This window comes from Mesoplodon mirus (assembly GCF_964341445.2).
Source record: "Mesoplodon mirus genome assembly, chromosome: 7".
Lineage (NCBI taxonomy): Eukaryota > Metazoa > Chordata > Mammalia > Artiodactyla > Ziphiidae > Mesoplodon > Mesoplodon mirus.
Genome location: NC_138983.1, coordinates 24,366,495 through 24,510,673, shown reverse-complemented (window position 1 = coordinate 24,510,673; position 144,179 = coordinate 24,366,495). Strand labels below are relative to the sequence as shown.

The following is a 144,179-nucleotide window of genomic DNA, read 5'->3' as shown; positions in this document are numbered from 1 at the left end:
TTATTTTAAGCCATTAAACATTGGGGCGGTTTGTTATGTAGCAATAGCTAGCTGCTACACATGGTCTCCCTCATGTAGGGGTAAAGAGAAAGGGTAATAGATTAGGCATAAGCTGTGTCCAGTGTTGGAATTCAGTTGTGACTAGGAAACTGAGAAGTTGATGGGGCAGGTCTGTTAGAAGGCTGTTTGCATGAGATGCCTTCCCAGGAGAGAATTCATCCCAAAGAATGAACAAGTCAAGCAGAGAAGCGTAGCCTGGGAATAATGACTTAGTCATCAGAGGCTGAGAAAATCCACCACAGTGTCTGTTACTCTAATGCATCTTCTGACTTAGGGTCAGCAAATTCTTGTTTGACTTTTATGATTGAGGGTACAGCTCCCCAGGTTTGGGATCAGTGTATAAAACTGTACAGCTAAAGCAGCATTGGAGGAACATGTGAACAAAGCACCAATTTGGTACCCAGAAGATTCCAGCACCTCAATCAAAGATAGGGCAAAGATAGGGTACCCAGAAGAGGACTGAGTCACATCTGTCTAAATAGCTACATTAATTCATTCATTTATGCGTTCAACAAACATTGAGGGCTATCCAGATTACACTGTCTTAGGTTATGTTAAGGGGAGAGAAATGTTTTCATAAGGTGGGGTCCCTGCCTATAAGGAGCCCACAGACCGGTTCACATTTAAAAATAGGTTTTATATTGTGTGCTCTGATTGATTGGTAATGGCTGCCTAGAGTACACGAGGGGCATTTGAGAGGCCAGATCCCAATTCAGAGGAGTACTGTGATTGACTAGCAATGTCTGCTTTGGCCACATAGTTGTAATCCTGGTGGTCTAATTTTATGTCCTGGCTCCATTTACTCATAGATCCATAAACTAAGCCTCTTGCATGTATTATATGTAAAATTCATCTCTCACTGCCTCTTCGTGCCTTGGCTGAGTGACAAAGAGCTGATGCTAAGGAAGGTGGTTCTGAGTTGGCATTCTTTTCTGACAAACAAAGGAGCATGATATTTTCTCTGTATGTCTTTTTACTCCTCCCCTATAAGTCAGAAACACAGTCCTCAGAATGGGAATGGGGTAGAATGGAGTATGGAGGAAAACCTATGTACAGTGACAAAAAGGACTCCACCATCCTCCAGCAGAGTGATAAAGGGTTTGGGGGTGAGAAGACCATAACCCAGTTTTGAAAAGAAACACTGAAATAGTACCAAGCCATCCTGACTTGGCATCATATGGGCAAGGAAATAAAAACAATCCAACCAGTCATGTTTCTTGTATTTATCTAGTATGAATGTGGTTAATCTGTTGACAGCCTTGGCAAGCCTGCGGATCCTGGAGAGGGCCAGGCAGCACTCCCAACGGGCATTTAATGAACATCATGGAGACTTTTCAGTAGCCCCTCTGGAGACCCCAGGCTGGATTGGATGCACAATACTGGACAACCATGGGGGGACGAAAGATCTTAAACTCACGACTCTGCCCTGTTCCTGAAGGGCCGTTCATTTTGTGAGCCATCTAGAACTCAAAAGGCTGAGTATTTAATAAGGACTTAATTAAATATGGCTTTTGTCATCTGCAAGACCTGTTCTCAAGTCTGTGCTCTGCCCTTCTCTACTCATGTGACTTGGAGCGAATGCCTTAGCCCTCAGTGTCTTCATTTGAAAACCAAGGGATAAAAATAGTACTTATTGCAGGGGTTTTGTGAAGACAGAAGAAGTATGTAAAGCGCTCAACAGAATGCCCAGCATATAGTAAGTGCTCAGTAAATGACAGCCATGATTATTAGCAATTAAGTTCTAGACTCTTTGGGAGCATCACCCACACCCCATCCCCTTTCCGCCTTCTCCTTTCTACTCACAAGCGGTAGTAGGCTCTAACTCCCCGGGGCCAGAAGCTCTGGGTGCAGGCTCCCACTGGGGGACTGGGTTTCCCCTCTTCTTTCCCTGGGCCCAGCCTCAAGCTGCCCTACAAACACAAGCCATGTGGGGGTCACTTGATGCCCAAAGGAGATGCTGCTTTGTAAGCAGCTCAGCTTCCATTTCCAGGCCCCTTTGGCTAGTGTCTCTGCAGACAAAGCCCTGTGTGTATGTGAGGCTCCAGCCATTGCGACACTGAATAATGAGAGGGCTGGGCAGTGGGTGAAGACATGAAGCCGCTGAGCGAAAGCCAGCAGTGCTCCTGGCTGTTTACACCTGGCTGCGGACAGCGCCTGCCACCCAGGGGGACGGTTTCAACACCGGAAGCCACAGGGCCCAGCAGAGCCACCCCTGTCAGACTGCCCTGCTGGGTCACCTGACCTGGACAGGGTGGTGGGGATAAGTTTTAGAGGAAGTGACACTGGATAGGGAGGTGGGGAAAATGCCCTCTGGCTCTTGCACTCTGGGCTTCCGTTTCCTCTGGTCGACAGGAAAACAAAGCACATACCCATCATGCCCATCGTGGGACAGAGTGGTAGGAGCACAGGGCTTGACAAGACAGCTTGGTTTCAACACTTGCCCCTACTACCTTCCACTCACATATGCTTGGACGCGTCCCATCATCTCTCATGCAGCCTCAATTTCCATATCTGTAAAGTAGGGACTGTCACAAAGTTGACACAAGGATCACGTGAGATCATGTATGCCTCAGCCTTTTTAAGGCAGGCAATTATATGCACAAATATTTCTTTTGCTTATTTGTCCTTCTCTCTGTGACTTCTTTTTTCTTTGTCCTGCCTCCCTCCTGTCTTCATTTATTTCCTTTTTTACCAGGCTTATCCCTGAAGCCAGGGATTTTCAAACATTTCCACCAAAATGCCCTTAACAACTAAAAAGGGTAAAAAGGATTTAGCCCAAAGTGCCTATTAGAGTGTGAAATTTCTTTGGCATCTCATGTTTATTGCTAAGATTCCTGTGACTCTCGTGTTTGGCTCTGTAATCTATCCATGTGTAACAGTTACTGTTCTTGGATGAAAACAGCAGAGCCCACTCTCAGTAGCTCAGACAGAACAGGAATTAAAGGGCAACTGTAGATTTTGTAGGGGAACCAGAGAGTCGAGCTCTCCCCATACAGGAAACATGCCCAAACCACCCCTCAGGGGCTGCCCCCGTGAATCCCCAGTGGGGTTGGCCTTGAACACAAACACCACAGCTGCCAGACGGAGCTGTGCATTCCGAGCCCAGTGGGGACTGGATACTGAGGCACCGCCACTGCTGTGTATGGGAATCGGTGCTTCTGCCATGATACTGCCAAAACTTGGATTCCTCAAGGCCCCATCCTCAGTGGCTTTCTGCCAAATTGAGGTCTTTATGTGAATGTCTGTACGGCCTGGCCTAAGACACAGCCCATAGCTCAGCTAAAAGAGAAGATGGAAGAGCCAGTTCCGGCAGGACCCACCATGTGAGACGTTTTCCCAACAGAGAAAAGGCTTTCAGAACACACTAGTGGTCAGAAGAGACCTCACCTGTACACTATCTACTTTAACATTATGTTTTAACCACCAATCAGCAAGTGAAATGAATGTTCCAGAAACATACACTCTGTTTTCCTAAGCTTTGTGTACCTGTCACAGTTTGTGTATGGTCTCAGGGGCACAGGGCCTCCAGCCTAAAAAGCCAGGCCTTAGACCCTTCAAAGGCATTCCCCAGCCTCATCAAGTGTACTCAGGGTTAAAGAGTCATCATTGGGACTTCCCTGGTGGCGCAGTGGCTGAGAGTCCGCCTGCCGATGCAGGGGACACGGGTTCGTGCCCTGGCCCGGGAAGATCCCACATGCTGCAGAGCGGCTGGGCCCGTGAGCCATGGCTGCTGAGCCTGCGTGTCCGGAGCCTGTGCTCCGCAACGGGAGAGGCCACAACAGTGAGCGCAAAAAAAAAAAACATAAAGAGTCATCATTGCCAGAAAGAGAGCACAGTTCCTATCTCTTAGGAGCAGAAGCATGTTCGAGACATTTGAATAATGCTGGCTACATCACTGTCATATTGGACCAATGGAGCTGACCTCCTTTCACTGCGTTGGTCACCAGTCCCACTGTGAAGATCAACTAACGTTTCAATTGATGTTGGTTGCCTTCCAACCTTTCCCATGGAGCCTTGGCTCCTATCTGGTGAAGGTGAACAGGCCCACTCATCCCATCTCATGTCCAATTTTGTTTACAGTACAACATCAAGCCCCTCCCCTATCCTGGTCCATAATTCCTATTGGGAATGGAACCCACTGGGAGAAAGCCATGAAAGGACTGTGCCTCTTTTTCTTAGAACCTTGACTTTTCTTACTTATACATCCCGACCTCTCATCATCTTCATTAGCAGAAAGCCCCAAGGCCATCAATGAATCTTTGAAATAAAACATGATTCAAATTTCCCTGTGGCTGAAGGTAGCAGGGTTGGTGCCATGGAGGTTCACATCTTCTCTGCAAAATGCAGGCCAACATTCTCCTAAAGACAAAGGCCTGTCATTGTTTGGAACTGATTCACTGTGCAAAGTCCAGGGAGTGGACTCTGAAACCACTGGCCAGATTTCAAATACGTACATGCAGAATGAGAGGTATTTTCCCAGTTGGTCACTAGAAATAGAGCCCAGGAAAGAGCCCTAAAATTGGAAAGTACATTTCATAGCAGTTTTTTCCCCTAAAAATAAAAAAGTAGCTTTGCTGTGTAAGAGGCGGGACTGAAGCCCTAACACAGGAAGGAAAGGAAGGCTGCCTTGTCTTGACCTGGTAAGACTCGCTTCCCTGCTTGGGAGAAGCCCTGTCTCCTGAGATCTGACTTCAAGATCCTGAGCCCAGCCCTCCTGCTGCCCAGCTGTGCTGTATTCCACATGAAAGGAATGACCCTCCATCTCTCACCATCCTGCCCAGACTAGGTTGCCAAAGCTTTCCTTTGGCATGGATCTGGGGTCATTGATAGTACGTGTACCAGCTCCAAGAAAAAGCAACCTGTTGGAGGTAGTAGGTAGACATTTAAGGTGGTGCTCGTGTATTTGCTGAATGGACTGGGATAGGTGTCCTCATCTTCTCACATGACTCTGGAACGTGACTTGTGTTCCCTGGGAGCACACCAGACTGGGTGACAAAAATGGGTGCCACTGACAGCAGTAAATCACGTTTCACGGGTCTCAGTTGCTATCACACACTTCAACTTTTCTCAAAGTGTCACTCGAGTGTTTCTGAGCTTTCTTGGGGTTCTATCAGATGCTCTCAGAAAGAAGCCCTTGTCCTTTGCACTTGGTGCCTGCCATTGTTGTCCTGTCCCCCTCTGGCCTCTTCCAGGGGAGTCCCATGTCCATGATTCTTCAGTCAACAACCACGGCGAGAACGGTCATGCCCAAGACTTCCTCTGTGCACTCAAGGCCACCGCTTGGTCCCTTGCACCTGGAAATCTTTTCTGCTCAGGTTTTTCTCATAACTTGTCTCTTCCAGGAACTCTCACATTGAGTCCCTGTGGGGCTGGACGTGCCGATATGGCCAAGTGACATCACCGTACTGGATCCAGAATCATGCTGTCCATCTCACCATGACTGCTTTGTTATCAGGCCAAGCTTCTTGCTCCTCTGGGTTCTAGTACCAGCTCTGCAGCCGACTTGCTGAGTGATCTTGGGCAAAGCATCTAACCTCTCTGGGTTTCAATGCACTTATCTGTAAAACACAAGAGACATGCTACCTTGTTTCTATAGTCCCTTCTCTTCTAGGATTTGGTGACCTTTTGGAGGCACAATGCCTTAGCGACCAATACCCAGGAAGGTATTAGCTACCTCTATGAGCCAAGCAGTGGCCAGGTGCTCTGTAAATAAGGGACTGCTATTTTCTTTCCTCTCTCTGACAAGAACATGTCTCTCTGCTTATCGCTCTGTTCAAAACCCTCCAGTGGCTTTCTGTCATGATTAGAAAGACTCCAGACTCAGTGGCATCCTATTTTGGTGACATCACCTCATACTCTTTCCACTCTTAACACACTCCCCTACCCCCGGCCAAGCTTGCCCTATCCCAGGGCTTGGCAAATTATGGTCCAAGGGTCAAATCTGTTCACACCTATTTATTCACATGTTGCCTATGGCTGCCTTCGTGTTACACCAGCAGAGTTGAGGACTATGTCTGTGTAGCAACAACAGAGACCATATGGTCCATAAGGCTGAAACTATTTACCATCTTCAGGAAGAGTTTGCCAAGCCCTGCTTTTCCCATAGCCTCTTTTATCCGCAGCACCTATCAGTATCTGAGTTGACGAATCAATCTGCTTCCTTGCTTTTTGTTTTTCTCCCCCCACTAGAATGTAAGTGTCATCCAAGCCCAAGGACTCATCTGTCTTGATATGAGTGGTTTCATTCTTTCTTAGCACAGTGCCTGACACAGAGGCAATAAATAACGGAAGCCCAGATGGAGTTAGCTCTATTTCCTCTTGCTTTATTGCAGCAACAATGCACACGGAGGGTATTATGTTTTGAGATCAGTGGCTGTGCTTCTTAGTCACTCTGATGACAATGGTGATTATTCAGATTGTGGTGCAGACTGGCTACCTCTGGAGACCCTAAAGGGTATTCACAGAGAAAAGAAGAAATTAAAAGTTTTGAATATCCAGCTGAGAATGCAGATAGAAAATCAGCAAGCCTCTGTGGTCTGGAAGGCACAGTGCCTTGTCTAAGCAAATGGCTCAGACCCCCATGGCACTTACACTTTCTCCTTACAGCCATACCTATGGGTCCATGGAAGTTTCTCATGGCTAGTTAAAGAAGAAAAGACAATGACAGACTAGGTGTATGGGTGGATCTACACAGTATCCTGGCACCAAAAAGAAGTGGATGCCACTACTTACAGACCTACTCAGGGGTGGCCCTAAAAGATAGTGGTGATGGAAAATCCTCTGAGTGGGTAGAACTTTTGGCAGTGCAAGGACTTTGGCTCTTGCAGGATTAGAAGGCTGGCGACAAGGAGGTCTGGGGAGATGGATGTAGATGGATCTCTAGGAGTGGGTACCAAGTGTAAAGACATCTATATGTCCTGTGAATATACTTACCAAGGGCATTAACTGCAGACGAGGTTCCAAACAATCAAATGGACAAGATGATCTGTCTGAGGGATGTCAGTCCTTTTTCCAGATGACCCTGTGCTCGCTCCATATGCAGAGTGGTCATGGCAGCAGGGGTGGGCACCATACATGGGCCCAACAACACAGAGGTCCCCTTACCAAGGCTGCTCAAGCTATCACCATTGCCAAGTCCACTCTGTCAAAAAAGAAGCCGATATAAGCCTCTAATGTGGCACCATTACCCAAGGGACCGACAGCCACCTGGTAGCAGAATAATTACATTGGACCCCGTTTATTATGGAGAAGGCAAGCTTCTGTCCTAGTGGGAAGAGATACCCATTTCATTTATAGAATTTGTTTTCCTTACCCACAACGCTTTGGCCAGCTCTATCGTTTAGGGATGTATAAAGAGCTTTATCTATTACCATGGCATTCCACACAATATTGGCTCCCAACAGGGAACTCATTTTTTAAGAGCAACAAAAGTATAGCTTAGGGCTCGTGACTACAGAATTCATTGCTGTTTCCATATACCCTATCATCCAGAAAGAGCTGACTGGATGTATTAGCTATCTACTGCAAATTACCCCAAAACTTCACATTTTAAAACAACAAACATTATCTCCCAGTTTCTTGATGGATCACAAATATAGGCATGGCTTAGCTGGGTACCTCTGACTTAGGGTTGCTCACAAAGCTGCTAGCAAGATATGGGCCAGGGATGTGGTCTTCTCAAGCCTTGAGCAGGGGAGGAATCACTCACTCACACACACAGCTGTTGGCAGGCTTCAGGTCCTGGCTGTCTATTGGCTGGAGATATCAGTTTCTTGCCATGTGGACCTCCTCAAAGAATAGCTTACAGTTTAGCAGCTGGATTCCATCAGGACAAACAAACAGAGAGCAAGAGAAAACCAGCAAGACAGAAGCCAGAGTCTTTGCAATCTAATCTTAGATGTGGCATCCCATCACTTTTGCTATATTCTATTCATTGGAAACAAGTGACAATGTCCAGCTCACGTTCAAGGGGAGGGGAATACACAAGGATATGAATACCTAGAAGCAGTGATCTTTGGGAACCATTTTAGAGGCTTCCTATTACACTGCAAAGAGCAGTAAGACAGCCTGCTGAAGCCTCATGTATAGTCCTGTAGGCTAGGGTGCTGTCCTACAGTCTGTAAAAATGACTAACAGCTAACATGTGGTACCACCTCTCCCACCAGAGAATTCACAGGTCTGGAAAACCAGGGATGGAGGTAGAAGTATCCCCTCTCACTATTACAAGAAATAACCTACTCAGAAAACTTTTTCCTCCCTTCCCTGTGTCCTTGAGTTTAATGTGTTTGGAGGTCCTAGGGCCCAAGGGTAGAATGCTTTCCCCAGAGACCACAGCCTTAGTTCTAATAAATTATAAGCTGAACTTGCTGATGATCATTAGGGGTGCCTCATATACATGAACCAACAGAGAAGACAGTCACTATGATTTCTAAGGGAAAAGTGGGGTGCTGCTACAGAATGGGGGCTAGAAGGATGTGAATTGTTCCTTGGCCTCTGTTTTCCTCACTACCTTATCAAAATAGCTCTGGTGGTGACTAACGTTTTAGAGTTCAGGCAACAGTGTGATGGAATTCATCACCCTGAAATGATGCAATATTTGAAGGACTTGGAAACTGCTGAGAGACAGAAAGCGTGGGCTGAAGTGAATAGTTTCTATTTGCCTGTCCCAATCCACTCTGCCCTTCTCCATCTTTCCCTCTCTGTTCCCTCTGAGACTGACTTTTAGAGACCCTATCACTGGGTTTTCTTGCCTCTGGCTTCCAAGATGCCCTGGCAGGACATCACAGGGTTGAAGGAGATAGGTAGGGTTATTTATTCCTCCAGTTTCTGCCAGGTCAATTCTCAGATTGGCAGTGACTCTGCTTCTCTGGCAAAGATTGGTTTTCTGTTTTATTATGAGTGCCCTTGAAAGCAGCACCTGAGAAAAGAACTTGAGTGTTGGAACTTTACTTGGGAATTGATCTCAGGAAGCAGAAGGAACAATAGAGTGTTTATTAATAATCTGGTTATTGCCCTTGGCAACTGGGGCTCAGTCACTTTGGGGATTCCCTGAGGAACTATTAACCTGTGTCCCAGAAGGATTTCCATGGAGACTGAGAAGTTAGGCCATTTATTCATTGACTCCTAGTCACTATTGATTGAAATTTCTCCTGCAAATACCAACTCCATGACTGTCTGTGTTGTACCTATGTTGGCTAAGTGGCCTTTGGCAGCCTTGGAGAAAGTCCCAAGCAGCAAAACAGAGGCATTTCTTAAACAGTCTCTCTTTCTCTGTCTGACTTACTTCACTCTGTATGACAGTCTCTAGGTCCATCCACATCTCTAAAAATGACCCAATTTCATTCCTTTTTATGGCTGAGTAATATTCCATTGTATATATGTACCACAACTTCTTTATCCATTTGTCTGTCAATGGGCATTTAGGTTGCTTCCATGACCTGGCTATTGTAAATAGTGCCGCAATGAACATTGAGGTGCATGTGTCTTTTTGAATTATGGTTTTCCCTGGGTATATGCCCAGTAGTGGGATTGTTGGGTCTATGGTAATTCTATTTTTAGTTTTTTAAGGAACCTCCATACTGTTCTCCATAGTGGCTGTATCAATTTACATTCCCACCAACAGTGCAAGAGGATTCCCTTTACTCCACACTCTCCCCAGCATTTGTTGTTTGTAGATTTTCTGATGATGCCCATTCTAACTGGTGTGAGGTGATACTCGTTGTAGTTTTGATTTGGATTTCTCTAATAATTAGTGATGCTGAGCAGCTTTTCATGTGCCTCTTGGCCATCTGTATGTCTTCTTTGGAGAAATGTCTATTTAGGTCTTCTGCCTGTTTTTTGATTGGGTTGTTTGTTTTTTTAATATTGAGCTTCATGAGCTGTTTATGTATTTGGAGATTAATCCTTTGTCCATTGATTTGTTTGCAAATATTTTCTCCCATTCTGAGGGTTGTCTTTTCATCTTGTTTATAGTTTCCTTTGCTGTGCAAAAGCTTTTAAGTTTCATTAGGTCCCATTTGTTTATTTTTGTTTTTATTTCCATTACTCTAGGAGGTGGGTCAAAAAGATTTTGCTATGATTTACGTCAAAGTGTCCTTCCTATGTTTTCCTCTAAGAGTTTTATAGTGTCCAGTCTTACACTTAGGTCTTTAATCCATTTTGAGTTTATTTTTGTGTATAGGGTTAGGGAGTATTCTAATTTCATTCTTTTACATGTAGCTGTCCAGTTTTCCCAGCATCACTTATTGAAGAGACTGTCTTTTCTCCACTGTATATCCTTGCTTCCTTTGCCATAGATTAGTTGACCATAGGTGCGTGGGTTTATCTCTGGGCTTTCTATCTTGTTCCATTGATCTATGTTTCTGTTTTTGTGCCAGTACCATATTGTCCTGATTACTGTAGCTTTGTAGTATAGTCTGAAGTCAAGGAATCTGATTCCTCCAGCTCCCTTTTTTTCCCTCAAGATTGCTTTGGCTGTTAGGGGTCTTTGTGTTTCCATACAAATTTTAAGATTCTTTGTTCTACTTCTCTAAAAAAAAATGCCATTGGTAATTTGATAGGGATTGCATTGAATCTGTAGATTGCTTTGGGTAGTATAGTCATTTTCACAATATTGATTCTTCCAATCCAAGAACATGGTATATCTCTCTATCTGTTTGTGTCATCTTTGATTTCTTTCATCACCATCCTATAATTTTCTGAGTACAGGTCTTTTACCTCCTTAGGTAGGTTTATTCCTAGGTATTTTATTCTTCTTGTTGCAATGGTGAATGGGATTGTTTCCTTAATTTCGCTTTCTGATCTTTCATTGTAAGTGTATAGGAATGCAAGAGATTTCTGTGCATTAATTTTGTATCATGTGGCTTTACCAAATTCACTGAATAGCTCTAGTAGTTTCCTGGTGTCATCTTGAGGATTATCTATGTATAGTATCATGTTATCTGCAAATAGTGACAGTTTTACTTCCTCTTTTCCAATTTGTATTCGTTTTATTTCTTTTTCTTCTCTGATTGCTGTGGCTAGGACTTCCAAAACTATGTTGAATAACTGTGGCAAGAGTGGACATCCTTGTCTTGTTTCTGATCTTAGAGGGAATGCTTTCAGTTTTTCACCATTGAGAATGATGTCTGCTGTGGGTTTTTCATATATGGCCATTATTATGTTGAGGTAGGTTCCCTCTATACCCACTTTCTGGAGGGTTTCTTTTTTTTTTATCATAAATGGGTGTTGAATTTTGTCAAAACTTTTTTCTATATCTAATGATATGATCATATGGATTTTATTCTTCAATTTATTAATATGGTGTATCACATTGATTGATTTGCATATATTGAAGAATGCTTGCATCCCTGAGATAAATCCCACTTGATCATGGTGTATGATCCTTTTAATGTATTGTTGGATTCTGTTTGCTAGTATTTTGTTGAGGAATTTTGCATCTATATTCCTCAGTGATATTGGTCTGTAATTTCCTTTTTTTGTAGTATCTTTGTCTGGTTTGGTATCAGGGTGATGTTGGCATCATAGAATGAGTTTGGGAGTGCTCCTTTCTCTGCAATTTTTTGGAAGAGTTTGAGAAGGATGGGTGTTAGGTCTTCTCTAAATGTTTGATAGAATTCATCGGTGAAGCCATCTGGTCCTGGACTTCTGTTTGTTGGAAAATTTTTAATCACAGTTTCAATTTCATTACTTGTGATTGGTCTGTTCTTATTTTCTATTTCTTCCTGGTTCAGTCTTTCTAAGAACTTGTCCATTTCTTCCAGGTTGTCCATTTTATTGGCATAGAGTTGCTTGTAGTCGTCTCTTAGGATGCTTTGTATTTCTGTGGTGCCCATTGTAACAACTCCTTTTTCATTTCTAAGTTTATTGATTTGAGTCCTCTCCCTCTTTTTCTTGATAAGTGTGGCTAAAGGTTTATCAATTTTATTTATCTTCTCAAAGAACCAACTTATAGGGGCCTCCCTGGTGGCGCAGTGGTTGAGAGTCCGCCTGCCGATGCAGGGGATACGGGTTCGTGCCCCGGTCTGGGAGGATCCCATATGCCGCGGAGCGGCTGGGCCCGTGAGCCATGGCCGCTGAGCCTGCGCGTCCGGAGCCTGTGCTCCGCAACGGGAGAGGCCACAACAGTGAGAGGCCCACGTACAGCAAAAAAAAAAAAAAAAAAAAAAAAGAACCAACTTATAGTTTTCTTGATCATTGTTATTGTTTTCTTTGTTGCTATTTCATTTATTTCTGCTCTGATCTTTATGATTTCTTTCCTTCTAAAACTTTGGGTTTTGTTTGTTCTTCTTTCTCCAGTTCCTTTAGGTGTAAGGTTAAATTGTTTATTTGAGATTTTTCTTGTTTCTTGCGGTAGGATTGTATTGTTATAAAATTCCCTCTTAGAACTGCTTTTGCTACATTCCATAGGTTTTGGATCTTTGTGTTTTCATTGTCATTTTTCTCTAGGTATTGTTTGATTTCCTCTTTGATTTCTTCAGTGATCTCTTGGTTATTTAGTAACGTATAGTTTAGCCTCCACGTGTTTGTGTTTTTTACATTTTTTCCCTATAATTTATTTCTAATCTCATAGAGTTGTTGTCAGAAAAGATGCTTGATATGATTTCAAGTTTCGTAAATCTACCAAGGCTTGATTTGTGACCCAAGATGTGATCTATCCTGGAGAATGTTCAGTGTGCACTTGAGAAGAAAGTGTAATCTGTTTTCAGATGCAATGTCTTATAAATATCAATTAAATCTGTCTGGTCTATTGTGTCATTTAAAGCTTGTGTTTCCCTACTAATATTCTGTCTGGATGATCTGTCCATTGGTGAAAGTGAGGTGTTAAAATCCCCCACTATTATTGTGTTACTATCAATTTCCTCTTTTATAGCTGTTGGCATTTGCCTTATGTATTGAGGTGCTCCTGTATTGGGTACATATATATTTATAATTGTTATATCTTCTGCTTGGATTGATTCCTTGATCATTATGTAGTGTCCTCCCTTGTCTCTTGTAACATTCTTTATTTTAAAGTCTATTTTATTTGATATGAGTATTGCTACTCCAGCTTTCTTTTGATTTCCATTTGCATGGAATATCTTTTTCCATCCCCTTACTTTCAGTCTGTATGTGTCCCTAGGTCTGAAGTGGGTCTCTTGTAGACAGCATACATATAGGTCTTGTTTTTGTATCCATTCAGTGAGCCTGTGTCTTTTTGTTGGAGCATTTAATCCATTCACGTTTAAGGTAATTATTGATATGTATGTTCCTATGACCATTTTCTTAATTGTTTTGGGTTTGTTTTTGTAGGTCCTTTTCTTCTATTGTGTTTCCCACTTAGAGAAGTCCCTTTAGCATTTGTTGTACAGCTGGTTTGGTGGTGCTGAATTCTCTTAGCTTTTGCTTGTCTGTAAAGCTTTTGATTTCTCCATTGAATCTGAATGTGATCCTTGCTGGGTGAAGTAATCTTCATTGTACATTCTTCCCTTTCATCACTTTAAATATATCATGCCAATCCCTTCTGGCTTGTAGAGTTTCTGCTGAGAAATCAGCTGTTAACCTTATGGGAGTCCCCTTGTACGTTGTCATTTTTCCCTTGTTTCTTTTTTTTTTTTTTTTTTTGCGGTATGCGGGCCTCTCACTGTTGTGGCCTCCCCCGTTGCGGAGCACAGGCTCCGGATGCGCAGGCCCAGCGGCCATGGCTCACGGGCCCAGCCGCTCCGCGGCATATGGGATCCTCCCAGACCGGGGCACGAACCCGTATCCCCTGCATCGGCAGGCGGACTCTCAACCACTGCGCCACCAGGGAGGCCCTCCCTTGTTTCTTTTAATAATTTTTCTTTGTCTTTGATTTTTGTCAATTTGATTACTATGTGTGTCAGTGTGTTTCTCCTTGGGTTTATCCTCCCTGGGACTCTGCATTTCCTGGACCTGGGTGGCTATTTCCTTTCCCATGTTAGGGAATTTTTCGACTATAATCTCTTCAAATATTTTCTCGAGTCCTTCCTCTCTCTCTTCTCCTTCTGAGACCCCTGTAATGCGAATGTTGGTGCATTTAATGTTGTCTCAGAGGTCTCTCACACTGTCTTCATTTCTTTCCATTCTTTTTTCTTTATTCTGTTCTGTGGCAGTTAACTCCACCATTCTGTCTTCAAGGTCACTTATCCATTCTTCTGCCTCAGTTATACTGCTATTGATTCCTTCTAGTGTATTTTTCATTTCAGGTACTGTATTGTTCATCTCTGTTTGTTCTTTAATTCTTCTATGTGTTTGTTCATTAACTCTGCTAGGTCTTTGTTAAACATTTCTTGCATCTTCTTGATCTTTGCCTCCATTCTTTTTCTGAGGTCCTGGATCATTTTACTATCATTATTCTGAATTCTTTTTCTGGAAGGTTGCCTATGTCCACTTCATTTAGTTGTTTTTCTGGGGTGTTATCTTGTTTCTTCATCTGGTACATAGTCTTCTGTTTTTTCATTTTGTTTGTCTTTCTGTGAATGTGATTTTTGTTCCACAGGCTGCAGGATTGTAGTTCTTTTTACTTCTGCTGTCTGCCTTCTGGTGGATGAGGGTATCTACGTGGCTTGTGCAAGCTTCCTGATGGGAGGGACCAGTGGTGTGTAGAGCTGGGTGTTGCTCTGGTGGGCAAAGCTCAGTAAAACTTTAATCCACTTGTCTGCTGATGGGTGGGGTTGAGTTTCCTCCTTGTTGGTTTTTTGGCCTGAGGTGACCTAGCACTGGAGGCTACAGACTTTTGGTGGGGCTAATGTCAGACTCTGGGAGGACTCATGCCAAGGAGTACTTCCCAGAACTTCTGCTGCCAGCATCCTTGTCCCCGTGGTGAAACACAACCATCCGCCGCCTCTGCTGGATACCCACCAACACTACCAGGTAGGTCTGGTTCAGTCTCCTATGGGTCACTGCTCCTTCCCCCTGGATCCTGATGTGCACACTACTTTGTGTGTGCCCTCCAAGAGTGGAGTCTCTGTTTCCCCCAGTCCTGTCAAAGTCCTGCAATCAAATCCAGCTAGGCTTCAAAGTCTGATTGTCTGGGAATTCCTCCTCCCATTGCCGGACCCCCAGGTTGGGAAACCTGACGTGGGGCTCAGAACCTTCAATCCAGTGGGTGGACTTCTGTAGTATAATAGTTCTCCATTTTGTTAGTCACCCACCCAACGGTTATGGGATTTGATTTTATTGTGATTGCGTCTCTCCTACCATCTCATTGCAGCTTCTCCTTTGTCTTTGGCTGTGGGGTATCTTTTTTGTTGAGTTCCAGTGTCTTCCTGTCAATGATTGTTCAGCAGTAAGTTGTGATTCTGGTGCTCTCGCAAGGGGAATGAGCACATGTCCTTCTACTCTGCCGTCTTGAACCAATCTCTCTCTCTCTCTCTCTCTCTCTCTCTCTCTCTCTCTCTCTCTCTCTCTCTCTTTTATGGCTGAGTAATAATCCATTGTATATATGTACCACATCTTCTTTATCCATTCCTCTGTCGATGGACATTTAAGGTGCTTCCATGTCCTGACTATTGTGAATAGTGCTACAGTGAAATTTGGGGTGCATGTATCTTTTTGAATTATGGTTTTCTCCAGATATATCACAGGAGTGTGATTGCGGTATCATATAGTATCTCTATTTTCTGTTCTTTGCCCTTGATGTGGGACTTTGATGTGGGCAAAATGCATGGAACTGTCCACCACATTGTGCTAAAGTCAGCTGGACTGAGGGTCTATGATGGAGTATGTCACAGTGTCTTCTCACTCTCTCATGGCTACAGGACCCTTTGTCCCTTCAGACCCATCATCACAACAGCTTCTGCCCTTACTAGCCCCAGGGTGCTTCATCATCCCTTGTTTGTTTCCACTCATGAGCACCATGCTTTGGTAAATAACCCCTCCTTGAACCCTGTCCAATCATCCTTTGGAGTGGCCATCTGTTTTGTGCTAAAATTCTAACAGATAGAATGAGTGAGTCTCCAGAAGTGAACATAAAATGAGCTAAAATCCAGACAGTTAGTCTAAACAAGGCCTAGTATTTCTACAGCCACCCACCATGAACATATCTGTTCCTTATTGAAACATTCAGAGCCACAGAATCAATTTTCTGGCTCGCAAAGATCCAGAGACTTTGAGAAAGCACTTTTCATGCCAAGGAAACACATGCTTTTTTTTTATTTTCTTTAATTTTTATTGGAGTATAATTGTTTTACAATGGTGTGTTAGTTTCTGCTTTATAACAAATTGAATCAGCTATACATATACATATATCCCCATATCTCTTCCCTCTCATCCTCCCTATCCCACCCCTCTAGGTGGTCACAAAGCACCGAGCTGATCTCCCTGTGTTATGTGGCTGTTTCCCACTAGCTAGCTATTTTATATTTGGTAGTGTATATATGTCCATGCCACTCTCTCACTTCATCCCAGCTTACCCTTCCCCCTCCCCATGTCCTCAAGTCCATTCTCTACATCTGTGTCTTTATTCCTGTCCTGCCCCCAGGTTTTTCAAAACCATATTTTTTTAGATTCCATATTCATGTGTTAGCATGCAGTATTTGTTTTTCTCTTTCTGACTTACTTCACTCTGTATAACAGACTCTAGGTTCATCCACCTCACTACAAATAACACAATTTCATTTATTTTTATGGCTGAGTAATATTCCACTGATATATGTGCCACATCTTCTTTATCTATTCATCTGTGGATGGATACTTAGGTTGATTCCATGTCCTGGCTATTGTAAATAGAGCTGCAATGAACATTTTGGTACATGACTCTTTTTGAATTATGGTTTTCTCAGGGTATATGCCCAGTAGTGGGATTGCTGGGTCATATGGTAGTTCTATTTTTAGTTTTTTAAGGAACTTCCATACTGTTCTCCATAGTGGCTGTATCAATTTCCATTCCCACCAACAGTGCAAGAGGGTTCCCTTTTCTCCACACCCTCTCCAGCATTTATTGTTTGTAGGTGTTTTGATGATGGCCATTCTGACCAGTGTGAGGTGATACCTCATTGTAGTTTTGATTTGCATTTCTCTAATGATTAGTGATGTTGAGCATACTTTCATGTGTTTGTTGGCAATCTGTATATCTCTGGAGAAATGTCTATTTAGGTTTTCTGCCCATTTTTGGATTGGTTTGTTTGTTTTTTTTATATTGAGCTGCATGAGATGCTTGTACATTTTGGTGATTAATCCTTTGTCAGTTGCTTCATTTGCAAATATTTTCTCCCATTCTGAGGGTTGTCTTTTTGTATTGTTTATGTTTTCCTTTGTTGTGCAAAAGCTTTTAAGTTTCATTAGATCCCATTTGTTTATTTTTATTTCCATTTCTCTAGGAGATGGGTCAAAAAGAATCTTGCTGTGATTTACGTCATAGAGTGTCTGCCCATGTTTTCTTCTAAGAGTTCCATAATGTCTGGCCGTACCGTTAGGTCTTTAATCCATTTTGAGTTTATTTTTGTGTATGGTGTTAGGGAGTGTTCTAATTTCATTCTTTTACATGTAGCTGTCCAGTTTTCCCAGCACCATGTATTGAAGAGGCTCTTTTCTCCATTGTATATTCTTGCCTCCTTTATCAAAGATAAGGTGACCATATGTGTGTGGGTTTATCTCTGGGCTTTCTATCCTGTTCCATTGATCTATATTTCTGTTTTTGTGCCAGTACCATACTGTCTTGATTACTGTAGCTTTGTAGTATAGTCTGAAGTCAGGGAGCCTGATTCCTTCAGCTCTGTTTTTCTTTCTCAAGATTGCTTTGGCTATTCGGGGTCTTTTGTGTTTCCATACAAATCGTGAAATATTTTGTTCTAGTTCTGTGGAAAATGCCATTGATAGCTTGATAGGGATTGCACTGAATCTGCGATTGCTTTGGGTATTATAGTCATTTTCACAATGTTGATTCTTCCAATCTGAGAACATGGTATATCTCTCCACCTGTTTGTATCATCTTTAATTTCTCTCATCATTGTCTTCTAGTTTTCTGCATACAGAGTTTTTGTCTCCTTAGGTAGGTTTATTCCTAGGTATTTTATTCTTTTTGTTGCAATGGTAAATGGGAGCGTTTCCTTAATTTCTCTTTCAGATTTTTCATCCTTAATGTATAGGAATGCAAGAGGTTTATGTGCATTAATTTTGTATCCTGCAACTTTACCAAATTCATTGATGAGCTCTAGTGGTTTTCTGGTAGCATCTTTAGCATTCTCTATGTATAGTATTATGTCATCTGCAAACTGTGACAGGCTTTATTTCTTCTTTTCCAGTTTGGATTCCTCTTATTTCTTTTTCTTCTCTGATTGCTGTGGCTAAAACTTCCAAAACTATGTTGAATAATAGTGGTGAGAGTGGACGATCTTGTCTTGTTCCTGATCTTAGAGGAAATGGTTTCAGTTTTTCACCACTGGGAACGATGTTGGCTGTGGGTCTGTCATATATGGCCTTTATTATGGTGAGGAAAGTTCACTTTTTGCCTACTTTCTGGAGGGTTTTTATCATAAATGGGTGTTAAATTTTGTCAAAAGCTTTTTCTTCATCTACTGAAATGATCATATGGTTTTTCTCCTTCAGTTTGTAAATATGGTGTATCACATTGATTGATTTGCATATACTGAAGAATCCTTGCATTCCTGGGATAAACCCCACTTGATCGTGGTGTATGATCCTTTTCATGTGCTTTTGGATTCTGTTTGCTAATATTTACACATGCTTTCTTTTAGAGGTAGCATGCAAATTTATTATTAAAAATTTTTTCTCTATGACTTTGAAATATCTCAGGAACAGTAATTTTTTTAAGGAAATGAAAATCATGTAATGTTTAATTTCCTGAAACTAGCAACATTGACATCTATCATTCTGTGTGACTGCCCAGGATATAAACCTCTTTGCTATGTATGGAGAATTTCCCACCTTATGACTCTTAGTAGAAGGGAGAGACTACTTCCCAGACTCCTCTGCAATAAGGAAATTTGCATGTGACTCAGGCTCCACCAGTGAGACACACCCATACGGGGCATCCACTTGAGAGAGAGCTAGTGAGGCAAAGAAGCAGGAATCCTTGTAGCAAAGATGGTGGCAGCAGGAGCAGGCTCATCTGTTTGCTCAAAGCAGCAGTGTTTCAATGATAGCAGCAACATTCCATGCTCAGAATTGGAGGTAGAAGCAGCCCAAGTGGTGCCGAGCATTGGCAGTAGAGGTGTCTGGTTGTGACCAGTCTGGGCATGATTTTGGATGTTGTCCATAGCTGTGTAGATTCTAATCCTGGTTCCTTGTCCCTTGCAGCTTTTTGATTTGGGATGTTGTCCATGGATGTGTAGGTTCTAATCTTGGTTCATTGCCCCTTGCAGTTTTTCGATTTGTGATGTTGTCCATGGATGTGTAAGTTCTAATCCTAGTTCATTGGCCCTTGCAGTTTTTTGAGCTAATCAATACCTTTTAATAAATTCTCCCTCTGCCCTCCCCTTTTTTGCTTTAATAGCCAGAATCCATTTCTGTATTTTGTAAATAAGTATCTTCAAATATGAAGGAGGGTTTCATAATAGCCTTTTATAGATACATAGTATTTTATAAAAATAACTATTGGAATTTGTAGTAGAATTAATGAGTAAAATAAACAGTGTTAGAAACTCTAAGTGTAAAGTTGTATGGTCCACTAAATTTAAACAGCTTTACTGCCTGCCGGGTGATCATTTATATCATATGTGTCTGTATGTATAATGTGTACATGTATATGTATGTGTGTGTATATATATCACAATTACAAAATTATGCATTAGTGAGGTCTGCCTGTATGAAAGAAGACTGTAGGCTATGAAAGGTGCTCTATTTAGAGCACACACTGATTGGGAGTGTGTCCTCCTTTTTGGGAGAAAAAAGAACTTCAGGTGTTAAAGGACTCACAAAGATGATATGGTTGGGTCCTCAGACTTCCTTACTTCATTCCGTCATTTATTTTGTGCCTCTTTGAGATACCATATCCAATTCTCCCACTTTCCCTATAAATCCAATGTGTGTGTGTGTGTATGCGTGTGTGTGTGTGTGTGTATGTGTGTATGTGTATTATTTTAGGTCATTCCTCCTACGGAGACCCTCCTGCCTCCATCTCATTGAGCTTTACTACTCAGTCACAGATGGCTAGAAGTCCCTCTCTCTTTTGGAAATCTCCCTTCACTAAAGGATAAAATAGGGAGAGCTCAACCTGGTGCCATGACCATACATGATACTAAATAAATATTTGCTCCACATGCCAGCTCAAACCCAAGTATTAAATTCTTCCACACCCAAACATTCTCCCCTCTTCCTGTTCCTACAGAGTGTCTTGGTTGGATTGCACAACTAAGCAAACTCAATCTGAATCTACTGAAAAACAAAGTAAGAAGAATCATCAAGTATAAAGGCCTATGAGCCTTCATTTCAACTCAATTATATACTCAGTTGTTGAGTGGCTAGTGTTTTCTAGGGATGACACCAGTGATTGCTGTTGTTATTATTATGGAGGATTTAAAAGTCTGGACCAGTGGTTCTCAGAGTGTGGTCCCTGAACCAGCAGTATCAGCCTCATTTGGGAATGTATTACAAATGAAAATTCCCAGGCTGTACCCCAGATCCTACTGAATCAGAAACTCTGGGGGTGGGGCCAAGAAATATGTATTCGAACAAGTCTCTCACGTGTTCTGGTGCACACTCAATTTTGAGAACACTTGCTCTAGAACAATGGCTCTTAATTCTGGCTGCCCTTAGTATCACCTGGGACGCTCTTTCAAAATAGCAAAGGCTGTGTCCCACCACTGACCAATTGAATCACAACCTTTGGGGGTAAGGCCTAAGCACTGGGAGATTTCAGAAGCTCCTCAGTTACTTCTGTTGAGCTGCTAAGGTTGGGAACCAATGATCTAAAGGCTTACATTCAGTATAGTCATGGACTGTCAAGAGCTCTAATACAAAGCAAAGTGGGACAGCATTTTAGAATAAAGATACTAAAACAGGCTATAGACAAGTAAGGAGTAATCTGAAATAATGCTAGTTGCTGTAACAGATACACTTCCAAAGCGTTGGTACCATAACATTTATTTCTTTCACTCCTGCAACGGCCTAGTGCAAGATCTGCAACTCTCTGCTTCATGCAGCTGCTCAAGAGACCCAAGCTCCTTCCATCTTGTGGCTCCATCCTCCTCTAAGTCCTTGGAGTCCTCCCCATTCAGCAGGTGGATAAGGAAGGAGAGTAAGGATCTCGGGATGTATGACCCTCACCATACATCATGGGAGGGTGTGAACCCAGAAAGAAGAACTTGAGATGAGAGAGCTTTAGCAGGCAGCCCTGCTGCATCATCTGTGATTTTCCTCAAGGGATCAAACATCTTGAACAAATGAACTGCAAGTTTGTAGGTAACACATGAACTCTGCATTCCCATTAGTTATATATGGACTTCCCATGCTTTTCCAAAAGAAGGCAAATAAAGAAGTTATATAGGGACTTCCCTGGTGGCACAGTGATTAAGACTCTACACTCCCAATGCAAGGGGCCAGGGTTTGGTCCCCGGTCACGGAACAAGATCCCACATGCATGCGGCAACTAAGAGTTTGCATGCCACAACTAAGAAGCCTGCGAGTAAGGAGCTGACAAGCCGCAACTAAGGAGCCCACCTGCTGCAACTAAGACCTGGTGCAACCAAATAAATAAATAAATATTAAAAAACAAAAATGAAGAAGTTATATAGTTGGATCTCCAAGTTGGATAACTTGAATACGGAAAAAAGTGTGAATATTTTGAGGACACAGTGAAAACAGCAGGTTTTGAGGATAAAGTCACAATAAAGGAAAGAGGAGGAGGAGATTGTTAGAACCTTCCAGATGTCTTGAAGAAAGTAGTTTTACAAGTATAAAAATAACTGAGATATTTGGATAGGAAGACAATCTGACAACTATGTCTGTGAATGTTTCCCTTTACACATTTATTTTTATTCAGTCAAGCTCTCCATATATCGTGGGATGTGCCGTTTCTCAGCTATGATAATCACTTGGCATCAGAATCTGCCGGAGGGTTTGTGTGAGTTGCCTTCTGGGTCATGTAGTGGCAAGTTGAGGGCAGCCATGATGGGCTGTGGGTGGTTAGGAAAAGGCAGTGTTTCTGTGGGAGGCTGGTAGAGTTATTTACAAAGCTTTAGATATTTTAGGCAAACCATTCTAAAACTGACTTTTTCAAAGATGCGTCAACAGAGGTTTCAAAACTGGCCAGAAATGATGGTTCCCGGGTCTAATGCAAGTTAGCTACATCTCCTGGAATTACAATTTAAAGTGTTCTTTCATTCATTGATTCAAGGAAAGTATAGAGAGAAGCTAATGTTTGCCAGAAACTGTCATGCCCTGGGGATGCACCAGTGATCAACACAGAATGTGCACCCTGCTTTCCCTGAGCTTGCACCTGGTAGGGATGGTTTATGAGCAACTGGCTCTTATAGTGCAGTATGATAAGACCTTTGTGGAGTCTTAGAGGATGTCCAAGGTGGCACTGACCTAGTCTTTGGAGGAAAGGGTGTATTGGTTATAATTGTGTTTGACTGCAAATAGCAGACTCCATCCCCTCACCTTGACCTCTCCCCAGGGAGGGGTAAAAGAACAGTGGCTTTAACAACTAAGAAGTTTATATTTCCAGAAGCATGCAGTCCAGGGTTATATGGCAGCTCAAAGATGCCATCAGAGCCTTTGCTCAGTCATTCTTAGCACATGGATTGTGTCCTCATGGTTGCAAAATGGCTTTTAAAGTTCTAGGCAGCAATTCTGCATTCCAGGTAGTAGGAAGAGGAAGATCAGATGGCAAAATGCCAGATGAATCTGTTGGAGGTTTTCCAGAGTCTCAATCCAGCACCTTCTTATCTTTTTGGCCACAGCTGTGTCCCATGACTACACTAGATGCAAGGGTGGTGAGAAATGTAGCTTTTGCCTCAAAACTTCACCAAGTCAGGCTGAAGTGGACTTGCGTTCATCAGGAAGAAGGCAAAGTGGCTACAGGGAAGGCGATTCCAACCACTTGTCCCAGGGGCCAGGTTAGTTAGAGGAAGCAGGTACTGTATTCCTCGCCACTGTGTTGTAGCCTCCATGGGTTTTGCTTTTGTTTTTGCAGCTCTCACCGCTCTAGCAGTTGCAGGTGATCACAAGGCAGGAGCAGGTACGGGGACCTGCTGAAGCCTGAAATCACTTCCCCCGATTCCCCCCATTTTGGGCAGAACCACCTGCAAGCAGGCTGGGTGTGCTCCATGTTGGATGCAACAGGAAACCAGACAGAGTCCCCTTCCCCGGGGCTCCACATTCAGTGAAGACGTCAAAAAACACAGCCATTCCTACTTTAAGCATTTCAGTGTTTTTTCACATTATATTAATTCCTCCCAGCAAACTTGAAGGGAAAGCGAGTATGTGGTCTCATTATAAGGATAAGGAAACAGAAGGCCAGAGAGGGTGGAAACTTGCCCAGGGCCACACTGCAGGTTAGGGGCAAACACTGGACCAAGATGCTGGGCTTGTGCTTCTCTCTTGTCCAGAGCCAGCTCCTGCCCTGGTGTGGATGCCTATGAGCTTCCCACGTTCAGCAGGGTTGAGCTGAAAGCCTGGCTCAGGCGAGCAGGAGGACTGGAGAAGGAGGATGGACGAGCTGGGGGTCGCAGGCATTGGAGCAGTCAGCCATGGTATCTACCAGCATTGCTGATCGGTCCCCACTGCCCTGGTCCCCTCCAGTTCCTGCAGGGGAGATGGTGGCGGCTTTCCTTATGGTCATAAGCTTCGGGCAGGTGTTCCCATCCTTGGCCTGCTAGGATGGCACCTCCCTGGACAAGTTCTCCCTCTTTTCCCAGTCAAACACCGCTGGTTCTTTTCCCTTCACAGAAGACTTGGGAAAGTTGGTCTTATTCTCTTCAGTCCCTTCTTGCTCTCAATTCCTATGGAGTCTCCTTGGCTGTGAGCAGGGTTCAGGGTGGAGCCGCTCTGAGCCAGCCTTGGGATGGAACAGCCCTGGCCTTCCCCCAGCACTCTCACTTTTTCTCCCTTCCCTCCCAGCCGTGGCTCTGGCTGTCTCCCCAACCCTGTCCAGTCCTGGCAGCCATGGCCTCAATGTTAGTTGCTAAGAGGAACTTTCACACTTCCCCCATGGACCATGCCTGGGCCCTAAGCTCAGGTACCAAGCTGGGTCTCCACGGAGGCTCACGAAGACAGCTATGTGGACGGGATGCGCTGAGCTGTCCCTCTCATCACTGTTCTCACAGTCTGCAATGCTCTCCCAGCTCCTGCGAGGCCTATGCATGACTCAGGATTCAGTTCAAGTTTATCTCCTTTGGCAGGTCTTCCCTGCCCCCTGCCCCCTCCACTGTCACAGGCTCACCAGTGTTGGAGGATTCCCTCCCCAGGGCCCACGGGTCTCAAAGCATCGACCCCCGCTCCAGCGTACTATCTGTGTATATGTCTTCTTCCTCCCTCCCCCTGAGTGTTAGATTCTTGCATTCTCTAGATCTAAACAGTGCCTGGCACTTAGTGGGCCCTCAACACATACTGGATGAATCAAGGATGCATTATGGTGCAGGATATTATGAAAGCATGTGGGAAAAGCTTTTGTCACCTTCTTGAGGTACCTTAAGCTGAAGCCATTGCCGAGAGGGAAAGAAATAATCATAGTGCGTGTTTGTTGAGCACTTAGTACATGCCAGGCATGATCACAGGCTCTTTGCAGGTCCCTGAATCCTTACAACAACCTCCATTTTGCTCATTAGAAAACAGGCACAGAAAGGTTAAGTAACTTGCTCAAGGTCCCACAGCCAGGAAGTGGTGGAGGAATTTCAACTGTGGAGCTCAGGCTGTTAACCCTTTACCACATGTGCTGCATCTTTAATGCCAGCTCCACACCCTCCCAGCCAAGCAAGAGCCCTCATGTGTATTAATTAGACAAAAAGACAAGACACAGCCTTCCCAGCCCTTACCACTCATCCCTGTGCTGATATGGGAGTGAGAGGCAGAAGGGAGGGCTGAGGGCCGGCTGGGGGGGAAGCTGGGGAGACCTCTACAGAACAGGTGCGTCCTCGGCAGCCTGGGAAGATGCAGAACGCTCATGGCTGAGGAGCTGGGGCTCTTCCTCCACAAGATGGGGCAGGGAGCAGTGGCTGGGTGGAGACCCACATCAGGGCGGGAGAGGTGCCAGAGCGTCCCCATCCCCTGAGGAGAAAGGTGACTCCTGTTTATCAGTCAAGGGTGAGCTGGGAACAGCTCTCAATAACACAACACTCTGGCTTTGGGAGCACAGCTGGTTGCTTTCTCCTGGCAGCGCTAGGAAATAGAACCACCCAGGCAGGGCTCGCTGTTACCCATGGATGTCTCCTTCCGTTCAGGTGCTGCCACAGTCTCTGAAACGCCACCACTGGCGAGAGATTTGGAAACCGTATCCCTTTCTGTTCTTGCAAGATAAAAAGAGTTCATGTCATTTTAGAACTTGTCATGAAAAGCATTCAGATTCCTTATCTCAGTTGAATCTCCCAGGATGGCTATAAAGCCTGAGGGCTCGCAGTAGCTGTTGAGGCACTGAAGTGATGCTCCTGCTTGACTCGTACACAGACTGCCCGAATCCCACTTCTGACTGGCAGCCAGAACTGCCCTCCCACTGCCTCAGCTCCCTTTGCCCATAAATGGGGTGATGAGAGTACCTACTCATAGAACTGTCAGGACTAAATAAGTGACCGATGTGCCATGTGGCATCATGCAGCCTCATCTGGCATGCGGCAAGCAGTAACATAAGCATCAGCTGTTATCATTATTCTGTTTTATAGGTGAGGGAAGGTGAGGCTCAGAGAGGTGAAGTGACTTTCCCCAGGTCACACAGCCAGTTGGTGGCAGAATGAAGATCCAACCTCTGTAACTTGATCTTCCAACTTCAAGCCTGATGATCCACAGTGAGGAGGGTCCCCCTCCTTCATCATCCTCCCAAAACAGCGATACTCCTTGTCTTTGGGCCAGGACCAAATGGTACCTGGTGGGGAGGATTAAAAAGATGATGAGAACGGAGAGGACTGCTTGTTAACATTCTGCCATGTACCAGGCCATTCAGACCAAGGGTTAGCAAACCTTTTTCTGTTTAGGACTAGATAGTAAATAATCTAGTCTTTGTGGGAAATCTGTTCTCTGTTGTAACTACTCACCTCCGCTGCTTCAGCCGAAAAGAAGCCACAGGAAATATGCAAATAAAAGTGCATGGCTGTGTTCCCATAAAACTTTATGTATGAACACTGCAACTTGACTTTCATATAATTTTCATGTATTATGAAATATTCTTCTTCTTTTAATGTTTTTTCCAGCCATTTGAAAATGTAAAAACCATTCTTGGCTTGAGGACCACACAGAAACAAGCGGCACACCAGGTACTCGAGGGCGGTAGTGTGCTGACCCCAGAGGTAGAGGCTGAGAGTGAATGAATCCTGCCAGCACCGCTGAGACTCATTTTACACGAGAGGAAACGGAGGCCCTGGAATGTTCTGTAACAGGCCCAGGAGATGGGCTAGTGGAGATCAGAGCCATGGTGCTCTCAGACTTGATTGTATGGGTTCCCTCTGCACTTGTCACTACCATGTGGAGATGTGGTAAGACCCACCCTTTATGGGACAAGAGAAGCTGTCCTCATGGAGGTGCCCCTTCGATGTATGATGACATTTCCTGTGGTATTCGGGCCCTTTGGGGAAGCATAAATTAGCTAATGTCTAAGAAGCAGGGGACCCCAGCCAGGGCACTGGGCAGGCACTGTAGTCCTGACTTGGTATGTGGCATAGGGGCAGTGTTCTGTCTAAACAAAACTGTCCCTGAGCTCCGTGGCACTGGGGACAAGACCCACCATTCCCTGGGCTGTACTCCTCAAGAAGGAGGTTGGGAGGTCTAGCTGGCAGGCAGCCCTCATGGGCTAACCCAGAAAGGTGGCTTGGTCTCGAGGACATTGGCACCATGGCAGGCAAGTGGCAACAAAATGTGAGTGAGATATACATGTCTGAAAGACAACACTAGGCCATGAGCTTTCCTGGAGGGCGTGGCTGAGACTGGGAGAGCTCCCCAGAGGGCCACCTGGCCTTTTTCTGGCTCTTGCCCACTCTCCACACGTCAGGCCGTGGGCACGTGCTCTGCAGGGCCAGCTGTGAGGCTGGGGTCTGCTGTGTGGTCCTCCCTCCCTTGTGCATACGGGGGACCCGGGGGGGACCTAAGCACGAGCTGCTGCCCCAGCCTGCAGCAAAGCCGTGCCGTGACTGCTGCCCTCAGGCCCGAGCTGGCTTAGCCTTCACCAGAAAGGAAAACGCCCCCTCCTTGTGCAATGGGTGCAGCCTGTTCTGGAATCTTCCGCAAGCCAAGCCTGACTGAGCGTGGGTGACCAGGGACCCGGGCACTTGTCTATTCATTTTGTATCCTTTTAATATTGTTGTTACAGAAGTAAACACTCCCAAAGTAGAAAAGTTAGAAAATATGGATAAGACAAGAGACAGATGAAAACCATCCATAACCCTGCCTTCTGGAAGTAAGTCTGGTTTACTTTTCCTTCCAGTCTTTTTTCTGTGACCACATGCGTGTGCATGACGTGCTCCTTATTCAAATGAGACCATAGGATGAATTGTGCCTGGGGAATCCGATTTTTCTTCATTTCACACTGTAGGGGTGAGCACGTATCTCTGTCAGAACACATTTTTCTTTGCCAACATGTTTCCTCACTATTTGTTTTCCCTAAGCCTTCTTTCAAAGGTGTGCAGCACTTGGTTTGGGTCACAGGTCCCAACTGGATCCCAGGATCCAGCTCTTTTGAGCTAAGGGTGCCAGGGCAGGCCCTGTAGTTTTGAGTAATGGAAAAGCCCCAGGCTGGCTGTTTGCAGCAAGTGTTCCTGCCCAGCCCTGCCCTGACTCATGGGCCATCTTAGACTAGTCACTTCACCCCTCTAGGTCTCAGTTTCTTTGCCTATGAAACGGGATAGTTGGTTTAAGGGCTTTGCCAGCTCTAAAGTGCCATGACTAAGCACTTGGAGACTCATAGGATTCCAGAAGGCTCTGGGAGCGATGGCTGCTGAGGGGGAGTTGCTTCCTCCTGGTGAGTAAGCCAGAGTCTGGGTCTAGGTGAGCCGAGCTGGGGGTCTCCGTCTGGAAGATCTGAAAGCCCCTCTGAGGTAGTCAATGCCCTGTGCTATAGTTCCCAGGGCTGGGTCCTCCCCATCGGCTCACTCCCCACCCATGTGGACAGGGAGACGGCAGCTGCTCCGGTGCCAGCACTGACCTCATAGATCCACCACTTTTTGGTCATGGTATTAATAGCCAGAACCAGCAGCCAGCAGCTGCTAGTTACATTTTGAAATACAAGCCACGTGACCCAGCAGGAAGCGCAGCGCCAGCCAGTTCTGGGGCCACACTGCAGAGCTAGTGGGATCCGGGAAGGACCTAGGGAAGACTCCTTGGGTGGGCAGGCCTTCTCCACCTCCTTTTTCCTACCACTGCCCTCCCCCCTTCCCTTCCTCCTTTGCTCCTGGAGCAGCAGCTGGCTCTTTTTTTTTTTTTTTTTTTTTTTGGCGGTACGCGGGCCTCTCACTGTTGTGGCCTCTCCCGTTGCGGAGCACAGGCTCCAGATGCGCAGGCTCAGCGGCCATGGTTCACGGGCCCAGCCACTCCGCGGCATGTGGGATCTTCCCGGACAGGGGCACGAAGCCGTGTCCCCTGCATCGGCAGGCGGACTCTCAACCACTGCGCCACCAGGGAAGCCCAAGCAGCAGCTGGCTTTTGTCGTTTGGGTTTGAAGAGATCCTGCCGCGAAACTTTGGAGGCCAAGGCAGCTGCTGTGTGGAGGCTTCAAAGGGGCAGGAACATTATAAAATATAAGCTGCAGAATCCTTCTCCCGGAGGCATGGACTGTTTCCTTGGCACATTCTCTTGTAGAAATAATAACAATGACAACGATCATAGCAACATTGCTACCATGTAATGAGTGTTTGCTAGGGCTAGGAGCCAAACGCTCACTTGCTTCCTCTTATGATGGGTAGCCGTCGTTAGACTGCTCTCCAGAGTGAGGTACCGCTATTATTATCCCCATTTTACAGGTGAGGACGTGGAAGCTCAGAGGTTAAGCAGTTTGCCCAAGGCTCTCCAGCAAATGCAACTGGACTCAGGACTGTCTGACCCCGCCCTTCCACCTCCTTGAATTTCATGCCTCCATTGGTCAGAATCCTTCCACCATAGTTTCAGCTTTTTCTTTGTATGCAGAGATTTCCAGAAACTTCACAATTCTGTTGGTTCTGGACATCTATGTGCCAGGTCCTGTACTCACCAAGGGTGTACCCCAGATATGTGAGGCTTGGTCCCCAACCTAGAAGTTTAAATCATCATTGATGAGACAAGGGGTATAGATCCTGCAGTCCTAGGATGCATTTGTCTTCTTCATTGCGTCGTGGGAAGAACATGTGTTTTAGAGCTATGCCTACTGCAGTTTGAATCCCACCTCTGCCACTTACTGGCTGGGCTGCTCTGGGCAAGTCTTTTACCCTTTCTGTGCCTCAGCTTCCTCATCTATGAAACCGATTTTATAGGTTGACTCGTAAGCATTAAAGAGACTATATGTAGAGTACTATCATATAGTAGGTGCTTAATAAATATTAGCTATTGTTATAATGACTGAAAGAATAGGGTCCTGAGTCAGATAGCCTGGGCTTGATCCTACCTTATCCACTTACCAGTTATATGACTTTGAATTGTGTACTTTTACCACTTTATTCCTCAGTTCCTTCCTCTGTGAAATGGGGGTGATAATAGGATTGTTGTAAGGAGTAAACGAAAGCATACGTATGTATCAGAGCAACAGGAGGCATCTTAGCAAATATTAAGTAAGTACCTTAGGAAATACTGACACTTATTAACTGCTCAATATATGCTAATTTTTATTATTAATTATTTTTACTTTATTACTGGCATCATTTTATTTTTATCATTATTATTAGTCATCCGTCTGATTTACAGATTCAAAATCCCCTCACTGATTCTCCTAGATGACCGTATTTTTATCCATGATACTACACATTAAAATCGTCCAAATTTACAGCTTCAGAATCACTGAAAAGTTTTCTTTCCCCATCTACTGTCATCTTGTCAATTCTTTCCGGATTGTTCCTTCCATCAAAGATCTCCTTTCCATTCCCACTGGCTTCATACCTCGTCAGTCATTTCTACCTGATGTGAATGCAACTTTTCTTCTGGGAGCCTTTTTTTTTTTTTTTTTTGCGGTACGCGGGCCTCTCACTGCTGTGGCCTCTCCCGTAGCAGAGCACAGGCTCCGGACGCACAGGCTCAGCGGCCATGGCTCACGGGCCCAGCTGCTCCGCGGCATGTGGGATCCTCCCAGACCGGGGCACAACCCTGTGTCCCCTGCATCGGCAGGCGGACTCTCCACCACTGCGCCACCAGGAAAGCCCTGGGAGCCATTTTTGATGCGGGGAGAAGAAGACATGGTGGCAGCGGGCACGTGGTCCTTCCACATCCACTCCCCCCTGCTTGATTATTTCCGATCTACACACGCAAATAATTATGCCCTGAACTTAGTTCTGTCTGCTCCCCTGCTGGAAGAATAATCAATGGTTCCCCATGTCTTTTACTTTATATACAGATTCCTGAGGTTGAGATTCAATATTTTCCACAGTCTGGCCCAAACCTGCCAGGAGTCACTATTGTTGACTCTCTACCTTTCATGTAGATTATGCAATTACTTTATACCCTTCATAGTAGTTCCCCTGTCACTGATTGGTTCAGGATTGGGCGGTCCTAAGCCACTTCACATCAGTGAGATGTGAGGAGAGATTTGCTCAGGGCTTCTGGGAGAGAGAAACTTCTTTTTCCTCTCTCCCTTTCAATGTGAACAACCTGTTCCCTGGATGCAGCTGGCAGCCATCTTGTAGCCATGAGAACAGCCATCAAGAGGGCGGCGTCAACACAGAGGAGAACCAAGAGAAGAACAGAGAAACAGTACGAAGCCCTGGTCAAACTGCTTCTGGAGTTCCCCTGGCTCCGGACTGCCTGCCTCATGGCAAGAGAATAAGGGTGGCAGTGATGTTTGCCACTTTCAAGCCTGGCCCCTAAAATGACCCCTGCAACTTCTGCTGTCTGGCTGAATGCAGAGGCTCAAGTGGAAGACTCTGTGAGGGCCTTAAGGCATGGCAAAGCCACCAGATGCAAGAAACCTGGATATCTGAGTCATTGTTTGAAGGAGAACTGCCCGGGAATGCTGCTTCACCAAGAACATCTGCATTGAACCTCGTATAAGAACAAAATAAAGTCCTATTGTGTTAAGCCACTAAAATGTTGAGGTTATTTGTTGGTTAGTGAACCCTGCCTAATATGGATTATAAAGACAGGGCTTAGCAAAATCTTGGGGCGTAGGTAGATGACAGTTCTATCCAGATGATCAGCAAATGACAGGTAGAAAAACCTTTACCTGATGACCAGGAGAAGGATAGAAAGTAGAGGCCTTCACAGTGGAATGGGTCACCCAACTGAGAAGGGATGGTTAGCTCAGTTTCCTAATGTTGGCTGCAAACGGCATGTGCTGGGCAGAGGCTGATCAGTCTCTGGACATTGACTCTCTACTCCCGTTCTTGGGGTCCCACTTGGGCCTATTATATAATGGCCCTTCTTTTAGGTCCCCTAGACCTCCTCCCTCTCTGCCTTTCATTTTGACAGATGTTACCAAACCACCATCCACAAAAAATAAACCCATTTGAAGTTTATGGGTTGGGGGTGAGTGCCTATTTCACTCTGTACTATCCAGCACTGCATATTCTGAAACTTTAGTTTTAAAAAACTTTTACTGTGGTAAAAAATGCATAACATGAATTTTATCATCTTAACCCTTTATAAACGGACAGTTCAATGGCATTAAGTGCCTTTGCATCGTTATATAATCAATCTCCAGAACTTTTCCATCTTGCCAAACTTAAACTCTTTACCCACTAAACAACAACTGCCCATTGCCCCCTCCCCCCGAGCCCCTGGCAACCACCATTCTACTTTCTATCTCTATGAGTTTGACTACTCTAGGTACCTCACATAAGTGGAAGCATACAGTATTTGTCTTTCCATGACTGGCTTATTTCACTCAGCATAATGGTTTCAGAGTTCATTCACATCATAGCATGCGAGAGTTTCCCTTCTTTTTAAGGTTGAAACATGTTTCATTGTATGCATCCACCACATTTTGCTTATCCATTCATCCATTGGACCCTTGCGTTGCTTCCACCTTTTAGCTATTGTGAATGGTGCTGCTATGAACATGGGTATGCAAATATTTCTTCAAGATCTTGCTTTCAATTCTTTTCCTTATACAACCAGGAGTGGAATTTCTAGGTCATATGGTAATTCTATTTTGAGTCTTTTGAGGAATCACAGTGGCTGCATCATTTTACCTTCCCACCAACAGTGTGTGAGGGTTGCCAAGTCCCCACACCCTTGCCAGCACTTGCTGTAGTAACCATCCTAGTGGGTTTAAGGTGGCGTCTCACTGTGCCTTTGATTTGCATTTCCCCAGTGGTTAGTGACATGGAGCATCTTTTCATGTGTTTCTTTAATCTGCTTTAGCTCTTTATTTCCATTTTTTCATTCTATTTGGAGGCCGAAGAGGAACTTTCTTCCCAATGGTGAGATGTTTCCACTTCCCAGTCTTATAAGGACTACCCCAACTTGGCAAACAACTGCTCAAGTCTGCGATGAGTTGCACCTCAGTGGTGGTAGGAAAAGCTCACATTCATGCTCATCACGCTCATCAGAAGCAAGGTTTACACAGCACTTTGTAGTTTACATGATATCTCACTTGATCATCACAGCAGCCTTGCAAGGTGCAGAGGACACATGAGGAAATTGGGGTTCAGAGATGAGAACAGAGAAATAGAAGGAAACTGGTTCTTTAAAATCATAACCACTGAAGCAAATGTCTAGTGATGCTCAAGAGACATGTCTGGCTGCCTACCCAACATCTGTTCTCTCCTTTTCCTTTTGTCAGAGCCCGATGTTGTTGGGGTATCCACCTTATCCAGTCATAACTCTGTGAGTAGGTCTAAAACGGTAATGGTGGTTCTAGCCTCTTGCTTAGAGATTGGTTTCACAGTGGCCAATACAGTGTGAGGGGGATTTTAGGAAAGATTTCTCATCTAAAATAGTAAAGCAGGGACAGCTTGGTCTCTTCTGTTTTTCTCGATGCAGTGGTTCCTGGACGGGATGCCTGGAATTTCAGCATCTATCTTAGGAACACAGGTCGGACCAATTTTAGGATGAAGCCTAAATTCTGGGACGACAGAGCAGCAGGAAACTTGTTTCAATATCACTGAGTCATTGTTAATACCACATTAGCATTTTCCCTTGTTGTAATGTGAAATAATAAGTTTCCCAAATGTAAATTGGGCCAGTTTGAACTGGGATTGTTTTGTTTTGCTTATTTGTTTGTTTTTGGTTTTCTGGTTTTTGTTTTTGTTTTGTTTTGTTTTCTTTGCTTCTGACCTAATCCTATTCTATGGTAGACAGATTTACACACTGACAGGAAAGCAAAGTGAAAACATGAATCAAGAGCCATATATGTCAGAACTGCATCCCCATGTTAGGGGTGCCAGCACTAGGCCAGGGGTTAAGGGGAAGGTCAGGAGAGAAGGCAGGAGAGAGTGGGTCTAACCATGTGGTCATAACCACATGTTGTATGTGAGACATACAACACAAGGTGCAAATGGTGAGATGGAACCTGTTCTCATTATGTCCAGCAGGTCAGCTGGACATAATGACACCCAAATATTGGGTCCAGAAAGAAACCTGTCATTCCCTGGCCCAATATTTTCTTTCTGTTTTTTTTAATTGAAGTGTAGTTGATTTACAATGTCAGGTGTACGACAAAGTGATTCATATATATATATATATATACACATATATGTCCTTTTTCACATTCTTTTCCATTATAAGTTATTATAAAATATTGAATATAGTTCCCTGTGGTATACAGTAGGTCCTTGTTATTTATCTGTTTTATATATCATAGTTTGTATCTGTTAATCCCAAATTCCTAACTTATCCTTCCCCCTGCTTCCCCTTTGGTAATCATAAGTTTGTTTTCTATGTCTGTGAGTCTATTTCTGTTTTGTAAATAAGTTCCTTTGTATCGTTTTTTTTTTTTTAGATTCTACATATAAGTGATATCGTATGATACTTGTCTTTCTCTGTCTGACTTACTTCACTTAGTGTGATAATCTCTAGGTCCATCCATGTTGCTGCAAATGGCTCAATATTTTCATGTGGAGGAATTTCAGCTAAAAATACTCCTGGCCTCTCTGATCATCCTTTACCCCCTCTTTTCTGGCCAGTGAGTTTGGAGAAAAACCAAACATTCTCCACTCAGCTCCTCCCTCTTCCCCTCTTTCAGACCCTGCAGCGAGGGAACATTCTGGGCTTCCATCCACTCTGTGGCAAGTGGAGGAAGCCTGAAGGTTTTTGGAGGGAATGCTGAAAGTTCATTTCAGAGGGCAGCATTAGAAAGTTCTCTCTGACCACATATTTAAAACAGATTCTTTTCTTCAGCTTTTCCTAGTAATAAAGCTGCTATCTTGATCTCCATCTATCTGTCTTCTGAATATATTTCTTCTTTAGTTCTGAACTCAGGAAGGAATATGAAAGACATTATTCATTAGACCCCTAAATCTTAACCCAAACCACAAAATCAAAATTATTAAGTATTTACTTTAATACAAAACCTCACATTACTTCTACTACTCTACTGCTTCTATGTTATATTTCCTGCAGGATATGGAGGGACAGGAATGTTTTAATATGCCTGATGTGATCTGGAGTATGTTTTCCAAAATTAAGAGGGCCAAGGTCTCACAAAGGTCTTTAAAGAGCCTACAAACAATAAAGGATGGAGAGGGTGTGGAGAAAAGGAAACCCTCTTGCACTGTTGGTGGGAATGGAAATTGATACAGCCACTATGGAGAACAGTATGGAGCTTCCTTAAAAAACTAAAAATAGAACTAACATACGACCCAGCAATCCTACTACTGGGCATATACCCTGAGAAAAGCATAATTCAAAAAGAGTCATGTACCACAACGTTCATTGGAGCTCTAGTTACAATAGCCAGGACATGGAAGCAACCTAAGTGTCCATCGACAGATGAATGGATAAAGAAGATGTGGCACATATATACAATGGAATATTACTCAGCCATAAAAAGAAATGAAATTGAGTTATTTGTATTGAGGTGGATGGACCTAGTGTCTGTCATACAGAGTGAAGTAAGTCAGAAAGAGAACAACAAATACCATATGCTAACATATATATATGGAATCTAAAAAAAAAATGGTTCTAAAGAACCTAGGGGCAGGACAGGAATAAAGACACAGACGTAGAGAATGGACTTGAGGACACGGGGAGGGGGAAGGGTAAGCTGGGACGTAGTGAGAGAGTGGCATGGACATATATACACTACCAAATGTAAAATAGATAGCTAGTGGGAAGCAGCCACATAACACAGGGAGATCAGCTCGGTGGTTTGTGGCCACCTAGAGGGGTGGGATAGGGAGGGTGGGAGGGAGACGCAAGAGGGAGGGGATATGGGGATGTATGTATATATATAGCTGATTCACTTTGTTATACAGCAGACACTAACACACCATTGTAAAGCGATTATACTCCAATAAAGATGTTAAGAAAAAACTCAAATAAGGACAGAGATTTGACTGAAGTCTCAGACTCAGGACAGACAGGAGATGTGTGTAAGGAACAGGTGGCAGGGCTGAGAGGTGTGTATGAAATGAGAAGTTCTAAAGTAATTCGACCTGTTGGATGATTGCACACCAGGCTGTGTTTGCCTCTGAGACACTGTTCTGGGTTTCAGCCCCATGGTGTTGAGTCGGCTGAGTCTGCCGGTGCAGACACGATAGTGTTGGAGTAGTAGCGGATGCAGCAGCAGTGGTACGAGTCCCGGTTAAGACATGTGGAACGTGTGTTACTGTAGTTTACCCCATTATCTGACTCAGGCCTCACCCCAGCCCCGTGGACTAAGCATTCTATCAGCTTTGCTTTACATTCGAGGAAACTGGGGCTCAGAGAGATTAAGTAGTTTGTCCAAGGTCACACAGCTGGCAAGTACCAATTCCCACTCCTGATAAATTTTCTGAGGAAAAATCTGATGGAAGCAAAAGGTAACATGCATACGAACTTCCATTAGAATGTTTGATATAATTGTGACCAGACGAAGCAACGTACATGGACATCAGCAAGGAAATAGCTTAATAAATTATGCTACATCCAATCAATGGACTGCTAGATATAATTTTAAAAGAGTAATTCTGGAACTCTCATAGAAAAATGAGCACTAGAGAATTCAGTGCTAAGGGAACAAAGCAGAAGAGAAAATGGTGTGTACACCGTGATGGCAAACAGTGTAGGAAAAAAAAGTCAGAGCATGTGTGATCAAAAACTAAAAAAGGGGTTTCCCTGGTGGCGCAGTGGTTGAGAGTCCGCCTGCCGATGCAGGGGACACGGGTTCGTGCCCCGGTCCGGGAGGATCCCACATGCCGCGGAGTGGCTGGGCCCGTGAGCCATGGCCACTGAGCCTGCGCGTCCGGAGCCTGTGCTCCGCAGTGGGAGAGGCCACAACGGTGAGAGGCCCACGTACCACAAAAAACAAAACAAAACAAAAAATTAAAAAGAGGCTTCCCTGGTGGCACAGTGGTTGGGAGTCCACGTGCCGACGCAGGGGACACGGGTTCATGCCCCGGTCAGGGAAGATCCCACATGCCGTGGAGCGGCTAGGCCCGTGAGCCACGGCCGCTGAGCCTGCGCGTCCGGAGCCTGTGCTCCACAACGGGAGAGGCCACAACAGTGAGAGGCCCGCGTACCGCAAAAAAAAAAAAAACTAAAAAGAAATATCAAAAACAAAAATAACTTTTAATAACAAAAAGATTGGGATTTAGATGAATCTTCTTTTCTTTTTACCAAAATTATTTTCAACGTTGCAGAGGCACTACCTTGTCAATAAAGCAGAACAGATCTGAATGGAGCGCTGTAGGTAGAACTACATGCTTGTGCATCAGCTAGTTTGTTGGTGGGGGAAGCGTCCCTGGGAATGTTGCGGAGAGCTTGATACTGCTGAGCCTCCATCCGACTTGCATGTATTAGCCTGATCCTAGGTGTCCTTTTAACTTGAGGCAGATGCTGAAATCCTGAGCACAGGTTCCTATAAGCATCGCACAGGGAAGGGAAACTTTGATTCTGACTCCAATCAGCTAGAATCCCAAAACTCCACGTAGCAGGGAGGTTTTGCAGACTGCCCAAAGTACTGGGGACATCACTGAGTCGTGGGTGGAGAAAGGCATGGGAGAGGAGGTGAAGACATTTACACCATAAACTTTTCTAGAGGAAATGAGACGCAAATGAGTAAAGGGCAGGAAAGAGAGAAACAAATGCTGAGGTGTTGGATGGTAAGAGACTTTCTCGAATGGTTAAGACAGGAAAAGGCAGACCAGGAACCCAGTTTCCTCAGTCCACAGAGGCCCTCACTGCAGTCGAAAGAACAAGGGCTTTGGCATCAGACAAAGTTCCGTCACTGGCTCCACTGCTGTGTGACTATGGGCAGGCCACACTGAACCTCTCTGATCCTCAGGTTCTTTATCACTAAGTGGCACTAGCCATTCCTACAACACAGAATTCACTGAGACATCCTGAAGTCACCCTTCTCCCAGTGACTGCTCCATACAAAACTGGGACTTTCTTTGTCTTCCATCTCTCTCCCCATGGAGATGGGGACTGTGTAGTATATTCTGTGCCCTCCGTGTTTATCCCATGAGCTAACTTCCTGTCATTCTGTCTTCCTCCCCAGCAAAGGACCAGAGAAGCCTGTCCCGGCTTCCTGAGGGAAGAGAGAAGTGTAAGACAGGCTGTGCCCTAGAGCCATCCTCTGCTCTGAAGGTTAGTTTCCAGATTGCGTGTGATGAGAATGGAAACACGTGAAAGACCTAAGCCAGGCCGCCAGGGACCAACACTCTGTGGGTGGGGAAAGAGAAGGGACAAAACCCGGCTGACAAGATGGCAGAAGGGCAGACCAAAGTGGTTGGGAGCGAGACTGAAGTTTCAAGAAAAGGCATAAATGTGGTTGGTGGGGGCTTCCCTGGTGACACAGTGGTTGAGCGTCCGCCTGCCGATGCAGGGGACACGGGTTCGTGCCCCGGTCCGGGAAGATCCCACATGCCACAGAGCGGCTGGGCCCATGAGCCATGGCCTCTGAGCCTGCGCGTCCAGAGCCTGTGCTCCGCAATGGGAGGGGCCACAACAGTGAGAGGCCCACGTACCGCAAAAAAAAAAAAAAAAAAAAAATGTGGTTGGTGGGAGGGGAAGCCAGCGGAGAGGTAGGAATGCAGGGAAACTGGGGAGATGATGAACAATGAGGATGTGAGGAGGGTAGGGGGGAAGTGAAAGGGAGACAAGTCAGGGGGAAAACAGAAGTTCAAAGAAGATAGAAAGTGGGGAGTGAGAAAGATGAGACGTATCTGAGAAATCGATAGAATGCCCATCATTCCTGTGCATCCCGCAGACGGCACCCACCTCTGACTAGCACAGGGGCACCATGAATACAACGTAGAGGGGAGCAGGCTCCGGTCATGGGACACGGGGCAGTTTCTCCATGAGATGAGGCAACGGATACGCCACTGTTGGTTGATTTGTCGGTGGAGATACATGACCCCCTGTTCTGGGGCTTCCCCTCCTCCACAAGACTAGGCCGGAATAAAGAAAGTTTTCCACCCTTGAATAAGAGCAAGCCATGTCTTGCCAGTGTCAGCTGTCACTGGCGTGGCCCCATCTGGCCTGGGAAAGGGGCAGTGTTTGCTACTGAGAAGCCAGATTTGGTACAATTGGAACAAAAGCCAAGGAGGTCTTAGGTACAGCCTCTTTCTGGGTTTTCCCTCTGGTTTTTCCTGAGTATTTTCCTCGTCCACATCCACCTGAGCCAAACTTGCTGGGAAGAATGATCTTCTCAATTCACTGACCCAGCAACAAGAGTGGCTGATAAGGCTTTACGAGTTTACATGGTAGATGCTGGGGCGTCAGCTGGCTGGCAGAAGAGAGACTGACTGGACCTTCTCTCAGGATGTCACCTGGTGGTCCTGCCTCTTGCTTCTCGGGTTTGACAGCCTCCTGTGCATCCCTTTCCAGAGGCCGCCTGTCCGGACCACTCACAGCCCTTGTAAGACCGGACCAGATCACCCTCAGCCCCATTTCTCACAGACTGGGATGAGGATGGGCAGGATTTCCCTTCCAGTTCTACTGCAGCTGACGCCCCAGCATCTACCATGTAAACTCATAAAGCTTTATCAGCCACTCTTGTTGCCCGGTCAATGAATTGAGAAGATCATTCTTCCCCAACAAGTTTGGCTCAGGTGGATGTGGGTGAGGAAAATACTCAGGAAAAACCAGAGGGAAAACCCAGAAAGAGGCTGTACCTAAGACCTCCTTGGCTTTTGTTCCAATTGTACCAAATCTGGCTTCTCAGTAGCAACCACTGCCCCTTTCCCAGGCCAGATGGGGCCACGCCAGTGACAGCTGACACTGGCAAGACATGGCTTGCCCTTATTCAAGAGTGGAAAACTTTCTTTATTCCGGCCTAGTCTTGTGGAGGAGGGGAACCCCCAGAACAGGGGGTCATGCATCTCCACCGACAAATCAACCAACAGTGGCGTATCCGTTGCCTCATCTCATGGAGAAACTGCCCCGTGTCCCATGACCGGAGCCTGCTCCCCTCTACGTTGTATTCATGGTGCCCCTGTGCTAGTCAGAGGTGGGTGCCGTCTGCGGGATGCACAGGAATGATGGGCATTCTATCGATTTCTCAGATACGTCTCATCTTTCTCACTCCCCACTTTCTATCTTCTTTGAACTTCTGTTTTCCCCCTGACTTGTCTCCCTTTCACTTTCCTCCTACCCTCCTCACATCCTCATTGTTCATCATCAACCAGCGTGTGGTAGAGACGGCCCACGGGACCAGGGCATTTCCTAGAGATGAGGGGAAGCCACTCGGCATGTGTGTGTGCATCCTTTGTGCACACACCTGAAGACACCAGTTATGCTTACTGCATCTTAATATGTTTTTAAAATATGATCGTTGTTCATCATCATGATCGTTGTTTGATTCAAAAGTTATATATATATATATTTATAATGTGCATACAAACGTCTAGTCGAGACAATTTAAAATCACCCATAATGTAATAATAGTATTGTTGTTATGTTATTTTAAAGAGCTTTTATCTTTTAGAGACACATTCTGAAATATTTACAGATAAAAAGCCATGATGGGGCTTCCCTGGTGGCGCAGTGGTTGAGAGTCCGCCTGCCGATGCAGGGGACACGGGTTCGTGCCCCGGTCCGGGAAGATCCCACATGCCACGGAGCAGCTGGGCCCGTGAGCCATGGCTGCTGAGCCTGCGCGTCCGGAGCCTGTGCTCCGCAATGGGAGAGGCCGTAACAGTGAGAGGCCCGCGTACGGCAAAAAAAAAAAAAAAAAAGCCATGATGTCTCGGATTTGTTTCAAAATAATCCAGTGGTGAGGAAGGAAGTAGGAGGTGCAGACAGATAAAATGGACCATGACTTGATAATCGTTGAAGCTGGGTGATGTGTACATGGGAATTCATTATACTTTTCTCACTACCTGTTTATTTATATTTATGATTGAAATTTTCTATAATTGAAAAATTTTTTAAAGATTTCCACCTTCCTTTTGTGCATATGTATCCTTCCATTAAATCTTCATCGCCCTGTTTGGAAAAAAATCACCAATAATCTCACCCCATATGCTTCCAGTCCTCTTTCAATATAAAGATATACAAAGAGAGAGACTGTACTCTATTGGGATTTGTAACAATGTGTTGAATATAAGACCTTATTTATATGGTCAATATTAATATTTGCACACTCTTTCTTTTTTTATTGAAGTATAGTTGATTTACAATGTTATGTTAGTTTCTGGTGTACAGCAAAGTGATTCAGTTATACATATATATATTCTTTTTCATGTTCTTTTCCATTATGGTTTATTACAGGATATTGAATATAGTTCCCTGTGCTATACTGTAGGACCTAGTTCTTTACCTATTTTATATATAGTAGTGTGTATCTGCTAATCCCAAACTCTTAATTTATCCCTCCCTCACCCCCTTTCCCCTTTGGTAACCATAAATTTGTTTTCTATGTCTGTGAGTCTCTTTCTGTTTTGTAAACAAGTTCATTTGTGTCACATTTTAGATTCCACATATAAGTCATATCATACGGTATTTGTGTTTCCCTTTCTAACTTACTTCACTTAGTATGATAATCACTAGGTCCATTCATGTTGCTGCAAATGGCATTATTTTATTCTTTTTTATGGCCGAGTAGTATTCCATTGTGTATATATACACCACATCTTCTTTATCTGTCCATCTGTTGATGGACATTTAGGATGCTTCCATATCTTGGCTATTGCAAATAGTACTGCTATGAACATTGGGGTGCATGTATCTGTTTGAATTATAGTTTTCTCCAGATATATGCCCAGGATGGGATTGCTGGATCACATGGCACCTCTATTTTTACTTTTTAAGGAACCTCCATACTGTTTTCCATAGTGGCTGCACCAATTTACATTCTCACCAACAGTGTAGGAGGGTTCCCCTTTCTCCACACCCTCTCCAGAACTGGTCATTTGTAGACTCTTTAATGATGGCCATTCTGGCTGGTATGAGGTGACACCTCATTGTAGTTTTGATTTGCCTTTCTCTAATAATTAGCAATGTCGAGCATCTTTCCATGTGCCTCTTGGCCATCTGTGTGTTTTCATTGGAGAAATATCTATTTAGGTCTTTTGCCCATTTGGGGATTAGGTGTTTTGTTTTGTTTTGTTTTGTTATTGAGTTGTATGAGCTGTTTGTGTATTTTGGAAATTAACCCTTTGTCAATCACGTCATTTGCAAATCTTTTCTCCCAGTCTGTAGGTTGTCTAGACAAGCTTGCTTACTCTAGTTCAAGGATTTCAAAATTACGTTTTGTACGAACTTTGTGAGAAATTTCTTACACATTTAAGCCATTGACATTTTGCTGTTACTGCAGTGTAACCCAGACTATCCTAATAAACTCAACATTCCATCCTCATCAGAGGTGGCAAATATTGATCATTAGCATAACCATTGCCCCATCCTGGAGATGTGATAAATACTACCAACCCATCACTGAACTCTGACCCATTGATCTGTAAGACCTCAGAATCTTTCTCATCACAGTGACCTAAGCCATCACTACTGGTTAATTAAAGCTGTAAGATGAAGGGAAACCTACCAAAATCATCCTACGGCAATCAGCATAAAATCCAAACTTCCCACCATAGCCTGCCAGGTCACACAAGAGCTAGAACTTACCCTCCTTTACACTCTCATTTCTTAACCACTTATTTCTCACTCACTCCACTCCAGCCACACTGACCTTTCTGTTCCTCAAACACACCGAGAATATTCTCATCTCAAACTTTTACACGTGCTGGGCCCACTGTTTTTTGAAAGCTTTTCTCTCATATGTTTGCAAGTTTGGCTCAGATGTCACCTCTTCAGGCAGACCTTCCTGTTCACCTCATTGAACTTACCCTGCATCCTCTACTCTCCGCCTCAATGATAAGAAAACACGAGTCTGTCTTTTTTGCTGTTGCGTTCCCATTACTGAGTGGTTCCTGGTCCATGGAGGTGCTTACTAAATATTTCTGGAAATAATAAAGGAAACGAATCTGCCAACCCCAATATAGAGCATAATCTTTTTGAGGAGAGAGAGCAGGTCCGGTTCATTTGGGGCTTTTCCTCTGTGCTGAGTCCATGTAATGTCTCCAGTAAGGTACCCTTAAATTTCTGATTGATTGGTGTTAGAAGGCTCTTATTTCCCTTTGTATCATGGTAGATTCATATCTGTGCCTTTTTCCCTTCCACCTCACATACACTCACTCAAGATGTCTCCTCTTTTCTCTCTTCTCCCCCTCCACCGCCCTCACCACATCCTCTCCCAGTGAAGTTCAATTCAAGTCTCTTGCTCACACACACACAATGCCTTCCAAAACAGCAGTCTACTGTGGTGGACGAACAGCATCCAGCCCTAAAATGGGTTTGGGCCTGGCCTCACATCCAAGCACAGTACCTATTCCCTTTTCTGTAGGAGCTGACGCAAAGCCCCATCCAGACTTGGCTGGAGCCTCAAGCCTGTGTATTGGAGCCCAGCAGTTTTACCCTTTGGGTGTTTTGAAGACAGGCAGCTGTTACCATTTGCCAACTGAAAGGTTTGCCTTTGAAATAGACTGTGAGGCATGCTCAGGCAGAAAGGGGCTTTTTGGAGAAGGCCTGGGAAGACAGGACTCAGAAGACCTGCCACTCAGTTGGATTGTCATGCAACTGTAGGCAAATCATCAGAGATGTCTAGTGTCTATAACAGTGAGAAGAAATAATTGTATTCTCAGGATAGTTGGATGATGGGGGGAGGGGTTGTAGGTGAGGCCAGGTAGTGAAAAGAGCGTGGAACTTAGAATCAGAAACCCTGAGATTTAGAGTCATAAGTCCTGAATTGAAGACCCAGTAGGAGGTACATCCTAGCCATTTAAGCCCCTGTTTACTCTTTTGTAAAATAGACAGATGCCCTCCTATATTCATCAAGTTTTTTGGTTGCAACAGAAACCAGTTAAAGCTAACACAAGCAGAAGAAAGGGGGTTTATGAAAGGACATCAGGGTGCATCACGCAAGTCATGCACAAGAACACAGTCAGGTGTCAAGAATGAACTAGAATGAGGAACCGAAAAAGTGTCAGAACTGAAGTTTTTCTGCCTTTCTCTCAGCTTTTGCCTTATTCTTCTTTCTTTTGTTTCTTCATCCACACGGAGGTACATGGCTACCCCACAGCTTGCAACTATGTGTTTTACAGGTTCAGCCATACTCCAATCCCAAGTTTCTAGAAGAAAGACAGTGATTGGCCCAACTTGCATCAGGTGTCAGGTCCAGTCAGTCATGGGCATGGGAGGTAGGGGTCACATAGTAAAATTATGGCTGCCATGGGAACCTTTGACGATCTAGACGCAATATTGAGAGAAAGAATTATAACTTGTGAGTTGGGCCAGCAAACCAAAAAGTGGCTTGTGTGGACTATGGTCACTGAATAAACCTTCAGGTGCTATAAATAGAGAATGGTGTTTATTTCTAGGAAGGACATACAGCTATCTCATAATGATATTCTAAGGAATTAAGGCATAGTCCTATGCAAATCTAGAATTTTCTAGTAAGTAATCAAGACCTGAGTTTTAAAGTTGACTCATTCTTAAACAACGAGGTCCTACTGTATAGCTCAGGGAGCTATATTCAATATCCTGGGATAAACCATAATGGAAAGAATATGAAAAAGAACATATGTATATGAATAACTGAGTCACTTTGCTGTAGAGGAGTAATTAACACAACACTGTAAATCAACTGTACTTCAATAAAATTAAAAACAAAAAACAAAAAAGTTGCCTCATTCTAAGAGACTAATTTTTCAGTGAGTTATGAGAATCAACATTCTCCACCTTTTACCTTAGGTACCTCTTCTCTACGTCCACAGGTCTAACAAAAGCTTCTGAAGGAGATCTTCCTTCTTAAAAGAAACTGACTGAGATAAAATCTAGTGAAAACTAATTAATTAAGACTCAACTGACTTAGTATTTTTGCTAGATCAAGATCAGAATGGGATCAAAATTTTCTATCTCTATATCTCTTAATGGCAAGAAAGATTTCCTTTAAGTAAAATGAAGATGCGACCTTGGATGAGTCACCTGACTTTCCTGAGCTTCGGTTTCCTTAGCTGTAAAATAGGAATGAACTTTTCATAGGGTTGTGGTGACAGTTAAATGGCATTAGGTTTGGCGTGTACTAAGCACTGGTGGTTAGGTGCCCTGTCTATGATAATGGGGTTGGCGTGGTGGTGGTGGTGGTGGTGATGGTAGTAATAATGATGGTGGTGGTGGTGGTGGTGAAGTGATGGTGGTGGTGGTAGTAATAATGGTGGTGGTGGTGGTGGTGAAGTGATGGTGGTGATGGTAGTAATAATGGTGGTGGTGGTGGTCGTGGTGATGGTAGTAATAATGGTGATGGTGGTGATGGTAGTAATGATTATGGTGGTGGTGGTGGTGGTGATGGTGGTGGTGATGGTGGTGGTGATGGTAGTAATAATGGTGGTGGTGGTGGTGGTGGTGGTGGTGATGGTGGTGATGGTAGTAATAATGGTGGTGGTGATGGTGGTGGTGATGGTAGTAATAATGGTGGTGGTGGTGACAATGGTGGTGGTGGTGGTGATGGTAGTAATAATGGTGGTGGTGGTGGTGGTGGTGAAGTGATGGTGGTGGTGGTAGTAATAATGGTGGTGGTGGTGGTGGTGGTGGTGATGGTGGTGATGGTAGTAATAATGGTGGTGGTGATGGTAGTAATAATGGTGGTGGTGGTGACAATGGTGGTGGTGGTGGTGATGGTAGTAATAATGGTGGTGGTGGTGGTGGTGGTGAAGTGATGGTGGTGGTGGTAGTAATAATGGTGGTGGTGGTGGTGGTGGTGGTGGTAGTAATAATGATGGTTGTGGTGGTGGTGGTGGTGGTGATGGTGATGATAGTAATAATGATAGTGGTGGTGGTGGTCGTGGTGATGGTAGTAATAATGGTGGTGGTGGTGACAATGGTGGTGGTGGTGGTGATGGTAGTAATAATGGTGGTGGTGGTGGTGGTGGTGAAGTGATGGTGGTGGTGGTAGTAATAATGGTGGTGGTGGTGGTGGTGGTGGTGGTAGTAATAATGATGGTTGTGGTGGTGGTGGTGGTGGTGATGGTGATGATAGTAATAATGATAGTGGTGGTGGTGGTCGTGGTGATGGTAGTAATAATGGTGATGGTGGTGATGGTAGTAATGATTATGGTGGTGGTGGTGGTGGTGGTGGTGGTGGTGAAGTGATGGTGGTGATGGTAGTAATAATGGTGGTGGTGGTGGTGGTGGTGGTGGTGATGGTAGTAATAATGGTGGTGGTGGTGACAGTGGTGGTGGTGGTGGTGGTGAAGTGATGGTGGTGGGGTTGGTAGTGCCAATGGTGGTGATGGTGGTGGTGATTAATTATGATAGAATCAAGAATGTTTAAATTTTGCTCAGCATCTAATAGTCACATAGTGAATGGATGAAGAGGCAAGCACTTTTCAGACAACCCCAAGTATATCAGCCACCATTATATATCGGACATGGATATGACCAACACAAATCATACTTCAATGTTCATTAACGGAGATTCCTTAAAGACTTCCAAGAGATGTTTAACTAACAATTTGTATGACGTGGAGAAAAGATGAATAAATAATCATTTTAGTTACTACCTGTGCTTAAAAGAAATACAATTAAATTTCTTTTAAATAATTGTGCAAACGATACAGACTCTCGCTTGTCTTCCTCCTAATTAGGTTACTACATAAGGTCACATACCATTAATTCAAATCTCAACTTCAAAAATTCACATTTTTAAATTAGTTACTCTCCAATTGTGGGATTTGGTCCTAAAGGCACACCATTTTAACTTCCAAAGGTCTGTGTAAAGCCCCTTTGGCAACTGACATGGACATACCTAGACTCCAGAGGCACCCTGTCCCTTTGGCATTTCCAGAATGCACCAACTACTTCAGTTGCCTTAGTTTGAAAGCCTTAGTAATCCTAAAGGCTCAGCTTGGTAGTCACACTTGGTTAACTCGGGACCAATTAGTCATGCAATGTCATTTATTTATCGTGAAGATTGCTTCCCAAATGACCGGTTTATTTGGACTTCACTAATAATTATTTCACTAGAGCTTTTTCAGCGCTGCTCACGTGCATGTGTGGAATTCACACTGTGAGGGTGATCTAAGAATGGATTTATTTTTTTGAGAGAAACATGAACGGAATGGCACTTTTTCTTTACTTTGCCAGCTTGCTCCTTCTCTGGGAGAGAAGAATTGGATGTTATCCCTTTAAAAGAGCCCAGTGGCTGTGTTTATAATCCTCAAATGGCATGATTTGGTCTCCCATCTCCCAGCTTTGCTCCACACACACCTGCTAACATTGGTTTAGATCTGACTTCTCTTTGCTCAAGAAGAACAAGATTTATTACTAGTCAGAAGACAGCAGATCCCAATATTTTAGGAGGAAAAATAAACAAACTCTAGTCTGCCAGCAGGAACCATGCTCCGGCTCCCCTGGATCTTCTGAAGGTGGTCACCCAGTTATGACACGGCTGCTTGTGTTTGTCTCGAAGGCATTAAGATATCTAAATGCTTCTACCTATTTGCTCCTGTGATTCCCAAAGTCACCCTATAAAGTGTGTTGGGAGGAAAAAGAACAACAGTCATTCATGCATTTATGTCGTGTTTATTTACTAGAGACGGGGCATTGCCAGGCACCCAGAACTGAGTATATACTAGGGCCCAAGGCAGACATGGCCCTGTTCTTAGGTAGCTTAGAGGCTGGTGGGTCATGGTCTCTCACCATGAGGCAGAGACCCCAGTAAAGAGTCTCGATGCCTTCTTTCACTTACTGCTCATAACAGACTGTGAGAACGTTCTTATTAATCTCATTCTGTGGATGGGATAACCCAAACTCCCAGAGGCTAAGTGACCTGAGTAAAGTCACGGGCTGCTAAGCGGGAGAATCAAGGCTCAGACTGGGACTTCCTCATCCAAGGCTGCTGATTGAGTCCTGGATTCTTCCCAAACAGTGTAATCTCTTGTCAACCCAGATCAATTCAAGCTCTCCTTTTTCACTTTCCCACATCTCATAGTTAGGCTTAAAAAAGTAGCTGTTGCAATAGATATTGAGCATCTAAAATTAGTGATTTTGAGGATCTAACCTTTATAGAGGCTCAGAGAAGAGCACGGGAAAGTCTTTTTTTTTTTTTTTGATTGTTCATTGCAACATTGTTTGTAATTGCATTCTAAATGTCCAAATATAAGTAATTGAAGGATGGTATTATCCATACAGTGGAATACTATGAAACTATAAAATAACAATAATAAGGATGATTTTGAGACCAGTGGTGTGGGCACAGTGGGAGAGGGGTGTCTGGAGTGGAAAGGAGACGGGGGTTAGCTCTGAGAGGTGATCCAGGAATTCCCAAAGGCTGACACTGACTCAGTAAGTCACCAGGTCAGCAGTTTGAAATGAGTCATGTGTGGCATGGGGGCAAACAACCTCTGTCCCTCACTAAACTATCGGGAAGAAGGCAGGCAAAAGATTTCCCCTGGGAGAAGAATCCTAATTACAATACTGAGAATTTGCATGCCCCTCTACAGTTTACAAAACACTTTCACACCCGTCTCTTCATTTGCTGAATGCTTACTGCACAAGTGCAGAAAGAACGAGGGTTCAAGATGACCTAGTCTAGTGGGTTTTATACACAATTTTTTTTTTTTTTTCTTTTTGCGGTACACGGGCCTCTCACTGTTGTGGCCTCTCCCGCTGCGGAGCACAGGCTCCGGATGCGCAGGCTCAGCGGCCATGGCACACGGGCCCAGTCGCTCCGCGGCATGTGGGATCCTCCGGGACCGGGGCACGAACCCGCGTCCCCTGCATCGGCAGGCGGACTCTCAACCACTGCGCCACCAGGGAAGCCCATATACACAGTTTTTGATTGAAGTAAAATCCTTTGTCAAAATGAAATCTCACACAGTAGTCTAGTGTATAACATTGATGCAAGTGGGACTTCTGTGGCTGGGATGGGGGAGGAACAACCCATGCCTAAGCTTTTGCTTTGACCTCTGTGTTTCTGAAGGGTCTCCAAAGAACCGCCTAGTTCCATGAAACAGAAAGACAAACATTGTTTCTAGTGTTTCTAGTGAATATAAATACCCATCCCACATTTTCCCCCCTCCTCCAAAACAAGAAAGCTGAAAGCCCTGGAAGTGACATAAGATGGCCAGGGCCATTCCTTGTCCAGTGTTCTTTCCATGGAACTCACTAGGGCTTGTTTCTTGGTGGGTAGAGCCTGAGGATCTGCTTGGAAGCCAGTGTGCCCCCAGTTGCTGCAGGAAAGTGTCCTCTTCATCACAGAGAGCAGCAGGGCCAACTCTGCTGCTACTGGTAGCATTATCAACGTGCCTGATCGTCAGCTGGGGTTCAGAGGCATTGTCTTTGTTTCAGACAGGCCAGCCCATGAGACAGTCGTGGAATGCCAGCCACTGAGCATTTGGGGAGTAGTGGGTCCAGTGATTTTTTAGCCTCAAACACTGTCCCTGAAAATGCAAGAAGACCAGCCTATTGTCAAGCAGCCTCTCCCCAACTCAAAAACTTACACTGAACTAGATAGTGTTTGTTATTGGCTAAATGTTTGTCTCTCCTGCAAGTTCATATGCTGAAATCTTAACCCCCAGTGTGAGGGTATTAGGAGGTGGGGCCTTTGAGAGGTAATTAGGTCATGTGAATGGAGCTCTCATGAATGGGATTAGTGCCTTTATAAGGAGAGACACACAAGAGAGCTTGTCCTTCTCTCTCTCTCTCTCCCTCCATCCCCCTCTCTCCCTCTTGTGAGGATAGGAGAAGACAGAGAAGATGACTATCTGCAAACCAGAAGAGTGTTCTCACCAGAACCAGACCATATTGGCACCCTGATCTTGGACTTCTCAGCCTCCAGAACTGTGAGAAATAAATTTCTGTGGTGTAAGCCACCCAGTCTGTAGTATTTTGTTACAGCAGCCCGAGCTAAAATAGTGGGGATGGCTGCACAATTTTGTGACTGTATGAAATGCTACCTAATGACTAAAATGTTAAATTTTATGTTAGGTGTATTTTAGTGCAACAACAAAAATAATAAACTTACATTGGCTCCCTATTTCTTAAGGATCAGACTTCCTAGTATAATTTACAAACTGGCCCCTGCTTCCTCCCGCCAGCCTCATGCCTTGCTGTCCCCCTTCAACCTTTTCATCTGATCAAATGTTCCAACTGTTCTCCAAAGTCAAAGGCTCCTTCAGGGTCTTGTCACAGCTACTGGTAACCACTATCATTTTCTGTGTGTCTCACCAGGCAAGAATTCCATTTAGATTTACTTTCAGTCGTCCACATTAACAATAAATACTGTTTCTGCTTTTCAAATATTAAACCACAATGTTATAGATAGATATGATTATGATGCAAAGTATGGTTTTTCAAACTCAAAATGCCTCTGCTGAAGAATAGGACAATCTCCTCCCTTTTTTGAGATTTGCCAAGTAGGATAGATGGGGGGAAAGTGGATTAACGTTTGCATAGATAGGAGTATACATGGAAGCAAGAAAGAAGGGATAGATGTGTGGGTGGGTGAGAGGACAGATAAAATGATGAAAGGATAGGTGGATGATTGATAGATGGTTGAATGATGGATGAATACATGTATGAACAGATATGTAGGTGGATGGATGGAGAAGAGAATAGTGTATAGATGGATGTGGATTTACAAAGAGATGTGAAAAGCTTAAGAAAGATGGATGAGAAGTTGTATGGGAGGGGCGTTGGAAGAATATGTGGTTGGATGGATGGACAGATGAAATTATGTGTGGTTGGATAAATGGATGGACAAGAGGCTGGATGGATGTGAGTGCATACTGGATGGACAGGAGGATGGATAGATGTGTGAGCCCTGGAGGGATGTAAGGTAAGATGGGCAGGTAGACGAATGCGTGGATGGAAGGATATTTGGGAGGATGGATGAATGGGTGGATAAATCCAGATGCCTGCCTGGGACTGGAAGATGATGACACATAGGTCAGTGGAGCCAAATTCCAGCCCCATGGCTGGCTATCATTAGCTTTCTCCAAGCAGTCCTGATAAGAATAAAAAATTCACCTGAGGTATGTGGACTTCCTTCTCTTTCAAGGGAAGAAGAATGAGCTCTTCCTCTCTCCTCTGGGAAGAATCGCAAGCTCCCCACCATGGGCAGGGAAAAACCACTCTCCCACTGTCCCAGCTCCTCTCCCAGAATATCCAGCTGCCTGTGAAACCCAGAAAGAAGAGTTCCCCCGCCACAGTCAAAGAGAAACCTAGCGGAGAGGAGAGGCCAGAGGCTGAACCCAACGGCGCGAGGTTTTAGGACTCAGTCATTCCCTCCTGCGTCCAGAGGCTGCGCTCCCAGACGCCGGGAGAGGAAAGCCGGTGCGCCCCGGGTGCACGGGGACCCCGAGGCCCTCCGGGCGCCCGCCCAGGCACCCCCCCGCTTTACCAGCTCCGAGGAGAACGGGGCGTGGAGGGGGGGGGACCAGCGCCAAGGAGAGCTGGTACGTCTTTAAACTTCTGCCGGCTGCTTAGTCACAGCCCCCTCGCTTGGGTGTGTCCTTCCTCGCTCCCTCCCTCTTAGGTCACTCTCTCAGCCCTCGAATAAAAACTGCACCCAACTTCCGAGGCGCCCTCATTGCCAGCCGGACCCCAGACTCCGACAGGTTCGGGCGCCCTGCTCGCCCCGTGCTCCACTGCCCCCCGCCCAGCGCCCGGCCCCTCCGGTTCCACTCGCTTGCTTTCTTGGCCGCTCCGACGCCATGGACACGTTCTGGTGGCGCGCAGCTTGGGGACTCTGCCTCGTGCAGCTGAGTCTGGCGCAGATCGGTGAGTGCCCGCCGGGGCGGCGGGAGGGAGTGGCCCGAGTGGCCGGGACCCAGCCGGCAGCCGCGCGGGCTGAGTTGGCCCTGGGGGGCCGGAGTTAAATGGGCGGCGAGCGGCTGGGATTTGGTGGAGAGCGGGGCGAGGATTTGCGCTAAGCTCTTGGAGAGCCTGTCGGTGGGAAGCACCGTTTTGTTGAAAGGAAAAGAGAAAGGGCGAAGAAAAGTTTGCTGGGCAGGCTGCCGGCGCGCGGTCGTGGGTGAGGTCTTTGCTGCCGGAGGAGCACAGGGCAGAAAGTAACTGTATTCCTGGGTGCGCGCCGCCCGTGTCTGGACTAACAGGCTCCTGTGCCCAAGGGCGCTTGAAGCCTGGCTGGGCAGTGGCCGGGCAGCGAAGAACTGGGCAGGGCAGGGGCTGGGGCTGGGGCTTGGGCAGGGACAGGGCTGTTAGCGAGGTGACCGTAGAGGTGGGCACAGTTGCCATGAGTGAGAGCTGGTGGCAGTGAGCTTTCCAGAAAGGAGTCCTGGCTTCCTGCGGCTCCCCCACTGCGCCTGGGTTCCAAAGCTCTTACAGTTGGCTCCGGTCACTAACGATCTTAATGCTTGTGGGAACTTGAACTAGCTCTGTGGCGAGGTTCTGGGTCGCCACGAGGTGCCAGCCTGGGGCAAGGAGTGTGAGTAGGAGAGGCAGTGACTGGGCCAGCTGCTCCATCCTTGCAGCCTCCTGCTTCTGCCAGTGGGTTAGGGGAAATCCAGACAGTAATGTGACTCCTATATTCTGCCTGTCAGCCTCGGAGCAGGGGGGGCCACCTGGGCTCCAGGGGGGCATCATGGATCCTGGAGCCGGGCTGCCAATATCCCATCCCAACAGGGTCTGTGCCTTTCTTTCGGTGGTTGTGGATGGAGTGGCTGTGTGTGAGGGGTTCTGGTGAGGCTGAACTCTAAGCATTCCTTTGTCTATATATCTACAGATAATCACATGGCTGATTTGCTTATCACCGGCAAAATTAATTTTTCTTTTAAGAATTGACAGCTGGGTCAACCTATGGGTAATTCCACTCAGCAAGTATTTATTTATTTTTTAATTTTTTAATTTTTTTTTTTTTTTTTTTTTTGCGGTACACGAGCCTCTCACTGTTGTGACCTCTCCCGTTGCGGAGCACAGGCTCCGGACGCGCAGGCTCAGTGGCCATGGCTCACGGGCCCAGACGCTCCGTGGCATGTGGGATCTTCCCGGACCGGGGCACGAACCCGTGTCCCCTGCATCGGCAGGCAGACCCTCAACCACTGCACCACCAGGGAAGCCCTCAGCAAGTACTTATTAAACCCAGCTCTGGGGGTACCAAGAAAGTAAAAGACACAGTCCTACCTGGGTGCTTTAGACTGAGGATAAGTGGGGATCTAGGATTTAGATTCCTGAAACAGAAAAAGCAATAATTAATAATAATAATTAGTAGTAAGAGGCATGACAGCACTAGCCACCATTTATTATACACTGGCTGTGCCAGGCACTGTGCTAAATTCTTTACATGCGTTCTCTCATTTTACCCTCACAATGGCCAAGTGAGACGTGTTGTGTTGTTAGTCCTGTTTTCTAGGAGGGAAACAAACTGAAGCTCAGAGAGGTTAAGTGACGTGCTGGTGTTCACACAGCCAAGAGGATTGGTGCTCATGGGAACCAGGCCCCTTAGCCTGTTGCTTAGTCAGAATCCATCAGGCTGTATGTATGGCATAGATAAACCCAGAAGGGGTTTTATGGAAGGAAGCGTCGGGTCATGGTGGACCAGAGGCCTTAGAGGAGGCTTCCAAAGGGAACTGGAGCTCCAAGGAGTCCTTGAAAGGCAGAGAAGAGGGAAGAATTTCAGGGAGAGCCGTGAGCTTGGCCTCAGGGAAGAGGGACCATGCCGGTGTCTCCGGGTGTCTCTAGGGAAGTTTATTTGTATGTTACCTTCCCGTGACATCTTCTGCTTTGATTCTGACGATTCTGACTCCTCACTCCTTCCATCCTTAGCCCTGATTCTTCTAAAGGGCCCCAGCCCCCAATATTTGGCACCGTCCTGACCCTTGAAGTTCTCCCCGAGACCAGCGGGCTCATTCCCGCCCTGCGTTCCCGTGGTCCCTTTGGGCAGCGTCACTTGGAGGAAGCACAGAAAAGTGCCAGTAGCAATAACTGCCTGCACCCGGGCTTTCGTGTGCTTGTAAAGCTGTTTGGAAGGAACTGAGACTTGGAAAGGAGATGTGACCTAACAGCGGGCTCGGGCTGGGCAGGAAGAGAGAGGAAGGAGAAAGGGGAGGCGGGGAGGCTCTGCTGCTGCCCCACCAGCAGAGGCAGTGGGCTGTGGAGGACAGTGAGGAAACTCTGGAAAGGGGCAAGATTTGGGGGAGGAAGAAAGTGTCCAGTCTTCATATTGGAAAGCAAGAAGTAGAGACATGGCCCAATGCAGTTAAGCAGCATTGGACCCAGACTCTCCAAGTTGGAGAACAGATATCTTGAACTAGGTGTCACATGTGGAAGGAAGAAAATGGCCCTGGGTAGAGGGCAGTGGGATGAGCCCTCCATACCTCTCTGCCTCCTTTTCTCTGTGGGTGAGAGGTCGCTGCTAGGGAATCATGCCCCTGGTGTTTAGAAAGAGGGGTGCGTCTGAGACCTCTGGGGCTTGTGGCTGGCCGGCACCCTTCTGATCCCTCTGAGCATTAAAGACCCCTGTTTCTGGGAGTTAGAGCTTTGGCTGTGTTTTCCCAGGTGAAGAAGAAAGGAAGCAAACCTCCACCGCTGCTGAGGTCAGTTCGCATCCATTAATTCAGTTGTGCCCCAAAACCACAATGGACATCTTACTTCCTGCAAAGGCACAGGGCTAAGTAGGTGTGTTTGAGGCTAGCAGCCAGTAGGAAAAGTTTCCATTCTTTTTCCAAATTGCCCCACGCAGGAAAGGATGCTGGGCAGCGTGAAATTCTTAGTTTATGACAGATCGCCTTCCATTCATTCAAGAACTATTTCCTGACTCACTGTCATACACCCCAAGGATCATATAGAAAAACCCTTTCTCTTTCCCAAGGAGAAAACAGATCCCAAAAGGGAGAGAAAGGTGATTTCCCGTCTCTCAAGCTGAGTGTTAGTGCAGGATGCTTTCCAAACCTCAGGTCTCTGAAATACCTCCATCCTCAAGGACTCTGACAGCTCCACCTCTACGCCCTGCAGGGGGTGGGCAGAGTGCGGTCTATGACGTAGCAACATTTGTTTCATGCCTGAAATACTGTCTTAAATACTCATTACAATTTTGCATTTTCCTCCACAATATACCCAGTTTAATGTAAGAGTAATGATATATTTCTTATAATCGAGCAAAGTTGCTGCTTGGGGAAGAGTCTCAATACTGTCTGGGGTCTCCTGGAGTGTCGCTGGATCCCTCCCAGTTAGGAGCACCCCAGCTTTAAAAGCCTGACACTCAGCTCCTCTGCGAAGTAGGGTCCTAAGTCCCCAGGAAATACCATTCACTGAGCACTGACTCCGTGCTAGGCATTCAGCCAGGGGCTTTGAATAGGTTATCCTATGTAAGCCTCATGACAGCTCTATGTACACTTAGCACTCTCTTCATTCCATTTTCTAGATAAAGAAATTGAGGCTCAGGGAGTTGACATGACTTGCTCAAGGACACACAGCTAGTGAGTGATGGAGTTTTCTAACATCCCCCATGGTAGACTCCCATGCCTGTGTTCCTTTGACTCATTACTTTGCCTCTGGAGGACTTTGGAAATTGTGTGAGGCCACTGAACATGAAGCCTGGTATGAGTGGCTTTCTTCTCCCCCTGGCAGGCTGAGGACTCTTGGCTGCCCTGCTCTGCCCTGGCCTGTCTCTCCCCAGGCCTGGCCACAGCTGTCAAGAGATGCCAGCCTAGTTATTTGTTACTAAAATAAGTCGATTCCCTTATCAGAGTCCAGCTGCCCTTCTAGACATGCTCTCATTTGAAGGCTTGGAGAAAAGGGAGAGGCTGTTCCTTGTCTAAGAGACAAGTCAGGGCAAGGCCTTTTGCCTGGAAATTAAGAAAGGGGCCCTGCAGAGGCTCTGACCCTGCAAGCATTCTGGGTACAATGAGCCAGGAAGCCCCCTCATCCCATGCTCAATGGAAACCCTCAGCATTTAGCAGGTCATATGTGTCCAGTGAGGGAGAGTCTTGAGGACCCCGGTCATGGGCTGACACGGTTCTCTAGAAAACTCAGGGGTCTTGAATGGAAAGTCATTGTGGGGCTCTAGGTGGAACACTCAAGTGAGATTTCACTTTGGCCTTGGGTGTCAGACGGTTCCAGGTGGGGGTCCCTGATGGAGAGAAGGTGGTGGGAGCAAAGCCGACCTCCCCAGCCATCCATCCTGGCTGGGATGGGGGCTGAGATACCAGCTGCCATTGTGTTTCCCCTGCACCTCCTTTTTAGCTGACTCTACCCAGAGCCTGAAAGGGAAGTGGGTCTTGTGAAAGAATGAACTGAAGCAGGTGGCAGATGCTGCCATACAAAGTGCAGTTCTCAAAGGGGATCTTTTCTGCCTCAGAGAGAAATTCTGGGGGTTTGCACAGCCAGAAGCTGATGACTCAAGTTCCTTTGTGTCCCCTCTTGAATGGGAAGCACACAAGTGTTCTTTAGAATCACCAGGGGAGGCTGGTGCCTCCAACCTTAAATTGGAACCCCACTTTTCACTCCCTTAGCAAGTTGATATTTTTCTTAAAAAGGGCCCTCCCCCAAAGTTGGCCAGCAAGGGTTTGGGAAGTTTGCGGCTGCGGAGTCTGGCTTGGCATGGATGCAGTTGTGGGGCACTCCAGATTTTCCAGGAGAGTCAGGATTTCAAATATGCAAATACTCTACCAATTGAAGCCTAGTGTATATTTTGACTAAATATTTATATATTTTTCTACAAATAAGTACATGGCTTTGTGTGATTAGAAGTCAGAAACTTGCATGGATTTTTGCATAAATGAAAATCACATTTATACAACTCGTGAATCAGTCTAGTGTCCGATTAAATTGATATTTGGTTCAGAAAATGTGTACTTTTGGAGAGGAACATTTGTATTCCTCCGCTCTCCATTTTTTGATCACCCCAATATGTGAAGTACCAAGAAATCTACATATAGAGTTTTTGCTTGCTAGGTGTGGACATACACAAGGTGTGGGTGTGCCCATAGGTATATATGCATCTGAACACATGTGTCTACACATAATGTGGGTATTGCTGGTCAATCCTTAAGCATTTATAATGTGTCTTCTGTAGGTCCCATGCTGTGTGGGGTACTACAGGGGGATTAAGTGTGTGAGCTGTGGGACTTCTATCCAAGAACCTTATGGTTCTACACATGTAAGACAGTGCCATCAAGTGACAGCCTGGCCATTTTAGATCGTAAAGCTAACAGCCTTGCCAAGCTGAAGCACAGCTAGGAGGGCTGGGGAATCAGTGATGGGGAGGGGGAGGGGGCAGTGTGGACAAGAGAGGATTTGAATATCTGAAGAAGAGGGAGTGAGATAGGAGTGTGTATATTTCTGTTACTCTGCTATTAATTTACCTCCTCTTGAGTAAGTTCATTAACTGGACAATATATCCAGCAAACGTTCACTCACTCACTGCCTATTTGGTGCACCCAGCGGATAGGTCCTGAGAGCTCATGGTCAGAAGGACACACTCCTCACTCCTGAGTAGTTCATGGTCTAGTGTAGGGTTTCCTGGATAACAGCTGACTGTGCATCTCTGGCTTCCACACACTAGATTCTGGTAGTTCAAACCTCCCCCCCACCACACACCCCATGTGACGACCAATATTGCCTCCAGACATGGCCAAATGGGGGTGTTGGTTAAAGTCGCCCCCGGTTGAGAATCCCTGGTGTCACTGGATGGTGGCCAACTTCATCTCTGACAAGGAGGTCTCTGGTTCCCATAGGTCCCCAGTTCATTAGCCTAAAAGCTGCACAGGAAAATCAAGATAAATAAGCGTATCTGGGGCCAAGGGGTGCTAATGACTTTCATGCTTCTCATTGGAGGAAAACCCCAAACCAGACAGATCTTCTCTTATATCTCTTCTGCAGTGCTGTGCGGGCCCCCTGCCATCAGGGATCGAATCACATTCATTTCTGTGGTCCTGGATCCCAGTCCTGGCCCGTAATTGTTACCAGTAACTGTTGAACTGAAATGAATGTCTAGAATATAGAAATTACTACATCCACGCTATATATGAAAGCATGCCTGACAGTCTACCTAAGATACAGATGCATTTGTCTGTATATGACAGCAGTGGTGATGGCTGCCTTCTCCAGGACAGGGCTGAGACGGGCGTTTGGCCGGCCAGCTGCCCACCACAGGGCTCATGGTTGGTCTGCCCAAGGAGGGAGATCGCCCGTCTGTTTGTGGCTTTGGTGGCTGCTTGCTGTGTCTGGGGACGTCCGACTAAGGACAGGGTGACTCACTTCTTGGGCCAAGAAGAGAGTGAGAGCCAGGCAGGATAATGACACCAATCCCCAAATTGAAGCCTCAAAATAAAACACTCCCGTGCAGTGGCCCACTTGGAGCTCTGGTTATTTTGGAGATGCTGATCTGAGGTTGGACTCTTTGGGTGAGAGGCCCACACCCTCCCGTGCAATGCCACACCTGCTTCTGGAAGGTGGTGGCAGCTGGGAGAGAAGCAGAAGTACTTCCCAGAAGTCTTTGCCTTCTGTGTGCGTCTCCTGCAGCAGCTACAGGTCTCCTGGGAAGCCTGACATCTACTTCGGCGGCAAACTGTGCCTCCTTTCCAGGGAGCTCACCACGTGTGAAGTCGCCCACAACCAGGGCAGGTCCTGCCTTCCCATGGATCATCCACCCTGTGAAACGTAGGGGCAGGGAGTCAAAGACAGGATGAGAGGGTGGGTGTCATGGGGGCACAGAACCTGATGCAGCCAGATCTCCCTGAGTTTGGGGTGCACCACCTGCCTGGGTGTGTCCTCCTGAGGCCAGTGTCCCTTCTAAGAACAAGTGTACACAGACAGGCCCCAGGTGGGTGGGGAAGGGCTGAGTCACTAAGGAGGTGATTTGCAAAACTCAGGCCTGAAAAATCTTTCTCGAGTCTTCAGCTTTTGAGAGTAAACATTAATTGCAAAACTCCAGGGAAACAGAGAATTCACATAGACCAGTAATTTTGAGCCTTTGCTCTGGTGTCATGGCGAATCTCCTCAAGCTGTGCCTGAAAGTTCATCTTTCTAACCCTCAGCCTTTCTTGAGAGTTAGAGCCCTTGTGCCTTTTGTGGTTGTTTCTTTGCAGCTAGTTGTATGTATTTGAGATACCGTCACCGCTACTCCTAATAATAGCAAACACAGAGTGCTGACCACATGCCGGTGCCATCCTAATTTTTCCTCTATACTAACTTGTTTAATCCATGCACTAACCCTAGGAAGAAGTGTTATTATTATCCCTCTTTTACCAATGAGAAAACTGAGTCATAGAGAATTTAAGTAACTTGCTCAAGGCCACAGAGCTGGTAAGTGATGGAGCTAGGATTCAAACCCAGTTTGTCTAGCTGCTGGGTTCATGTTCTTGGTCACTGCATTGCTGTGCCTCCCTTCGTATATCAAGATGTCAGGGTGCCCCAGAAACCCGAACGATGATACCTGCTAGTACGCTGGTTGTCTTCATAAATCCCGTTTAGGAATCCGAGGCGGGCAGGATCCTAACATCCACAGAGCTGGTTTTGCTCTCCCTTTATACATGTGATGTCAGAGGAGGGGGCTGGAATTGCAAATATGAAGGAGAAAGAAGTAATGGAAATGTCTTCCCATTCATACTCTGAGCAGCTCATTCATTCCAATTCCTGGATACAAGTTCTGTTTTCTTCTATACGGGGTGGAGGCGGGGGGAGTTGGGGAGAGGCTCGGATTCAAAGGGATGGTGAATTGAGTTGTTTGTTCATGATCACTTCCGTACTTGTCACCTGATGGACGAGGAGGTTGCTGATGGGTTGCTCCATCATCTAGGACTTTGGCTCATGACAGGATAAAAGTTGGGAGAGGAGCCAATCAAACAGCAGCAAAAATGTTTGCCCTCAGCTTACGGGTCCGTGATGCCAGGACCTTCTCTCTACCAGCTAGAACTGGTGACAGAAAGGGGTCCTCTGAGAGCGAAGGCTGTCAGGAATCAGTCTATGCTCACCGCGGGCACCAGGAATCGAGCAAAAGCTAGAAGTGTGCCGCCACCCTTCTTCCCAGCTCCAGTGCAAACCAGTGGTCTGGCTTCTGTTTGGCGCAGCAGGTGACCTTTGCAGGGGGGGGGCGGGGTGGGTAGCGTTGCCTCTGGGTGCCTGTCTGAGAAACAAGCCATCCCGGAAGGAAGGAGGCAAAGCCCCCTAGAAATGTCTGACTCAGTCTGCAGGAAGGGACCTCCGCCTTTGGCCTGGGGGCAGAAACTCATCACAGATCCCCATCTGTTTCAATTTCAGTACGTCTTTTTGCACTTGAGCGGGTCTGCAGTGCCTTCCTGAAGAAATCACAAGCCAGTAGTGGATCTAGGCAGCGTCTTTTTCTACATCCTCTCTCAGAGAGAACCCACCAAGATATTAGAGTGAGGATGGTAAGACCTCTTCACAAGTGTTCACCATTATGGAAATTGAGATGCTAGGGAGACATTAACAATTCCATGCAGCTCAGACCTGGTCTCCTGCCTCTGACCTAGAAGGTCATTTCTGCCCAGGCCCCTGGCTCCAAAAGTATTAAGTGGTGTAAATACTATACACCAGTCACAAATGTTGCCATTGTTGAATGTGTCCAGTCCACGAAGCAGATTCCAGCAGAGCCGAGCACCATCTTACAGTCTGCAGGAGACCAGTTGACGCCACTGAGTCAGCCCCAGAGCCACCAGTGAGCTTCAGGGCCACACTTCCCCGCAAGGGGTGGACAAGGGTTCAGGTACCCACCAGCGTGTTGGTCACATAGACGCAAGTCAGAGTTTGGAGAGAGAAGTAATACTGCCCAGAAATCTCCTGCCCAAAAGTTCGTCTTTGCAGTGGATCCTCTGTGATGGAACTAGTTATCTTCCCAAGGTCAACCTTAGAGGTCAGGTACATCCCTCTAGACTTCCCAAAGTGACTTTTACCTTCTCCTGTTGTCTACTAACAATTTCTCCCTGATAATTCATAAAAACCCCACAAGCATATTTCCATCTAAAAAGAAGTTCAAGGGATGCCTCTGAGCTGTATTCTGATGCTCTGTTCTCTTTCACAGGTGATCCTATAAGCTTCTTAGGGGAAAGCTTATGCATTATGTACATTTATGTACATTATGCACAATTTTGTATTGCTGTAGTCACCAGCTGTCAGTTCCCCAATTACAGTAGATGTTCAATAAATATTGGATGGCTGACTGAATGAATGAGATTTCTAGATTTCGCTAGCAAAGCCATCTTTATCATTTACCTTCTGTGATTTTTTTATGGGTTCCGGCTAATTTTTTTCATCCTTTTTTTATCTTTCTGATCTATAGAAACCTTTTTATTATTTTTTTCCTAGTGGCTCATGTACTAATCCTCACATCTCCTTGAAATCACTTTTCTCTGCATGCTCTCTAATTTGAGTATATCCTTCTTCGAGTTTGACATGTCAGGCAAGGCGGAGGAAGTTTAGAGCTCACTGGGTTTTGTCCAGTAAACCAGGGATCTTGATTTCTTAGAAGTCTGTCTGCCTCTCGGCCCCAGCACTGCCCTCCAAAATCCGGCCTCATGTAGAAAGAACCCCAAGCTTCAAAATCATGTTCTCAAGAACACTCAGAGAAAAGCATTTGGCTTTTCGGTCACTAAGTTAAAAGGGAAAAATGGGAGGAGTTCTTTCTTTCAATGGTTTAAAGACCGTCCATACCAAACCAGCTATTTCGTATGGTGGTATGGGAGTTAGGAGGTTGGCTGTGGAGGAGGGCCGTGTGGAAGGAAGAAGGGCTGTAAAACAGGTTGATTCCCCTCCCCGCCCCTTAAGAGCAGCGTGAGCTCCAGCACTGCACACATTAAGTGTCTATAACAATGTGTAGCTCATAGTGTTTAGAGCTAAGTGTCTAGTACACTGAAGGTGCCCCAAGAATAGAAATGACTATGATATTTTAGTTCCTCTGTTACTGATTCACTATGTGATGCCAAACCGATCATTTTGCTTCCTATTTGCCTCCAATTTTCCATGTGTGAGATGAGACAGCAAGATTCTAGTTGATCTGTGCAGTCCTTTCCAGGCCTCGTGTTCTATAAACCCACCATTCTGTGGGCCCACAAACACCTAAGCCTCATAAAACTTAATGGAAGGAATAACACAACTATAATGCAGTCCCCCCCAGTGCCCCCAGCACACAAAAGCGATGCCTGGTTTGTATTAAATGTCAGAAGTGAATTATTAATCCACACCAGAAACAACAAGCATATGGACCCAGTTACACTCTAAACTCCAATGGGCAAGAAAGACTCCTAGGCCAAGGTGCTTTGCTGAGAGGACTCCCCCGAATCCTCCTGACCACCTGCAGGTGAGCAGATGAAGTTTAAGCCAGAGAAGTTAGCAACAGGTGTCAGTCACACAGCTAAAACTGCAAGAAGTTAGCCCTGGGATTAGCCACAGGATCTGGATGCAATATTCTTTGAAAAAACATTGCTTCAAGAGGCCAGAGCAGTAAACCCCTGAAGAAGAGAAAAGACTGTGTCCTTCACTCTCAGAGCTCCATGAACACACTGGATTTCTCAGCTTCCCTCAAGGGAATCCTGCAACATGTTGGTGCAAAATGAACCCTAATATTCAGCCAAAGCAGTGCTTAGAGGGCAAGCTCTAGTATCCTAGGGAAAGTAACTTGGACAGCCATGGGAATCTGAAAAAAAAAAGGCAAACAAAAACAAACATCTAGATACCAAGGCACAGGGCAAGGCAGACCTTTGAGATGGTGAGTTGCTTCTTCTACAGAGAAACTTCCATACTCCTACTAAGATATTTCTTTCTTTTTCATGAGACCAGAGAAACTCTTCCTGCTCAGTGGGGAAAAAAAAGAAAAGAAAGAAAAGAAAAAGGAAGTTATAAAGACCGTGTTACTTAGGAGTTTGTCAGAGTGATGGGTCTGAGACTAAATGCCCTGTTGGGGTCTGACCTTCTATCAGTCACTGAAAATCCTTGTCAGATCACAGTCCATCCTGGGTATGTCCATATCCATCTGGAATCCACTAACCAGAAGTTGAAATACAACACCAGCCTGGGTTTAGTTCTCCTGTAGTAGGCAATGCCCTCGGTGATTACTGGGTACCATTCAGTCATCTGTATCTCCAGCCAGTCCCCCAGACACTGCATTCTAGGAGAAGTGAGAACCACATGTGGCCAACAGAGGCTCAACATTTCTCTGTCTTAGTCACAGGATGACTGTGGGCAAGGTTCTTCCTTTATTGGTTGCCTCTGTTTCCCCAGTTGTAAAATGGGGATACACTCACCAATCAATGCACTAAAAACTATCATGTGATTGGAAAGAATCCTTTGTGGAAAGAAGTGAGGGATGTAGAAGATCTAGTTTCTGTCCTCAGAGAGTTTACCATTTGGTGAAAGAAAAATTAAACAAGTGAAGTAATTAATTATACAAGAAAGCAGACCTCTCTGTGAGCGGCAGTTGTATAGGATGGCTTCATGGAAGGAGTAAAGTCTGAGGATGAACTGAGCATGGGAAAGAAGATGGACAGAGAGGGGAGAGCAACGCAGGGAAGTGTAAAGGATCAGCTGAAAGTTTAAAGTCAGAGAAATAAGTACGGCTTGATTAGGGTCAGGAGGGGGCTCCATCTACCTGAATAAGAGAGGCCATGTTGAAGAACAGTGAGGGATGAGGTTGGACAGATTCCAGGTGATCATGTAACAGTGGCAACATCTATGAGATCCAGTTATGCTGCCCCAGAGACTTAGAAGTTCTCATGACACCCTCTTTAGACTGTGCTAGACAGAGTTCAGAAAAATGCCAGCTCCAACATTGGCTGAGATAAAACTTTGGCAACTTTTGGCAATTTAAGAGAATCCCAAACAGACTGTATGGCAGGGCAGCAATAACAGATTTCATCTCCTGTACCATTTCCCATTGATTGCTAGAGGCTGCCTGTGGGGCTGTGCTAAGAAGCCAAACCTTGGCTCACCCACAGAGAGTGCTGTGATCCATTAGTGATGTCTGCCATGGGCACAATATGGAGGATTTGACCCCCCTGAATCACATGGACATCCCCACAGTAGAGCAGTAGGCTTTTCTAGTCTGCATTTCTGATAGTTGTGTGTAACTCTGGGAGTTGAATCTAGTCAGCTAGCCATACCATAAACTCCACCTCCTTCCAGAACAGTATAAATGAAGTCTCTCACCCAGAGGAGTTTGGTCCCTTGAGCCTTCTCTTATGATTAATTCACACTCTGTTTTCCCATTACCCCAAGTGAGGTAAGATGCTGGGAGCAAAGAATTTCCTCTCTTTGAATCAGGGCCAGACTTCCTGGCAAAGAGCTCTTTCTCGCATCAGCTTCTCCATCTGCAAACTGAGAAGACAAAAATGATTCCTCAGCCATGGGGGTGATAGGAGGCATAACTAGCTCATATGAGTTAAAGCCTTTGAAGATGAAAAGATCGTATATGCACGTTAATTACAACTTTTATCAGCCCTGGAGCCTCTGCATTCTCAGCTGCCACTGGGGCTCTTCTGTGCTTCCCAAATGCAAACAGTAGCAGCATTCCACAGTCTGACCTTCCTGGGTCCTGCTGGTAGAATCTAAGTCAAGAAGGCTGGATTCTAAACTCAGGCTGGTCAACCCACTCTGGGCTGCTCAAGTTTCCCTCTGTTCATCCCCAAGGGAAAAAGCAAGCTCACTACCTGGGCAGGTAAGATAAGATAGAACCAAGGTATAAACAAAAGGCTCCATCAAGAGTCTACTAGAAATAGCCCCTGGGTGAGATTAGGACACCCTGCTCCAATTCCCACTGTGTCAAAGCCTAATTGTGTGACCTTGGGCTACTGGCTTTATCTGTCTAATGCTTCAATACAGTGTGTGACCCACCCAGGGATAATAATCTGTCTGCTTCCCCTAGACCTCTCCACCTTTGCCTGCTGGTATGAAAGTGTTTTGTGCTGGTAGGCAGAAGCACGTGATGTAGAACTACAAGGTTCTATTATTACCTGAAGTCACTTTCACCTTTATCTCTGTCTCCTGTTGCTGGTTGACCCCAGTCATTGAAACTGTATTCTTCAGAAGGCTCACCCATCTCCTGCGAGCTGCCATCCCCTCCTGGGCAGTGCTTATCTAGGGGGCCCTGCTATGTGCTCAGGTTCTTGGTCCTGCCGTTTCCAGAGACAGGCGGAGGCAGCCAGCCTGCAGGGGACTGGGGTACCCTGCCAAGTTGAGTCACAATCCCCTTACTGGGGTAACTCAATAAGAGTGCTGGAGGCAGGGGCAGGAGGGCTTTCAGATGCTTTGCTAGGGCTTAGGTGCAAGACTGAGCTGGGTCGAAGTATGGATCCAAAGAGGGAAAAAAAGAGAAAGGGAGAAAGGGCCCTAAGTGAGAAGTTTTCATGAGCTGGTGACACGAAGCCAATGATGATGGCATGTCAGGATGGGAGAAAGTGCTAGAAATTGTATAGCCCGCTAGTTTTATTGGACAAACAAGGGAAGGATGTCTCAAAGACTGCACGTGACTTGCCCAAGGTCATACAACCAGTTCGAGTCAAAACTCTGGTTTCTGAACCTCAATCCAGTACTCTTTCCATTTCATACTTTCAGATGATAGAGGAAAGGGCACTAAACAGGAGGACAGTGGCTGACCAGGGCAAGAAGGCTTGGAGTGACAGAGAGGAAGATAAAATGGTCCTGGGTTTTGGGGGTTTTATGTGTGTGACACAATGGGCAACAGTGTAGGTGTTTGCACTCTGCTGGGGTCTTCATTGTACTTGGATCTGGTTTCCTGTGTAGTATCTTGTACATCCATATTTGGTGTTCGTTTTGATCCTTTTTGACTCAATGAGGCTTTGGAAACCAGAAGGCCCTGCATAACCTGGCATTGCTCTTGCCCAGCCTCTCTGATCAATCAGTGGTTTCCAAATGATCCATGTGTTCACTTAACACATATTTATTGAATACCAGTATGTGCCAGGCACTCTGCCAGGGGCTGGGGATGCAACTTTAAACAAGAGAGGCACAGTTTCTGCTCTGATGGAACTTACCAGCTATCTGGCAAGACATAGTAAACAACTAATTATGCCCTTATTTAATTATGCTTGTGATCAGAGCTAGGAAGGAGAAGCCGGAGCTCGTGAGAGCTGGTAACGGGGAGTGCTCATCTGATCTGGAGCATCAAGGAAGACTTCTCAAGACTCCTCAGTGGATAGCAGTGACTATGTTTGCAGGATCCCCACAGTTCCTTGGGAGGCCTACCTCTTGGACTTCTCAACCCCACCAGCTCTCAGAACCGGGGGACAGTTTGGTGGGTGGGGTCAAAGCTCCTCATAGCAACTCTAGCCAAGGCAGCTCCTAGTCTAGCTGCCTCTCACGTGGGTCATCTGAGTAAGAGAACCAGAAAAGAAAGTTTTATTCCTCAAGATTCTGAAAGCAACCAGTTTATCCTACCTACCCTGCAAAAGACAGTGGTGGGAAGAGAACCATGGGAAGCTCCAAGCTGACTCAAGCTCTTAGAAGCACATGTTGGAGGAGAAAAGGAACCCAAACTCTGGGAAACAAAAAGTGTCATTTTTCCATGGGAGAAAAATTCATAACTTACTTAGGAATCTTGAGTGTTAAGCCTCGGTTTAGGGTCAGATTTATTGGCCCTTTTTTTTTTTTTTTTTTTTTTTTGCGGTACGCAGGCCTCTCACTGCTATGGCCTCTCCCGTTGCGGAGCACAGGCTCCGGATGCGCAGGCTCAGTGGCCATGGCTCATGGGCCCAGCCGCTCCGCATCATGTGGGATCTTCCCAGACCGGGGCATGAACCCGCATCCCCTGCATCGGCAGGCGGACTCTCAACCATTGTGCCACCAGGGAAGCCCTGTTGGCCCATTTTATTGGAAGTTTCTTGGTCTTGTTTTAAGCACTTTGGTGGCTAGAGCTCGGGCCCAGGGTCTGTTGATGTGTAGGAAGGGGGAAGTTTATAGGATGACTCCCAGCAGCCATGCAGGTGCATCTCCTGGGTCCAGGCAGGAGGATCAGGCAAGAGCCCTGGGATTCAGATGTCCAACCATTTGACTGCATGGGCCTCAGTCCTTTATTTCCTTTGTTGGTGGCTAACTACTTGGAGATGACCAGAGTGGACTCTATCAGGAGAGTGAGATCAATGTGGTGAGAAAAAAACAAAAACAAAAACACAAAACATCACTTATTTATCAATTGGTAGAATATAGGCACCAGCAATCCAAGTGGTCAGTTATAAACAACTGTGTCTTATAAACAAGAACAGGTTCAAGTTTATCCCCCCCCACCCCAAACAGTGATGATGATAACATCCTTTCCCTTTTATTCAGATGTGCTTTCTTGGGTTGGAGAGATAAGGGTGGAGTTATAGCTATCATGATTGAACATAAGCCACAACCCATCTATGCATCAAACCATGATGTATAGCCCCCCATGTAATTGTTATCTGTCACATTTTTCTTGGTATACCCACATCAGTTCATGTCAGCTGGGTATCTCTGTAAGTAACAGAATAATCAACCCTCATAAAACATTATCTCCCATAACAAGAAGTATGGAAGTAGGATGATTCCAGAAGCTCAATGCTGTTATCAAAGACCCGGTTTTCTTCCAACTTCCCACTCTGCCCCTCGCAGTGTCTTCCTTTAGTTTAGCCTCCTTCATGGTCCCAAATTGACTCCTACAGTTCCAGGCATCCAATGGAAAAACAAAATCGTTATCCAGCACCAGAAGAAAGATGCTTATTCATAAACGTCTCTTCTAGAAAAATGGAGGAGTGGCTTTTCTAGAAGTTCTTAATTGACTTCCCTTTGGAAGAATGGGGTCCCATTGCCTGGAATGCCCACACTGAACCAATAGCTGGCAAGGAGAACTCTTACCACGTGCTTGACTTAGACCAGTCATGATCTACCCAATTGAGCTAGGAGTTGGGGCCTCACCTCCCCTGAAGCACAAGTTTGAGATTTGGAACAAAATCGGGTTGCAATTAGAAGAATTTTATTGCATTGGTAACAATGTCTGTTATAATGAGTAAGGCCCTAAAGGGAGTCTATGCAACTGGTAGAGTTGTGGTTTGAGATTCTATGTAGGCAAAAGAAAAAAGGCAAAACTAAGTTCTTGTGTTTCTAAGCCACACCCTCAACCTTATCCTAAGAAGACACGCCTCACAGACGAAGTTCACATGGGGGACACACTGCAGTTTGAGGCTTAGATCATCTGGGTTTATACTCAGTCACAATAGCTATAACTTTTTCCTTTTCTCTCTCCAGAAAAAGCATATCAGGGAATAACCTTAAATCTGTAATAATTTATAAGAAACTGAGCACACTTGAGCACTTTATTATTAGGGTTTCATTATTGCGACCAATCTCAGGACTGCTGGAGCTACACTATGCCTGAGGACCACTAGTCTGCAGTGATCCGTTTAAAAAGAATTACTGGGCTTCCCCGGTGGCGCAGTGGTTGAGAATCTGCCTGCTAATGCAGGGGACACGGGTTCGAGCCCTGGTCTGGGAGGATCCCACATGCCGCGGAGCAACTGGGCCCGTGAGCCACAACTACTGAGCCTGCACGTCTGGAGCCTGTGCTCCGCAACAAGAGAGGCCGCGATAGCAAGAGGCCTGCGCACCGCGATGAAGAGTGGCCCCTGCTTGCCGCAACTGAAGAAAGCCCTCGCACAGAAACGAAGACCCAACACAGCAAAAATAAATTAATTAATTAATAAACTCCTACCCCCAACATCTTCTTAAAAAAAAAAAAAAGAATTACTGTGACCTTGGAAGAGCATCTCTTCCTGTAAATTATGAGATGATGACCCCCAAGGGAGAGAGGCTGCTTCCCTTTTCAGAAACTACACTCCTGGAGTGTTTTAATGTGTGTGAAGTGTTTTCAGCTCCATTATCTACTCCAGCCCTCATATTAACTTTGTGGTTAGCATTATTACACTCCTGTAGAGGAGGGAAGTTTAATGACTTTCCCAGGGTCATAGAGCTCATTAGTACAGATTCAGGATTTGAACCCTAGTTGTCCACCCACAGAGTTGATGTCCATGTCACCACACTATGTTGGCTCCCAATGGATCTGACTTGCTTTCAGGGAGTCTAGAATTGACTATTGAATTTTATATTAATAATTGCTCTTTCATAAGCAGGAAAACTCTTTCCTAATAGTTTCTTTGAGTCCAAAGTTCAAGGGCCCAACATCTTAACATTTAATAAGCCCAAAGGTGGACAGGTGGGTTTTCTGGGCCAGTCCCCTGCCTCCATATGCAGTTAGCTCATGAATCTAACAGCACCAAGGGAAACTCAGGATTTAAAATTTTTTTCCATTCCTTTTTATCATTAAATATCATTAAAGGATTCATAATGACTGAATCCAGGGAAGAGAAAGCCAGGGGATGTTTAATGTGGACCTCAAGAATGTGATTTTTTTCTTACATGGGAAGGGGGCCTCTCCTTCTCAAAATCTAATGACTTGTTGAGTGTCTGTCTTCTCCCCTGGACCATAATCTCCTTTGGGACAGCGACCTTGCTGACCTTTTTCAATGCCCTGGTCCCAGTGCCTAGCACAGTGCCCGTGGGGGCACTGAATGAAACCTTGTTGAATGAATAAACTTGGGATTGGTCTTCTCTTTTCTGAAGGCCGGTGTCCACTTTAATGTTTGGTTGGATTTGTGGGATTGTGGCTTACCATGGTGGATTCAGGCCATGATGTCCAAATTCAATTTAAAAAAAAACAACTTTATATGTGTATGTATCCATGTATCTTTCATCTATCTATCTATCTATCTATCTATCTATATCTGTCTATTGGAAAAAGAGACAAGTGCTTAAAAAGCAAAGGAGGGGGCTTCCCTGGTGGCACAGTGGTTGAGAGTCCGCCTGCCGATGCAGGGGACACGGGTTCGTGCCCCGGTCCGGGAAGATCCCACATGCCGCGGAGTGGCTGGGCCTGTGAGCCATGGCTGCTGAGCCTGCGTGTCCGGAGCCTGTGCTCTGCAATGGGAGAGGCCACAACAGTGAGAGGCCTGCGTACCGCAAAAAAAAAAAAAGCAAATGAGGGTCAGCAAGCAGACCACATCTTTTCTCCTCCCTTTATGGCCATACACCACCCCAATTTCCATTCCTCTTCCTTGGCTGGCATCACCTAAGAAACAGTCTCTTTCGTGGTTTCCTGCAAAGGTACCAAACAGAGGCTGAATATGTGCAATATTTCATGGATGTGAAAGACAAGTTCTGCTGAGGGCTAGAAGAGATGGGGCAAGGTTTGGGAAAGCAAGCCTTGGATATTCTAGACTCTTCTTCCTGGGGGCAGAGGGAGGGCCTCCCTGTGGCTCGCTTCTGGAACATGTTTGGGGCAGCTCTCTTTCCTTTCAAATAAGTATCATCAGATAATCTCCAGCCTTCCTTAAGGACTGTTTCTCAGGGTAGAGGAAAGGTACCCTATTATCTGTTTGAGCTTCCTATTCTTTGTATTGTTTGGAAGGCTAAAGTCAGCAGCTACTTCTGTATTCTGCATTGTTTTCATTGTTAAAACCTTTGGAAAACACATCCAGTTTCTTCTCCAAGTGAGCTTCCCAGACCCCCTGGAAGACATTTAGAGATAGGCCACCAGGGAATAGTGTCTGTCAAAGTCAGGTTGTCTACCTTCCTCTAAAGGCTAGATTAGAGAGTGTTTACTCATCATCCTACATAGTTTAGCCTCTGGGCCAAGTATAGGGGTCAGGGATGCATGAGGGGGATCGAAGTCTGGTATCTCAGGCTCTCAGCAAGCAGTCTGGGTCCTGGAGTTAAATCTGGGTTCGAGTCCTGCCCCTCATCAGTTATGTGGCCTTAAGCAATTGACTTAACACTCTGAGCCTCAATTTCCTCATCTTTAAAATAGAGTAATAATACCTACGTGCAGGGCTGTGTAAGGACTAACTGTGATCCTGTGTGCGGAATGACTGACAGGAGCAAGCATCCTCAGTAATCATTGAGATCACTGTAATTATTAGACCTGGGACCTCTCCCTTCCCCATTCAGCCCAAACTCTGTTCCTGCTGCACTTGAGACATACTTCCAGCTGCCTTTGGAAGATTTTCATTCCATTTCTGGGCAAAACATTTGCCAATAAGACCTCATTTAATTTGGGGGGAGGGCACACCGAAGTGCTGGCACCCACATGCTTCCTGGCACAACTGTTGCATAGGATGTTCCAGGAAGCTTGGCTATTGCAGAGGCTGGTGGAAGCGAGTGGGGAAACACGCTCCCGGTCCTGTCTTTACTTGCACAATGACAGACAGTCTCCTGGGCTGCTTGTCCCAGCAGGATCTGCCTCTTCCTGCCTTCGGTGCTGGCAGTTGACAGTGAGGCTGGAGGAGGAAATGGTATTTTCCTCCCTCTTGGGTAGAAGTATTTCTTTACAGTACCGTTCCCTGGTCTCAGAGTATAGAAAGACCCTTAGGGGCAATTTAATGCAGTAGCTTTCTTCTCATTCTGGAAATTTTGAAGTTTCCCAGAGCCCACTTCCTCCCCAGAAGCCCGGGCTTAGAATTTCCTGGTTGTGGAGGTGTGGAGGGGACTAGCTTTTGAGTACATGAAGTGCCCACACATCAATCACTGGGGTGTTCAATCGTCTTATCTCCCAAAATACCTTTAATTGCCTTTAACTGCTCAGTTCTTTTCACCTCTAAAGAAAGGAACATCTGGCCTCTCCCAACCACACCTCAGAAGTGGCTAAAACTTTTGCACCTTTTAATAGGAAGGTTTGCCTTTGTGTCAGGTTCTCATTTTGCTTTTAATTTCATAGGAGTGTAGTTGCAGACTGTTGTTTGGGCTGAAACAGAAGATTATCAAAACACAGATGATTGTTCGTGGTGTAAATACATTATAAATTAGAACCGAGGGGTCCCCCCTGGTATCTGGGAGAACTGTGACTGGTCGTCCAGGGTTTTATCTTCCCGTGGGAGAAGGAAAATTAAGCACCTATTATGAACCAAATGCAACGCTGGTGTTTCCCTTGAGTTGATTATCTAACTCCCATAAACCTCTCTTTGTGGTACGCAGCAAATATCAAATATCCACTGAATGAATAAATGACTGAATTTCCTTCCTCAGAGTCATTTTACAGGCTGAGAAACTGAGGCTTGTAAAGATGAAGTAACTTGTCCAAGAAGGCTCCGCTCTCATGTGGTGGGGCTGGAATTCAATCTTCTCCCTCTCACATCACACCAGCGTTCCATTCAGCTTTATGGGGCCCATCCTGTCCTTCCATCTCCAGAACTGGAGGCCTTGAAAATTCAAGGCATCTCCTTTTCCTGAGAATCTGGATTTTTCTGGCTCCTTGAAAATGAAGCACCTTGAAACAATTTAGTACTACCAAGAGTTATCTTCGGGAAAACAGGTGAAGGGAACTTCCCTCTTTGCTCTTCCCATTGGCAGTGGGACCTCCGAGACCACCAAAGATCAGGGAGCCAATTGGGGATGGACGTCTCGACTTCCAGTTGTGCAGGTGGGAGCTGCTGAGAAGCACCTCACTTGAGGATTGTCTCACAACTAAAGAATGGTTTGCATTGGCCGGTGATGCTGAAATTCACTGCAGGGAGTGCTCGAGCTGTTTGTGATAATTTAGGAGTAGTCTCTCTAAGGAGATCAGCCATCCTGCTGTGCTTCCCTTAATTGAAACCATTCTCTCCCTCCAGCTTGGATGGGGCAGGTTGTAGTCTCTGTGTGCTGGAAGGCATTTAGCTGTTGTAATTGGAGAGAAGGATGCTGGTAACACTCTTGTCTATTGTTTCTCTTTGCTGGCTGCTCCAGCCTGCTTGACGCATCCATCACACCACCACTGCCTTGATTCCAGAGGGATATGCCACAACCCTGCAGGCAAGAGGGAGCCACTCGGGCTCCTGGAGTGTTTAGAGAACAAGTTTAAAAGAAACATAGACTTATAGAGGCAGGGCGTTAGGTTGGCCAGGGACCTAGACACCACCGAAGCCAACTTCTTCCTGCTCTGACAAAGAACCTGAAGCCGTACTGATAAGTACTGACAGCTTATCAGTAAGAAGTCCAACTCTAGGTCCCAGGTCACTGGACTCTCATGCGTTTCCCACAAAACTAAAGAGACATCTATTGGGCACCATACTATGTATCAGACATCGTGGATATAAGGATGAACAAGGCATAATCCCAGTGGAACCCATTTTGATTATGTGGGTTAGTATCACTTGAGGCATACTTCTTCCTAGAATAATGTTTTATAGATAGTGTCTGTCTATCCATCTGTCTATCCATCCACCCGTTCATCTATCTCTTTCTTTCTTTCTTCCATCCTCTCTTTTTTTTTCTTTCTTCCTTCCTTCTTTCCTATCTACCTACCTATCTATCATCTATCTACCTATCTATCTATCACATGTATTATATAGAGTAGGAGCTCAGGTATTGTATAATTAGGCTTCTGGCTCCTAACTGGAGGTCTTGAGTGGCTATTACCAGTGATACAGTGAATGACTGACCAGTTAATCAAGAATTGTCAGAGTGGGAGGCTCTTTATGATTAAGTAGCCTTACATACACTTAATCTTTGAGATGATTACCTAATATTGATCAAGTCCCAGCCACTTTGCTAAGCGTCAGGTACTTTGCTACGTGTTTCAGGTGCATTTTCCCATTGACACCTTAAAAGCACCCCATGACGCAGGTATTGCCTTCACTATACTAATGAAGAAACGGAGGCTGAAAGGTTAAGAAAACATGGTGTGCCCAACATTCCACAGGAGCCCAAGCTGGGGCTTGGACCCAGGTCTTTCTGATATGAAAGACTATGACCTTGGCCGCTGTGCCATCTTACAATAGCATAGGGGTAATTGCTCTCTCACCTTAGTAACTATAAACTAAGGGAGGCTGAAGATGCCAGGAGATCCTTGTAAGCCTTCAGAGGGCTGGTGAGTGGACACATCACAGTTGCACTCTGACGGGCTGCTCTGTCATGCTGTTTGATTTGCCTCCTTGAAGTTCAGGCCAAGACCCAGAAGGGGCAGACAGAGCCATCTTCCATCAGCTCTGTACCCAGCTTATGACTCAAATGGAACTCTTATCCCCCAAGCCGGGTTGTTTGGTTGCCATAGCCTTTGCCTTCCAAGTCTCCCTTGTTTACCCTACTAAGTCCACATGCTAAGGACATCTCGTTATGGACCCTGGAAGGCGATGAATTCCAAATCTGATTTAATCTGTGTGTGTGTGTGTGTGTGTAGGTATTTCCTTTCGCCATGTATCTGATCTCACCAAAGGCCCCATAATAAATAGGGAAAATATGCCCATATTTTCTGAGTGTGCCTCAGACCACACAGACTGCCCAAAAAGGCAGCCTGTTCCCCTTTTATTTTTGTGTAGCACTATTGCTCCCGAAATTGCCTTATTTATATGCTAATAGTTTCCCTATATACCGTCTGTCTCCCCACACTAGAGCATAAGCTCTTTCAGGGCAGGGACCTCGTATGTCTCCTCAGCACCCAGGTTCATATCTGGTATATAACACTCACATCTTCTAGAGGGTGCTTTGAACGGATGCCTTGCACCATGCCCTAAGAAGACCAATTTGGGAGGCACAGGTTTCATAGGAGGAGGCCCTGCCCTGTTGTGCCTATCCTGCTGCTTCTAGAATGCCTCTCAAGTGTCCGGGCTGAAAGTAGCTTAGGCCTTCACCCAGGTGTGGTCTCTTGCCATGTTTGATGGCTATTTAGTTGAAGGCAAATCAAGATCTTATTTTCTTTGACAACTTCACAGAAGAATCATTTGTAGCTTCCTCCATTTCTAAGCCTCCTGGCTTTTTGCGTGAGCCATGTTCCTTAAAAGCAGGAAGTTATGCTTGGCCCACTCCGGCTACACATGAAATGGTAAAGGTTTTGGTCCAAACCCTGTGGCTTGAGTCAGATTTAAAAGCTTGTCAGAAATGTGTTCTCTGGAGCCTGGCATTTGCAACTGGCATCTGTGGTTACAGATGAGATTTCAGAGATTGAAAGCTCAGGAAGAGGTGTGAATTACAAGCTCTTAGCTCACAGGGCAGTTGGAACTGTACTGATCCTGGAAATCTTTTGGCCCAGATTTAAAAAAAAATATCCCCTCAATCCAGCCTCTCCCTCTATAGGGTTTCTGCTTTGAAACATTTGTATTACTCTTAAAAGCATCTAGAGAATAAATAAGGGTAGGGTTCTTGGACTGGGAAGGGGCCTGTTACTCACATGAGCACTCACACCCCTCTTCACTTTAGCATCTGATGGAGAGAGAGAGAGAGAGAGAGAGAGAGAGAGTCTATGAGAAAAGAGAGCAATTGAGTCATTAAAATACGACCTGATGATTTCTGAGCCCTCCTAATTCGAAATCAGTGAATATCTAGAACTCTCCTTGGTCACTTATAATACTTGTTGTTGTAAACAAATGCTTTTGCAGCTACATCGCTTCACTGCTGATGCATTTGAAGTGGAAAGGGATGACCTAAAGGCATGGTTCTTGTTCTATCTCAATCCACGTGAAGGTCAGGATTGGTAGTAGGTAAATTGTAAGTACAGGGCTACTGGCAACCAGGTGCCAAGGCTTATGAATGACTTTCTTCTCTTATAAACTGCAGCAAACTCATGGCTATTCCTAGAAGACTTTGCATGCTCACTCACTTGCATTTGGGTAAGATTTTTTGAGTGACAGGGAAAGAGGCCACTAGGGACGGCAAGGTCCCTGGTGCCCATCGGAGTGTGACTGACATGCTCCCTCCTGTGAATTTGAAGTGGTGCCATGGGGGAAAGAGGATAAAAACCATCAATCTAAGGGGTGTCTGAACTAGGTACCATCTGTCATGGAAAGAGTAGAGGTAGCGAGTTACTGTCGAAGCCAGGTGGAAATCCAAGCCATTCCGCAACCTTTTCCTCTCACTGTGATCCTGAGACAGTCACCCCTGCCTAGGGCACAGGGCTCTTAAGTCCCAGTGCAGGACTCATTTCTCTATGAAAATGTCTCCATCTCCTTGGGTCTGTTAGTTACCCCTTGGAGGAGACAGCAATCACCATCCACCAACTCTATTGACACGACACTAGCAAATACAAATCTGGGAGATGCACAAACTATCTGGCAAGAGGCATTATCCTGCAATTCACCTGGGATCTCCTGAAATTAAGTGATGAGAGAGGCATTCGTGTGGCATTTAAGAGAGAGGGGCCAGGCTGCCTGACCCCCTAACGGTGCAAACTTGGACAAGTTCCTTTCTTTTTTTTTTTTGACATTATAATAAGAGTCTTTATTCCAAGTACTAAAATTCAGAAATAAGGAAAACAAGTAAAATGCCAACAATTACATATTTATGACATAGTTAAAATAACTTATAAAGGCAACTTACATTTAATTATATAAATAAATGAATAGGAAAAGAGCAAGTTTCTTAACCTCTCTAAACTGCAGTTTTCTTATCTGTAATAAGGTCTGATGTCAGTAATAGTCCTTATCTCATACATTTATTGTGGAGATTAAATGAGATCGTCAGTGTGAAGCACTTAGCACACAGTAGGTGCTCCATCCATGGTAATATTTCTGGGGAGCCCAGCCACGGGCTCAGCAGTAGGACCTGTCCCAACCACACCCCACAGGGTCCTTTCATTTCTAGCCTCCAGTGTGAGAATCTGTGTCCCAAGCAGAAGGGGGTGGCTTTGGTAAACATCTGGGCTAACTCACGTCGGAGACCAGATATCATCCCAGCGTTTGACTCATGGCCCTGCCACTTTCACAGCAAACGTTGAGTCAGTTGTGCTCTGAACCTCACTTGTTTCATCTGCAAAATGGGATTGATGATTTGACCTCTCAAAGCTGCTCTGGAGATCACACGGTACGACACCTGCTACCATACCTAGACTAATGTCTGACACAATAGCAGCTCCATAAATTCTAGAATCTTGTCTTTATCACTTGAAAGGATGCTAAAAGAGATAGGGAAGAGAAAATCAAATCCGAGTTGGAGATACCCTGGACTGTGTGGTAATGCTGGACTCTGTGGGAGTTGGTGGTAGCCTTTTGTTTCCCTCCATCTGGATGGCTCTACCTTGAAGGACAACAGCCTCACCTCAGTTTCTGGATCTATAAATCCTCTCGAGTCCACTGCTCTCCAGCCCCCATCCCTGTAGGTTAGGATTAGAAAAGCAGACTTTGTTATCTCCTCTCCACAGGGTGAGCCAGGGACAACCTTTCAGGGGAACTTTACATTGCAAGGTATTTTTATTCTTGAGACTGACAGGAAAAAAAAAACCATGCTAAGCCTGTTATCACTTGTAAAGCATTTTTATACAATGCATTTCATTTGGGCTGCAGCCTTTGAGCCGCAGAGCCCTATACTAATTACTTAGCGCTCTGACTCTCTGCTTCCACAGCTGTCACATGGGGCGACTGAACGTCTTAGGATGCTTTGGAGCCCCGGCACATCGCAAGCCTTGCCAAGGGGTGGTTATCATTGTTATGATTGGCCCCTACTGCGGTGGTTTCCAGAGTGTTCCACGCAGCCTCCTAAAGCATTGTGGAGGGTGTCAGGACCATTGGTGGGGTGGGGTGGAGGCTGGGCAAGAATGAGCCCCTGGAGGATCGAGGCTCTGGGGTCTGCCCCTCCACCCTCACTCCTACTCCCACGGGAGCAGCTCTTCTTTCCCCTACCCTAAATATTGTGGTTCTGCCTAAGACATCATTGGGAGGGGGAGGGGAAGAAAAGTATGAAAACCACTGCTCTTCTGTCTGAGTGCTGCTACTTTGCCCCTTTGCTTGCTGACACCCAAGATGGAAAGGGCAGCACCACGGGTAATGGGGAAACTCAGAAGACCTTGAAAATCTGAGTTGAGGTCTGGGTTTTATTCAAACTCGGTAAGACTTCGGAGTCTCTGAATCTCTTGCTCCTTTGTTTCTTCGTCTGTAAAATGGGGCCATAGTACTTACCTGATGGGCCTCATGGGGCTGCTTTTGGATGTGGAAATGCTTCATAATTGGAGATGGAAAGTTCCCCCATGGCACTATTACTGACGCTTGCTTGTACTTTGATCCAACGGTTCTGCTGGGGTTGGAGCCCATATATGTCTTAATGAATACTAGATTTTTGGGAAGCTTTCTGAGATGTTCATACTGTCCCAGGTGTGCCTATAACTCCTCCCCGCTTTATCCCACTAGCTTCAAGCATTTCCTAACTTCTTGCTTCATCCTGGGAGGCAGGAAGGCTAGGTGTGAACCAGAGATCTAGAGTGACTTATTCAAGGTCACATAGCTTATAATGAACAGGAGTTAGGCTAGAACCGTTTGTCCTTCTCCCAGATGGGGGCCCATGGCTCATCAGCGTGTCAGTGACTCACTAACCTCCGCGAAATGCAGCTATTACTTGTGAATGACGGTCTCAGCCCACCTCAGCTCTCATGACATACTTCCCTCAGATTAAAATCAGCCAGTTCCTCAAAGATCCAGCCATAGACCTGAGCCAAAGCTGTACCTGAACTAGGTGTTAGAACTGTAATCAGCTCCCCCCCCAAAATCTAACTATGAAACAAAGTAGGACCTCTTTTTTTTCTACTTGCAACAGGAAAAACCCCATGTGGGCCCCTGAGATGCTTTTTCATTTCATTTACCACATCCTGGGTTTGTGCTAGCCAGTCTGCTAAACAGATATGGTCCAAAAAAGAAGAAAACAAGGTCTCAGGCCCAAAGCCAAATATTTCCCGGTCACCATGGCAACACGCAGGGGTACACACTGTGGTTTCTCTCCCCCAGCTGTCTTCCCGGAGACTCGCTCGCCAAAGACCAATGGCCTCACAGAGTTGGGTACAGAGGTAACAGTTCTGGGACACACTCTCCTTTGCCAGAAAGACTGTTGGATCCAGGATCGGGAATGGGGGCCTAACGAGACCTTCCCACCCTCTCCCCTCCCCCAGTTCCCATTACCCCACCAGGAGGCAGGGGTGGGGGTCTTTCTTCAGACTCTGTACAAACAATCCAAGAGCTTCATTGGATTGCTACTTTGGAGGCCTAGACTGAAGGGCCAGGGTAGTGGCTGAGAGAACCCTTGGACTCTTCTCTGACAGAGTGGATGTGATGGGCCCTTGTTGGCTGCCATGACAGGCTCCTTGGACAAAAGGGCTGAGAGGTCAGGGGATATAGCCAGCACCAAGAAGTTGGGGTGCATTTCCCTTCTAAGTGCCAAGGGATGAATAACTCAGTTGAAAACAACCCAGGACACATTCTGGAGGAAATTCTCTCAGTATGATGGTGTATGACTATTTTCTCTGCTCATTAAACCCTCACCCGCCTCCAGGGCAATTCGGGGAGAGACTGAGTCCTTCAAGATTTATGGTCTGCCCCGGGCAGCCAAAGGCGATTCGGCCACAGAGTGTGATTTTGGCCTCGTTCAGAATGGGATGCTGAACAATAGACCCTTTCACCAGGCGCTCATCACATGGGCATCAGGGGATGGGGGCGAGAGATGTGGGGCAGCAGGAAGGCTGCCAGTCTTCTGGACTGGCAGGCCTGGGTGGCAGCAGGGGCTATAATAGCTAGGAAGACTCCCAGATGGAAACTTCTGGGCTTTGAAGACATCAAACAATCACAATGAAGAAGAGAATGGCTTCTTCATGTCCCGTTAAGACAGTGGACTGTGGCTTTATTGGAACGGCTTGCTCAGGCCTCTTATAAAAGCAGTTTAGTAGTCAGAAAACTGGACTGGGGGTCAGGAATCTCGCAATTATGGACCCTGGAGGTCCTGCTTTTCTCACAACTGTCTGGGGGACCATGCTCAGTCATTGTGGATTTTTGTTTTCTCTTGGGTCTCAAGAGAATTTTTGATGCTCGCTGGCTATTGTTCCTCCTTGCTTTAAACACCGATGATCCAATTAGCAATAATCCTTTAAAAAACAATTGGCCTTATCTATCTCTCCCTAATTCTGATGAGGATCAGTTCAGTTAGATTTGTGATGTTGCATAATCTTTTTCAGACATGAACTCAGCAAATCAGAGGACAGAAAGAGAATCCTGGCTGCTTCATGATAAACACTATAAAGATGAAAAATGTGGAGAGCTCGCTGGTGCTTTTGGCCACCTCTGCCCAGGAGGCTTGCATGTGACTGACTCCAGGGGCTCGATGGAGTCGGATGCAGTGAGCCTGGGGTGCCATGCTCCAGCTAGAAGGGCCTGGTCTGTTGAGGTTTGGGGGCTGGGCAACAGACATCTCAAAATGTCACAAGGACAGCCTGTGGTCTGGCATCCCAGCCTTGGGCCAACATCTCTTCGTTCTGTTCTGCCTGGCCTTGGCCAGAGCCCTCAGGCTGTAAAGGACAGAAGAGGCCTGAGGCTGCAGCTGGGGTTGGGGGTCTCTGATCCCCAGGGGGATCTCGGGAAGAGCACAGGTAGAATGAGAGAGAGGAAGCCAGACCTCTGTTGGGAAAAGCCAGCGAACACAGAGACCTCGGAATCTTTGCCTTGGGGAGAGGGTGGAAGTTCCATTAGTGCAGGTTTTCCCATCTAAGTTTTCCCAAGCTCTTGAGCAAAGGGCCCTGCCCTTTAAGTCTTTGGTCCAGAATCAAGAGACCTGTGATCTTAAAATAATATTTGAGCTTATTAATAAGCTCAAATTCCTCTCTGCAGAGTTCTCTTTTAATGCTCACCTCTCTGCACTTTAAAAACCACGTGGAGGGCTTCCCTGGTGGCGCAGTGGTTGAGAGTCCGCCTGCCGATGCAGGGGACACGGGTTCGTGCCCCGGTCTGGGAAGATCCCACATGCCACGGAGCGGCTGGGCCCGTGAGCCATGGCCGCTGAGCCTGCGCGTCCGGAGCCTGTGCTCTGCAATGGGAGAGGCCACAACAGTGAGAGGCCCGTGTACCGCAAAAAACAAAAACAAAAACAAAAACAAAAAAAAACCACGTGGAGAAGAGTGTTTCCTGTAGTTTAGCATCTGTCCCACCCACAAAGTGCCACTTAACTCTGCAGTATGATCAGCTGGACTGCCCAGTCTGAAACCAGGTCCACTAGCCCCTAGCTCAGGTCATTCATGTCTTCTCAAAGAATCAGTTACCTCCTGCATCCAGTGGGGATAACCAGAGTGCCTACCACATACCACTGTTGTGAGAATTAAATGAATTTTTGGGTGTAAAATGTTGGAAACCTCATATGGGCCTGATTAGGCGCTAGGTGAATGTTTGCAGTTGTCCTCATGGCCATGGGAATTGCACAAGTCATTGGGTCTCAGGAACTGGCCTTATCCCCATCTTCAAGAAAACCAACTTCCCCAGACACATAGCTACTCTGGGACCAAATCAGAAAAAAATCTAATTCTGCCTCATCCTTCCTGAGGAGATGACGAAAGGAACCAGGCACATCTAGGTGGTGCCTGTTGGAAAATACATGAATTTATTTTGGACCGTGTGGAGAAGTCTGGTTCAGAGAATTGAGAGTCTCTGGGCACAGCGTGATGGTAGATCATCTCCTGTGGTCTTCACATGGGATGCACTGTGCCTGTCATTCCCGTCTCAGGAGATCCGGCCTCAGAAGGGGCCCTATGACAGGATGTGAAAAGGCTGTGCTCGTCTCTGAGATGACAGCGGCAAAGTCCAGGCAGACAACGCCAGTTGCAAAGCTAAAAGTTGGTCTCTGAAACATTTGCTTTCAGGGAAAACAGCAGAGGTTCTCAGAAGCAAATGCTTCGGTTTAGAAATATTTAAACATTTGAAGTGTCTACTAGGGAATTCTCAACCAGGCCCAGCTGGTGATTCTTTTAGACGTGACGTGGGGAGTGGCCCCGAGGCGTGTTCTGTTTGTATCCTACACGCCTGCTTGTCCTGTGTGTGTGGGAGAATATTCATTCATTCATTCATTCATTCATTTGTTCCACATGTGCCTACTCTGTGTGGTGCTGCACAGGGTCCTGGGGACACATGCTGAAGGGGAGACGCAGTCCCTGCTGTTATGAAGCCCACAAGGAAGTTCCAAAATTCCAGAATCCTGGAATTTCTAATTACTGAAGAGACCTTAAAGATAATAATTTCTTGTAATTCTTTACCTGTTTCTGACACAGACATCTTTGAGGAGCTAATGGAAACTGAGGGATGCTGCCTCTAGCCAAACACCGACACACACACACGTGCGTACAAGCACGTAGACATGTATATACGTACACACATAGTCTTGCGTATAATTTCCCAGGTTTATAGACCCCTGAAGACCAACTTGTGGATTCCAGGTTGAACATGTCTTGTCACTCAGCTCCATTGCTAGTCGGCTGTGTAATATCCCCACCCTCACTCACCTCTTAGGAAACTTTGGACACGTGCACATAATGGTGAGTTGGGTAAAGATTACACAGGGCTGTGCTCTCAGCAGATGTTGTGCTTTTCTATCACTCTCGAAGTGACTGGAGCAAACCAAGAGGCTATTCGTCTCAGGCCCAGGGCGATTTTACTAGGAAGATCTGTTTTCCTTGATGTGAGGCTTAGTGAAAAATATAGGTAAAATTAATGGTGTTATGGGTCAGCTTTGGTTTATCCAAATAAGAAGGAATTTACCCGGAACCCCACATAATTGGCAGCATAGCACAGAAGTTAGAACCCTGACTCTCCCACTTGGGTGACTGTAGATGCACTGTTTAACCTCTTTGTGCCTCAGTTTCCTTGTCTCTAAAGTGGGTTTGGCAATAGTGCCCACTCCATAGCACCTTTGTGAGAATTCATTTAGCTCATTTCACAGTCCCACAAACCCTGATGTTATTGTCATTCCATCAAGGAGAAGGCTGAGTGTCAGAGAGGGTAAGAAACTAACTAGCTGTGTAACCTGGAGGGAGTGTCAGTGTCAGGATCTGAACCCAGTTTGGGGTGGATCTCTTCTAAGTTGAGCTACCAGCCTTCACGTGAGTTGGTGCCAGAGAGTTGGTTAAACAGTTCTCTTGCAGAGCTCCTTTTTTGTGGTCTTCCTGGCAGATTACTGATAGACCCCTTCCCATGTGGGCAATGAGATCCTTGGGTGCTGGGCCAATGACCCTTCTGTCCTCCTGGCAACCCCATCGTAACGAGCACCCTCCAGAAAGGCTCCACCCTGAATCCGAAAGTGGCCTCCAAACATTCATGTTGCCCGTTGGGTCTCTTGGAGGGAGGAACTTGGAATCCTTCCTTTATTACATGATACAGGAGATTTATTGGAGACCAGAGGGCTTAACGGAAAACATTCTTGATTCACGTCCAGTTGGACAGGCTTGTCTGAGAGATGCAATCGGCCATTTAATATTAGGCTCTTGAGTCATGGCAGCTCCTGGATCACAGGGATCTCTGTTTCTCAGGAGAGATGCACAGATATCTCCGGAGTCCAGCCTCTACAGGGGTTTGCAGTGTGGCCAGTGCCATTGCCATGGACACGGGTGCCTATCCGGTGGTCTGTGGTCCATGGCTACTCACGCCTCGGCCTTACCCTAACCTTACTTGAACCTTGGGGATATTCTCAGCTGTACATGGGGGAGGTTGAGAGGGCAAAACAAGTTATGTAAATCGGGGTGAGGAGTACAGTGTGCCCTGGTGGTTAAGCCTGTGGACTCTTCAGTGCTCAGCCTGGCTGGGTTTGAGTCCTGACTCCATCATTACGAGCTCTGTGAACCTGGGCACGTTTCTTCCCCTCTCTGTGCCTCAGTTTCTGTATCGGGAAAGGTGGGGATAATAATATTACCTACTTCATAGGGTTGTTTTATGGATAAAATGAGTTAATACTTGTCCAGTGCTTAGAAGAGTGCCTGGCATATACATAATAAGTACACAATATGTGTTAGCTGCTCTTATTGCTGTGAGTATTATCATTACCCTCTGGGGTAATAATTTCTGTTTGCAGAAGTGTTAAGAAAGCCTGTTGGAAAGTCTTCATAAATTATCAGGGCTTAACGGATACACAGCCCTGAAGGCTTGGTCCTTTTTAAGACACGAGGGACCCAGAGGGGAGGAACTATGAATACTGTTGACCTGGAGTGAAGGTTTTGGCACCGTCTTTGGAATTCCCAGATGGCTGAATGCCATCAAGATTAGGAGTTGGACCTTTTCTATGTGTGAGATTAAGATAAATGTTAGCCGTGGAATTCTCACATTGCATAGAATGTCTTCATTCGTTCAGCAGCCCTTTCCTGATACCTACTACACACGCGGTGTAAGCCTTGCATTTCTAGGAAGGCTGAAGCTTGATTTTATCTGTCCCTTCCTGTCTTGGCTGACCTCACACACACACATCACACATTCACTACTCACATGCACACCTAGAAACACACTTACACATTCCTGTGTGTATCATCTATCAAGTGATGTTGGCTGCCGCCCGGGGAACTCAAGGGATTTTATTCAAAAGTCTCAGTGTGAATCGGTTCCTTTTGCATTTGCATATTCTGTGTGCCAGGTGGCAAACTCTAATTTATTTTAATAAGACAGAAACTGCCATTCAGCTCCAAACCACCGTCCATGCCTCAGACTTTATTTTTAACCTAGGAATGCCAGCAGCCACCTGGCCACACGCTGATGGGCGGTCTGCCTCTCCTGGCATCTGCTGAAGTGTCCTCTGTCTCCCTCACCTCCAAGAAACTGATTGGGAGGCTTTGCTTCTCTTTTGTAAGCTACACACAGAGGGCCCCCGGAAGGACAGTCACCCAGCGTGACGGTCTCCTTTGGCAAAGATTGGCCAACCGAGGCCAAAGCTGAAAATGTCAGTAAAAACAAACAGCATTTCAAAAGGGCCTTGTACATTCCCCGCTCTGTGCTCCCCTGGCCTCATCAGCCAAGTACTGTGTGAGTGGCTTCCAAAGGACACCACTCCAAAAAGGAATTAGTCTCCCCCAAACCTGTTTTCTCCACTTCACCTAGTTCTAATGTTTTTTAAAAGCACCTCCATGCTAATGATACAAAGAAAATAGAATCACTTGATATTGGCTTATGTCTTTGCAAAGCTCCATTTTTTATATCTTCTTTTACTATTTTCAGAGTCGAGAAAGGTTGTAGAGAAGTTTAACAGTTTTCTTATCATCTCGATTTGCATTCATCAAACTGTTTTCTAGTGATTGGAAGCTGCTTCCTGCTCAGAGAGGAGAAAGCAGTTGTTGGCTGTACAATTCCATTAACACTGACCCTGTCTTTGTCATTATGTAACAGTTGTTTAGGTGTATCTCTCCCCTCCAGAGTGAAAACTTGCTCTAATGATATGAAAGGATTCTTGGGCACATAGCAAAACAGATTGGAGCATGGGTCTGGGCGTTAAACAGACCTGAGGTGGAATTCCAGCTCTGCCACTTAATGGCTGGGTGACTTTGCAAAGTCATTTCATTTTTGTGAGCTTCAGTTTCTTCACCTATAAATGATACATACATACATACAAGTCACCTCTCAGGGTCTTTGAAAGGTGATGCCACACAGAACCCCAAAGTTGCCGGGTAACCAGGGATGCTGCAGTTGCAGGCTTCTCCGCCCTGGCTATCAGCTCAGAAATGTAAAACAAAGCAACTGGGATTCAGGAAGGCAACTACAGGCTCTGGACAGCAATTGTCACTTCCTTGGGCAGCTCACTTTTCTGAGCCTCGGTTTTCTCACTGATAAATAAGCAGAATCTTCCTGATGACCTCTGGACCCACCCATATGAGAGAGAGATTCTGAGTTAAAGCCAATTCTGTCTGAATTGGGACTGACAGAGTGGTGTCTGGCATTGGCAGAGTCAATGTCTGACTGTCTTTGAGGCTCAAGGAGGTGCTCCTGCTTCACCAAGACAGCTTCAAGGACATAACCTTTCTGTGTTGGCATTTACGCAAGTGCAAACTGGGCATCATACAGAAGAATATTGAGTTTTCAGTTAAGGGCTTTGAAGTCTTTTGAGATTGTTACAGAGGATCAGGGAGCACCAGGTGATTTTTTAAAAATTTTCAGCTCCTTATTGAGATTTCAGATTCGTGTCTGCAAACTCACAGAAGTCCTAGGACTAAATCATTTTTAAACTGGTTAGTAGCAGTTAGGTTTCATTTTGGATGCATTAACTCTTGCGAGTAAAGAACAGGTCTTGGATCTATCTGTCAATATGTTCAAAGTGTGTTTTTGAAGAAATTCCAATGAGTTGTTCATTTATTCAACACATATTTATGGAGCATCTGTCCTCTGTCAGCCACTGATGCGAGTGTTAGAGAAACAGCTGTAAACAGGCAAAGGGCCCTTGCTTTCTTGGAGTTTCCATCAAAAGAAAGGACAGACAGAAAAAACCAAATGCACAAATAAATAGACAAGTTGCTGTGAAGACACAAAAGCATAGTAAGTTGAGGGAGACGCTGAGGGTTGGATAAGAATGTTCAGGGAAGGACCCTAAGTTGAGGTGATTTCAAGTTGAAAAACAAAATATGATGATCAGAGGACAGTACATTCTAGACAGAAATGGCCATCAGCAGAGGAATGGATAAAAAGATATGGTCTATATATACAATGGAATACTACTCAGCCATAAAAAAGAACTAAAATTTGCCATTTGCAGCAAAATGGATGGACTTAGAGGGCATTATGCTAAGTAAAATAAGTCAGAGAAAGACAAATACTGTATGCTATCACTTATATGTGGAACCTAAAAGATAAAACAAACTAGTGAATATAACAAACAAGCAGACTCACACATGTAGAGAACAAACTAGTGGTTAACAGTTGGGAGGGTCTGGGGGACAATATAGAGGTAGGGGAGTAAGAGGTACAAACCACTGGGTGTAAGATAAGCTACAGGGATGTATTGTACAACACAGGGAATATAGCCAATATTTTGTAATAACTGTGAATGGAGTGTAACCTTTAAAAATTGTATAAAATTTTTTTAAAAAACCTAAACATGTAAAATGCACTCATATCAGTAAGTTAGGTCTGATATTGTTTTGTATCCCATCTATCCCATCTTGTTCTAACTCCCCCTTAGAACGGACTTCCGCACATATACCCTATCAATATATTTTTTGCAAAATCTTAAAAAAAAAAAAAAGAAATGGTAAAGTCAGACCTAAATGTTCTAAGGTAGGAAAGGGCTCAGAATGTCCAAAGGAACTGAAGGAAAGCTTTGTGCCTGGAACAGAGTGAGCGACTTAAAGGTTAGGAGACAGGTCATGTGGGTCTTATCAGCCATGATAAGGAAATTTATTCTGGGTGTGACTAGAAGTCACTGGAGGTTATCAGCTGGGGAGCCATACCACGTGATTGTGGAAAAATACTCATTAAGTGGAAAAAAAGATTCTTACACCTAAAATTGTATATTTAGTACCATTTAAACTACGCAAATATATACATAACACCCACATTCAGAAAACAAACTGAAACAAGATAGAGCAAAATGTTTGCAGTAGTTTCTTAGAGGTGGACTTGCTTTTCCTTCATTACTTCCCTGAATTTTGTAAGTTTTCCCCAAGTTTGTGCTACTTTCCTAATCAGAAATAAATCACATGCTTTGTAAAAACTTTGTTGTAGAGCAGTCAGTGGAGAGAATGTAAAAGTGATGCTACTTTCTGCCTCTTGTCTCAGATTTGAGAGTGAAGTAGTGATGCTTTGAAATGCTACAGTGAATGTTGAAGGCTCTGGCCAGTAGGGAAGATTATTTGTCTTTTTAATGAGGTTGCTCTAAAACAGACTTCTTATCCTTTCCAAATTATTGATGCAGAAGAATCTAACTTTTTCTTTTCATCCCATAGATCTAAATATAACCTGCCGATACGCAGGTGTATTCCACGTGGAGAAGAATGGTCGCTACAGCATCTCGAAGACTGAGGCTGCTGACCTCTGCAAGGCCTTCAACTGTACGCTGCCCACCATGGCCCAGATGGAGGCAGCCCTGCGTGTAGGGTTTGAGACCTGCAGGTAAGGGACCAGCCCCAACCTGCTGCGGGAAAGTAGGCTGCCTGGGTCCAGGGGGCGGGGCTTAGACCCAGGAAGGCTCCTCCGTGACAGCTGAATGGCTGCGTGCCTGAAGAGTTGGCACCACCCATTAATCTGGCCAAGTCCATCTGGAACCAGTATGACCGCTGAAATTGAGGGCGGGCTGAAGACACCTTTGTGAATCACAGAGGGAGGGGCTGCCTAGAGGAGGCCCTTAAGGGTCATGTGTTGGAAGCCACTTGCCTGAGGTGCTTCCACAACATGCTCTCCAGGCTTTGAAGAAGCGTGCAATATCATTGTCAGAACCACAAGAGAAAGGGAACCAAATAACAGTGTTTAAAATAAATCTGTGCCTGGTGGAGTCTTCACCCTGCAGACTTGGCTAAAGCAGGTTTTTCAAACAACTCTCTCTCTTTTGATTTTGTTTCTCTTCTCCATTGCTCTGATTTGAGAGAAAAGGGCATGAAAATTATTGAGATGTATTATTACAAGTGATGGGAAAGCGATGAGAGGGACCAACAGAGGCCTCCTGAGAGGCCTCCTACCAGACATCACAGTGCTCAGGGAGCTGTCCTCAGGCCCAGGATATCTGCTCCAGGGTATTCACAGCAGGCATGGCCCTTATTTTTCTGAATTTCTCATGGGCTTGTGGAAAGCGGTGCACATTAAGAGCAAGCAGTGGTGACCGCCGTGGTGAAGCGTTTCGGTTTGGTTTGTTTTCTTTAGAAGAGCTCTGGGGAATCTGGACAACTGCTCTCTGAAGTTTCCACCCCAGCCTGCAGCTACCCCTCTGCACTTTTGCAATGTGAAAGCATTGGGTAACGTGGTTCCCTTTTCTCTTCAACGTGCAAACACGCAAACACAGGCTGCTTTTTAAAAAGTCAAGCTGCAGAACTCTTTATGGAAACCATTAAATGTAAGTTAAATACATCTATCCCCTGTCCTTGGTTACAGAGTAAGGCACCCATAGTATGCGTGGGAACTGAGATACTTCTGCTGATGAGGAAAAAGAGCATCTTCACAATTGCACGAATATGGTAGCCACCAGCCACAGATGGCTATTTACACTTAATTAAAATTAAATAAAATCAAAACTTTAGCTCTTCATTGGCACTAGCTACGTTTCAAGTGCTCGATTAGCCACAAATGACTAGTGGCTACTTTATCGGACAATGTAGGTTATAGAACATTTCTGTTTTGCAGAAAGTTCTAATGAGCAGCGCTGCTCTAAAACAAAGAGCAGATGTGTGCAGGCATCTGTGTGTTCAGAGCAGGGTCTTGGGAGAATAGAAAAGGAGCAGATAGCCCTGGTAGCTTCTGAACCTGAGCTGTAGGCTGCAATGAAGGAAAGCTAATTAGCAGGTCCACGTATTCTATCCCTAAGGCTAATTGTTTAAATATGGCCCTGACTAGGCCAGTGGCCTAAGAAAGTGGATTTAGTAAGCTGAATTTTGATTGTGAAATGCAGACAAGGCAGACTTGCTAAATACAGAAAAGTTCTCATATGCTGAAAACAGGGGAAGTTCTTACTGTACCCACCACTGGCCAATCATCCAGCCCACCTGCCCATATCCCTCTCTTAATCCTCAGACTGCACCAGGGGTCGGTTATATGACCCCACTTTGCAGAGGAAGCAACTGAGGCTTAGTGGCAGCCTGCCCTGGGCCACATCACTTTCATGGGGAGGAGTTCGGATTCCAGACCAGCTTCTGAGGCCAGGGCAAGATTTAGTGACCCCGCCCTCCCTAAGGACTGAGAGCAAAAGGGAGATGAAAGTCTGGTGCATGGATGGATTTGCTGAGTATTTCTTTCCTCCCTGGGAACAACAACCTACTCATGAATTATACACATATATAAATTTTAATATCTCCAACTTATAGACAGGATGACACATAAAACCAGCGGTTGACACAATGTTGTAAAATCTCAGGAATAATTTAAATTCTAGAATGTCGGTGTGATACAGGCTAGCAGAATGTGATGGGAATGGGGTGGGCAGGAGGCTCACCAAGGAGTGTTATTATTTTAAAAAAACAAAGAAAAACTGTGCCAAAGACAGCTATCGTTCTACGCATAGCTGGTTTTAAGTGTTGCAAAACTTATTTCCATAATTTCACTCAGGTAGCTATGAATCAGATACCTGCCACAGGACAGATGCGAGAGTCTCACAGGTGACGGAAAAACCTTCGCATCTCCTCTCTTCTGTCTGCCCCACCCTGATTAGTAGCAATTCTCAGATACATGGAAACTTACTAACATTTAATGGCGGCCACTCCCCCCACCAAGCTCAGGCGTCTTTGGAGAAACCAGTCTGGCCTTTCAGATGAGGAATTAGTCATGTCAGCTTTTGCAACTTAGACATAATGAGTTCGATGTGCTTAGAAATTTCAGACTCACAACCATTCCCATAGGTCTTGCAGGGTGATGCAGTATGTACTGTCACCCCTGGCAGGAAAGATTAAAAGGATTTGGGCTGTGCATTTTAGCCAGCACTGCATTATTCAAAAACCTGTTGGCTTTAGCTTCTCCCTCTCTGCTTCTTCCCTTGTAAATGGTATTTTCTCAGCCCAATCTCATTTTCTGAGGCATTTTATATTGTAGAGAAATCGTGCGGTGAATATTCAGCCACCACGATGCTGATCGAAGAGGCTGGGTTCTGTATGTTGTATCTGAAAGAGCCTCCGGCTCCAAACCACTCCCAGAAACACCATGGTGGGGCAAAGGGGCTTAAGCACTTCTCTGCTGCTTCTGGAAAATTCCTGAGCTAATGAGGCATTGCTATCTACTTAATCACTCTGACTCCCATTTTAGTGACGGTCAGTTTACTTCCACTGGCAATGGAATTATGCCTGAGATGCTCATGGGACAAGATGCATTGTATCTGGCATATAAACAAGGCTTTGTGTTTAGAACAATGAGGTCTGGCGTGAGGGAATCACAGGAAAAGGTGAGGCCAGGAAAGGAGGAGGGGATGGGAAATAAGGCAGGTTTGCCATTCGTGGACTGAAATGAAGAGCCACCTAGTTCTGTCTGATGCGAGCCAGTCATTTTCTGTATTTTCTGGCAAATAGGAAGGTAATGGCGGGCCAGAGTGGGTCTCACATCGTCAAGGGGTCATTCTGTCTGTGACTTGGGCTTCCCTCTGCTTGTTCAACCTGGCCTGACTGCTGACCATAGATTTTATTTGAAACTAATTTTTTTTCTTTCATGAATCAATTTTTTAAAACACTTTTTATAGAGCTCCGAAAAAATCACTTTGTCTTCATCAGCCTTGTTGGTCCCTTTCACTGTCCCTCTGCTGTTATTTTTGGCTTTCCCATAACTCAGTTGTCGAAACCTGTAGCATCCCTGGGGTGAACTGAAGGAAGTATTGCACTGCATGAAATGTCATTCAATGGGATATTATGAAATCCCTGCTTATAGCCTTGTGGGTGGATAACCTCTGTTTTTTCTTTTGCAGGTACGGGTTCATAGATGGGCACGTGGTGATCCCCCGGATCCACCCCAATTCCATCTGTGCTGCAAACAACACGGGAGTGTACATCCTTACATCCAATACCTCCCAGTATGACACGTATTGCTTCAATGCTTCAGGTTGGTTCCAAGTGGATTGGCTTTGTGTTCTGGGCTGCTTTTGGCCTGCCAGCCTTCGGCAACATGGCTGACAATCTTGGCTTAAGTGGGGATTCGTGTAGCCTCCATTCACATAACAGATGTTCACTGAGTATCTCTCCAGTAGAAGAAGGATTCCTGTCTCCAGGGTGCTTACCTACTAAGTTGGAAAGGCCAACAGTAAACAAATACATATTAAATAACTTACATGAAGTCAGAGAGTAACAAGTGTTACAAAAAAGAAAGCAGAGCAAGGGGCTACAGAGTTCTGGGGATGCTTTGTTTTCCTGAGAAGATAGGGAAAGTGCCTCTGAGGAACTGGGTATAGGGAGAGCCCTGAGCGAAGCGAGGAAGGGAAGCCATGGCACCGTGGATAGCAGTGCAAAGCCAGGCCTGTGGGAGCATCATGGCCTGTGCTGAGAGTAGCAGGGAGGCCATGGTGGATAAAACTCGGTGATCAGAGGGGAGAAAGCCAGGGAATGAAGTCAGAGAGGTAGGCAGGTGCCAGATTGCATAGGGCTTTGTAAGCTATGGTAGAGAGTTTGGACTTTATTCTCAGTGTGATGGGAAGTTATGGCAGGGTTTTGAATAAGGGAGTGACATGAATCGAATCTAATGGTAGCATTAGGGCATAAGCCAAATGGCTTTGCTTAGAGGTGTTTGTTACCTGTTGGGGCTGGAGAGAAGGCTGGGAGGATATATGGTAGGCCTTTGACCTTCTTGAGTCCTTACCCAACAACTGAAAACCCAACAGCTAGAGAATAAGAAAGCCAAGTTAGGATATGCATTCTGGGCTGCTGGCCAGGCCCCCCTCCCTGTGTAAGGGACTTGCTTCCAACCACCAGCCTGAAGACTCATGCTTACAAGTCTAACTCAGGCCCTAACAACATCTTAAAATTCTGTGCACCATGGGTCTTCAGGGCCTTTTGAAGAGAGTCAAACCCAGCAATGTCAAATTTTTGAATGCCAACAATCAAATGTCTTATTTCTCAAATGGGGCCTTCTGTTTCCCCCCCCCCCCGAAGGTTTAAGGTTGTGTGAAGGGGAAGATGAAGTCACAAGGCAAATGTGGCACATCTTGTTGACATGTCAGTTTCCTTAAAGGTAGGAAGGGGATGTTAAATTAGCTGGAAAATGACTTAAGATATTACCTACATGAGACAGATATTATTACATGATGACTTAAGACATTGTTTTTATAAATCAAACACAGATATTACATATGGTAGTAGAATATAAAATCTACATGGATTTTTAAGCTTAAATAGGGGCATCAAAGAAATTGTGAGATTACATCAGTAGCTTTTGGCTTCCCCACCCATCCACTGTTGTGTGAGCAGCAGGGATGAGAGTGGGAATTCAGAAGGGAATTCTAGCACTTAGGAGAAAGAAAATATCAGGGCTGGTTAGTTGAAATGGAGTGCATGAGGCCAGTAAATTATGTCACATTTATACAGGTCACTGAACCGATGGAGGGGCACTTAAAATGAGGAAAACTACAGAGTGTTTACTCTTCCCTGTTATATAAGCAAAGAACACAAATGGAGTTTGACCCAAGGAGGAGAGTCCAACTGAGGCTAAACAATACGTGGTTGCTATCCAGTCCCCATACCCATACCAGAAAGTCTATTCTAATAACACGATGAGAAAAACCACATGCAATTCAGTAGGAAAGAGACACAGAGCAACACGTGGTCTGACTAGGTTAGCTTAATGTCAGAGGTCAGAGGAAGGCTTTGGGAAGGCTTCATGCTTTAGGTGAAGGGGTTGGTCATGTGGGAAGGGCAAATTCAAGGCCGCATACTCTCCAGCCTCTGGGCATTGCCTGTTGCTTCTCCCACTGAATCTTTTCTGGTGAATGTATGCAATAAATTATGTTGTAGTATATGCACATTGTCTCGCCTGTTTTACAAGTTGGTATCCCTTGCTGGAAAGAACCTTCATTCAAAAAGGTAGAAGCTCCCACTGTTTTATCACCTGGAGTTGAAGCCGTCTAGGCCAGTTACTACTGAGACTTTTCTCCCTGTCCTTTTTGCCCATAGGGTTGGGCCCATCTTCAAAGAAAGGAGTGAACGGTACTGATGAACTTTCCTCTTCTTTGGGGAGTTTAGTTCTGTTAAAAAGCTTGAGATGCCCTGGGGGGTAGTGAGTGGCAAAGCAGCTGCAGCAAAGTAGTAAAGTTCAAAGCGATGGTTTTCCTTTTCTCGTATCTAAATTTATTCAATATGGTTAGAGCGCTTTTATCAATTTACTATATGTTTTAAAAAGAGTATTTATTGATCAACGACATGCATTCAGTAGTGTGTTGGGCAGAGTGGAGTTAGAAGGAACCAGAGGGCATATTTCTTGTCTTGGAATTTAATCTTGTTGAAGTCATGAGATGAAAAATAAAGGAGCTGGGGAAGAATGTTTCTCTAAGGATAAATACATTCTAAATGTCTTGGTTTAGAGTTGAATGACAATGGGAGTGTTGAGTGAGAGACAGATCTTGATAACCTTGTGCTCTATGCCAAGGATCCCATTGGAAAGATCTTTGAATCCATCTTAGCCTGAGACCTACAAGCAAGTGGTCAGGACCTGGTGATGTGATCCTGAGACAAATTGGCTACAGGGACCAAAGCCAGCTCCATCTTAGCAGATACTTTCTATAAGCTTACAATTTCAGCAGTGTTTCTGTAAAACACGGCCTATGGTTTACAAATGAAAATAAGGCTTCATGATTTTTATTGCCTCTTTTCTCAGGGGTCAGGCCCAACACAAGCTTGATGACTTCTGTGTTAACACAGAGAACTGACATGAATTAGTTCATTTTTGAAGTTTGCTTTCAGTAAAATACTTCGTTCTCTTTTGAAGGAGGAATTTAGGGGAAGATTCTGCATTCATCTGTTTATTCATTCACTCATTTATTCAACAAGTATGTATTGGGCATTGAGGAAGCTCTCTTTCTATGTCACTGAGTGATTGGCTAGACTGAATAATTAACATTGCTCTTGGCCATTTTGGTGCGGTGGATGCAAGGTTTCTGAGATGCAGCCTATCAGGAAGCTCATCTCAGAGTCTTTCTAACAAATCCTTTGGTTCAGGGAAACCTCACCAGGCTTGATTCTCCCAGCAGTGGGATGCTCATTAAACACAGTGAAAGGCTGTCCAATGATGCCCTGTATCTGACATGGGAGTGTGATGTATTAACTGCACATTTGGGTCAGCATCCATCTTAGTGTGCTTGCCAGACTTGATGTTCTTTATAAAAGTTAGGGTGAATTGGAGCATGAAGGGACTCCATTCAAACAAATGCTCTCATCATTTGCAAAACTGTCTTAGTGTTTTTGACATCATGCTTCATTCTGTTACAACTTTACTCCTGGAAATCCCCCGTGTACTACTGTTACCTGCAATTGTGTTTGAATTTGGGGGAGGTTATTCCATCCCTGCCATTAAGAAACCATAATCTAAGGCCTGTTTCTGGGTCTGAGCAGTATAATAATATCAGAAACATCTCATAGGTCAGGACAGTTTCTGGTGGTGTCCCCAGAACAGATTATGTAGATATTCTGCAAGATCTCCCAGGTTGGCTATTTGCCCTGATTTTCAAGTGAGGGAATCATTGGGAAATTTTTTTGAAAACTGTAAAAATCTAAAGAAATACTATTATTGTCTCCCATGACCTGTGAATTCCTCAAAAGCAGGGACAGAAATGTTTATCTTTTTGCTCCTTGTTTATAATGTGGTCTGTCATATGTGTTGAGTAAATGCTTAAAATGAATAAAAGAACTGATAGATCTGAAACGTCCTTTAATTATTTCTTATGGCATTGTCATTCAGGGTTCATCTGGATGTTTCTTGACCTGTTTGTATTTGCAGACCATTTTGGGGATTAATATCTTAGGTATGTTTACTGGAAGAATGGACTGTTGGGAAATTATATTGGTGCGATTTTTTTTTCATTCATTCAACAAATATTTGAGTGCTTCTCTGTCCCCATCACACATAAATGCTCTAGCCAAGAAAGGTGAAGTTACTACTCATCTTGTGGAGTTTCCATATTTCTGTGGAGGTGGGTGGGTGGCAGAGGGTAGGGGATGTGAGATGTGACCTGAACAGCCATCAAGTAAAGTGAATAAGATAATTTTAGCTAGCGGTAAACCTGAAGAAGAAATGAGAACAAATATGCAATGGTGATGGATGTGGGAGAGTGGTGATAGGCTGGTTTACATTGGATGGTGAGGAATGGCCTTACCAAGGAGGTGACTTTCTCTTTGAAGAGTCTCTCTTCTGAGAAATCTTTTGATCAGCCCTTGCAAGAACAGCTATTTCTAAAACCTGCTCTTCTGCAGTTGAATATATAAAGCTGCCAGTTAGTTTCACTATGAGGCCAAAGAATAGGCAGGTAAAGGACATTCCCTTTATCTGTGGGAAAAGATGGCCCTAGGAAGTGGGAAGCAATCAAACTCTGTTTCATTTGACTTGTGTTTTTGTCCAGTGTCATGAGTACCCAGCAATTTATGGCAGGACACTTAAAATACTTGTGATAACAGACTTCCTTGTGATAGCAGTCTGCCTGCCTGCCTCCCTCTATCCATCCATCCATCCATCCACCCACCCACCCATCCATCCATCCATCCACTCATCCATCCATCCATCCATCCACTCATCCATCCATCCATCCATCCACTCATCCATCCATCCATCCATCCACTCATCCATCCATCCACTCATCCATCCATCCATCCATCCATCCATCCACTCATCCATCCATCCATCCATCCACTCATCCATCCATCCATCCATCCATCCATCCATCCATACACCCACCCACCCATCCATCCATCCATCCATACACCCACCCACCCATCCATCCATCCATCCACCCATTTATCCATCCATCCATCCATCCATCCATCCATCCATCCATCCACCCATCCATCCATCCATCTCTTTGTTCTTTCCTCTTTGCCAAGAAGAAACTCTGGAAAAAACCAACCTAACAAATAAGTTTCCATTTTACATTAAAGTGCGCACACACACATACATACACACAGACACACACACACAGAGTATAAAAGCTGTAATACACAAATGAATCCAATCTTCCTATAACAGCAAAGCCAGTTTAAAACTCTCTGAGTTTTTAGAGCTCAACACAAGGTCCAGTTACAGAATAGAGCATTTGGGCAGGAATGGAACCACTGGTTAAAGCTTCCTTTAGGACTCACGGGATGGCAGGCAGGGTGGAACTTTCAGGGTCTGCTTTCAGAGAGCTTTAGACAGTGCTTCTCAAAGGGCTGCTCTTGTAACATTTGTGGGTGATCAGGCAGGCCCAACATACAGTCAGAAATTTTATCCCTGAAGAAGGGTGGGGGGAAGTAGAAGATAAATGGAGGACAAAAGAAAAAGAAGTCAGAGGCGCCTGTGATGAGATAAGCCAAAACAGAAGCCTCAGGAAATATTCTGGGCACCCAGACCAAAGACGGACAACCTCAGAAACTACATGGGGAGAAGCAGTCTATATAGAGTAGGCACTTAGGAGATTTGTTAAATAAATGAATACATTAATTAAAAGATGAAAGATTAGTTTTTAAAAAAATATTTCTACTAAGTAAATTCTTTGTTGATTATTTTAATCTTCAGATTCTCATGCTGTTCATGTTGATAAGCATTTGATTGCATTTGTCGGCTGTGTTTTTCCATCATTTCTGTAAATTATTGGGATTACACATGATTTCCTCATTATAGTTCATACATTTCTTTATTTTAACAGTTTTACAGTTATTCCCATATTAATTTTATAATAACAAATTAAAAATAACTTCTAATGTATACCTCATTAGAGAAGGACCATGTCTATCGTATTACTGTTGTATCCCCAGCTTTCCACAGTGCTTGATATAGAACATATACATTTGTTAATGAATGAATTTGTTGGCATGGGGAGGGGAACAAGTAAGCTTCCAAAAAGGTGTGCAGCAAAGTAAAAATGGAAAATTTGTCACCAAGATCAGAGAAGTTCCTGGGAAACTTAAGTTTCAGAAAAAGAGAATGATTTGGGATAAGTTATAATAAAAAACCATCCTAACTAGTGGAAATGGACATCAATTAGGCTCCTATTTTTTTCAAGTTCTCATGCCTTTTTTTTCTTTTCTACTTCATAGCTCTACCTGAAGAAGACTGTACATCAGTCACAGACCTGCCCAATTCCTTTGAAGGACCAATTACCATAAGTACGTATCTCTTTTAACCTTGATTGAGTATTCCTATTCTTGGAGAAAGGATGAGGTGCATTTTCTATGTTTTATAAAATAGCACTTATTTCCCTAAGGTTAGGGACAGTGGCTATGATTTACCAACCCTTCCCCTTTTCCTTCGATGACTTAAAACTGCTCTCTGGTTTACCCCAATACATTGTTCCTCAAACATCAGTCATCTGAAAACTACTTTCACATTTTTTTGGCATCTCTGTGGACACAGAAGTATCTTTTACTTGATATTTTTTGTTTAATTGACCCATTCTTTTCTACTTAAAATACATTAAAAAACTGCAAATGTAAAGCCAACATCTCTGGTTATAAATAAAACGTAACCTTAAAAATAAATTTAAATGTAAGAAAAATTAAATGATGTTCTTAAATTCTAGCTGCTGAAGGCTCTGAGTCTGAGCTATGTTCTCTCTCTCAGAGACAGGAATTGATAAGTGTCAGGGGTAGGGACATTCTGGCCCCCCAAATTTTCTGTTTGATTTAACTGGAGTATTGAAAAATGATAATAAATGATACAAACTTCCTGATATGCGTTTCAGCATGATTTACAACATGTCGACCTAAAACCATCTTGATTATCCTCAGAAGTAGGCAGTTGGCACTGCAGAAAACAGAATATTTCAGCCAGAACTTTCAAATAGGTCAACCTGTGGTTCTTGATCTGATCGACTCTGAGCCTCATGTTTTGAGAAGTATCACAGTGACGAGGAGGCTGGATTTCTGCCTCCTAAGAGCCAGACCCCTCGGTGTGCATGGGGACAATGGTGATGGTGGCAGGGGGACCAGAATCTTCCTGGACCACACAGTTCCAGCCCCCCACAGTTAGGAAAGAGATTGCCCCGGCCTATACCTTGGAAAAGGAAGGGGAGGCCTGCGCTGTGAGGTATGCTGTCTACATCAGGCCTGGTTTGAAATCCTAGTTCTTTACCACCCAGGTGATCTGAGCCTGTTTTCTCATCCAGTAATGAAACATATGAAATTTGTCATGAAAATTAAGAAAGATAATGTGTCTGATGCACGCCTGGCCCCTAGTAGATGCTCAATAAATGCCCCATTTCCTTGGTCCCCACAGATCTCTCTCAAAGTCTGGATCTGTTCAAGTTTAGTCATATTTTCTTGTCAGATCTTTATCTGCAGAGATAATTAGGGTGCTTGAGACTTTGCAATGTTTTCAAATTTATGTTTTATTAATAGTTCTACTTAGGCAATCTAGATAGGCAGACAGACTCTTTAGTCCTACCAATGTCATACAGCAGAAAATCATTTCTGCTAAATGCACACTTGTGCAGTGAGTGACCCACACTCGAAGGCAACAAACACATTTAGAGGAGAACAATGAAAGAAGTCCTCCTTGCTCTTTCTCCTCCTGTCATTCTAGTCATCTGCTTGTTTAAACCAAAGACTTTGATCTTTGTATACATCCGTGCTTCTTCATTTTAGGTTGAATTTCACAGAAGATGGCAGAGGCTCTGTCGATATTTAAGCATGCTGATTTCTTAGCCAGGACTGGGAGTTCATTTAAACTGACAACATTTGCCACTTAGAAAGAAAATTTAATTCTTTGTGGATTTTTAAATTTATAGGCATACCTCAGAGGTATTGCGGGTTAAGTTTCAGGCCACCACAATAAAGTGAATATTGCTAAAAATTGTTTTGGTTTCCCAGCACATATAGAAATTACATTTATACTATACTGTAGTCCAGTGTAATAGCATTATGTTTTAAAAAACATGCCTTAACTAAAAATATTTTATTGCTAAAAAATGCTAACCATTATCTAACAATGCAGAGTTTCCACAAGCCTTCAAGGTGTAAAACACAGTATCCGTGAAGCTATAAAGTGAAGCACAAATAAATGAGTTATGCTTGTATATTCCCTGCTGAGACCGATCACTTCTTTGTCTCCTATTTCAAATCCTTTCTCGAAATAGATGGAATTAATAGCAACAAATATTACATGCACTTGAGAAGGGAGGGTAGGGACCAGGCAGGAGAATGATCACTTATTGAGCACGAACTCTGTCTTGAATACTACGCTAAGCACTTTCCATACAACATATCATATAGTGCTCATAGCAGAAGGTAGTATCATCCCTATTTTACAAATGATGAAACTGAAGCTCAGAGGGTTACCTACCTTGTCTAGAGCCACACGAAACTGGGATTCGAACCTGGGGACTCCCAAACATACCCTCTTTCCCCCTCCCCGTCTCCAGGGTGTGTGGGTGGGCAGGGAGAGTTCACTTTCTTAGTGCATCGCTCACTCTATCCCCCCAACTAGAGAGGTAGTTAGGTGTTGGTTTGCTTCATAAAAAAGAAAAATAGCTTTAAAGTCTTCTAAGATAAGCCACAGTTTTCCTACAGTCAGAAAACGTCAGCTGTCCAGCTCTGAAAGTGCCTCCTCTGTCTTCCAGCTATTGTTAACCGTGATGGCACCCGGTACACCAAGAAAGGGGAATACAGAACTAACCCCGATGACATCAACCCCGGCACCACTCCCGAGGAGGACATGAGCAGTGGATCCTCCAGTGAGAGAAGCACTTCAGGGGGCTACAACATCTTCCACACCCATCTGCCAACCGTGTACCCGACTCCGGACCAAGATAGTCCCTGGGTCCCCAGCAACCCAGAGACTACCCTGGCTACCAGTAAGGAGAATGAATCCCTGTGCTTTCCAATAGCGATTCGTTTGCAAAAAACGTCTCTGCTCTTCCTGAGCGATCCCCACTCACCTGTTGATTGCCTCCGTCTCTAGAAGGTGGTGACATCATCTGGGGAGGCGGGCTGCTGTGGTTGTCACTGCACCGTATGCATTGACTGCTACTACCTACCTTTTTTTTTTTTTTTCATCTACGAGAAGTACCATATTGGAAGTTTTTCAGAAGAACTTCCCTTGTTCTCTTGTCCCAGAGATACGGTGACAATTCAAGCCTGATGCAGAAGCTATTTTCATTTTTGCATGTTTCCTTCTCGTTCTTATCCATCTGTGGATAAGATTGTTTTCACAAAGTTGTGATCATAGCGTTTTTCATCTGCTACTTTTCTCAGTTTAATTTTATATTTTTAGGTTTTAACCTGATTTATATTCGTATTATTAATTGAGTCATAATTAGTCATATTCACCACCCATGATTTGCTAAGCAATTCCTTTGCTTTTGGTCTAAGGAAGCATAGCTGAAGGAGTTATCTGATCAAAGTAATCTGCTTAAAAGTTTGCTATCCCAGCTGGTAGGGGAAGGTTCTTAATTCTTGCTTGGTTATGTGGGTAACATTACTTTGGGACAGCTAGAGTGCAAATATGTAAACACTGCGTTAGATTCCTTTGGGTTTTTGGCCCCGGTGCTTCACTTTCATTGGAAAGTGTTTACATTTTCCCCTTGTCTCCTTCTCTGCTTCCTTCTTTGCTTTTCCCCTATGGTTTGTTTTAAAACAGGTTTCCAGATGGGCTGCGTTCCTTCTGTGGAGGATTATTCACACTCAAATAGGGCATCTGCCTCTTCAGCAGCTTTCCTAGTATGGTGTGGATTTTCTCTTTTCCTGGCTATGGCTCTTGAGGGGTGGAACTCCGGTCTTCAAAGAGTGTGGCAGAAATTTACTGGTTTGCAAATGCTCCAGACAGGGCCCTTTTCTATTCCTCATCACCCAGAAGCCAGGGAAATCACCAGAGCACTAGGATTTTTTTTTTTTTTTAACATCTTTATTGGAGTATAATTGCTTTACAATGGTGTGTTAGTTTCTGCTTTATAACAAAGTGAATCAGCTATACATATACATATATTCCCATATCCTCTCCCTCTTGCATCTCCCTCCCACCCTCCCTATCCCACCCCTCTAGGTGGTCACAAAGCACTGAGCTGACCTCCCTGTGCTATGTGGCTGCTTCCCACTAGCCATCTGTTTTACATTTGGTAGTGCATATATGTCAATGCCACTCTCTCACTTCGTCCCAGCTTACCCTTCCCCCTCTCCGTGTCCTCAAGTCCACTCTCTACGTCTGCATCTTTATTCCGGTCCTGCCCCTAGGTTCTTCAGAACCAATTTTTTTTTTTTTTTTAGATTCTATATATATATGTGTTAGCATACGGTATTTGTTTTTCTCTTTCTGACTTACTTCACTCTGTATGACAGTCTCTAGGTCCATCCACCTCTCTACAAATAACTCAATTTTGTTTCTTTTTATGGCTGGGTAATATTCCATTGTATATATGTGCCATATCTTCTTTATCTATTCATCTGTCGATGAACACTTAGGTTTTAATGTAAGGTTACTTTCTCAACAGTGTCTTAAATTTCTGTTAGCATCTTGCTGAGAAGGGTGATACAAATAGGGTTGGGTTCTGATCATTCTCCTCAGATTCTTTGAAACACTTCAAAAACCACATATTTTCAAACTTCCCATGATTTCCCAGATTATTGGCTCTCCGAAGATTGTCACTGTATTGTCTGTAATTCCACGGACAACCCTTCTTGAGAGAAGCTTCTGCAAACCAGGCAGGTGGGCTGCTAGTTACTTGCTGCTTGAGTTCCCTGTCTTCGTAAAGTAGCCACACTGAAGGGGTTTATCATCAGGACATGCAATTTTGTCAGATGTTGGCAAACACAACAACTAGTGGTCTCAGCAGGAAGCAGATCGGGTCTATCCTAAAGTACCATTTCCCACCAAAGAAGAAAATAGTGACAAAATATATCTTGTGGGAACCAGATGAAATTAACATTCAAGCTGCTGACAGACTGTAGAGAAATAGTATTACACATGTCCTTTAAAAAAGACAATGAGGACATTTTATAAACATTCATAGCACATCTTTTAAAGGACCGTGCCTCTCCTGCCTTAGTCAGCAAACATATTTTGAAGACCTACTATGTACCAAGCTCTTCTAATGCCTGGGACCTATTGGTAAACACCATTAGAAAGTAATATTGAGGAGAAGTAAGGATTAGTAACCTAGTCATTCATTCAACTGGTATTTGAGGTCTTCTCTGTGCAAGTCATTGCTCTAGTTACTAGGGACTCAGAGTTGGACCTACCTTCATGGAGCCTATATACTGTTCAGAAATCAAGGAAATGATTTAGTTAAGTATGTTTACTTAACTACGAATAGTTCAGGATTTGGGTTGAGAAAAGAATTGTGCTTTCCTCTTTCCAGAGCACTTAGTTAAGTTTCAGTAGTTTAGGAAGAGAGAGACTTGTATGTCCAGCAGAGTGAGTCCAGAGCCAACCTGAGAGTCATGGAAGTGCTTTAGAACCCAATACAGCAGTGCCAAATAAATCAGCTCATGGGAAGAAAGGTGTCAAAGAAAAGAATCAGGTAGAAACTTGAACATAGCGTATGGTGTACTCAAACAAGTTAGTGCTGGTTCATGAATAGACCATAGTTTCTAAGCCCAGTGAGGAGAATCCCAAAACCTCATGAGTGTTGGACTCAGAGTTGGGACTTACCAGGAGGGAGTGATTGCAAATCCTCTCTAATGCGTACAGGAGGACAAAGGTCAAGAGGAGGGCTGGCTGAGCACAGAGAAGAGTATCTTTGGCTTGTGTGGCTGATTCCATCCTTAAGGGTCCTTAGTGGGTGGCAATAGGGAGAGCCAGTGAGAACGACCATCTGGGTAGGTTTTGACTTCCAGCAGGCTTTCTATTATAAATGTTGTTTTTGGAAGTGCTTTCCTGGAGGCATGTCATAAGCCTTTTTACTATTGGTGATCAGGAATTCTTTGGAATCCAAAAACTTAAACTAATTCAGGAAGCAGACTCCTGCCTTGGAACGCTCTATTTCCTTGTCTTCTGGGTGTAAAAGAAAAATATATATGTGTGTGTGTATATATATAAGTATATATTTTCAAATTTTTTATCATTATTATTATTTTTTGGTCTGGCATGATCTACTTGGGTGGGGAAAATTGAAAACTCTGCTGTCTTGGCAGTAGCTTTTTTCATTTTCCCCAAATCTCATACACCTCTTTTTCTTTCTTTTTTTTTTTAATTTTTATTTATTTATTTATTTATTTATGGCTGTGTTGGGTCTTCGTTTCTGTGCGAGGGCTTTCTCCAGTTGTGGCAAGTAGGGGCCACTCTTCATCGCGGTGCGCGGGCCTTTCACTATCGCGCCTCTCTTGTTGCGGAGCACAGGCTCCAGACGCGCAGGCTCAGTAATTGTGGCTCACGGGCCCAGTCGCTCCGTGGCATGTGGGATCTTCCCAGACCAGGGCTCGAACCCGTGTCCCCTGCATTGGCAGGCAGATTCTCAACCACTGCGCCACCAGGGAAGCCCTCATACACCTCTTTTTAGGAAGACAGAAATAATGCCTATTTCTGTCTTGCTTTTGTATGTTTGCTTCCTGTTGGTCTCTATCTGATGTACTATAGGGTGAGGGTGGCCAGAGTTCTGCATCTTTAATAAAGTTACTGGGGTAAGAAAGTGGTGTCTGCAGATTTTCCAAGGGGATGCCCAGGTTTATCTGGGGGCATCAGTGGTGAAATTGGTTCCAATCTCTCTAGTCTATTCTGTGCAAATGCGTACTTTGTAGCATAGAGCATATTGTGTAGGTGGTTGACATTGGGTGTGTATAGAGTCAAAGCTTTTAACCTGGAGTTCATGGACATCCAGTAGGTTCAATGATAGGCCATAAGCTATTTAAGAGCCACCAAAAAAAATATGCAAAACTTTGAGAATACGTATGTGTAGGATCTGTTTTTCTAGGAGAGAAGCTATGACTTATATCAGATTTTCAAGGGTGCATATGACTCAAAATGGTTTTTAAAAATCTCAACTGGTTTAGATGTTTATCCTGATGATCTTTGCCATTCTTCTTCTACAGAGAAACATTCTTGACTCAAGTCTAGCTTGAGAGTCAAGTGGGAGATTTCAAATTGCAAAATAGCACCGATTATCCTTTCTCTAATTTGAATAGAGTCCAGAATTTCTGTAACTTGGGCAGTTGTGTTTCTTTTCTGGAAACACATTCTGAATTAGAATTAAAAGTGACAGAAAGTGTTAGATGGATACCTGACAAAGCTTTATCTGATTTCAACACTTTGAATATACACCCTTTGCAAAGTTCCTGCTCAAGTATAAAGCTTGACTTGAGATTAATGAGTGTGGGTGGAACTTTGAAATGCTAGTTGTCATCACAAGCTTCCTGGATAAAATGATAGACAGATCCAAAAGATACAAGCAAGCACCTCTAAAGATATTCCGAAAATAAATGAATGATCCAGTTCATGGCTGGGTCACCCAGTCAGGTAGCTATAAAATCTCTTTTCCAACACGGGTTATTCCGTTGCTACTTGGTTTTGTTCTGAGTCTATATTCAGGGGTCTCAGTTTGAAGAATGGGTAGCACTCTGTGGTTATCCATACAGAATTTGCATTTCTGATGTTGTCCTAAGATTCTAAGAGACTTTAGGAGACCGGAAAGATAAAATCAGGCCTCACTCTTCTTCACTCTACAATATATACATACATTTAATATAGACAGGACTGAGAGTAAAGGTTTTCTAGAAAGACCCCACAAAATGATATTTTCATAATTGATCCAGTTACTTCAACTGTGCACTCAAACAGCCATGCAGCAGCTCAGGAGCAAAATAATTGGATATGGCCCTCATTTGGTAATTCACAGCCTAAGACTCAGGATCAGACCACAACAGCAATGGCAGGTAAACTGTTATGTCTTTTGCTTATCTGTTGTCCTAAATGCCAAGCCTTTCAGTGTTAAGGGAAAGGACACCATTATCATGCTGAAGTTTCCTACTGATGTGCTGTCACCACATCCTTAGAACAGGATCTGGTACCATTTCATTTAACAGAGAGGCCCATGGATCTGGGGACATGACCGGATTCTGCCCAATGTCCTACTTGTTTTCCTTTGGCAACATGCACATAGAATCAGAATTATTTTTCCTTCAGAGCTTCAATTAAGAGATTAATTCAGAACATGTCCTCTTAAAAGAAGTCTATTAGAAAATGCATACTCCTACTTTCCACTGATCTAATTATCCAGCCAGTAATAATAATAGAAGAGAATACTGATTTACAGATGGAAAGTATAGGCCCTGAACAATTGTTTGGACATCTGATACCTCAACTATAAAGTGTGGGAAGTGACCTGTTGCTTTATATCAAAATCTAGGCCTCTAAAAAGCTCCCTGGATGTTTGACTGTTAATTCTAAATCACTATAAAGTGTTTTTGAGAGTTTGAGAGCTTTTGTGGAAAAAAGGTTCAAAGTCTATAACAATGGGATATTATAAGCATATCTTCACTTATTAACTTTTGTTGATGGAGGATATGGCCATATTTCAAAATAATTAAGCGTTGTTTATGCAGAAAAAGAGTTATAAAAATGGTCCTTTACATTTGCTTAGCTTATAATACATTGAATAAACTGTATTTTTTATTTTGACAAATACTCCTGTGAGGAAAATAGTACTGATGTTATGCTATGATTGCATATCATACTGATTAAGATAATGCTGGAGAGAGAGAGAGAGAGAGAGAGAGAGAGAGAGAGAGAGAGAGAGAGACTGACTGCAGAATTTAAAAAATGGTATTCTTAAAATGTTGACAATGTTCATCTTCATAGTACAAACACTGTGAAGGAAAAGGTCTTGAAGTACTTCATCTTGGGACACTTCTGGGCTTTCTTGATAACTGGAAAGAAGAAATCTAATTCACTTTACTTTTGTACTTGGCAATTTAATGATGGTTTCAGCCTTTCTGCTTGAACTTTTTTCAGTTTTTTGTCTGCTATTCTCTACTGTTCTTCTGATGCACATCATGGTTGCAGAAATGGCAGTCTTTGGAAGTTTTCAAATCAAGACTCTTGCTTCTGGTCTTAGTGAGATCATTGGGTCACTTCATCTTCGTCTGTCTTTCCTGATTGATTATCCTATTTTCAAAAACTGGGTCTCAAAATGTTCTGTTCTGCTTTGCAAAATCTAGTGCTGATATAAAAGTGACCATGGGCAAGGCTGCTAGGGAATTGGGACGCCAACTAAAGTGGAATGGCATCTCTTTCAGGCTTCCACCTCATGTGTCCTTCTTCCACGTATAAGATATTGCTAGGGCTATGTGTGTGGGACTGCTGGCAGAAATGTCATACCCTAAATTCTTGGAGGATGATATTGGTTGACCAAGATAGAATGTGTAGAAGATGATGGGCTAGGACTCATCATCCTTTAGAATCAAAGACTCAGATGTGGAGAGGATATTAAATGGTCTTGTTCCATCAACATTTCTAATCATTTAATCTCTGACACAGTTTTCCTGCTAAGTGCTCTTTCTGATGGTGGGGGTTATAATACTTTCTGTATAATACTGTCATTGTTGGAGAGTTCAGATTATTACCTTTTTAAATCTAACATCTGGAAGAATATTAATCTCCCTGAAATTCTCACCACAGGTCCTAGTTTGACCTTTTAGGAACACAAACAAAAACTTAATCCCTTGTTTATGTTATAGCCTTTCAAAATTCAAAGACAGCTCTCATGCTCTCCTCGAGACTTCTCTCTTGTTTAATCATCCTAACTTCAGACAAGTCAAGGTCTGTCCAGCACAGCTTTTTCATCTTCAAGATGAGGAGCATGAACCAGATGCTGTTTAAGGTCCTTCCATCTCTGACATTCTATGAACCCTGGTTTGGACCTTGGAAAGAAATGGAACTTCTGTGCTTTTTCTCTTTCTTTCTGCCATCTGTATCATGTATAGATGACTCTTGAGTGGTAAAAGAGTGAAAGCACATACAATGCTATTTCTTAAGCACTGATAATTAACCTTTCAACAATCAATTCAATTATGGTTACAACAGCTTTGATGAGCCCTAGTGGTACAACTTCCAAAACAGCAACCAAGAGGCAAGAAGCCCAGGATTGGTTTTCTTGGCAGGATTGGTTTCCTTGGTGGTTTCAGCCATCAACATCCAAGATTCATCTTCACACCACAACAATAATGGCTGGTAACGAGTTATTATTATCTCATTTCATATGTTTTCTTGGCAGTCTTCAGTAATTTTCATTGACCTCGGGGGTATTGTCAAAGTCTAAAGTTCATGCTGGTTTCACAAATGTTTTTCATGACTCTGAGATCTATATGTTTGACTTTCTAGTACTAATAAGCAGATTTCTTCTTTATATTCTATAGAATTAATGTAGCCCAGGAGGAGGCTAATCTGGGGGCTGGAGAAGGGGGGCTAGGTCTTTCTCAATGACAGAACAAAACTTTGACTCTGAAAGATGTTGTTAAATGACTGAAGTGATAAAAAGTTCTTGACTTTTCATGAGAAAATAAAATAGCGTAGGTAGAGCTAACAAAAATTTCCATCAATGGAACTGTTTTGGGGATAGATACTCATAGGATGCAAAGATAAATGGTCATTCTGAAAGATAGCATGAATCTCATTCAAAATATAGGAAACCTCTTTCTAGTAAAGAGACATCTACAGTAACCACTGCGAAGAGGTGGGGGCTTTCCATCTCCTTTCTTAGGATTGCATCCAAAAGGGAAAAAGTGAGAATTTTTGCAAATATTGGCTACAATCCACTCTAGTCAACCCTTTTGGTTGACTAACAAATGCCCCGCAAAATTTCTCTGTTAATTGACTAATTTTGTTTTTTTTTCTGGCTACATGCTAAAGTATTGATGGGAACTGCAGTATAGCTTTCATTTGCGTTCAGAGCTACAGTAATCGAATGCTAGAGAAGATCAAACCTAATAGCTGGGTGAATAGCAAATAGTGAATACAACTAAGGGATTTTTAGAAATGACTGACGTGTTTAGATTCCAAGGTTTTACTGAAGGTGGCTTGATAAAACAAATAGGCACGTGTGAAACCTTTTCATTCTATTCTTGACACCCTAGCTTTCATGGCATATGGTTAATAAGTTAATAATAAATGCATCTGAAAGCATGGGGCTGTGTTTATTGGCCTTTTTTTTCTTTTACTTGTTTGGTGGGGTTATGTCCATATTTATTCTTTTAACTTCCTTAAAAAGAGTTTTCAGTTGTAAAGATCATAGCCAGTTGTTTTTAGATCTATACATTAGCTTCAGAGACCAGAATATAGGAATTTGGGGTATAGAAGTCAAATCTCTCACTTTCTTCTTATGATCTTGGGAATTCTTTTATACATTCTGTGCCTGATTTTCTTCCTTTGTCAAATGGGTTGCTTGGCATCCAGCTCAGCCACTAATGCAAGTCACCACAACAGGTACGGATTCAAATATCATCTCAGCAGGCTGGGAACCAACTGAAGAAAATGAAGATGAAAGTGACAGACACCCCAGTTATTCTGGATCAGGCATTGATGATGATGAAGATTTTATCTCCAGCACCAGTAAGAATAATCAATTCCTGTAGAACCATCTATGCCAGGTTTATCGATTAATCTGAGTGATGCCCAAGATTATCGATCTTAGGAAATAGTTAATATGAAAAATGGGCATAAGCCTATGATCACAGGTTAATTATACCTTGATGAGATTATGAAGGAAAAAACTGATTTTTTTTAATGGAATCCAAAATATATTTGGAGGAGAAATGGAAAAAATATCTTTTATAAAATTTCTAATACCTCAGGTACTTCCTGTTTTGTTTATTTATGTGTTAAAGCTGAGCTATATAACAAAACAGTGCCAATTATTAAAAACAAATAGTGAAACCACTGCATAATAGTATCCAAATTAGTGACAATTATAAAACTTTTTGAGAACAGAGATGGAAATTGAGCTGAAAGGTCCTTTAAAAAAATTCAAAGGTTGGTCTAATATTCTGCCAAATGACTGAGTTTCCTATACATACCTGTCATTATCTGAGATATTGCTGAACCGAGATGAGAATCCTGAACCTGACTCTATCACAGCTCTGCCTTTTTTTTAGAGAAGATGTGCCTTTGTGGTGCTACATGAACTCTCTCAGGTCACAGAAGTCCTGTCCATCCAATTAGAACCTGAGGGTTTCATCCCCAAAAAGACAGCACCCCAGGAGGGAGGGGTCCAAAAGCATAGCTTAGGCCTGAGTCATCTGAGTATATGACATCGATACAACAAATACTCGAGATGAACTATATGCTTTATATCTAAGCTTTCAAGTAGTGTATTCCTTAGTTGGACACCCCTGCAGAGCTTAGAGACCTAACAAAGAAACTCTCTTTAGTTACTTCAAAAAGAAAACCAAATACCCCAAGACACTGGAGCTTTACTATTATACTGTCTGCTGGGTTCAGGATGTGGCCACATCTTCTAAGTCGGGCATCAGGAAAGATGTGGTCTTGACACTTGAGAAACTAAACCCTCTTGAGTGGCAAGCCAAACAGATCAACCTGAAAATAAATCGTATCATCAAGCTCCAGGAGAAAACTTCCCTTGATATTTTTTCATCTCTGTGGCATATTTTCCGACTTCAGCTCACTTTTCTTCTTGGCACCTGTGCACGTAATTCAGCAGGATGCCCTCTCTCTTCTGTAGGGTTATGATAACTGCCAGTTTTTCATGCTTACTGAGAATATAGTTAATGATTCTAAACCTGATTTTATTAACTTGTGAAATAGAGCTCATAGTATTATAGTTCTGAAAAGACTTTTGTATTATTTGGGTATCAAAATAAAGTTTGAAAGAATTAGGATGTATTTGCAAATAACCTTTCACAAAAGACATTGATTCTGATTTTGTCATGGTTCTTCTGTCAGGTGCATCTCCTCTTCCAGCCCTATCATTTTGGGTGACAGTATCAGGGCACTGGTGGATGTATGCCCCTTTTTATCTTTGGGGAGCTGCTGTGATGGTGGTTGGTTACCTATGGTGTTTTCTACTGAATGTATGTGTCTTGGTTTTCTTTCATTGGCTATGAATGGCTTGCTCATGAAATGCTTTGTGTTTGATGAGAATACCATAGGTGTTTGATAAATATAAATATTCAGAAATGTATAGCTAAATCACATGGCTGTTCTAGGTAGATATTCTTTGTTAGAATCATCTATAGGAAAGCTCTGTCTGCTCAGGGTGTTTCCTTCCCCACTAAAGCTACTAATAATGTAAACTGGTCATCATGGTATAACTTTTCAGTTATCTGCTCTTCAGCCTGAGGATCTACATGTAGCACACTTGGCAGTGTTACAGATTCCTTGGGCTTTCAATTGCAGAGGGTCATTACAGACTGCATGGACAGGCAAAGTGCTGACATCTTTGGTTCTCCTTGGTGTAGGGCTGGTGTTTTCAAAGCTGTTCTTCCTCCTGCTGCAGCTTCTTTGGCTGCTTTCTCCAGAAGATCTCATGTTCTGACCCCTATGTGTTCTCTGACAGAATGCAAAGGACACTGAGATGCTTAACAGTATGGCTGAATCAAGCTGAAGGCACTCTCTGCTTTCCCTTCATTTCCACTCAACCATCTATACAGCCTGGTATAGATGAATTACTCTATAGACTGAAGAAGGGAGAGATATGCAAAACAAGTGGTGAAGGCTCAAGAAATAACATTCTCCTTATTACTTCAATCATCATTATCACAGTTTCAACCACACCACGGGTTTTTAACCACCCACAACAGAACCAGGATTGGATGCAACTGAGCCCAGGCCATTCGAATCCAGAAGTATCACTTCAGACAACCACAAGGATGACTGGTAATGGGTTACACATACTTAATTAAAGACTTTTTTTCCCTCAAAGTCTTTGACGCTGCAAAGGTCAATCATCGGGACACAGTGGGAAATTCAGTTAAGATCTCATCACAAATTCTTAGTGAACTTTCACGAGGATACTCAGTTCAGCTTAAGAGTCATTTGTCAATTATATCATCTGGGCACAAGATATTTTATGTTGCTTCATTATAAAAATGAATACGTTAAAATGGTTTGTGGTGCTGCTCTTGATAAAGTGGTTGTAGTACAATAACAGGTAATCATTAAGTAATTTCCATGCCCGTTGGTTTTCTCTTGGGAGATATTAGTGAGTTCACTCAAAAGTATTAAGAGGAGAGGCTCAGAGGTACTAGTTAGGCATCGAACCATTAGATGGCATGTACTTTAATGAAAAAACAGAACAATCAAAAGTTGGTTGATAAAAGTCACAGTGTACATAACCGTCGTCACGACAGATGTGGACAGAAGTAGCACCAGTGCTTATGGAGGAAAATGGACCCAGGAAACACACTCTTCTCTCAGTCACCATGGATACCATGATGAAGAGGAGACCCAGCATCCTACAAGCACAAGTAAGAAGGATGGCAGGCACCAGGTCTGGTTTAGTTGAGTTAGTGAAGTCACTCCAGAGAATGGGGAAGACTTTTTTTGCAGACATTGGCTACATCTTCTATTTCCACACAGTAATTTCTTTTATCCCCAGAGCATGAAAAGCTGCCAAATCTGCACACAATTTCTTAGAAATTGGAATAAAATACTAACTTGTCAGGTGGCCCAAAAGGCCAAAATGTTTAAAAAGTTAAAATGTTTAAAAATATCTGAGATACAGTTTTTGTGTTAAAGTTTCCCAGAGGTTCCATTTGGGTAATTTGTGTGGGTTTATGGAAATGTTTGAAGAAGAGTGTGTTCTTTTGATGCTTAGTAGTGGGATCTGGAAAGAAAGCATGACAAGTGCAAGGATCTTTGGAATTCTTGTTTTCTATAAAGATCTTTGATGAATTCAGTTTCTTTTTCACATTCTGTTCCTCACTGCATTGTAGAAAGGCATCCCTTGTACTCTTTGGAAGAAAGTCAATTGCTCAGATGGTCTATATATGAATTCCTTGACTGTTCTTTTTTTTGTTTTTAAGCCCAGGGTAACTTGGGGAAGGCTTTGACGCTGTTATTTTTACTTATGTGCAAACGTCTCAGGTTTCCTAAAACAATTTCAGGTCTCACTCCTGGCCTATGAGGATAGGACAAAAAAAAGAAGTAAGAAGTGTATACTCTTCTTTTTTTATCTATCTCTCAGAGCGATGCCTATGATGTTTGGAATAAAAGAAGCTTTAATTTAGGATAACAGCTTGTAGCACTTTAGAAATTATGGTTCAACCATGATTCTCATAGCCTTGAATACTCCTAAAGCAAAAATGTAAGAAACAATCACTTAGAAGCCAAAGAAGTTTGGGAATCCATGGTTTGAGGAGGTCTTCAGACAACAAAAAAAAAGTTTCAGACATCAGCTAGGACTGAATAGGTTACTACCTCCTGGGCGTTGTACTGAATACACCCAACAGGCCTATATCTCATTATTGACCCCAACAGATTCGATATACGCATGTGGATTATAGGCTGAGTTAACAAAAGAGTCTTCTGATAGAGGAAGGACATAAGAAACAGAAGTGTCTTCAGAATGGGATTCTGTACCAGTCCCTTTGGATCCATCAGTGTATTTGAGAAATTATTTAAGGCGGTTTGTACTTAAGAAGTGGAAAACTAAGAGGCTTGGAATTAATGATCCTATTGTCAAAAGGTGGGGGGGAGGGCCATGATTACTGGAGGGCAGTTGAAAAACAGGACATAACAGAACCTAACAGAGGGAAAGCAGCAGCTGCTGCAGCAATTCTTTTATCAGGACTTGCAAAACTTAAGTGATTTTGGTTGGTGATTCTGGGCGTTGTCAAAAGAACATTTACAACTTCCAGAAGAGAGTCATTTGCAATGGAAATCCATTACTCTGCTAATCCATATATTGAAGACAACAAGGGGTTACTGGATATTTAAAGGATCATTGTGTTTTATAAAGGGAGAGGTAGAAGTAGTATAGAATAGCGTGTGCGTGCACATGTGTGGGCATGTGTGTGTGTGTGCGCGCGCATTTTTTTTCCTTTCTTTTTTTTAAACTTTAAGTATGCAGTCTATGTTTTGGGTTAATTTTTCTTTTTTTGTAATTACACACAGTGTTTTCTCTAACTTTATTATTTGTCATGAGGTAGTGATTTAGTCAGGGGGAGGGAAAACTTAAGATTTTGGGTTTTTTTTCCCCTCCCTCTGGATAACAAGTTAACCCCAGGAATGTTTTGGCCAATGCAAGGGTGAAACAAGGACAGTAAGTTTTATTTTTTAAATGTCTTCGCAATGATCAAATCATACATATTAATTTCTAAAATAATGAAATAAACCAGTTTTACAAGTTGCAAAATATACTTCAGCTTGGCAAGTTTATACACTCTCATTTTCTTTTTCTTTTTTTTTGAGGTATAGTTGATATACAGTATTATAACACTCTCATTTACTTGATGAACTAAAACTTTAGTATTAGTCGCTACAGACGAAAATGTCAGTGGCTTTATGATTTTTACCAAAGGCACCCCGATACAATTTCATTTCATTCATTATGCCCTTTTTAAAACTGAACAATTACAACACTGAGCCTTGGAAATTTTAAGCCTGTCACACACTTCTACTATTTACATAATGCCAAACACTGGCTAGAAAAGTTTTTCTCCACTGAATTAATTTTCTTAAAAAGTCATTTTGGCAATTTTAGATGCTCCATAGACATAACTTTGTAACATGTCAGTGGGGTAACATCTCAATCATTCCCAGCATCTTTCATGCTGGGCAAATACACTGCTGGTGTATTTCCAGTGTGTGCAATTATGAGTCATGTGACCACCTTTTGAGAAGGCTTCCTACTAGGCTGATCTTGTCATGGACTGTTATATAATATACTCCTCCCTCCAAGATCACTGAAGACAGGTTAAGTTTTTTCAACGAACAGTTCTCTCAGACAGGATATATGAGGCCATAGACTCTAGTAAAATAAGAATAATACTGGAATTCATAGACCGTGGTCTGATTCTAACTTTGTACCAACCTGGCTATATGATTTTGAGCAAATCAAAGCTTCTTTGAGCCCCAGTTTTCCCATCTGAAAAGCTAAAGTATCAGGCCATTTGATGTCTAATATTCCTTTCAGAGTATCAGTGGTGTCTCTCCTCCCTGCTTTCCTTTTCTACCTTCTCTCCCACATGTATATGCTCTTAAGGTAGAAAGATATGTGTTGGTAAGGAAATTAATTGAACAATAACAGCTCACAATTGACATTCTTCTCACAGCCCGAGCACCCCCTACTAGTACAACAGAAGAAACAGCTACCCAGAAAGAGCAGTGGTTTGAGAATGGATGGCCTGGGGAATATCCCCAAATGCCAAAAGAAGACTCTCATTCAACAGCAGGGACAACTGGTAATGGATGGTTTCACAGGCAGACTTGGGTGAAAACTTCCTCTGGGGTTAAGTACTGGGCATTGAAGACAGTGAACAAGAAGAGTTTGAAGGAAATGTCACAAGATGTTACAGTTCCTTAATCACTTACCATGCAGTCAACACAGAGCCAACCCTTAAGTGCTCGTAACAAATCACCAGAACAGAAATGGATACAAGCACATAAGGAGACACAGAGAATATGCCCTTGCATATGTCACTTTCAGATCTAATTTTGGGCATCCCCTAGTAAGAGGATGCAGGGACTCCGATCTTATAAAATACTCCCTTTTCTTTTGTAGAGGAATCTGCTCTATGATATGGATCCAGGCTTTACAACACAGTTCTAGGAAATCCTGGGCTTGTTAGAAAGCTTTTGGTCAGAACCTCAGTAGTCAAAGAAAGGGAGCCAGACATTTTGAGAAAAACACCTGTCTGGTGTCATTTGGCCCTTTGTCATGTTTGTTTGGAGATTTCTCCTTGAATGTACAATGTTTTCTTCTTAGATTTATAAAAAACACCTCTTCTCTATATTTGAATTGTGGGACTGGGGAGATTAGACCCAATCTTGTCAACATTTCTAAGTGATGCCAGATAACTTGGCTCTACCAGCTCCTGTGCATGATTCTTTTGTCGGTGTGACAGAAATATTGAAATGCATGTAAGATGCATTCTCGTAAAAGAATGTGAATTCCATATCGTTACTTAATATCAGTGAGAAATATCCCTATGTTTTTATTTGCAATATAGAACGTAATGCATGATGTTCTTCTGGTGTGTGGCAGCTTCTGAATGCATAGCTGGCAGAGCAGTGGATTCAGTGACAGGATATGTGGTGTAGTTGTTACTAAGGGGCTACTTGTCATCTTTTCTACCTATACGTCTTCAGTGGCTCAGAGTGAAGCCAAAGCATGTGCTGCATCCTTATATGCCACTGTGCCATAAATCTCATTGTTAGAAGGTGATGTTTCTAATAGATTCCACTCATGCTTTTGAGATGAATGGCATTTACTTTCATGTTTATCTCAATGGCATTTACTTTCATGTTTATCTCAATGTTATCTGATTCCTTCTCTAAATCACTACTGGCCTAATGTGCATTTCACTGGGACGTGGTCTAGGAATGACATCATGTGTTTGGACTTCTACACTTCCTCCTTTAAGGGTTGGTGGCAACATGGTGTGGGTAAAGAACTATTTCTCCTCCATCTTCACTTGATGTCTATAACTTCTCATCTACCCACTGGAGAAGTCGTTAATACTTTTGTGTCCTCGAGTTCACATGCTGATTGCTAGGAAAAATGAGCATGAATGAACCTATACCTGCTAAAACATTCTGCAACTTCCTGGCCCTCTATATCCGGAAGACGGTTTCATTGTCTTGCATAGAAAATAAAGTCTTTAAAAAATCAGTGTATCCCTGGCCCAATGTCAACTAACACTTTGACAATTGCTTGAACTGCATTGTCACAGCAGCCTCAGCCCATGACAGCCATCAAAATCAAAGAGTGACACAGCAGAGCCAAGAGGACCGTTCCTGGACTTATTTCTTCGACCCAGTCTCACATCCAGTGGGACGAGGTCATCAAACAGAAAGAAGGATGGGTAATAATCTCTGAGCTTTTTTATATATTATGTTTTTGAAAGCCCTCAAATGGCTATTTTCCTAGAAATATGCCCTTGGCTTTAGACCAGTCTGCTTTCCTAAGGAACTTTAAGTTTCTTCAAAAATTAGTTTTCTTGGTAAGAGTGATATGCACATTCATCTGAATCTGAAGTCCTAGATGAGAGTGGAGAATTTGGCGGGAAAGTTAAAGAAGGATTAGTCCTAAGATGATGGGAGTGGAAGTCATTTCCTCTGAAGAGGAGCAGTTTCAAGACTTCTTTTCCATTTACTTCTAAGTGCAGGGTTTTAAAAAGAGTGAAGTGATGGATTCAGTGACTGTCTCCATTATAGACCCAAAGATAAAACTTGTCTTTGGTAGAGAAATCTTAGAGATCAAAAACTGATGAGTAATCATTCCAAACAAGTAACTAAAAGGCTCAGAAAATGGTATTAATTACTCTTGCACACTTAGAAATAAATACTATACCCAGTGACTTAGGATTTAGACCACTCTTGTCCATCAATAAATGTTCGTGAATTTAATGAATGGACAACGTTTACACAAGATGGAATCCTTGTTTTCTTAATTAGCATTCTTATCTACCTATAAGCAATTCAAAAACAGAATTAAACAAGAGAGAGTAAGAAAATACTAGCTGGAGTTATGCAAGAATGGAAGATTGTTATTTTATTTAGCAAATTTTTATATTTAAAAGGAACTTTTCCTTTATCAGAACCAGATGACAGTGTTCCTGAGAGAATCTGAAAGAGTTGGTAGCAGGTGGTGCCCCTCTTTTCTCAGTGTTTACAAAGTGGAAGAATCCATGTTTTATCTTTGGGAAGAATCCCTACTATATCCATGAATAGAATTATGCAAGTTTTATTTATTTATTTTTAATTTAACAAGATGTCTTGATCACAGAAATGTGACATTCCAAAAAGGGAGATCAACCAAAAGAACCAATATGGGGATATGAATTTTCAGTCGTAGCATTAAATATATTATTTGGGTCCAAACTCCCAAGGGTATATGTGACCCAAAACTAATGAAATGAATTCTCAGAATGAAATGATAATGTCTCTTGGTATTGAGTTAAACAAAGTTATCTCCAAAATCAATCCAACAGTTTCTGTGGTTTCATTTCTGTAGAACCCTAACTATGTTGTACCCAAATATTAGTAATCATATATCCCTTAAAGTACAATTGTCTTAAATATCTGCTAATAGAATTGTATTAATACTTTATGTGCAATGCTTTATGGAGACAAACAATGTACACTTAATTCATGGTCCATGCTCTTAAGGAACTTAAAAGTTAGTCAGGAAAATAAAACAGTTAGATTCAAAATAGATCTAACAGTACAATACAATAAGTAACAGATGCCAAATGAATATTGCTAGCAATAAACACAAAATAAATTCAGAGGACCCCTTGGAGAACGTCAGAGAAATGTAGATTGGATCTGGTTTTTTGAAAAATGGAAAAAACCCTGGTTAGTCAGAGAAAGGTAGTTGGAGAAAGTTTTTCTAGGAAGGAAGCACATGTAAGGACAGGCTTAAAGGAGGGAAAGCCAAGGAATGAGTTTGGCAGAGTGAATGGATCCGTATGTCACAAAGGAAGATGAGTGTGAATGGTGAGGTTGGGGCCATTATGTGGTGTGGCTGAAGTGCCACTTGCAGGCCCATTACACATTTTATGCACATGGTGGCTAGAGGCTCTGATGATAACCACTGTGGAAAACCAAGCCAGTAAAAGAGCTTCAGAATCAATATTAAGTCTCCATACTGATGAACGGAAAGAGCTGCCGTCAAACTGATGATGTCAAGAACGTTACAGTTGGCTTCAACCATGGAGTGGTGTGATACCTCTTAAAGGAAAGATGAACACGAGTGTCTAGAGGCCATCAACAGGCAGGACTTCTTCTGGGAGAATATCCATTTGGGTTTTTGATTTGGATTAGTTGGCCTTTCTTCTTTTCTGAATAATTACTATTACTACTATTACTATGGTTATTATTAAATAGTAGAGTCAGCCACGTTCTGTCCTACAAAGATCTCGATACTCTTTTCTTTTTATATGTAAAGGCTGCAATGTAGACGTGGGTGCCTAATATTCCAGTGTTTCCCTCCGGAGTCATTTGGAGCACACTAAATCTCCCCAGAGGCAGCAGTGTGGGTGGACTTTGAATCCAAGAGCCAGCAATAGTGATGGTGTTTATGGTTTGTGTGGCCTCTATTTCACTCAGGACTTATTTCAGCAAAATCGATTTGTGATAGTTATTAGAAACAGCTTCTATAAATATTTCAGTGAAATCTCTGTACCACTTAACGTTGTACATGTTTCATTCCAAAGACATTTCCTACTTGCGTTTATAGGAAGAATGATTCACTGACATCCATTGCTTCTTATTCCTTGGCCTACACTGTTCCTGTAGCCTCCAACTAGATAGTATGGGATGATGATTTTATGTTTTATTTGTACGTTCACTTTGTGAAGCGAAAGGGGAGCAAATGAGGGAAAGGGCTGTAACAAAAGCTTTTGTGCCACGTCAAGGGGATATGACAAAATGGTGCCTGAACCAGTGCACTTTGTCTTTTCTCCATGTGTCAGATCACTTGTGTAGAATGGGACAAGTCACACGTGGGTTATATTTCCATCTGTCTGCAAGGCTTGGGAGACTCATCATGTACTCATTTAGCATTCTTCCAGATTCAGCAAAAAAGGAACAAAAATTGTAGTTTTCATACAACTCAGCCTTTAAATGAAAACCAGTTATTTCCTGGGATGCTCTTTTGGAGAGATGATAATCCGTTTCAATTCTGGAGACATGAATCAGTATGTGCTTTCTTTCCTCTTATACAGGTTTGAATATAAGAATAATTTGTCTCTAGACCATAAACAACCCTCAGATAGTAGTTAGGAAATCAAGCAATAACACTGATTTAATTCCTTCAGATATGGACACCAGCCATAATACAACGCTTCAGCCTTCTGCAGATCCAAACACAGGTTTGGTGGAAGACTTGGACAGCACAGGACCTCTTTCAGTGACAACTCGTAAGGATAATGACACTCGGTCTCTATTGATCTGTATTGCTGCATCAGCTCTTGCTCTCCTTAGCCCCGATGCAGGGCTTGGGCTTGGTGATGGGACAACACATTCAGTGCTACGTGGCTCAGCTCAGCTCAGAACATAAAAGCTGTCTTCATATTCTAGATTTTCTCGATGGTTCTTTAAATCTGATTATACCTTCATTTGTGGTGCTTTCCAGATTCAATGACTTTATGTTGAAACATAAAAAAAAGGATGTGGGACTCCATTCCACTTGATTTTCCTTTTCTGAGAAGTTATGTCAGTGAAATTCAAGACCACAGCTAGGACAGTGGTGTCTCTATGCTTTAACTGACCAGCTCCTTTAGATTCCCATCTTTCAATCAAGGCAGAAGAGGGGTAGCCTTTTTTCAATGGTTGTAAAAACATGTTGTGGGGCCAGATAATCACAGAGAGGTACGGAAATCACATCAGCCCACAGAGGAGGAGCAAGGCATGTTGTTGACAATTGACATAGGTTGCAGGGCCCGGGAACAAAAGAGGAACATTTGCTATATCTCTTCCTATCGCTAAACATCTGGTAGAAACAATGCTAAACTTCTAGTTGCCTTAATGTCCACCACAGATACAGGGCTATCCTAGAGATCACCATAAAGTCATTCATAATTTCTTGACTGAATATGAAAGAAATCCAGAATTAAGAGGGCCTCATTTCACTGTTTGCTACACATAATGGGCGGAGTCTTTTCATGTGAGCCCTTTTAGGCAAAGGGAAAAATCAGCAAGGATGTGTTAATTGTCAAGAATGTAAATAACCCAGTGTTAAGTGTCAAAGGAGATGCAGATAAGCTTTAAAATGCTCCTTGACAATGGAGGGTCTCATATTCCTACTTTATGTCCCTGTTGACTTTTGTTCTGATGTTGGGTTTGGGATTTGGTGACTATCTCTCTCCTGGTTGTAATATTTACTTGGTGGTGGACATGGCTTAGCGGTGTGCTTTATGGAGTGCTTGCACCTGTAACTCAGAGGTCGGTCCCTTTCTTAGAAGAACACAAAAGAAATTAACTCAAAACAATGAAAGCCATTTCAGATACAGGCAATGGTTCAACCTGAAATTGATATATATCAGTGAGGACCCTGTGTTTGCCCAGACAAGCGTTTCCTGGCATTTCAGGGCAGTGATGAGAATTCTCATCCACAGATGAGATCAAAAACCTAATAACTGAGTACAATGGTAACTTAATTTAATGTTCTTTAGAAGAGTCTTAAGTGTTTCCTTGTATAAATTTGATCTGAGTTACCTGAGCAAGTTATTCTACATGAACTTCTGTCTCTTCTGTGGTTACATGTATACTACCTGTTATGATCGTGTTTATTTTCCCTGTAGTCACGCTTCTTGACACACAGCTAAGGTGCTCTTGATGGCTGATAGGAACACTGGGATTCAAACATTCCTTTTTCTTTGTCTCTGAGTTCTCTGATTTCCCTGAGTGACAGGAAGCAATGCTATAATTGGGCCAGGATGATCCAGGGTGGGCAAAGTTTTGGCCCAGATTTCACCTTGGCATTTTACCTTGTTTATTATACTGAAAAACAAAGCCAACTAGGGGCAAGGCAGAATTCTGTTGTGCATTTCTATCAGTCAGAGGTGAATGGTGTGCACAAACCTTGGTATTCCTATGCATCTACCCATCTGACACCACTATATTAGATCCTCCCTGTCAGCAGATAACAGAGGGTTTGTTTCATGACTACAAATTAATACTGGATTCATCCCTTATTGAAACAGAGCAGAGTGATACTCAGAGCTTCTCTACATCACATGGAGGCTTGGAAGAAGACAAAGACCATCCCATGACTGCTACTCCGACATCTAGCAGTAAGGACTGTAAAGCCCAGGTGGCTTCAGCTATTGAAAAAAAAGTCAATGAACTATGGGTGCTTTTGCAGTGTCTTTGGTGGAGGTGCATCAGTTGGCTGTTGTTGTGCTCTTACCCCTGATCAGAAGCTGTGGCTGGTGATGGTTCTCGGATTCTTCTGCTTTGTAGATCTCTTAGAAGCCATTATATATTAAATGCAAACTATATTTTTTTAATCTTAAAGTTTGGTTTTCTTAAACTCCAGAGTTAGTGGCTTTGTTTAAAAATAACAGATGGCTTATGTATGAGTTGGTGGAAAGATCTGAATTATATCACTCTCTATTTTCCTTGTGTTAATAATATTATTTTGCCATTTATCCTCTGGACCATAAATCCATGGCACTGGTGACCAAGAAGCAGTGCCCTCTGGCAAAGGAAAGAATAATCAAAGCCTCAACGCCTTTGAAACTTTGCATTTGCTCTTCCAATCGCAGGGGGCATAATTTTACCTGTCAGCTCAATAGCTTGTTTCTTCCACTTCATCAAAGGTGGGTCCAATTGAGTAAGAGCTCAAGATTACCTAGTACCTGAGTTGGCTTCAAGGTAACAGTTCTAGTGGCATAAACCTTATTTTAATAAGCCAGGTAGATGATGCAACAAATGTCTCTTCTAGATATTAGGATTACCAAAATCTCTTCCATTGAATGATGTCCAGGCGGTATTGATTGCAAGATATTGATTCTGTTCAATAGTGTAACAAACCACACTGTCTTTTGCTCCACGTTCACAAGTAACAAGTGGAAAGCTTTTGCAGCAATTTCACTTTCAGAAGACAAGCACACGATTGGTGGTGGTCTTACACATGTGGGTTTACCATTGATTCCACCTCCACACAGATAGGAATGGTGGCAGAGGTGGCAGAAGAGGTGGAAATCTTTCTGAAGACTCAACTACTTCAGTGGAAGGTTACACTCCTTATTCTCCAGACACAAATGAATACAGAACCCTCATCCCAGTGACCCCTGCTAAGACTGGGTCCCCTGAAGTTACTGAAGTTACTATTGTTGGAGATTCTACTTCTAATGTTGATCTTTCTTTACCAGGTAATTTGGCCATTTGTTATCTGGTTTGCTTTCTCTATAGGGAGAAACAACACATCTTTTCATATTATAGGGGATGTCTTCTGTGTAGGCTGTGATTAGACTGATGTGTAACATGGGAATGGCTTTCACACAGATCATCATTCTAGTGCAATAGATTTATTTTAGATAATGTTTTCATTAGCCTGTGAAATTTCCATTTATTTTTTGTGACTTGGTTGTTATGGCAGAATTTCTTTCTTTGTTTTCTTCCTAATCTTGTAATATATTTAGTTGAACCATATGAAGTGGATCTTTTTGTAAGTAAAAGTAGTCAAGTGTCAATTTCATTTGATTCCACTAGTATATGCTGCCTATGTAGTAAGGTTTTACCCAACGTGTGAATAATTTCCATATACTAATATCTTTGCTGTGAAATTCTCTTTTATTGGTGATGGATTGGTGAATTTTACTTTTGGTGAAGGGCTTATGGATAACCTCTTCTAACTATGTTGTACACTTAAAACTATATGATTCAATCTACTATTAATGACTAGGCACCCTTTCTCTTGTTGTGATGGCAAAGAGATGACTGAAGATGACTTATTCAATTAAGTTACACATGGAACTAGCAATCCTCCCTGCTTCCACTTTTGTTTCTCTATTTGCATTAAGAAAGTAACATTGAAGAAAAGGAAACTGCAAAATACCCTGGCTAAGTAACTAAAATGGAACTCTCCCTGGTGCCAACTGTTCAAATATTCTTACCATTCAACCATTAAGGGATATTAAAGATTCATGATTTTAAACATATATATATATATATATATATATATATATATATATATATATATATATATAGTAGCATATGTCTTTTCCCATCCCCTTCCCTCTCAAAAGAAGAATAAATCTTATGAGAACCCAATATGTAAAACAGATAACAGCTGTGATACTGTGACTTGATGTGGGACAGAAAACCCAGAATGAGAATGCCACATGCTTGGCCTCTCTCCTAGAGCCCACATGCTTGGGCTGCCCATCCCAGGGCTTCAAGGAAAACAGTTTTAAAAAATACTAACCTCGGGCTTCCCTGGTGGCACAGTGGTTAAGAATCTGCCTGCCAATGCAGGGGACACGGGTTCGAGCCCTGGTCCGGGAAGATCCCACATTCCACGGAGCAACTAAGCCTGTGCGCCACCACTAGTGAGCCTGCGCTCTAGAGCTGGTGAGCCACAACTACTGAAGTCTGCATGCCTAGAGCCTGTGCTCCGCAACAAGAGAAGCCACCACAATGAGAAGCCCATGTACTGCAATGAAGAGTAGCCCCCACTTGCAGCAACTAGAGAAAGCCCACGCACAGCAATGAAGGCCCAATGCAGCCAAAAATAAATAAATTTTAAAAATATATACTAACCTCGACAGTATTGGCAAGACAAAAGCCCTTGCATCCGTTGGTTCTTTATTCAGCATAGGTCTTCTCTCAGTTATTAAAAATTCCTAGCAGCAGTGTCAGTATTCTTCTGGAGAAATGAATCTTAGAGCACTGCCTGGTTTCTTATGGCAAAATAGAGCCCTGTATGCACCCAAATGAATTTAAATTTTAAATGGCAATTTTAATAATTACAGTAGCCTCAAAGGATTACATAGTCTATTTGTTAGTAAATAAAATACTTTCTACAAAATTGATATTTACATACCCTGATTCCTTCTACATTCTGTGGTGGTACAGACAGATTTTCCATGGTTCTTCATGGATTAAATGATCTATCACCCTTGGTTTTCTTCCAGAACACTCAGAAAGGCTCATTGCCTCCCATACATTTTTTTCTCCATCTTTTTGCTTGATGTTAAGAATGAAAACATCTGGAATTGTGGATGTGGTGATGGTGGTGGTGATAATGGTGATGGTGGTGGTGGTATTGGGGGTATTGGTGTTCAGCATTTCAGCAAATGCTGTTTTCAGTTTTTCTAACCATCAGCCGAGGAACAAAGCAATCTATCTCCCCCGTGCAATTACATAATAGATTACAGGTCACCTATGTCTGCCTTGTCTAAACAAGGACATGGTGAAGATCAGACTACTGTGTATTCCTTATAAGAACCTTTCATAATGGGTGACCATAGCCATTTTATGAACTGTTGTCCTGTGTTGTTTTGCTTTAAGATTCCATTATAGTTTTGGAAAATGTGTGGGGAGGAGGGAGAAGATTGAGAGTTCCCATATGCTGAACCCAAGATTTGACCTGTGGATCCAGATTTTAGCAATTCATAAACTTGCCTCAACCTAAAGCCTTTTGGTGATGGATGTTTGAGAAGATGGGATTATAGTAACTCTTGGTGTTAAAAATACAGATTTAATTTTGGGGAAGTATTATTTGGAACATAGTCTATTAACCAGGCGCACCTTAGCCACAGGTTAGTTATCATCTCCCCATTTCTTTTTCACTTATTTTCAGACTCTTCTTCTATAAATAAGCAGTTGACTTTTCTCTTTGAATCCTTACGTGATTCAGCCCCAAGATCCCTTATTGCACACCAAAACCTTTTTCTATTTCCTGCCTCAGAGAAATCTCTTGAAATGTCTCATGCCGTAAGCCACAGACTACACGCATTCCCAGTGATCACGTTTGTCATGATCCAAAGCATATAGTCCTTATTTCAAAGACACCGTATCAAATCCCCACCTCACACTTGCCAAGACCTCATAATATTTTTGGTAGAGTGTTACAGTTTGGGGATTTTTACTAAAGCCACACTTCCCATGGTCATCCTTGCAGGTCTGTGCTGTCGCAGTTTTTAAAATTTTGATTAAAGCTCTAGACCGCTCATCAGTAGATGAAGCAATGAACAATATTTCATATCGTGGACCCATTCAAAGCTCTTTTGTCATTGTTTTTGGCCACCTTTAAAAGGCTAAACTTTGTGATGGGCTCTGTGGAAATGCACACGTGAGGAAAAGCAGATGACGGTGTAACTGAGCACACAGTACTGAATCTCCCTTTATTGCTCCTTACAGAAGACCAAGACTCATCCCATGACCCCAGCGGGAGGTTCTATACAACTCATGGATCCGAATCAGCTGGTGAGTTTGAGCTGCTTTAGTCATTTATTGTTATTGTTGTTGAACCTGCTGATTATTAATGAAGTATGAGTCAGTGTCTCCTGAAGAGTGGTTCTCATACGTTCTTTGCATGGATCACAGCCACGGGGAGGGCTTATTCAACTACGTTGCTGGGCCTTATCCTTAAAGTTTCTGATTTGGTAGGTCTGGGGTGGAGCCCAGGCATTTGTATTTCTAATAAGTTCTCTGGTAATGCTGATTCTGCTGGGACAGGGACTCCACTTTGAGAACTACTGCTTTCAAGAAAATTCTTCCATCTGAAAGGATCAGGAAGAATTCAGGCAGGCGCTCAGTTGAACATTGCATTACACCAGAGCGATTAAGAACATGGGTTTTGGAGAAAGAACGGCCTGGGTTTGATTCCAACTCCTCCACATGCTAATGAGAGACCTTGTTTAAAGAATCTGAGACTCGATTTCCTAACCAATAAAATTGGGATAATAATAATTGTCACAGAGTGTTGTTTTAAAGACTAAATGATGTATACTTGTAAAGCATTTAGCATAACCTCCCCTCCCCGAACATGGCATAATAGCTAGCCTTTATTGAGAATTTACTGTGTGCTGGTGGCATTGTTCTAAACACTTTGCATGTACTAGGTTGGACCATATGAAACTGCCATTTCTGTAGGTCAACAGTCAAATATCAGTGATTTCATATGTTTCATCTATTATTAACTCATTTAATTATGTCAGTACTATTATTATCCCAGTATTACAGATGAGGAAACTAAGGCTCAGAGAGGCTAAGCAACCTGGCTGAGTTAACATGACTAGTGAGCTGAGTGGTAGAGCCAGGTTTCAAGCCCAGGGGTCTCGTATTGCCTCTAGAAGCAGGATCTGGAGAAAGTACCCTGTCATGACCATCATTACTACCGTAATTACTGTAATGATCACACCCCTAGAAACATTACTCCAGGCAGCAAAAGTAGGCCATAAGGCAGGTTGACTTGTGACCACTGATGCTGGGGCTACTGAAAGGTTCTGCCAGTGCGGTCTCACTTTGGTCTCCCTAACAGTCACCAGTCCAGGTGACCCCATGCAAACCAGGTAAGCCATATGAACTATTGTCCTCCCCTTCATGCCCAAGTGGGAGCAGGGTTACTTCCAGGCTTGAAGATTCACACACTTACAGCAAATATGAAGATGGATATTTACATGGTGGCTTCAGTAATAACCTATACTGTAAGAGCACAGGGATGTAAGGGCCTAGTAGAAATGCTCCTAAAATAAAGACAGAAGTCCCAAGCTCTCTGGGGACCTTGGGTGGGGCACTTAGCCTTTCCCAGCTTCAATTTATTGGTAAAAGGAGATCAGAACCCTGGCCTCTGTTACCTCCTAGAGTTCTTGTGAAGAGCATGTGGTATCAGGAATTTGAAAGTGTTTTGGAAATGATATGGATCTCTGACTAAAAGGAAGTGCTCTTTAAAATCAAGAGACCCCAGCCACTCCAAGTGTGGTCCCTGGACCAGCAGCAGGGACGTCACCTAAGAGCTGGCTGAAGATGCAGACTCCCCAGTCATCCCAGACCAACTGAATGGAGAGCTGCATTTTAACTAGGCCTCCCCCACCCCTCCCCCACTAGGTGGTTTGTATGTATATTGAAGTTTGAGAAGCACTGTCTTAGACTTCTTCCTCACGGTCAGAGCCAGTTGAATGATCTCTGTGCATATGTCTTAGATTGGATCTCACCTCCCAACTGCATTGTCAAGCGTCCCTCTTTGCAGAACTTCCCCAGCCAGCCCTACCCGGGCTAGATTTGCAGGCCTCTAGGGCACAAGGCGAGGCAGCCTGCTGTGTCTTGTCCATCTTCCTCCGTCTTCTTCGGCTCTTGCTTGAAGTGAGAATCAGGTGGGCGGGAGCAGTCTCTTTTGTTTGCCTCCTGTGCAGGTGTGTATTGTTCAAACGGTAGGTTTCATCTGGTTGTACACACACCCAGATCTTTCCTTGCTGGGGGCACTTTTTTGAAAATCAAAATAGAGATCGTGATCCATTAGTGGCCTCCCATTCAAATATCAAAGGCTGCTATGAGTCAGAGAAAGACCAGTGAGAGTGGCTGTACCTCTTAGGTGGTTTTCAAGGCAAGGATCTCTAGTTTAGATGCCAGTATCCCATGACCTGTACAGGCAAACACCTGCCAATAATGACCAAGGCCTCTGGGAGGCAGCTAGAGGAAGCCCCTTGGACTCCTTCTGAGGTTTGTAAAGTAAAAGGCCACTGTCAAAATGGCCTGCTGAAACAGCCAGATGTCTGGTAGACTTTGTTTTGCTCCATTTTGAGCTTCACAAGAACATCAAATTGCATAAACAGAAGCCATTCTACCCAAAATAACCACAGCCATCAAAATTTCAGAGTCCCCTATGCACAGTCTACAGTTTGAACCTCTGAAAAAAGACCATTTAAGGCCTGGCCATCTTCATTCATTGATTAGCCAAACAGACTTCCTTGGTTTTTTTCTTGGAAGCCTTCAGGATTCTGCAGTGGGGTTCTATTGGGTAGGGAAAAAGAGTTGATTTTAGTGGGAATTTTTCACATTTTGCTTTGAAGCAGTGGAGGAAGCACAAAACACACACACACACACACACACACACACACACCAAATCTTTCATTTGGGTGAGTGTCCTTCACAAGATGTCTTAGAAGTTTCTTTTAAAACATAATTCCTCCGTCATTTTGTTTATTTATTTATTTTTGGCTGTGCTGCGTCTTCGTTTCTGTGCGAGGGCTTTCTCTAGTTGCGGCAAGCGGGGGCCACTCTTCATCGCGGTGCACGGGCCTCTCACTATCGCGACCTCTCTTGTTGCGGAGCACAGGCTCCAGACGCGCAGGCTCAGTAGTTGTGGCTCAGGGGCCTAGTTGCTCCGCGGCATGTGGGATCTTCCCAGACCAGGGCTCGAACCCGTGCCCCCTGCATTAGCAGGCAGACTCTCAACCACTGCGCCACCAGGGAAGCCCCTCCTCCGTCATTTTGATGAACCTCCCATTCTGACTTGTGGATTCTTTATCTTGTGATACTTCCTGTTCCTTCCAGTTTGAGATCCTTTATTTGTCTCCTTATTTGGTTAGGTAGCAGTAGAAAATGTTGTCTTCTAAGCAATGCATGTTTCAGGAATACGTTAACAGGCACTCTCCTTCGGGTGATTTTTCACAGACAGAGGGGGCCATTGCCCCTCCCACCCCAAATCCTTATTTTTTAATACCTATATTTATATCTATTGAAGATATTGGGCGTGGTTTTTAGATTTGTTTTCGACTACCTGGAGCATTTGAATTCCCTAGGGATCTTGTTAAAATGAGGATTCTGAGATTTGGGATGAGACCTAAAACTCTGTATTCCCAGCAAGCTCCCACGTGATCTTGCTGGTCCAGGGTAGCAAGGTCCTAAAATTAAAAACAGAAAATTGTAATGTTACTGTGTGCAAGCTTGTACTGCTCGCTGCATGACAGGCCAATAAATCAAGAGATGAGGTATTGGGGCAAGGAATAGTGACTTTATTCAAAAAGCCAGCAGACCGAGAAGATGGACTGGTATCCCAAGGAACAACCTTGCCTGAGTTGGAATTCAGGCTTCTTTTATCCTAAAAGAGGAGGGAATAAAGTCAAACTTCCTGGTTTCTGGTCAGCCTCCCCAGGGGATGTGTTAATTTCTTCCTTCCTGCAGTCATTCACAGGTGAGGCTGATCAGAATGTTTCCTATGAGTGAAACAAAGATATTTTACCATAATGCTCATTCCCTGGGAGGCAGGGTTCCCAAAGATGGGCCATTATATATAATTTAAGCTTATAGGTAACATCCCTTTAGTGACTGACTTGTAATAGAAACAGAGGTTCTTCCCTATTACAGTAACTGCACACAATTACCGTTCTTGTGCACTTCTTTAAACCTCTGTAAAATGATGATGAAGTAGATTCTATTATTACTCCATTTTATGAGTGAGAAAACTGAGACCTAGAGAGGGATGACTTGACCCAGCAGATGTTGCTGGCAAGAGACAGAAGTATGTCTTGAATCCAGGGCTGTCCTGCTTTACAGCCTCTTAAACACTGCATAGTACTGCTGCTGAGAATTCTCATGCTCTTGTAGAAAAATAACATTTCCAAACCTTAGCCTTAATCAAACCGAGTTTTTCTGGGAAGGTGTTTTTTCATGCAACACATTATAAATGTCTGTGGCTTGAATCTATAAATAGCTTTACAGTGATGCAGCACATAGAGATTGGCCCTATGTGCTACTCGGTAAGGAACTCGTGGTTATACGTGCCAAACTTTGGTTGAGAGATGTTTTTCTCTTTAGGACACTCAAGTGAGAGTCAGGAACGTGGGGCAAACACAACCTCAGGTCCTATGCGGAAATCTCAAATTCCAGGTGAGTTTTGAGCTGTGAAGGAAAAATAATGCTAAAAGTGGGTCTCTCTGAATGTCCCAGAAAGGAAGCAGAGACCAGCTAGAAAACGTATTCTCCTGCATGTCTAACCTTGAAGCTGATGGCCCCTCTTTTCAAGCTAAAGGGTGAATGAGAGCACCACAGCCTCTTGGTGGGAAAGGATGGAACATTCCTTTTTTCTCGGTCCCATAGATTGACTGAGCTCCTATTGAGACCTGTCCCTGGTCCGTCCCAAAGAAGCGCCATGTTAGTTACTACAGCTTCCTTCCCAAATGAGTGATCACCCCAGGGACTCCTTGTCATCCCCTGATCCTTCCTATCCCAGTCCAGTTATCTCTTTACTTCCCGGTTTGAGGTGAAGCGTGTAAATTTCCCCTTGCATTGCAGACAATGGGGAGATATAAGGGTCATGTTAGGTGGAGGGAGAATATTCTTCTGGCATAAAAACTAAAAGAAAAACTACTTTTTCTCGAGGGACAGTCTTTACTGATCCAGACAGAAGAAAGTGTCAGAATGTGTGATATGCAGCGAGAAGCCTGGGCCACTTGGCTCCCTTCAGCATCAGGATTTAAGGCATTTGAGGCAAATTCTTTATTCGACTTGGGCTCAAAACTGGGCATTTGTAAAGGGGGATTACAATAAAGGAAGGTTTTTCCTAGGGTTGTAAATGACTCTTTTAACTCTCTGCTCTTCAGAGGTCTCCAGACGGAGCCTCCCTTGGGGAGAGAGAAGAACGTGGTATGGGCCGCGTCCACTTACCTCAGCTTACCTGAGCATAGCACGTGGAGAGAGGGAGTGGGCTGAGGGGGTGGGTGGGATGCAGTTTGCTATAATCAGGCAGCAAGATTTTCCCCAGCTCTAGTGAGAGTGAATATGGAGCATCTCAGGGCTGGAACCCTGGGAAAAGAACAGAAATGGTAACTTCCTGTCAGCCTCCACACCTCCTAACTCTACCTCCCTCCCCAAACTCATCTAACCAGGGAGAGGTCAGACAGAGGCAGTACTGAGCAGGAAATCAGAGGAGAATCAAGCTTCCTAAAGAAGAATGGCCAGTGAATGGCTTCCCATTTTTCTTGTTCCTTAAGCTTTAGTTCATTGCGTGGATATACGGCCCACTTTGCAATTGACTTGCAAATTGTCAAGTCATATTTTAATCCTACTAAAGCTTGGTTTTAAAACATATAAATAACATTTTATTGGTCTACAAGTGATACATTAATTTTTGGAGACATTTTTGAAAATACAGCTAAACAAAAGGGTAAAAATATAAATCCCTTATTATCTACCTCACCATCCAGAAATGCCATGGTTACCATTTTCATGTATGTCCTTTCTGTTATTTTTCAATCTAATTTCTATACAAACATGTAAGTATACACACTGTTTAGTAAACTACATTCCCAACTGGTTGGCTACAGCTTTCCAATGTCATTAAATACTCTTCCCTTGTATCTTAGTACACAATACAATGGATGTACCCTAATTCATTTAACCAGTCCCTAACTGTTGGATAGTAGGTTGTTTCCAACTTTACTATCACAAATAGCACAGTAATAAACATCTTTATAGCTAAGTCTGAGGTCCTATATATTCCTAGAAGTGTTAATGATGGATCAAAGGCTGTATATCTTGAAGGATTTTGATAAGTTTTGCCAAATGACCCCGCCCTATACACACAGGACTGTCCTTTTTCCCACCCTCTAGTGGCCTCCATTTTTGTTCCTTAATAAAATGTAAGGTGGATGCTCTCATATAGGAAAGGAATGTTCCTTTTAAGGGATGTTCCTTTAATTTATTTAATAACACTGCACCAAAGGCACCTACAAGTTCCCACAGGTCATTCTACACATTTTTGGAAACGTGTTTTTCTTGGGGGGACTTGGAAATCTTGACTGATGATAAGAGATGAAAACAAGAGTCCTGTTGGGCAAAGATGTATAGCAAAATGATTCTTCCAGTATTATCTGTCTATTGACTGGACCTTTGGTTGGACCCATGTATAGAGCTGACTGTAATTCTTTTTTTGGACCAGGTCAATTCATAAAGTACATTTCTGTTTTCACAAGCTTATTTCCCAAGTTCATGGATATCTTTTGCTTCCCAACAGAATGGCTGATCATCTTGGCATCTCTCCTGGCCCTGGCTTTGATTCTTGCAGTTTGCATCGCTGTCAACAGTAGGAGGAGGTAAGGGGATGCTCTTCAGGGCCTTCAACCTTGAAAGGGCATCATTTAAACTTGGGCTGTATAACTACTAAGTATAAAACAGATAAGCTACAAGGATATATTGTATAACACTGGGAATATAACCCATATTTTATATTAACTTTATACAGAGTACAATCTATAAAAATATCGAATTACTATGTTGTATACCTGGGACTAATAGAATATTGTAAGTCAACCATACTTTAATCTAAAACTAAAAAGCCTTAGGTGATATGTCCTTGCTACCCAGAGTGTAGTCCCTGGAACCAGCAGCCTCCGCGCCCTGGAAGCTTGTTAGAAAGGCAGCATCTCAGGCCCTACCCCAGACCTCCTGTATCAGAGTCTGTGTTTTGATAAGACCTAAGGGATTCATGTGGACAGTACAGTTTAAGAAGCTCTGCTCTGGCATACTTCTTAGAGAAAGGAGACTGTGATTATTTGGACATCTGCTTTTAAATAGTGGTTGACTTTTTTGTGGTTCTTAATTTTGGGGGGGTTAAGCCCATGGAGACTCTATGTGATGAAAGTCATGCAATATCTCACCAGGAAGACATAAAAGATATATTCATTCATTGATTCATTAAACACATATTTATTGTGAATTCATAGTGCACAAAAACGCTATATAGAGATTCAAGGGTTGGCCCTTTATCCTGTCTGAGGCCCCTAGAAACTTCTAGAACCCTTACCTAAAGTAGGCATTGGGTTTGTGTTTTTATTTGCTGAGTTTTTTTTTTTTTGGAATGACAGTATTTTCTGCTTTCTGGAAGCTGTCATTGAAAGGATTCAGGTTATGGCCTATGTAGAGTTCCCTGAGACTGAGGTGTATGAGACAATAAAAAACTTTCCTTAGGGAAGTCTGAAAAACGACAGCTCCCTAGAACTGGCATGTGGGCTGTTTTCATACTGTCAAACATCCCCTCTCTCCTACCTCAACCAAGGCCTATTGTTTTGGAACGTACACAATGCATATACCTGATTGAGCTGTGACAAGGCTCTAGAAATAATGCTACCTAAAATGAAGTGAAGGAGAACGGTAATTCTAGCATCAGAGGAAATGAGCTTTCACAGGGGTATTCCAGAAGTGTAATGCTAAATTTCCTGTTCAAGATGTTCTAAAGAGCCACGATGTTTCTCCAAGCAAATGCAGAGGAACATTTAACCTTTGGTAAACATGCCTTGAGGTTTCTTCTTATAAGGCAAAAGAATCTTACATCCAAGTGGGACCACACTGATTGTATCACTAGATCATCTAACAGGCCAGAAAATGCCCCTCCATTTGGGGAAAGGCCTGGAGAAAATTCTAGAATCTTTCTTGTTGGCTTTTGGAAAGCAAGAAACAGCTCATTTCATTGCCGTGTTACAGCCCATGCAGTATCTCTACTTATCGGAGAAATCAAATAATGTCATTTTACACTGGTACAAGTTAAAGAAAGTGCTTTTAAAGTTGAATAGCTGTGTTGCCATCTGTACCTTTGAGGGCATAAAAAAAAATTAGTCATGATAGCCAATTGTATAAGGAACAAAAACTAGGAAAATAAATCTGAAAGACCTCCTAGAAGTCTCCCATGACTAAATGGAAAGAGATTTTTTTTTTTAGTTGAATTTAAATAATGTGATTTGAGGGAGCCCTTACAAAGAGTCTTTATACTTTCCCTCGGCCTCTGTGTTTTCTCCTAGCTGACTTTTGCTCAATTAAATATGAATTTCCTATTGTCAGAAATCAACCCTTTTGTTCCAGGCCCTAGAATGCACCACTTCTGCTCACATATACAGTCCATAAGCTTTGTGCACGTCACCATAGAAACGTTGGCCTCAGACGCTCTCAGCGTGGGGGAGAACTTGGAGAAGCATCTCAGTTGTCCCCAGAGCAGCTGGAGTCCCTGCAGTGTAGCTGGTTAGCTCCTGTGTCACTTCTCATCATGTCTGCAGCAAAAACGGGCCCCCTTGCTTTCCTCCTCCTCCTGCCAAGACCAGTGGTCACCCTGGCAACAGGCAAACAGGGACACACAGGAGCTGGCACAGCAAGTGTCTCACAGGGAAAGTAGCTGCTTGGATGCTGTAGATTACTATGTCCTGATTTGATAATCAAAAACAGATTTGCCACGTAGCTAAAGGGTGGTTAACAGCTGCACAGGCCCCTGAATGTGCAGTGTGTTTCTAAAGCTGCCAGCCCATTTCTAATCCTCTTAAAAGGCTGAGGCCTTTCTGCTTTGCGTGTTGCATTATAGAGGGATACAGAATCCTATTTTCATCAAAGAAAGTTTGGTTGAGGAAAAGAAGCCTACAGCAGCCATTCAGTTATTCAGCAAACCTCTTTTGAGGGGTGGTTACGACAGTCAACACTGCAGAGAAGAGGAAGACATTAAAACGAAAAGGGTACCATCCCTTCTCTGCAAGAATCTTGAGCTTTCGTGACACCATTGGCCTGTTGAATTTGAGTCAGCTAATGTTTATTGAGAACATTCTCTGGGCCAGGCCCTGTTATGTGAATTACAGTTAAAAGATAAAAGTGGAAAAGCATTAATTGCTGAAGTGGAGGTGGGAGAGTTAAACATGGGCTCCCATGAGGAAGTGATCCGTGAGTTCCATCATCTTAAAGCTGTAGCAGTGTAGCTCACTGTAATCTCTGCTCACCCAATCTCCTTCTGCCCTCTACAGCAGAGCTGTCCAGTATAACTTTCTGTGATGACAAAAGTGTTCCACATTTGTGCTAATACACAACCACTAATCACTTGTGGCTACTGAGCACTCATAATGTGGCTAGTTCGACTTAAGGAGTGAATTTTAGGGCTTCCCTGGTGGCACAGTGGTTGAGAGTCCGCCTGCCGATGCAGGGGACATGGGTTCATGCCCCGGTCCGGGAAGATCCCACATGCCGCAGAGCGGCTGGGCCTGTGAGCCATGGCCGCTGAGCCTGCACGTCCAGAGCCTGTGCTCCGCAACGGGAGAGGCCACAACAGTGAGAGGCCCGCGTACCAAAAAAAAAAAAAAAAAAAGTGAATTTTAAATTTTATTTCATTTGAATTAGCTTAAATTTAAATAGACACATCTGGCTGGTGGCTACTGGATGGAATGGCAAAGCTCCAACACAATGCAAAATAAATCTCTAAATATCTTTAAGGACTGTCAGGTAGAAGAGACAGGAGGTCAGTTGTTAAGTTACTCCCCACCCACCCAAGTCTTTCAGGATAAATTCCCCCATGCCCTAAAGATATGTTACCTGGGTTCTAAACCCCACCCGCTCCTGGCCAGGCTTCTCATGTTGTCACTGCATCCTCAGCTAATGCCTGATATTGAAGGGGAAAGGAGATACAGGCAAGAGGCAGTTCAGTAAAAATCTCTGACCTTTAGAGTCATAAAGTCATAAAGTTGCAGATCCAGTGTAGTTCCTGCCATACCTAGCGGGGTAGCTTCGTGTGATATGCTCGACTTCTTGGACTCAGAAAAGAGGTTAGCTGGATCACCTCTGAAGTACCCTCAGCTCTAATGTTTCTTTTAACATTCCTATAACTAATAAGAATGAAAAAAAATAGAACTTGCTTTTTAAAAGTGCCTATGAAATGCCCGGAGCACCAAATATTGGGCTGAGTTATTTATGAGCATCACCCTTCCCTCCTGAAATAACTCAGACAAAAAACAGAGACCATGAATCCAAAGGGAAATGGGGTCAGGACCAAACCCAAGCCCAATATTCCTAAGCCCTGCACGTTGAATGTTACCCACTTTCAAAGTCAGCTTCGTTTAAGGTAATAACATTACTCCCCACTTCACCCCCTTGCACAAACATTTTTTATGAGAATAAATCACTTCCCTGCAATATTTCATCCAACCTCTCAAGTACACATTAGGTAGGTGAATGGGATTTACTTTAATAAGACACCTTTTCTCCAAAAAACATCTGATGCAAACTATTATATATAGAATGGATAAACAACAAGGTCCTACTCCATAGCACAGGAAATTGTATTTAATATCCTGTGATAAACCACAATGGACAAGAATATGAAAAAGAATGTATATGTATATATGTATGTATAACTGAATCACTTTGCTGTACAGCAGAAATTAACACAACATTGTATAAATCAACTACACTCAATAAAATTGAATTTAAACAAAAAACTATCGAAAACAAAGAACATATGAGATACCCCCTGGCAATCTGAAAAAACATAAGCAGCGTCCACCTTTGGCCTTTTCCATCATCTTCAGAGTAAATATAACAAGGTGGGTGGAGGTAGCCAGAAGAAACAAACCAAACACATTTCATATGGCTCTGGTTATATTAACAATTACAGCAAGTGCTTCTTGAATATTTACTGTGTTCCAGATACTGTTCTAAGTGCTTATCCAAGGCCTCGGTTTCCTCACCCCACGTTGTTCAGAAGAGCAACAAATAAAACAGTGGTAGACTTATGTATCCAGTGCCAGGCTCTGTTTCAAGGGATTTTCACAATCCTTTGACACTGGTACTCTGAACAGCCTGGTGTTACAGATAAGAAAGCTGAGGTTCAGAGAAGTGAAGTGAGTTGCCCCAGGTCACACAGCGTTAAGGTCCCCAAACCAGGCCTTCCAAGCCCCTGCTCTTGTCTATGTGGACTGCATCCATATGTCCAGCCCCACAGACCATCACAAGTCAAGCATTCTTCTTCCCCTGACCCCTCATCAACCGTCATGCCAGAGGAGACAGGGTCAACCTGCTATTCAGGATGTATAATGTCTACTTCCCCAAACAAGGTATTAAAGTTTATGACCTTGGCAGTCCCAGAGGGAATGGCCCATGATCATGAATAATAGAAGCTTTGTCTGTACAACTCCAAATATCCAGTGGCAAAGTGAACAATTCCGACTTCATACTGTTTCCAAATCTCCAGATGGTTAGTAGACTGAATAGAGTGTGGCAGAGCCCAGGCTTTTGGTCATAAAAGCCTAGATTTGAATATTGACTCAGTCCCTCAAGCTAGTTTCTAAACCTCCCTGAACCTCAGTTTCCACTGCTGTATAATGGGAATAACAGCTGCTTTGTGAGATTATTGTAAGGATTACATGAAATTACATACAAAGTGCCTGGCATTCAGGAGGTGTCCAATAAATGCTAGCCCATTTCCCCTCATCCCCACTCCATGTGTAGTTGTGAGGGTCTGCACCTTTGCTTTTGTTTAAGCAGCATCTGACTTCTAGATGTGTGGCAATGATTATGTTACAGGAAAGAGGAAGCATTGTGTCAGGCTGGGTATGATAAGGCAATGCTCTGACCCAGCAACAAGGCCAAGGTCATGCTCTTCCATAGAAGACCTTCTGCATTTGAATCTTAAGTAATGTTACTGAGAAATCTTAAGGTAATAGTGAACAACTTGCCTAGGAGGTAGTTAAACCTCCTATATCCAGGGTTATACAGCAGTTAACCAATGTTAAGAGAAAAATCAATATGGCCTTATACTTCTAGAAAAGAGTTGTCTCATTCTTCTCGGTACTTGCAGTAATAACCCTGACAAGGCCCACAACGTGTTGACCGGAAGAGGAAGGAATGGGACTTCCTTGAATACGCAAATCAGGATGATTTACAGTCGTTCCGTTGATGGTTTATCTGAGCCTGCAGAAACGGCTGGAGTTTAAAAGAGGCAAACATTTCCTTTCCCTAGTATGGTGGAAGGAGAGTTAGAACTTGGGAGTCAGACACACCGGGGTTTGAATCCCAATTCTTTTAGTATTTGTTGAATAACCTGGGGCAAGTTATGGAATTTTCTGAGCCCCAGGATTTCTTTGGCTGTGATAATGGGATAATAATAGCACTGTCTTCCCAAAGCTGTGACCACTGATTCTCAAACTCAAGTGCACATCAGAAAGCCCTTGAGGGTTTGCTAAACCACAGACCCTGGGCCCCTCTCCTCGAGTTTTCTGATTTAGTATGTCTGGGGTGGGGCTGAGAATTTGCATTTTTAACTGATTTACAGGTGATGCTTTTGCTACTGGTTCAAGGACCTCACTTTGAGAAGTGCCACTTGTTAAGAGTCAGTAGGATGAAACATACTCAGACTGTCATCAACTGTAGTGATGGTGGCAGTGACAGTGATGATGATAATTGGGTCATTGCACCATTTCTCTTGTGATATTTTAAACTATTAGGTGTGGGCAGAAGAAAAAGCTGGTGATCAACAATGGCAATGGCACTGTGCAGGAGAGAAAGCCCAGCGGACTCAACGGAGAAGCTAGCAAGTCTCAGGAGATGGTGCATTTGGTGAACAAGGAGTCGTCAAAGACCCCAGACCAGTTTATGACCGCAGATGAGAGGCGGAACCTGCAGAATGTGGACATGAAGATTGGGGTGTAACACCTACTCCATGACCTTGGAAAGAAACCATTGTCAGAGACATAATCTTTACAGGGAGCTGGGACACTTCACAGATGCGATGTGCTACTGATTTTTTCATTGGGGATCTTTTTTCAGCATAAAATTTTCTATTCCTTTTTGGGGTTTTTTGAGTGTGTGTTTTGTTTCTTAAAGTCAGTTCCAATTTATAAAAACAGCATTGCTTTCTGAAATGAGGGCCCAGTTAATAATCGGCAAGAATTTGACTGTCCCAGTTCCCACCTAGAAGCCTTTCACCCCACCCTGGGGTGTGCTATGGACGGCTTCTAGCAAAAGCCACACATCCATCTTCCTGATCTTCAACCTTCCCTCCACCGCACCGACCAGGGAACAGCCATTGGCTAAGGACATCCCCCAGGGCTAAGAGGGATTGGTCCCTGGGAGGAAATTTGAATGGGTCCATATTGCCCTTCCAGCAGCCCAATCCCTGGGCATTTCTTTCCAGTGGGGTAGGGGAAGGAGGTGCACTGGTCACACATCCCCTTCTACAGACCCCCTGGAAAATTTTCAGATGCTTCTGGAAAATACCCAAAAGGTGAAGCTATTTATCTGTAGTAAGCTATTTATCTGTGTTTTTGAAATATGAAACCCTGGAGACCCTTTGATCAGAATGATTATTTTGTTGTTGTTACTTTGTCAGAAGCATAAAAAGGTTTACGCTAATTCATAATAAACATCTGTACTCCTTCCACTTTAACCCTTTGTGCTGTGATCCTTCAGTTTCTTAACCAGCAAAGTCTGGGTCCCGACAGCTCATCAGGGAGACATGAGAGGGTCCCCCTTGCAGCTCTTCATCTCAGAGCTAAGCCCCCAGTCAGGCTCACTCACTCAAATCTCACAGAGGATCAAGGCAGATAGCATTGTTTTATTTCTGATGCTCTGAAGTCATTCTGTCCTGTCTTAGAACCAGAATTGTGAGAGGAGGAGCTCCAGCTGCTCTTATGTATTAACGGCTACCTAGTCTCTCCCCTGAAAGGCTGTAAAAAGTCACATCAAATTTGCATGACCGACCATTTGTGATGTCCCATGTCCTAGACGCTGACCCTGTTCGTGGTGTCCAAAAACAATATGGAAGTGCCTTCTGTGACCTTTTGCAATAAAAGGAGAAACCAGTGGAAATCAACAAGCCTAGACAGTACCCAACTGATCGACACAGATTGGGAAAGTGGGGTAGGGAACAGTGCAGATCCTGTTGGAGGATTTTTATGGCTGTATTTGCTTATATTTTCCCAAGCCAAGTCTGTCCCCAACGCAGTTGCTCCTCAGGGTTAAGTTAAGTGCCTGGAGAATCCCTCAAAAGGTTACAGGGCTTCCCACCATTGGAATCTTATCACCAGATAGGCAGCTTTATGGCCAAATAAGAGAGTAATGGCTTTATCCCTTGGTTGGCAAGTCCTCTGTGGTCTTTATTTATAAATTGAGGAAGCTCCTTTGGTCCTGGAACTTCCAAAGGCTACTTGTAATAGAAGAAATTGAATCTGTAAAGTAAGTGTTCCTATAAAATGGGACCCATAAAAAGTAATCTGTTTCCTAAATTGATATGCTTAACTGGCAATGTTTCTCAGCCCAAATATGAAGAAGAAGGAAGAAAAGAAAAAGGTCCCACATGGATCAGGGCTGGGCTTACACCAAGAATTGATTCTGAAGGATATACTTAAAGGAGAGATGCCGGCTTTCTGCTCATTCTCAACCTCTGCTCTCCCCTCCCCACCCTCATACCCGCCCCCCGACCCCGCTCATAACACCCTCCGCATCATGGTCTTTGAAAATTTCCTTTCTCTTTTGTGGACATCCTCGATCAGCTCCATATTCAGCTGTTTGGTGTTCTTTTTATTTTCAAGTTGAATGAAAAGAAAATGGACATCAAGCCATTCTGTTGTTACTGCCACTAGTGTCCAAGTAACCCCACTTTCCAAGAGCTGTCCTGGGTCTGCTGCAGACCCAAGCAGGCTCATGCAGGCTCTTTAACCTAAATGCAACAAATCACAACAGGGTCAGGTTCAGGCAGGCCAGACCAGGCTCTTCCTGGCGTACTGGATAGTCATATAAGTCTCACAGCTAGGGATGGTTTTCCACCCCTTCTAGACATTCCCATCAAATAGGCTGAAATAGGAGATTGTTTTCTACTTAATTTTGGAATTAAATAGGATCTTTCCTTTTATTATTGTTGTCATCTCTCACTTGGATATACCCCTGTGTTCTTAAGATAGGAAAAGGGGAGGTCTAAAGCATTCATCCTTGGATGCAATACCCCTGCAATATTGCCTGTGCTCATGGAATAGGATATATTCTATGCCACTTGAAATAAGGGCGTAATTCCAGAAGCACAAGTTCACTACAAGTCATTCCTACTAGTGACTTGCCAGGTGGCCTGGGCTAGGTCATTAAACTGAGCCTTGTTTGTAAAAGAAAGGGGCCAGCATTTTATTATTTTGCAAAGCTTAAGAGAGCAAGGCTGAGAGCTTTGCAAACCTGAGGGCTTAAGGTGTAATTTTTCCTAGAACTGTAAATCTTTTGTGTCTCCTGAAGGCTTCCTCTAAATTAGCACCGGGTGAAAAGTAAGATGGGGCAAAAGACAACTTCATATCCATATTTTGCAGATTCTAGCCTGGCAGAGTAGATTTCTCTAGCAGAACCTCCCCAAAAGTTTTACACTGAGACCATGACACGTAGAATAAATTTCATAGCCTACATTCATTCAATGCTGGTACTGCAGAGGAATAGGAGAAAGGAATCTCCGACTTCTCCAGAAGAGCAAAATGTACTTAAGAATAATGTTCACCTTTGTGTCATAGGTATGCCTTTTGTAAATCACTTGTATTGAATTTTCCAAGGATAACTCATTGTTCATGCATGTACAATGACCATTGTTTGATTTTTCACAGCACACCCTTCTTCTGATTTTTATATATATATTTTAATGGACCAGTAATAATGAGGAAAGCATGATATGTATATTGCCCGTTGAAAGCACTTATTGGAACATACTAAAAGGCTACTATTAAAAGGGTAAAGGAAATGGACTGAGGAGTCTCTGATTTAAAGGAGTGGGAGGTCAGGGGTGGATTTGCAGAGCTGTGATTATCTGGTTGTCTGGGTAATTTAGACACAAAAGGCTAAAGGTTTATGAGGTGGCTGAAGCTTCACACTCATTTTTTTCTAAGAAGAAAAATTACACGAATCTCTATCACTTGAGACTCTTCTTTTGGAGAAAGTGTATGGCCTACACATTTCAAATTAAAAGAGACACTGTGAAGTGTTAGTTCTTCAAAAGCCAAGAACTACCCCTGGCCTTCTAGTTAAAGAAAGGAGAGAGAACATACTTGCCTTCATTCCCTCATGCAAGCCTCTAAAAAGACAATAAAGCAATATTGCAAAAAGGCATAAACCAATGGGATGAAAGAGGGTGGAGGAAGAGACAATATCAACAAAAATATGAAACTGGAAAGTGACGGTTCTTCGTTGATAACTGAGCAAATTTGGAAAAGCTGAACCCTAAGCCAGCAGTGGGGAAAGTTGAGAAGCAACCAGATTTGTGTAGCAGAACCCCCAAAGTCTTCTGTGGTGGAGAAGGCAGGGCTCAAATTAGGGGAATGGGTTTAAATGCATCTATTTAAGATGCAGTCAGAACCCCAGATCTTCTTTCCCACTCTAAGTAGCCAAATGACGGTTCTTTCCCAATCCCAGAAAAAGACTGGAAGATGATTCTCTAAAGAGGACAAATGAGAGAGTCTCTGACTGAGGGGCAACAAAGCATACACAGTTGACATTAAAAGCATCATACTAAAAAAGAGAAACCATACATAAGGAATATTGATTCTCCCTAGACATTTTTTCCCCGACTTGGCTCCCAGAATGCTGGCAGCCAAGCATATATGCTCCGAGCAAAAGCTCAGTCTTTCTGGGGAATCTGATAAACTTCAGAGCAAACCTGAAAGATACTAACAAGATAGTTTCCCAAGGAAATAGCCCAGCAAAGCAATACACAGTGAAGATCTCAAACCCTACTAGGTACACGGGGTTCTTAGCTTTCTGTGACTCCCTCTTACACATAATGAGCAGAGACAATTCATGGGGAAGAAAACTTAAAAATATATCATTAATAATCTCAATAAAAGAAGAGGAGATAATATCTATCTATGAAAGAAGAACACAATGCTAGTGTAAAAAGGAACATTCAGTGAACACCCAAAAAAAGAAGCTCTTTAGAATTTAAACATGAAAGCACAAACTAAAAAAATAAGCACAGCAGAAACTTTGCAAAATAAAGTTGAAGAAAAATCCCAGAAAACAGAGCAAAGACAAATCAATGGAAACAGAGGAGAAAAGATAAAAGTAGAGAAAATTCTAGGAAATCTAACATACAAATAAGAGCAATTACAAAAAGAGAAAACAGAGAACATGAAGAAGAAGAAATCATCTAAGAAATACATCAAGAAGATCCCCCAGAATTGAAGAACATGAATATTTAGACTAAAAAGACTGAATGCTTAGCACAATGAACAAAAACAGACCCACACTAAGGCACATCATCATAAAAATTCATAACAGTCAAGGCAAAGAGATTATCCTATAAGCTTCTGAGGAGGAAAGTTTATATCATAAAGAGGATCAAGGATCAGAATAGAATTAAACTTCTCAACAGCCACATTGAAAGAGCAAGGACAGTGAAAAAAGTGCCTTCAAAATTCTGAGAGAAAGGTTTCCAAGCTAGAATTCTAATGTAGCTAAACCACAAATTAACTGTAAAGGTAGAGTGAAGACATTTCAGATATGCATTGTCTCCAAACCTATTCACCCATTCCCAGGCAACTCCTGAAGGATGTACTCCAGCAAAACAAGGGAGTTGGCAACAGCATTCATTTAGAAAGCCATAAACAACTTCATAAATGCCATTTATTGGAAAAGGAAGGAACAGGATCCTGTGTAAATATAGTTTGGGAGATCGCCTGGGACAGTAGAGAGAGCTCTGGAATTAGACAGATTTGAGTTTTAATACTGACTCTACCACTTAACTGTGCAGCCCTGCTCACACAGCTTAAATACCTTGAGTCTTAGCTTTCTCATCTGTAAAAAAGGGACAATAAAACCTTCACAGGGTCGCTATGAGGATTAAAGGAGGTAATAAGTATTGATACATGGCAATGCCTGGCATATATCAGGCCCTCAAAAATCTTAGTTCCTATCTGAATGTTAATTCATCTCTCACATACACACTCCAGGTACTTGATTTCTCTTTTCATCACCCCCTCCAGTTTTCCGAAATCTAACCAGCTTTTAAATGTGTGTGGCTATTAACTTAGGGTACCTGGAGCCAGACTATTTCAGGATCCAAGGCTCTCAAGAGGGATAAGATTAAATGAAATCTCCCAAGAGATTTTAACAGAGATGGCTTTTGCTTTTAAAGCAAGGCTGAAGAGCAAGCAGTCCAGGAAGCAGGTTAGCTGGTGTCCCTTGATGAAATCTTGGCTATTCAAGCTGTGGCTGCAGATTAACCAGAGTTGGAGCCCCACCCACAGCTTTGATCATGACCTCCAGGAGGTCGTCTCACCCCACCCTGACTGGGGTAGAGCTCTTTTTTCCCCTTAGTACACCTCTTCACCTTGTCCAGGTGTCACTGAAGCAGGCCTTACTCTACTATTTCATTAATTTGCCTGTGGGCCTATCTCTTTCATGAGACAGTGAGTCTCTTGAGGGCAGGGTTTGGCTTTGTATCTCCAACACACAACAGAGGGCCCAGCTTTATAACAGCCTCAAAAGCTACCATCT

The 144,179-nt window shown here is 43.8% G+C and overlaps 1 protein-coding gene across 22 annotated transcripts; it reads left to right on the top strand.

Moving 5' to 3' along the window:
• Positions 1 to 51,455: 51,455 nt before the first annotated feature.
• On the top strand, positions 51,456 to 139,107 carry CD44 (CD44 molecule (IN blood group)). 22 transcript variants are annotated; one of them, XM_082628330.1, is made up of 19 exons: positions 51,456 to 51,693; positions 87,521 to 87,686; positions 91,165 to 91,298; positions 97,466 to 97,534; positions 99,985 to 100,218; positions 105,107 to 105,226; positions 107,376 to 107,522; positions 108,774 to 108,899; positions 111,069 to 111,182; positions 111,656 to 111,772; positions 114,581 to 114,709; positions 116,204 to 116,332; positions 119,291 to 119,392; positions 121,178 to 121,267; positions 122,144 to 122,350; positions 125,343 to 125,408; positions 129,741 to 129,812; positions 131,938 to 132,016; positions 138,167 to 139,107. In XM_082628330.1, the coding sequence occupies exons 1-19, from the start codon at positions 51,627 to 51,629 to the stop codon at positions 138,369 to 138,371; spliced, it is 2,373 nt and encodes a 790-aa protein (XP_082484456.1). In that variant the 5' UTR covers positions 51,456 to 51,626; the 3' UTR covers positions 138,372 to 139,107. The 22 variants fall into 22 exon arrangements, with proteins under 22 accessions (XP_082484456.1, XP_082484458.1, XP_082484457.1 ...); XM_082628332.1 differs by lacking the exon at positions 105,107 to 105,226 and having other exon boundaries at positions 51,457 to 51,693; XM_082628331.1 differs by lacking the exon at positions 105,107 to 105,226 and having other exon boundaries at positions 51,457 to 51,693; positions 116,201 to 116,332.
• Positions 139,108 to 144,179: the final 5,072 nt, after the last annotated feature.

Excerpts from the sequence above, each read along its gene's own strand:
- CD44 (XM_082628330.1), top strand. The coding sequence starts at position 51,627 with ATGGACACGTTCTGGTGGCGCGCAGCTTGGGGACTCTGCCTCGTGCAG. Across the intron at positions 87,687-91,164 it reads GTAGGGTTTGAGACCTGCAG|GTACGGGTTCATAGATGGGC; the intron begins GTAAGGGACCAG and ends TTTCTTTTGCAG. Across the intron at positions 132,017-138,166 it reads GCTGTCAACAGTAGGAGGAG|GTGTGGGCAGAAGAAAAAGC; the intron begins GTAAGGGGATGC and ends TTAAACTATTAG.